The 144179-nt window shown below is 38.4% G+C and overlaps 1 non-coding gene across 1 annotated transcript; it reads left to right on the forward strand.

Annotated features, from left to right (window-relative positions):
* Window positions 1–62056: 62056 nt before the first annotated feature.
* On the forward strand, window positions 62057–62163 carry LOC118479982. The gene has a single exon (XR_004861623.1). It is a non-coding gene; the product is annotated as a small nucleolar RNA R71 (small nucleolar RNA).
* The last annotated feature ends 82016 nt before the right edge of the window (window positions 62164–144179 follow it).

Below are 144179 nucleotides of genomic sequence, written 5' to 3' on the forward strand. Positions count from 1 at the left end.
ATTGATAAAACATTGTTTCTTAAATGGAGAGGGAAGGATTTAATGATTGTCCAGATCTATGTGGATGACATTATTTTTGGAAGCACATGTAACAAAATGTGTGAAGAGTTTAGAGAACTCATGACAGCTGAGTTTGAAATGAGTGCAATGGGTGAGCTGCAATGCTTTCTTGGTCTCCAAGTACAGCAAATGCAAAATGGAACTTTCATTCATCAAAGCAAATATGCTAAAGAACTTTTGACCAAATTTGATATGAATGATTGTAAACCATGCAGCACACCCATGGCAACAAATAAGCTGTTCATGTCTGATGACAAAGATGAGCTGATTGACCAAACACTTTATAGAAGCATGATTGGGTCTTTATTGTACCTAACTGCATCTAGACCAGACATCATGTTTGCAACATGTGTCTGTGCAAGAAGTCAACCAGCTCCCAGAAAATCAAATCTCAATGCTGTAAAAAGGATCTTCAGATACATAAAAGGTGCTCCCACACTTGGTATCTGGTATCCAGCTAATGGGAATATCAAGCTTTCAGGTTTTTCAGACAGTGACTTTGCTGGATGTCACACCACAAGGAAGTCCACCTCAGGAGGGTGCCAGTTTCTAGGTGATTGCTTAGTTTCTTGGCAAAGCAAAAAGCAAGCAGCAGTTTCAACATCCACTGCTGAGGCTGAATACATTGCTGCTGCAAGCTGTACAACCCAACTCTTGTGGCTTCAGAATCAGTTACTGGATTTTGGTATCACTGCCTTAAAAACACCACTTATGTTGGACAGCCAGGCAGCAGAAAATATCATCAAAAATCCAGTTTCCCACTCTACCACCAAACACATCGACATCAGACATCACTTTGTGAGGGATTACTATGAAAAAGGTTTGATTTCTCTGCATCATGTCCTAACTAAAGACCAGCTGGCAGATGTGCTCACAAAAGCACTTGATACAACCACTTTTGAAAGCTTGGTCTCTAGGATTGGGATGCTGAACATGGAATAACAAGCAACATCTTGTTTTTCCTTGAATAAAAGCAACAAAATGTTTTCAGAAAATCAAAAATCCATCCTTAAAAATAGCTAAAAATGAAATTTTCTATAAAATCCTTAAAAGTCTGCCATAACCACTGATTGCTCAAAAGTCTACTCTACTTCAAAAGTCTGTCCACTGCTGAAAGTCAACCCCTGTTCTCTCCTTCCTTTGATAAACTCTGTTGTTCAAAAGCAGTGTCTTATCCACTGATATGCTATCCACTGATAGTGAAAATCATCCACTGCTTCCTTACCACTGCCTTCATCTCTCACTTTCATCAAAGTACTGTCCTTCACTTTCACCAGGGGTTGTCACGTGGGCCGTACATAGCGGTCAGACCTTTTGTAACGGCTGCCACGTCAGCATTCACTTTCTTCCCTATAAAAATCCCCCACTCACCACCAAAACAGGGTTTTACTGTCGAATTGAATTCTTCAAAAATTCTCTTCTCAAAGCAGTTTTTCATCTCACCTTTCACAAATTTCTTCGGTCATTCTCTTCAAAAATGACAAAATCGAAGCCATCTGCAAAACTCACATCCAAATCATTATCAAAAACTGCCTCTCAAAAGGCAATCTCCACTGAAATACCATATAAATCATCTCACAATCTCATGGGTCTTCTAACAAAACCAGGAACCACCGATGTCTTCGATTCCATCATCAACATCATGGCAAAATCAAAGTACAAAACTTTGTTCACCGCCAATGCATCCATCTATTTGGAGACCCAAAGGGAGTTCTGGAAGAATGCAACCCTTGAAAAACAAGGAGACACTGCAACTACCATACACTCTTCTATAAAGGGTAAAGCTATCCAAATCACGCCACAATCCATTTCAGAGGTCTTTCAACTCGATGATCAGAAAGGTAAAACTTCTTTCACTAAAAACGAGTTACAAACTGACTTCATTGAAAGAGGGTATGGAGCCACAATGATGAAGAGACTTACCTTACAAAAAGGTTATTTTCCTTCTGCAACCAGATTTTTATTTCATACCCTCCTACTATGCGTTTCAAACAAGACCACTTCTTTCAATGAAATCCCTTTAAAGATTCAAAATCTGGGATATGCAATTCTTCAAGAAGAAAATTTTAACTACTCTCGGGAAATCTTTAAAGATTTGGTTAATAATGTTGAAACAAATTCATTCTTACTGTTTCCAAGGTTTTTAAGTTACTATTTTGAAAAGAAATTCAGTAAGAATGATTTAGCGGCAATAAATCAAGGTGAGTCTACTCAAATAAACAGTTTAACAACTGAAACTTTTTCAAGAATGTTAGCACCTTGCAAAACACAAGCAGAGGTGCCTGAGTAGAATTTAGCAGCTACCACTGCTCCTCAGGTATCTGCTGCTGAGCCCACTGCTCTAGGTGATCAAAGCAGCAGACCAACTGTTTTGAAACCCACACCTACAAATCCCAAAACGCCAAACAAAAAGAAAAATCAAAAACCCCCCAAACCAATCAAAACGGCAATTCTGGAGGATGAGATACCAGACTACTGCCGGTGACAACACAAATGTCACAAGAAACCACTGCTGCTACTTCCTCACGGCAGTTGGTACAAATATCTCAACCCATAACCAAACCTCCTCCTGCTTCTTCACAAAAAGAACAGGTTGTACACAAAGGGCCACCACATTATGATGCTCTGGAAACACTTGTTTCCATCATCCACAACCCAATGCCCGGGGCAACTCCTCTTTCTACACCCCACCTCACATCCTCAATTCCACCAAAAACACAACTTTTGTTGGATGCAATCGATTTGAACCAGGCATTACTCAGTCCTTCTCAATCACCTGTTAATGAGAATATACCTCAACAACTGACTGAGCCTGATGTATCATTCCTTGCTAACCCACCAACACAACCTGAGGAGGTTACACCCCTCGAGTTACAAGTAACTCTTGGTGGTAATCCAAGTGAAGCAGCCACTACAACTGTTGAACCCACTGGTTTACAATTGGACAGTGGTTACATCAATAAGACTTCCTTGGAGGCAATTCCTTTTATAGCACCTCTGCCAACCACCAGTGGATTTATTTATCCTACTGGCAACATCAAAAGGTTGTCAAGTGTTGAAGGAAGAAGACCCCAGTACCAAGAAAAAGGGGCATCAGTTGTTAATGTTTGGAGTAAACTCCCTACCTCTACCACTGATACAACCACTGCTAGATGATCCCATTAAATTGGGTGACGATTTAAAATATCAGGATTTGACGGAACGAATTGAAAAGTTGGATACATCTGTTGCAGATCTTAAACACATGCTACAGCAGGTGTTGAAAACTCAAAAAATGCAATCCACTGCTGTTCCACCTCAAGCACCTGCTCCACAACAGGCATCTGCTACAAATGAGCTCTGGAATCTATTTCAACCTTTTCTCCATCATCAAGCACAACTAGCAGATTAGCAACATGAAAAACATGTTCAACAGCTGAGAAATGCAATGGAGTCAAGGTTCAAGAACACTCAGGCTGATCTAAAGGCTCTCAAAACTCAGATCCTACACACCACTGGCACTACTCCTCCATCAGTTCTCTTCATTGATCAACTTCCCCCAGATAATGCCAAAAAGGGGGAGAAAATTCAGGAGTGGAAAAAGAAGGGAATAGAGGATGGTCTCTACATTGCACCAGAAAATGCAAACATGACCAAACAGATCCCTCTGCCAGATGGAAGCAAGAAAATTGATGTGACCATAAATGCACTGGCAGAAGCAGTTGCAAGTGTAAAAAGGGATAGAGAGGCCAAAAAGAAAGCCATGGTGGATTATCCGGATCAGGGTACTTCAGGGTCAAAAGATGATGAAAATCTTGTTGATGAAAAGAAGAAGCCTATAAAAATAGTAAGGCTACCCAAATCCATTCCAACCAGACATTCAAAGTCTGTTTCAAAACCACCACCTAAAACAGCTGTTGTAACTCCTGTTATACCCACTACTGTTGGTACCTCAGTGGTTTCAACATCTGCTTCCACTTCAACACACACCACTTCAACACACACCACATCCACTGCCTTACCACCATCACCACCAAAAATAAAATCACCTCCTGCCAAAAGGCAGAAGACAGCAGTTGTTACAACATCTGCTGTAAAGACAACAGTGGTTGGAACACCAGTTGTTTCAACAACTGCTAGTCAATCACAAATCACTGCCACTACATCCACCACCACTGTTCCATCCAAAACATCATCAGCCCCTCCTCAAACAAAGAGGAGAAGGCTAATTCTCAAAGATGATGACACTTCACCATCCCAAACATCTTCAAAATCTTTAGCTCTTGTCACAATACCAAAACCAGTTGCTCTCTCTTCAGTTCAAATGCACAAGCCCTTACCTCCTGCAGGTGTTCAATTTCCTCTTGAACTAGAAGCTGTTAGAGAAGAAATAAAATATTTTTACTATGAGGATGACCCTGCCAAAAGGAGGTTGCCATCAATAAAAGGATATCCCTGGCCTAAAAACGTTGATGAATATTTGAAGATCAAGGCCAAGCAAGCAGAGGATATCTCAAAAAGAAGCACACAAGGGAAATCTGACAAAGAAATTTCTAGATACTATCAATATCTGCTCACACAAGTCAGTTCCCTAGAACGTTTTGCCAAAAATGTCAGCCAACAAATTTCAGAAAGAGCAACTGAAACTTTGAAGAAAGACTACATTGAAAGCATTATGGCTCACAAGAAGTATACAGGAGAGAGATACATGTACAAAGAGTGGACTATTCCTGAGCTTGAAAATGAAGCAGCAAGAATTCAAGACATGATAAAAAGGAAAGTCACTCACACTCCTCCTGACTGGGCAAAGTTTAGAAAGAATGTACCTGACAAACAGGTAGAACTGAAAAGAATGAGAAGAGAACTGGTTGCTGCTGAATATGGAAACAAAAGACAAGTTGCTAGATGGAGAGAAGATGTGGTCAGGACCACCTACAAAAAGTTGGAGGAATTAAGAAAGAAAGATCCAAAAGTTCCTCAAAAGCCTGACTATCCTGAAGCAGAGGTTTCAAAAAGACCATCAAAGCTGCAAATCAGGAGAGCCACTGCTCCAACTGGTACTGCCATCTATAAAAGAAGGATACACAAACAGTTGAGAGCTGAAACCATCCAAGAGTTGATAAAAGAAGATAACCTTGTAAAAGAAGGCATAAAGAAAATGATCATAGAAACTCTTGGTTTGGGTCAATCTGCAAATGCTGGTCAGCCAGTTATGAATAGGCCAGCCTCACCAAATACCTCTGCAAATAAACATCTCCCAAGAAACCCACCAGGCTCAAAAATACGTGGGAAACTGATAAACAGACCTGCGTATTGACTTTGCTCAGGTCTGGTGGAGAAGTGGAGAAAATATCAAGGGAACAAGCTCTTGGCCTGAGTCTTGAAGATTTGCAGGATCTCCTTGATCTTCCACTTAGCAGGGTGATGAAGACACAGATGCCCTTAACTTTGAACTGCAATTTAAAGGACAGATAAGGGAACTGTTGATGAGGCAATAAAGTCCACAATAATGAAGAGTTTTGGCATTATCTGTTCCAGGGGGAGATTGTTGGGATTGAACCCTATCAGAGGAACAGATAATTAAAGCCAAAACTGGATCAGAGCAGTGGATCCAGAATAAGCAGATGTTTACATTCAAATCTCTCCCCTTGAAAGTGATTTCAACAACTGCTGACCTCCTATCTGCTGATCTTGCAAAATACTGACCTACAACTGCTGCTCAAGTAAAGACCTGATGAAAGACTAAAGCCCTGCTGATTCAATCTACTGCCTTGAGTCAAGCTCTGCTGATCCGGACAAGTACTGCTAGGTTCACAGCAGTAGAAGGTTGCAGCAGCTGATCAATAGTCTGTTTTGTAACGTAATGTAATTAGCAGTAGTTAACATAGCAGTGTTTGTATAGATCAGAGGTTAGAGTTTGTTAGGAGGTTAGATATCACTTTCATGGTGACGTCAGCTAAGATGCTCAGTAGTTTGCAAGTGCTTATAAATAGATCAGTACTTTGTACTGTTCTATTAGCTCTTTTGCATCATCGTCTTCTTTGCACGAACAAACAACTGAGCTCTGGCTGAGGGGGAGTTTGCATTCATTCATCAATCATTGTAATCGTTATTGAAATAAATTCAATCTTCCGATTCATTGTGTAAAGATGTTTGATCAAAGTATTACTCTCGTTTGATTGTATGCAAAGTTTGTTTTCATCTTAATTCCGCTGCACACTCATCCATTTTCACTTTAATTACAAACACAAAATACAATCAGAATCAAACTCAGATCCAACATGTTCTTTCAGTTTTATAGGAACCCGAAAATATAATTTATAGAAGAATTCAACATACAGATTATGCCAGCTGCATTTCAGGATTATTCAAATACTCCCTGTTGATTATGATTTTAAACTTGACATATTTACTTATAAGCGGGTCAGCTTACAACACATCAAAGGGGTAATTTGTTTATAAAAAAGGCTAAATAGGTTTGGGCCAAATGAGTTAAAAGTCACCCATTTTCATATTATAAAACATAGAACCTTTTAATCGGTTAAAGGAAGACGGTTTGAATGCGTCAAAGTGTCAAACGGTTGAAAGTTGACGAAGTCTGTTTTAATGCACACAATTTCTAAAATTATTTAATTCAAATGTTAAGATTATTATTGTATTAATATGGTTTTTGTAATACTATTTAGCACAATAAATACTTATTAAGAACAAAATTGGACAAAAACATATAATGTGTTAAGCTTTCTACTTTGATTCATGATTTATTTTGTAAATGAATTCACTTAAAGTTTCAACCAGTTTTTTAGTTTTTGGCATGAAATTTGTGGACTTGGGATTAAACTCACATTGAATGTTTATTGACTGTTTATTTGCTGATAGGTATTGTTGGGTTTGGTGGTAAATGAAGGTTATTGGACTTGGGTTTGACTTGAATGATGGCTAGAAGCTTGAAGTTTGTTGCTGATGCATATGAAAGCCGATAGAGTTTTGAAGATTGATGTTTTTTGTTTGAACTGTATTTAGTCTTGATTTTGGTTGTTTTCGTTTATTTTTTGTTTAGATTTTGAATAGGTTTTATGTTTGTAATACTTGGGTTGTGTGTGGTCGTGAGTAGAGTTAGAAGTGGTAATTGTTATTTGTTAGAGTGGTTGGGGTAGGGGTTTGTTAAAACCCGTTCTGTAAGGCCTTAGGCGTTTTTAAGGTTGGTGTTCTTGGGGTATGTCTTGGAAGACCCAATGCTCTTTAGGTGTAACTATTATTTTTTAATTTTATTAATAAAGTTTTGACGGGGTGCCGTCCCCGTTTAGAAAAACAAAAGATTGAATTAATTACTTTAGTTGCATGCCTAATTTGAGGTTTTCTTTGTAAATAGGCTTCCTTGATTTTTTTATGGTATGGGATGAGTCGGGTTGGGTTGACACGCAAACACAACTCCGATCATCGGATATTTCAACTAGATACAATGTTGGGGCATTTTTGTTTCTACTCTTAGGAGAATCATTGCTTATGTAATGTGGAAGGCCTTCAACACTAATTCGAGGTTGGATCATTATTTATTTTATATCTATGGAAAAATTATGTTTACGATCAATATACATAACTTTAGGATGTCAAAGAGAAGCACTCAGTTATTTACGATCAATATACATACTTTAATACGTATTAAAGTATAATTTTTTTTGTTGTTTAGCCACCCGGGTATTACACGGGAACTTAGACTAGTAAAACTCATATATAAATATAGTTCTTTATGTTCTAAGTTGGTGAAATATTATATGTTTCTTAATTTTTCCGACAATCCTCCACATGAAAGTTAGTGAAATATTATATGTTTCTTAATTTTTCCAACAATTCTCCACATTGAGATTGGTTGAAAACAGATTAAAGACAAAGAACACCATACATTAAATCAAACTACTTTGCATCTACATACACTTATTTAAATATTCTAGAAAGAGTCTACGGACTCTTCTAGCCTCCCCGGTCAAGGAGGGTGGCAACCCGCTTTTCTTTTTTCTATTCACCAATAATTCTAAATTTTTCATCCTTGTCCATGGTTGAATCTCAGTCCTCTCCCTTAAAAGGCATATGCCTTTATTAAGTGGATCAGGACAAAAGTAGTTAAACTCTTAGTTAAGTTAGAACTTAGTCGGTTTCAGGCCCCACCTCTCTTATCATTATTTTTTTATACTAAAATTGATGGTTTATTAAAACTAAGTTTATATTATAATTGTATACAATCTTAAAACACAAAGTTGGTGGATTTTCCATCGGCTTTGCCTTTCAGCCCCTGTACTTTAATAATATTGTAATTTTAGCCCTTTGATTTTGGTACCTTTAAAACTTTATAAAATGACAAATTTAGTCCCTAAACCTTCTACTTTGAATTTCCAAAACTACAACCTCATCTTTCAAACTTTGCTAGCACCAACCCTCTACTTTGCTTTTCCACCATCACCCCGTTAACTATTACACAGTTACGCCACCAACCCTCTTCTTTTATATTTCCAACAACACCTCCTCATCTTTTACACATTTTCGTCACCACCCCTATACTTTTACATTGTCTTTTTTAGACTTTACTTTTTTACCCCTTGCACTATTACTCCATTTTTACACCCTTCCAACTTTAAAAAAATTGCAATTGTAACCCCTAGACCACAACTCCTACTTTTCTAATTGCCAATGCATTGTGTTTTACAAAATGTCTTAGGCATTGTGTTTTACACTTTGTGTCTATCTTTGTGTTTTACACTTTTTTTTGTAATTGTCTTTTACGCACTGCGTTTTACAAATCGTGTTTTGTCTTACTATATGTTTTCACCCGTCGCGCGCCGCCACAACGCACGGCGGGCAATATTCTAGTTTTGTTTTAAGATTCAAGTGGATGCTATGTCGGAAAATGGTAGCTGTGGTCCATATGTATAAGGTGTATCAACAAAAATGAAATCCTAAAAATGAGAAAAAAAAGTTAAGCATATAGATATATATAAACTTTAAGGTGTTCTTTGTTTTTTAAGAGTTAAAATGTCTACGGTATGCGGATTACATCTATAGATATCAGCAAGAAGAAGGTTGTTTGTTTTTTTAACGTATGTAGACTTCTAAAATAAACTGGTGGTGTTGTACGGACGATGGTGGTGGGTGGCGGGTGGCAGTGGTGGACGGTGACGATGGACGGTGGTGGTGGGCGGGGGACGTGGACGGTGGGTGGCGGTGGTGGTGGATGGTGGACGTGGACGGTGGGTGTCGGTAGTGGAAGGTGGACGGTGGACAGTGGTGGTGGTGATGGACGGTGGTGGGTGGTGGACGGAGGTGGTGGTGGTGGACGGTGGTCTCCAACCCTCTGCAGACTTCAGAAGATTTTCGAAGTGGTTGGGCCAAGTCTACATCAAGAAGAGCTTGCGTATACGTATTCAAAAAAAAAATACAGTCTACATATGACAATGTCTGCACAGCACAGACAAAAGAGTCTTCGCCAGGGGCGGACCCACATAGTCCGGGTCGGGGTTCACGGACCCCAATGTTTTTTTAAAAATAGTAGAACCGGTATGTTAATTTTATCAAGGACCCCATAAAATAAATCAGTAGTGGTTTCATGTCCACTAAATGCTTCTACATTATTTCCTAGACCCGACTAACGTTTAATTGTGAAAAAAATCTTACACGAAAAATGAACCCCAGTGAAAAAAAATCATGAGTCCGACCACTACTGGTGTTCGCAAATTCTTTTTAGTAAAACAAACATCACCTAAATCCATCAAACACATTTTTTAAAGCATCATTGGACCTTTAAGGAAAAAAAGAGATAAGATAACCCCTAATTCTGACCCCATTCGGTATTCAGATAGATGCAAAGTCACATTTCTCTTGTCGTATGATGACTGTAATGTGTGTCAACTTGACAATACATTTGTAAAAGCATTAATATGAAGACAAAGTTACATAATAAGTAAAAGAAAAAACAATACACATCTTTAATTAATCATTTCGTAACAACTTCACACCTCTAACTGATATGTAACTTTTAGTGGCATATCTATTTTTCCTCTCATAGAAAAACTTAAATATCATAGTACTAGGTTAAACCCCGCGTGTACACGCGGTTTAGCCAACGAAAATACTTTAAAGTTTTAATTGTCTAACATGAAACCAAACTTTAAAACGTGCAATATAAAGTTTTATTTGAAGTTTACTGTTAAGAGTATTAGTACAGTAATAGTATTTATTATTTGTCTAAAATCATCCTTCCAAGTTCCAAATAATAATGCAAATAAACTGAAATAATACAATGAAACATAAGTCCATTCAATTTAAGTGCTAATAAACACCACAAAACTATAAACCTATAATGAATATAGATTCTTCAAGAAAAAGTGAAATCAAACTAAGGATTACATAAGTATATGCCTAGAAAAGTTACAAATCAAGAAATGAAATTCGAAATTAGGTTTAGAAAAAGTAAGTTCTACCAAGCATTTCTTTTCCTCTGTCTCTTGCTTCTGCTATGCTTTTCCTCATATATGATCTAAATTCAGTTGTTTCCACCCTTCAAACCCCATAACATTTTCCCTTAACACTTGAGCTCACCCTTGTATATATAAGATTCATGATTAGATGCATGACAATTGTGGATACACGACATTAAAAGAATGAAACATCGTCATATTTGCTATTTATAAAAACTAGAGGGATAACCCATGCTACGCAGTGGGTTTTTTATCGGTATCAATTCAGTTAGTATGATATCGACATTTTATGTAACAACCGAAAGAGGAATTCGATTGGTATTGTTATGTCTTATTATGGTACCGATACTCACTATAGCAACCGAAAAAAGAAACCAAAAAATAAAGTCCTAATATGTCCAAAAGAATACTGCGGCGCAGGTACATTGCAAATATCGAATGTATTAGTCCAATCGTTACGTAATGCGCTAAGAATATGAAAAAATATGACCCACGCGCGTTGCGGTGCGAGTACATCGCAAATATCGAATGTATTAGTCCAATCGTTACATAATGCGTAAAAAACATAAAAAACGCGTTTAAACGTATTTGATGATCTCAATGTAACATGTAGGTGTTAGCTCGAAACTTTAGAGACTTGAGGGAGTAAAAAAGGTTTTACAGAGTTTTTAAAGACAACGGCAAATTAGCGAACGAAAGTTACTGAACGAAAATTAGGTTAGTAAAAGACTTAGGATAAATTACACTTTTCGTCCTTTATGTTTGTAGCGGGTTGCAATGGATGACCTTTAGCTTTAATAATTACAGTTACAGTCCTTTATTTGCAAAACCTGTTACACCTTAGGTCCTTTAACCCTAACCTGGTTAAAACTTTCAGTTAAGTAGGGTCATGTACAACCCATGTAAGGGCAAAACAGTCATTTAATAAAAAAAATGTCAAATGTAAACCTAAACCATCATTATCATCATCTCCCCTACTCTCTCTCTCCCCTGTATTCTCTATCTCTCTCTACATGTCCACAAATCTTCATCAACCTCAGCTTCATTGTAATCTGATCGCTTCCCATACCACATTCTTCATTCATTTTTACTAATAATCTAATATCCCAATTTTCTTCAATTTATTCCTCCAATTTTATTACTTTTCAACAACCAAACCCTAGACCACCAATCCGTACCTGCCACCACCAAGTGACTAAATCAACAAATACCCGCAAGATGTTCCCACATCAATAACCCGAAGCAAAGAAAGGAGCAATAGGATTACCGAGAGCAGGCCCCCTCAATGATGCTCGTTTTTCAGATTTAGGATGTTCTTAACCACTTTTTCTGGCAACTGATGCGAAACCCAAATGATTGAAGTTCATTTCCGCACGTGATACGAAACTCATATGTTATCCACCATATGATGTGAAACCCAGATGTGCAGATGGCCGGAGATGCTTTGCTGCGATGGAGGGGCGGTGGTATTGTCGGAGTCGAGAAGAAGGCATCGCTTGTATTCTGTGTGCGTATGAGAGATGAGATTGTTGGAATGATGAAGGATGAAGGTGATTGATTACTCTGTAGATCTGATGGTTCTTGGCCGGAAAAAAACGATGGCGGTTGTGGGCCATGGTGGTTTGACTGCGATTGGTGGTGTGTTGGTGGTTTTGTGGTGGCTGGATCTGGTAGTGGTGGGGTTCGTTGGATACGGCGGGTGGTGGTTGTTGGGCTGGATTCGGTGGTTATGGTGGTGGTGGGGTTGGATATGTTGATTGTTGTGATGGTGGTTGAAGAGGGAAAGAGGGGGGAGGGGGAGATAACTGAGAGAATGATGACAAGTCACATGGTGGTTTTATATGCTATATATAATTTATTATTTTTATAAAAAGTAAAATTACGAAACTACCCTCTTGTGCAAGTCACATGAAAAGACTTAACTCAAAATTCTAACTTGGTTAGTGTTAAAGGACGAAAGGTGTAATGAGTTTTGCAAATAAAGGATTGTAACTGTAATTATTAAAGTTAAAGGTCATCCATTGCAACCCACTACAAACATAAAGGACGAAAAGTGTAATTTATCCAAAGACTTAATAGGTTGAAAACGTATATTATATGTGATACATGGGTAAAGCTAGAATGTTGAAAATTAGAAGGGTCAGTTTGTATAACATGTAAAATGGAGTAGGGGCTAAAATTACTAATTACGAAAATAAAGGGGTAGCAAAAATGAAAAGAAGTTATTGCACTTCCCTTTTCTTTTTCGCCTGTCTTTCTCTGTGTGTGGGGGGGGGGGGGGGGGGGTAGAATGTTACACCCTTAATTCTATACTAGTATTAACTATCTATTTCATATTAAAAGCCATCAAAACGTACATAAGTTTCGAAACCTTTACTAATTAGCCTACTAAGAACAAAAGTAGAACGTAATATTGTTGTTAAAACTTTGATTACAACAAAAGAAACACTGTTTAACAAGTTTAACATAGCGGAAGCTTTGAAGTGGAGTGTTCGGTTCATCTATCTTGTCGCTTGATCGCCATCCGTGACTTCTAGTTACCTAAGAATCAACAATTAGATCGTTAGTTCTTGATGTTTAAGAATGATAAGGTTTTAAAACTTAGCACCCCATTAAAAAGAATAAGAATATAATAGTGTTCCAGGCTCCACCGTAAATTACGGTACCACCGTAATTTACGGTGAGTGCTGGAAATTCCTGGTTACACCGTAACACAGGAGAGAACCACCATAAATCAAAACCCTCTACCGTAAATTACGGTGACACCGTAATTTACGGTAGCACCTGGGAATTTATGCTTTTGTTTGGTTTGAGCATTTCAACCAAAATTCCAACTTTCGGTTTTCAACATCCTGCATTATCAAGTAGTAAAGGTCTAATATTTCTAGTACACCATACTATAGCCGCTACATACATCAATTTATCATGCACGGAATATGGATCATGTTTACTTGATTGTTTGACCCGTTTGGCTTGCCTACGGAAATTCCTTCCTTCTTGGCAACTACCAACGAGCTAAATTCGTCATTCATGCTAGTATTCAAATATGACAACGCCTTCGCTCCAATCAAATTTAACTAGAAACTTGATGAACAACTACAACGATCTAAATTTACATAATGTAACGAGACATGTTACATACCTTTCAAAGCGAGCCCTTCAAACGAGCGTCCACACCGGTTTGTCCACTAGATGCCCCGGCTTCTTTTCCTAAAGAGTTCAAGCACTTTATGTTTAGAACTCCATGTTTTACTCACATAACGCACGTTCGTGATACTTCGTATTTATGCGTTTAAACTTTACAATTCAGTTTTCCTTTAAAACCTTCTTTGAGGCATTTCAACGAACATTATGAAGGCAGAATTTCTATTTCATTAGTTTTTATGTTTATAAGTTGCTAACTAATCAACTTATCTTCAATTAAGCTATCACATGCCATGTAAACATCACCTCTTTCCTGAAACTATCGTCTAAGGTCAATTTTTACTAGAATAACCTCTAAGAACCCTAGAAATCATCATCACCTTATAAAACCCACAACCCACCTTCAAGGTGTTCATGGAGTTTTCTGAATTTAGTCATGAATTCACATGTAATTGGTTGAATTTAACTTCTAAACACCAAATTGATTCTAAATTAACCAAATAACGCTCATGCAACATCAAATTTCCAGATTTCACAATATCATAAGAATTTCAAGCAAAGAATTAACACAAGTTTTTACATACCTTGGAATCCTCTCGTGATGAGGATCACCAATCTATGTTTAGATTTTGTTTTTGATCAGATTTGAGCCTTCAATTTGATGTTTTAGTGAGTTTAGGGTTTTGAATTGGGGGTGTCGCCCCCTTCTGCTCTCTTGATCGACCAACACTCCAAAATTTGGAGTGTTTGGTTACTAATTGTTAATTAGTTTCAATTTTTGACAATTCCAGCCCCTCAACTTTGTTCCACACTTTATTTAATGGGTTTTAACCTTTTATGAGTTATTTCTAGTCTATCAACTAACTAGGTTAAAGATTCCTAGTTAGTAAATTCCCGTTTATTAATATTTTATAATTTTAACATAAAGTTTTATATTTTTTTCGGGGTGTTACAAGTCCACCCCCCTTAAAAGGGGTTTCGTCCCCGAAACCGAATTTACATACCAAATAATGTAGGGTGGAGTCGCCGCATTTCTTCCTCGGACTCCCATGTGGTGTCTGACCCTTTTCTGTGCTCCCATTTGACTTTGACTTGACTTAATATCTTGTTCCTCAAACTTTTCTCCTTACGATCTAAAATCGCAATTGGTTTTACCGCATAGTTGAGGCTGTTATCCACCTCGATGTCATCGTAGTGGACATGAGCAGTTTCTTCGGCCAAACATTTTCGAAGATGTGATACGTGGAATGTACTATGAATTCCACTCAACTCTTCAGGTAATTCAAGTCGATAAGCCACTTTACCGACCCGTTCAGTGATTCTAAAAGGCCCAATAAATCTCGGGCTTAACTTTCCCCTTTTTCTGAATCTGATGATACCCTTCCATGGGGAAACCTTTAGCATGACCATATCGCCAACCTGAAACTCAATTGGCCTTTTTCTTTTATCTGCGTATGCCTTTTGCCGGTCTTGAGCCGCTTTCAAGTGTGCCCGAACTATATCAATTTTAGCGTTTGTAGCTCGGATTATATCGGTTGGCGCTAGCCCCCGCGGACCCACTTCTCCCCAACAAACCGGGGTCCGACACTTTCTGCCATATAATAGCTCATACGGGGCCATTTTAATGCTCGCGTGATAGCTATTGTTATATGCGAATTCGACCAAAGGTAAATGAACATCCCAACTACCCCCAAAGTCGATAATGCAAGCCCGTAGCATATCACCCAATGTCTGTATCGTTCTTTCGCTCTGCCCATCCGTTTGTGGATGGTAAGCAGTGCTAAGGAACAATTTAGTTCCCATCTGTTCTTGGAATTCACGCCAGAATTTTGAAGTAAACCGAGTATCTCTGTCTGACACAATGGATATCGGTACTCCATGTCTTGCTATGATCTCGTTGGTGTAAACCTCCGACATTTTCTCCGAAGTATAAGTCTCACGAATGGGAATAAAGTGAGCGCTTTTGGTTAATCTATCCACTACTACCCAAATAGCGTCAAAACCACGACTTGTTTTAGGCAGTTTGGTCAATAGGTCCATCGTAATTTGCTCCCATTTCCAAACCGGAATTTCTAACGGTTGAAGTTTACCATATGGTTTTTGGTGTTCAGCCTTGACTTGTAGGCACGTCAAACACTTCTCCACGTACTTCACCGTATCCCGCTTCATTCCGGGCCACCAATAGTTTTGCTTCAAGTCGTGATACATCTTGGTCGCTCCCGGGTGAATGGAATAACGGGATTTATGAGCTTCATCGAGTAGAAGCTTTTTAACCCCACATGTGTTAGGGACCCATATTCTATTAAAGCGAGTCTTCAGGCCGTGACTGCCCACCTCTAGGTCCTTAACTTGGCAGATAATTCTTTCCTTTTTCCAGTTTTCTGTCTTTACAGCTTCATCTTGTGCTTCTCGAATTTGTTCAAGCAAGCTCGAAGTCACAACCAGTTGCATTGATCGTACCCGTATTGGGGTATAATCCGATTTACGGCTTAGCGCATCGGCCACTACATTAGCCTTTCCCGGGTGATATCGTATTTCACAATCGTAATCCTTCACCGTTTCTAGCCACCTCCTTTGTCGCATATTCAACTCCTTCTGATCGAAGAAGTATTTCAAACTCTTGTGGTCTGTGAATATGGTGCACTTTACTCCGTACAAGTAGTGCCTCCATATTTTTAATGCAAACACTACCGCCGCCAACTCGAGGTCGTGCGTAGGATATTTCTGTTCGTGTACCTTTAATTGCCTCGAGGCATAGGCTATAACCTTGCCCCGTTGCATCAATACACATCCGAGTCCCGATAGTGAAGCATCCGAAAAAACCTCCATGTCTTCAACCCCGTCCGGTAGTGTTAGTACCGGAGCTTGAGTTAACTTTTCTTTTAACGTTTGAAACGCTTTCTCTTGTTCAACACCCCAGATGAATCTTTCTGTCTTTCGGGTCAGCTTGGTTAGTGGCGACGCGATCTTGGAGAAGTCTTGAATAAATCTCCTATAGTATCCCGCAAGTCCCAAAAAGCTTCTAATTTCAGAAGGGTTCTTTGGGGAATTCCATTTTGACACCGCCTCAATCTTAGACGGATCCACCAGTACTCCGTCAGCACTTATAATGTGGCCAAGAAATTGTACCTCTCGTAACCAAAAGGCACATTTAGAGAATTTTGCGTATAGCTTCTCTCGTCTAAGGGCCTCTAACACTTCTTGTAGGTGATGTGCGTGTTCAACTTCACTTTTCGAATATACCAATATGTCATCGATAAACACGATGACCGACTTATCCAGCATTGGTTTGCAAACCCGGTTCATGAGGTCCATGAAAGCCGCGGGCGCGTTGGTTAGTCCGAATGACATTACAAGGAATTCGTAATGTCCGTATCTCGTGCGGAAAGCCGTCTTCGGCACATCTTCTTCTTTGACCCTTAATTGGTGATACCCCGATCTAAGGTCAATTTTGGAAAACCAATTCGCACCTTTTAGTTGGTCGAATAAATCGTCTATTCTCGGGAGCGGGTATCGATTCTTTACCGTGAGTTTGTTTAACTCCCGGTAATCGATACACATGCGCATACTCCCGTCTTTCTTTCTCACGAACAATACCGGTGCGCCCCAAGGAGACACACTTGGCCTTATGAATCCCTTGTCAAGCAGGTCTTGGATTTGGGACATCAATTCTTGCAATTCTGACGGCGCAAGTCGATACGGGGCTTTTGCTACGGGTTTCGCGCCCGGAATCAATTCGATCCCGAACTCTACTTCCCGTTCGGGCGGTATTCCCGGCAAATCTTCCGGAAAAACATATTCATAATCTCGTACTACCGGTACATCTCCAATCTTTCGTGATTCTTTTTCGGGTTCATTTGCGTATATCATAAATGCTTTGCATCCTTGCTTCATTAGCTTGTGAGCTTTCAACATTGAGCATACAATGGGACTGCCTCCTTTTTCACCATAGATGGTGACGTGTTTCCCGCTCGGAGATGTCAGTTTTATCTCTTTACGGAAACACACGACTTTTGCGTGGTGTCGAGATAGCCAATCCATCCCAACGACGACTTGAAATTCTCCCATTGACATCGGGATTAGATTTATCAAATATTCTTCATCGTCAATGCTCAGTTTGCAATTTTCACATACATCGCAAACAATAAAACTTTTATTATTACCTATCTCTACTTCTAAGGGCACAGGTAATTTAGTTAGAATAAATGAAGGATGTCGAATAAATCCATATGAAACAAAGGATTTATTCGCACCCGTATCAAATAACACACGTGCAGGAATCGAGTTTACAGTAAATATACCTGAGACCACGTCAGGTTCAATCTTTGCTTCAGCGGCTGTTAGTTGAAAAGACCTCGCCTTTGCTTTGGGGGCTTCACCTTTCTGTTCCTGCCCACCCTTATTTTCAACCAACTCCGGGCACTCTGCTTTCTTATGACCCGTTCGGTAACAATTGTAACAAACCGTTACTTTCTCCGGGCATGATAAGGCTATATGTCCCGTTTTCTTGCATATAGGACAAGGCTTATCCTTGTAATGACATTCGCCTTTATGGCCCTTCCCGCAAATTTTGCAACCCGGTGACCCGCCTTTCGTATCAGACTTCTTTGAGCTCTCACTCGTTCGTGCCTTTTTGGTAGGGCTGGGATTTACATCAGGTGCCCTCCGTTCACCCCTTTCGATACTCTTTTTCAGCTCTATTTCCCTTTCCCGAGCAGCATTTATAATTTCGGTAAGGGTCTCGTATTTAGAAGGGGTGATAAACTCTCTATACTCGGCACTCAACATGTTATGATAATAATATATCCTTTGTTCTTCGTTTGTTACAAGATCATCACAAAACTTCATTTTATCCATAAACGTTGCCGTGATCTTGTCTATGGTCTCGTTTTTGTGCCTGAGCTGCATGAATTCTTGCTTGATTTTATTCATAACCGCCTTGGGGCTATGATGCTTCAGAAATGGCGTCTTGAATTCATCCCAAGTCATGATCTTAACAGCCTCAGCACCGATCTCTCTCTTCTTGTTATCCCACCAATCTTTTGCTTGATTTCTTAGTTGACCCGTACCATAGGCCACATAGTCATTTACATCACAATGGGTTCTCTCGAATACCCCTTCGATGTCACTTAGCCATCTTTGGCACACTATTGGGTCAACCTCCCCATTGTATACCGGTGGTTTGCAAGCCATGAATTCCTTGTATGAGCATGGTTTTCTCCCTCCATGTTTTTCCTTTTCAAGTTTTGAGTCGTCTTCTAATTTCTTGATTCTATCTTCTACCATTGATAGAACTGTATTTTGAATTCTATCAATGAAGCCTGCCAGACTGTTTTCGATTGCCTTTCCAACCTCTTCGGCAATCGCCTCCCTGACTTGTTCGGTGACTCTTGGCACCGCATCATCGTTACCTTTATCAGCCATCTTCGTTTCTGAAATGTTTACACAAGTTGTTAAAACATTCCATTTATAACACATGCTGTTCTTGTTTGATTCTATCAAGTTCATAACTTGATTTAGTCATTCTTGTTGTTGATTCAATCAAGTTCACAACTTGATTTAATCGTTCTTGCTGTTGATTCAATCAAGTTCACAACTTGATTTGATTGTTCTTGCTGTTGATTCAATCAAGTTCACAACTTGATTTGATTGTTCTTGCTGTTGATTCAATCAAGTTCACAACTTGATTTGATCGTTCTTGCTGTTAATTGAGCTTACTTGCTCATTTCATGCATGTGAATTCATTTCTCATTCTTTACATAATATGAGGTTTATTAACTGAAATTAGTTCTTACCGGATGGTCGATCAAGCTTGAACCGAACACTTATTGACAACCGAGGCTCTGATTACCAACTTGTTACACCCTTAATTCTATACTAGTATTAACTATCTATTTCATATTAAAAGCCATCAAAACGTACATAAGTTTCGAAACCTTTACTAATTAGCCTACTAAGAACAAAAGTAGAACGTAATATTGTTGTTAAAACTTTGATTACAACAAAAGAAACACTGTTTAACAAGTTTAACATAGCGGAAGCTTTGAAGTGGAGTGTTCGGTTCATCTATCTTGTCGCTTGATCGCCATCCGTGACTTCTAGTTACCTAAGAATCAACAATTAGATCGTTAGTTCTTGATGTTTAAGAATGATAAGGTTTTAAAACTTAGCACCCCATTAAAAAGAATAAGAATATAATAGTGTTCCAGGCTCCACCGTAAATTACGGTACCACCGTAATTTACGGTGAGTGCTGGAAATTCCTGGTTACACCGTAACACAGGAGAGAACCACCATAAATCAAAACCCTCTACCGTAAATTACGGTGACACCGTAATTTACGGTAGCACCTGGGAATTTATGCTTTTGTTTGGTTTGAGCATTTCAACCAAAATTCCAACTTTCGGTTTTCAACATCCTGCATTATCAAGTAGTAAAGGTCTAATATTTCTAGTACACCATACTATAGCCGCTACATACATCAATTTATCATGCACGGAATATGGATCATGTTTACTTGATTGTTTGACCCGTTTGGCTTGCCTACGGAAATTCCTTCCTTCTTGGCAACTACCAACGAGCTAAATTCGTCATTCATGCTAGTATTCAAATATGACAACGCCTTCGCTCCAATCAAATTTAACTAGAAACTTGATGAACAACTACAACGATCTAAATTTACATAATGTAACGAGACATGTTACATACCTTTCAAAGCGAGCCCTTCAAACGAGCGTCCACACCGGTTTGTCCACTAGATGCCCCGGCTTCTTTTCCTAAAGAGTTCAAGCACTTTATGTTTAGAACTCCATGTTTTACTCACATAACGCACGTTCGTGATACTTCGTATTTATGCGTTTAAACTTTACAATTCAGTTTTCCTTTAAAACCTTCTTTGAGGCATTTCAACGAACATTATGAAGGCAGAATTTCTATTTCATTAGTTTTTATGTTTATAAGTTGCTAACTAATCAACTTATCTTCAATTAAGCTATCACATGCCATGTAAACATCACCTCTTTCCTGAAACTATCGTCTAAGGTCAATTTTTACTAGAATAACCTCTAAGAACCCTAGAAATCATCATCACCTTATAAAACCCACAACCCACCTTCAAGGTGTTCATGGAGTTTTCTGAATTTAGTCATGAATTCACATGTAATTGGTTGAATTTAACTTCTAAACACCAAATTGATTCTAAATTAACCAAATAACGCTCATGCAACATCAAATTTCCAGATTTCACAATATCATAAGAATTTCAAGCAAAGAATTAACACAAGTTTTTACATACCTTGGAATCCTCTCGTGATGAGGATCACCAATCTATGTTTAGATTTTGTTTTTGATCAGATTTGAGCCTTCAATTTGATGTTTTAGTGAGTTTAGGGTTTTGAATTGGGGGTGTCGCCCCCTTCTGCTCTCTTGATCGACCAACACTCCAAAATTTGGAGTGTTTGGTTACTAATTGTTAATTAGTTTCAATTTTTGACAATTCCAGCCCCTCAACTTTGTTCCACACTTTATTTAATGGGTTTTAACCTTTTATGAGTTATTTCTAGTCTATCAACTAACTAGGTTAAAGATTCCTAGTTAGTAAATTCCCGTTTATTAATATTTTATAATTTTAACATAAAGTTTTATATTTTTTTCGGGGTGTTACATAGAAAAATAATAAGTATATTAAAAAAGAAGAAGGACTGGAGTAATAAAAGTTGAAACCTAAAGAGACCAAAGAGGAAAAGTATAAAGAGCCGATAGACAAAAATAAAAAAAAAAACTTTAAAATAATATTATAAATTATGTTTATACGTGTTGGCAAATGTTATAGAGATAATATATAGAAGCATAAGAGAAACTGTTTTGACTTTCGATGATTGTTATTATATACTCTCTTAGTTTCCACCGCCTCGCAAATGCGATGGCAGGGGCAACAAACAATTGAGCAGCCCCATCCAACATCCCTCCAGCCAAGGCTCTAGTTGCGCTAGTTTCTACCGGTAAATATGATATGTTTGATAAAGCCTGACTTAAAAAATTATTGTAATGTGCTTGTAATATTATAGAGCTAAGTAATGAGTAGAGTGGCAATTTAGACCCAATCACTTTAGCTGATTGGGTTAATTCAAGTGATTTACCTCCAACGCTTGTACATGGGACATTTTAAAAAACAAAACAGGTCAAATAGATCAAAAGCTGGCCAAAGTATGTTTTAACGCACAAAACGTTCTATAACATTCTAATTTTAAAAAAATGGATAAATAGCTAAAATAGTAATTTCATCATATTTGACACACTAATTAATTATTTGTAAAAAACATGACCATTATTCAAGCTAATAACAACAGAGCCAAGGATTATGTTTTAGACGGGAAAATAGAATTCTAAATAGTCTTGATGATTGTCATGTGTCTTAAATTGGTTTACTTTATTATATGTATGTATATATATTGATAGATCGATTTAGTTATATAATTTATATTGCAGTTTAAATTATTTAATAGATTATATCATCAAGCCATCCCACTTATCATAAGTGAAAAAATACCGGACAAAAAAAAATGATGAACATAAGATAGTAATTTATTTTAATTAGTTTAGGTCTTATATATGGCAATTAATTTTTATCAATATGCTCTAGTTTCTTTAATTTACTTGGTAGATGTAGGTAATTTTTTGAGTAAATTGCCATTTTAGTCGCTTAGGTTTGTCCAAATTTACCATTTTAGTCCAAATAGTTTTTTTCTTCTTTGGGTCCCTGACTTTTCCCTTTTGTTGTCATTTTGATCATGTTGGCTAACTCCATCCGAAAACCCCAATTTAAAAGAATGGATCAAATCTGCAAGTAAAAACATTTTAAAAATTAATCCCCAAAATACCCATGGTTAAAAGTGGAGTTTTTGGATGGAGTTAGACAAAATGATCAAAATGACAACCAAAGGGAAAAGCCGGGGACCCAGAGAGGAAAAAACAATTTGGACTAAAATGGCAAATTTAGAAAAACCTCAGGGACTAAAATGACAATTTACTCTAATTTTTTAAATTGGAAAAAAAATGGAAGCCAACTTCAATTATATTCTTTTTCATCAAACAAAGTTTAAAATTTATCGTTAGATAGTTTAATAAAAAATATGTTTGGTTAATAAACTAATTATGATTTTTTTTCTAAAAGAGATTAAATTAAAATTAATCTATATTTAATTAGAAGAGATTAAACTAAATTATAATTATCTATAAGATACATTGTCTAATATGATGACAAGTGTCCCAAATTGGTTTCTTTTATTATATAGTAAGTATAGACTAGGTTATAACCCTGTGTATTACACGGGTTGAGTAAATAAATTGATATACTAAATAATAAAACATTATATCTTTAAAAACTTCATTTATTGCACAGGTTGAATAAATATAATTTTATATGTTAAATAATAAAAAATTATATATGTAAGAACCATATTGTACGGGTTGAATTAATGTAATTTTATATACCAAATAAAAAATATATATCTTTAAAACCACATGTATTACACGGGTTGAATAAATGTAATATTGTTTACCAAATAATAAAATAATACATCTTTAAAAAACCTCATTTATTACACGAGTTAAAGAAATGTAATTTTATATACCAAATAATAAAAAAGTTAGTAAATGTAATTTTGTATAGTGAAAATAAAAATATTTAATATATTAATACAAAGTTTGGTTTTCGTGATAAATAATTTGTTTTATTTAAAATGTTATAAATTAACAATTTACAATTTCGGATAATATTTTATTAGAAAAATAGAAGAATGGTATTCTAAATTTAAAGTAAGATAAAATTTAATATTAGTTCATTATTCATTTAATTAATATAAGATAAATTTGGAGGTGAGGCGAGAAAATCATAAAATAAATACCTACAATGAACGACATATGTCACACATTAATTTTTTATTATATAGTATAGTATAGATAAAAATTTAGATTGATATAAATAGATTATTTTGTTGTAGCAAAAATTTTTAACAAAGTCTCAATAAATTTAACCCATTATTTAAAACTCCGTAAATGTATAAATGATAAATAAAATTAGTTAGAGTAAATTACGATTTTGGCCCATGTGGTTATATCACTTTTACCCTTTTAGCCCAAAATTTTTTTTTTAACATCTGAGCCCCCAACGTCTTTTTTTCTAACCCTTTTAGCCCCTAACACTAACATCATTCATTAAATGTTAGGGGCTAAAATTGTTAGGAAAAAGACGTTAGGGCCAAAAAGATTAGAAAAAAAGACGTTGAGGGCTCAGATGTTAAAAATTCTTTTTGAGCTAAAAGAGTAAAAGTGATATAACCACAAGGGTCAAAATAGTAATTTAGTCTATTAGTTAAATAAATAATATTATAAATGAGGAGATTAAACTAAATAATAATTATCCATAAGAAATTAAACTAAATAATATTTAGTAGAAGGATTATCTATAATTAATTAGAAAAGATTAAACTAAAATAATACTTATCTATAAAACATGACTTAATATGATGACAAGTTTCTTTAAAATGGTTTCTTTTATTATACAGTATAGATATAGATAGATAGATGCATATGTATGTATGTCTTGCATAATTACTTTTATTATAACCTTTATTATTTCATAACATCTTTCCTTCCTGTGCGATTCATATCTTACTAAAATACATATCTTATGTGCGATTCATAGTTGTTAGGGTCTGGTACACTTTTTTATTCTATTTGTTAATAACAGTTTCATTAACTTTTAAATAGAAAGTAATATAACTAATCAAGCAAAACTTAAAAAATATGTAATTTATAAAACATGATATATAAATTCAAGATAGTTGATTTTATACACTCGAAGCAAAACTATATATGAAATGAATTCTTTGAAATGGTATAGTTAATGAATAGATAATTGTCGTAAAATTATTACTGTAACTGAAGTTTTTTTTTTTAACGGCTAACTGCTTTCCATGTGTAACCCCATTTTTTCGGAGTTATGTCCAAAGGCCGACTACTCGACCACCGTTAGAAAGCGTAGCACACCCCTGATGCGCGGGAACCCCGTGGAATGGGTAAACCCTCGCCCCCCGTTGGACTCGAACCCGCGTTGAATCCCGAGCCGAGCCTTCACCCGGATGTCACAACCACTGCGTTGTAGATGGAAGTAGGGATGACAATTGAACCCGAACCCGATGGGTAAACCCGAAATCCGACACATCTGGGAAGGGTTTGGGGTCGGTTATTCAGGGTTGGGACGGGTTTGGGACTACTTTTTATTTTTTCGCGGGTTTGGGATGGGTTTGGGATTTGGTGATATACCTGTTTACCCGACCCAATTACCCGATAAAGTAAATCCGTTTACCCGATTGTATACCCGATATAATTTTTTTATATTTTTAAATATAGGAATACTAGGTTATAACCCCATGTATTACACGGGGTTGAATAAATAAAATTTATATACTAAATAATAAAACAATATATCTTTAAAGACCTCATCTATTATACGGGTTGAATAAATATAATTTTATATATTAAATAATAAAAAGTTATATCTATAAGAACTATATTGTACGGGTTGAATAAATGTAATTGTATATACCAATAAAAAGTTATATCTTTAAACCACGTGTATTGCATGGGTTGAATAAATGTACAATTGTTTACCAAATAATAAGATAATACATCTTTAAAAAACCTCATTTATAACACGGGTTGAATAAATGTAATTTTATTTACCAAATAATAAAAAATTACATCTTTAAAAATATGCGCATTACACGGTTTGAATAAATGCAATTTTCTGTACTAAATAATAAAAAATATATATCCTTAAAAAACCCCGTGTGTTGTACGAATTGAGTAAATCTAATTTTATATCTGTACTAAATAATAAAAAGTTTCGTAAAATCAATTTGATACCAAACTAAACAAAACGTTCAAATATATATAATTCAAATAAATAATATTATAAATTTGAAGGAGATTAAACTAAATAATTGTAGAATTATATATAGGCCTATTATGGTATCTTTAACTTCCGTTTTGACGAATTATAGTTATATGCTCTAGAGTATTACAGGCATATGCCTATTTTTAACATATTTATCCTTTTTGCTTATTGATAAGAAACATGTGAACATCACCTTCCAAGTGTTCTTAGTTTCATGTTTACTTCCTCTGTTTCCTCTTATCCCTCTCCATTATATTTTGTAAACAGAATATCATCATGTGCTAATTTTACAAATTTATAAAACCGAATATAATCATGTCCTAGGTAGTCTTAGTATTATTGGAACTTCCATTTGATTCATGGTTTCTGTTAGTTACTTCGAATTTCCTTGTTTATTTTCTGTCTGAGGTATGCGTGTATCCCAAAAACGTGAAAGGCTGAAACCGGTAACGACTTCATTTAGCTGTAGTGTGATGACAGTTTAAACCTATTTAGCTTTTTTTTTTGTTTATGATCTACCCAACTGTAATATGAGTTCAGCTAATATGTTCAGTTTAATTTATTTCATTACGTATAGGTCGATACATAAAAGGTTTCGTTGAATGGCATATAGTGATGGGTACTGGCCGATAGATCTTAGTTTTATATCTATTTATGAGCATTACACGGTGGAGGTGAGTAACGGTGTGAGTGGTAGTTGATGGTTTGTTTTGAAGGTTGTAGAGCATTACACGGTGGAGGTGAGTAACGGTGTGAGTGGTAGTTGATGGTTTGTTTTGAAGGTTGTAGACAGAGAAAGCAGAGGGTGATGGTTTTAGGTTTAAAAAGAAATTACATTTCAGCCAATGTACTTGTGAAAATGACAAAAAGTTACAAACATGAAGGGCTATTTGGTACAAAAAAGTAATTTTGGACGAAAATGGCAAACATGCCCAAACCTCATGGACGATTTTGGCAATTAACTCTAATAATTATCCATAAGATATTAAACTAATAATATTTAATAGGAGGATTATCTATAATATAAGATATTAAACTAAATATTATTTAGTAGAAGGGTTATCTATAATTAATTAGAAGAAATTAAATTAAAATTATAATTATCTATAAGAGATGGTCTAATATGATGACAAGTGTCCCAAAAGTGGTTTCTTTTATTATATAGTATTGATATAATACATCCTTTTTTCTATACACACAGGTATTTTATCTCGTATACATTATAGTTATTTAATATATTTCTTTAATGATAATACTAGATGTAATTGATTAGTAGTTACCCGATGCGTTTTGGATCGAGTATACCTAACGGGTAAACTTTATAAAATTAATGGGTTACCCAAAACCTGCGGGTATACCCGATACTCGATGGGTATTTACCCGCTAGAAACCCGACGGGTTTTGAGATGGGTTTGGGACAAACATATCTAATCGGGTTTAAGGTTGGGATTACCTAAACCCGTTCCAAACCTGACCTATTGCCATCCCCTGGATGGAAGAACTACTATATAATGCTGTATTTAATTGAAGGACTACTCTATGGCATGCCTACAAAGCTATAACTTCTGTTGTTATATTTACTGTTGTAAGAATCGTTAGGCGTTAGTTGGATGGTGGGATACCGACTAACGATTAATCGCGATTAGTATGAATTAATCGGATTGAGATTTTTATATGTGACTTTTAGTTACATATATACACACATTTTTATATGAGGTATTTAAAGTACACATGTTTTAACCCCTCATTAACCCATTTTTTTAAGTAATTGAAAGGAATTTATATGGTTTGGTCAAAATTTGGCTGGCATCTAGCCAAAATTTGGCCAGAATAGGACCGCCATTGACTGCCTAGCTATTAATCAACCATTAATCGGTGAGCCTCCGATTAGTGATTAATCGACGACTAATCGGAGACTAGCCGGGATTTTTACAACCATGGTTATATTAATAAGAGTAAATTGCCAAAATTGTTCATCAGGTTTAGGCATGTTTGTTATTTTCATCCAAAACAATTTTTTTGTACCATATAGTCCTTTACTTTTGTATTTTTTTTTTTGCCATTTTCATCCAAACGTCTAATTTTCTTTATTTTTTCTATTAAACATTTGGATGGAAATGACAAAAAAATCCCAAATATCAAGGACGATTTTGGCAAAAAAAAGTCGCCATTTGGATGAAAATGACAAAAATCACAAAAGTGAAGGATTTTATGGTACAAAAAAGTTGTTATGGACAAAATGACAAACATGTCCAAACCTCCAAACCTCAGAGACACGAAGTTGGCAAATTACTCTATTAATCAAGGTATTCTTGTTGAAATTACTTTTTATTCTATGGTTAATTTTTTTTTTATTTTACTAAACGATTAGTTTAAATCTTGAATAAACACCCACTTTTATTATAAATATATAAGATAGCTGTAGCATATCTTATATATATAAAAAAACACTAGAAAATGCATGAATTTTTTTTTTTCTTTTCTTTTCTTTTCTTTTCTTTTTTTGGAAAGGGAGATACAAACTTTTTCATTAAAATGTCAAAGTAACAAATTACAAACAAGTGGCAGGTAAAGAGGCAACAAGCCGCGTGAATAAAAAAAAAACGTTTGTTTAATATATTTGTTTAGCAACATGATTTATTCACTCAAGTTTCATAATATATGGAAAGACACAAATAAGAAACTAAACATGTAATAAACATAACACATATAGATTCGACTCTCTCAAGACTCAAGGGAGAGTTTAGAAGCATTGTTCGTATTATCATTTCGTGTATGTGGCATGGACTGGGATCTACTGAACTCGTTTTTAGTCCCTTGTCGATGAAACTTGCACCTAAAAGATCCTTGATGTGTCGTAGGTGAACATAAACACAACTGCCCTCTTGGGGAGTTCACCAAACTGCCACTATCGTCGCCGCCACCACTTGCATCCTCTTTGCCACCTTTAGCTCTAGGTGACGAAATTGTTGTGACACTAATATTGATGTGAGCTTTGGAATCCATATGAAATTTTGGGTAGAGAAGATATATATTTGGATAGAGTTATAGGATGATATGCTTATTGATTGGGGAAGAAATGTCAGGAGGGGCCATTTTTAAGGTGAGTGAAGCTTCAACTGGCATAGCTTTCTATTTATAGGCCCCACTTGGAGTTTATTATATGTTACGAGTTGAGTTCTATAATTTTATGAGGGTAAATTGGTAAAATTTTATACCACGTATACGCTTATTATATCACAAAAATAGTTCTTGTAATTATGTGTCTTAAACGATTTGAACGTCTTTCAATGTTATCTAGTTATATGCAATAGTTGTAGGCCGAGAAATGTGTGTATAAGTTACATTTTTCTAACTAAAAATATATGAATTATTACCTATAACAACATGGTAGGGAATAGTGTTTCCTTGTTAGACCATGTGTAATGGGGTGTTTTTTTTTTTAAAAAAAAAAATTCACAAAAAACGCCCAAAAACGCCCAACACCCATTACATAGGGCGTTTTTTTTTAAATTTCAAAAAAAAGCCCTCTTGGCGTGGTTTAAAGCACGCCCAATACCATTCTCCTTGTCGAATCATCTTTGATCTCCTTTATTGTTAACCAATAAGTTTTTTTCTTTAATGCCCCAATAATGCCTCATCGCCACTACACCAATTTTAGAAAACGCTCAATAATGCCCCTTTGCTGACTGGACCGTCACATGGCGTAAAATGCCCTAGGGTGGTGGCATTATCTTCCCCTACCACTACACATGGTCTTATTAGAGAAAATGGGCGGCCAACTATTTGGTTGGCGTTTCCCCATCAGTCATGCCAAATTACGATTTTCTCTCTTTTAAATTTACAGTTTTGTCATTGATTTTAGTTTTATTTTTTCCCTTCCCAGCCAAATTACTATTTTGCTCTGAGTTCAAATTTACATATTCGCCATTGTTTTTGTTTTTTTCCCTGTTAAATTCTGATTTTGCCCCGAGTATAAAATTACAGTCATGCCATCGTTTTTTTTTTTGACGAAATTAAGGTAGTGTTTTGTTTTAATTGGTTGACTCGGTGTAATTTTTATTTGTTCTAGGCGGCTGTCTGGCACATGCTCATTTGTCCTCAAAAATTACAATTTTGCCCCCAGTTAAAAAATATAGTGTTTCCATCGTTTTTTTTGTTGCCAAACTATAGTAGTGTTTTGTTTTAATTGGTTGACTTGATGTAATTTTTTTTTTAAATCATGTTATGAGTAGTATGTAAAACTAATCGAAACACAATGTACATGTTATAAGAAAAAAATATTCGGTTTAGTGTCTCACAACACAAGCAGGGCAAAAACTAGTTAAGTTGCATTTAGCTACATGTTGTTGTGAAATATTAACATCTCAAAGTTAAAAATTTAATGAAATTAGACATAATAATATTAAAAAATAATTAATTGTGGATCTAAGACTATGCCCACATGAATGGATCACATGTTGACATGAGTGGCTACTCCATGTGCCTCACTCTCCACGTATCCGATTCTTTGTGTTTATCGATTTTTTATAACTACAAAAAATCATAAAATTGTTAACAATCAAAACACATGCATCTGTGCCTTGTCTAGATTTGTCACTACATTAAAAGTTAAAGTTTTCTCACATGTTCTATACCATGATCAACTGCTCATTTGTACATTTATCATGATTTGATCAAATATTCATGTTACACACTTAGACTACGAGGTGTGGGGGTTTCATGGGACTTCATCCCCGTCACGACACCATCCATCACCACATCCTTCAAGTGAAGAGGGGGGCGCCATTGATGGGGCTCCATCATGGTAACACCCGATAGCGCCCATATGCACATATTCAGGGGGAGCCCACCAATCAAATGTTTTTTTTTTTTTTTTTTTTTTTTTTTTTTTTTTTTATAATTTTGTTCAACATGCGCTCCATCCCCACCATGTAAATTAAAGGGGGGCTTCATAGATGAGGTGGATCCTAGGTGGACTTGATAAAGCCCCATGGGGCTCCAACCACACCTCATAGCCTTACACCCGAAGATATATAATTAATGGCGGACCCAATAATTATTTGTTGGGGGTGCGAACGAGAAGTTCAACCATATTTTCAAGGGGTGTGATCAGGATTTTAGTCTATAAAATACACTAAAACTTTTTTTAGAGAGGTGTGTCCGCCCACCCACCAATACTTTTAGGTCGCCCTTGTATGTAATATGAATTGTTGTCTAGTATAGTCATTTAACAAATCCTGTTGTGGTGTTCATTTAATTAAAGTAAATGAAAAACTTGTTAAACACCGTAGCGAATTGGAAAGGAGGGGGGGGGGGGGGGGGCTCGTGTTTTTTCTCACTGCTCAAATCCGTAATGATAAATAGAGAGGTGAAGACGAAAGGTAACATTTCCTCGATTTCTAAAACAAAATGTTATTGTACAAATTTTATTACTTTATCTAGTTTTTATGTTTGGTCATTAAATAAATTGATTATCAAAGATGATGGTTTATATATGCCTGTTAATAATGGAACTAGGTTTAAAGAAGTTCGTCGCGTTGCGGTGAATTCTTTTTTTATTTAGTCTGTGTTTACATGTGTTTTGAAACCAAGAATAACAAGAAAATGTAGAAAAAAACACTAAAAGATAACCGAAAGAAAATCAATCAAAAAAGTTGTATCGTAACGATGTTGTTCGTATGAAACCCGTGGTCAGAGATGAGCAAATGGTTCTAGGTACCGGTACCAAATTTGCCGAACCGAAAGATCTTAAGTACCAATTCGGTACCGACTTTTGGCGTTCCTGGTACCGGTTCACTACCGTTTTTTACCTTCATATACCGGTACCATAACCGGTATTTTCGGTATCAGTACCGATTCTGTATCGGTTGGCACCGAGCTCATCCCTACCCCTGAAACTAAAAAAAGAAAAAAATAAAAGTTGAAAAAAATCAACAAAAAAAAGTTGTACAATACTGTTGTTGTTCGTACGGTACCCGTAATCAGGGATGAGAAAATGGTACCGGGTACCAGCACTGAATTTCTCGAACCAAAAGATTTCCAATATCAATTCGGCACCAACTTTTGGTGTTTTCTGTATTAGTGTCGGTTTTTACTTTCATGTACCGATATCGAACAGGACCGTACCAATATTTTCGATACCAGTATTGGCTCGATACCGGTTGACACCAACCTTATCCCAACCCGTGATATTAAAAATGATTAAAGTTAAAAAAGTATGATATTAAAAAATGATTAAAGTTAAAAAAGTAAAGAAAATAACTATTATTATAATATTAAAATAATAAAAGTATTAGGAAAACTATTGAAGAAATGCAGAACTAATTTAGCGATTAGTTGGGTTTATGTTTCGACCATAAAGGTTAATCTTCTTAATGCTTCCTGAGCTGATGCCTCGAACTTCCTGCAAAACACTAAACACCCCGTTAAGCTCATTAAGATGAGGGAAATTGGGGGGGGGGGGTTCTCCTCTAACCACTCTCCGACGTGAGAATAAGTATGTGTTTTGAGGAAATAAGTGTGTGATTAGTAGTGAGAGAGCAGAGAACAGAATAATATTAACCTGTACACGAAGGTCCCTATTTATAGCCGAAGTAGTGTAGAAGGAGATGGGCTGATGGGCCTTGGGCCTGTAGTCGACAACAAGGAGTATCCTTTTTGTCCCTTCTGTCATGGCCGTTAGCGTTTCTAGAAGGAAATGGAGTTGGCGCACCCTGAGTGGAGCCACGTGTCCTGATTATCGTCCTTGTTGTCTCCCTAACATCAGCAGGTGAGTTGAGATCATGGGGCAGATGTCGCCGCACGGTGATTGGTGCCACGTAGGCGTCCTTGTGTACCTTCTTGTCTCCTGCACGATTGCTAATCGTGGAGCACGATAGAATACAGCCTATTGGACGCTGATTGGCCCATTTCTCTGCCAGTCGTACCTTTCATATTGTCTAGGAAGGACCCGCGCTTCTGTCCTCGCGCAACCTCTGGGGCAAATCCATATAGCCGACGCAAGGTCCAGGGAGTGAGGGTTTTCATCCAGGATGCTAAGTGTAGAATCTGAGATTTAAGAGTATGGTCTGCGTGGGGTCTAGTAAGTTTGTCAGATTGATGTAGTAAGAGTATGGTCTGCGTGCGACCTGATTGGTCAGCGCGGCTTTTTGGGACCATACCACTTCAAGTCCCCCCAGTCCAGTGCTGCTTCCATGCGCGAAGTAAGTGGTTGGAGCTCTAGACTAGAAAAAAGAATCAAGTGAAGGTTGGCCTTGCATGTATCTTCTAAGCCTTGATAGCTGGTGTGCGTGTAAGTGTGAGACAATTACTACGACGTGGCTATTTGGCTTGTTTGTTGAAGAGTCTTGTTTCTATGCGCTTGGTTGTCTACCCGTTGTTTGGCTTCTTGTTGATGAAAGTTGCGCACGTGATCATTGATGAATGATTCCATGCGGCGCAGCTCTGCTAGCTTGGTGCTGAAGTCTTTGCAATTTTGCGCGGGAAAGTTCTCGAAATTTGAATCCTGACAGGTTGGTGCAAATGTCATTGATAGCGACATTTGAGTTGATCGCTGCCGTAGTGATCATGATGATGTCACTGCGCCTTTTTGTCTGCTGTCAGACAAGTGAGGCCCACGCGCGCGTGGTAACTGTCACCCCGGAAATCCCGCCTTATGTGTCAATCCCTGATTGGCTACGCGCGCGACGCATCTGGCACTGTTACCCATCGCATTAAATGTGATGGGTATATATATTCGAAGATAGAGAAAGAAATCACTACTGTTTCTTCGAATTCTCTTCTTCTCTCTCCGACTTCCTTTGAATCTTCAAATCTTCAAAGATTTCTTGTGATCTTCAAGTTTTTCCCGGCACTTTCAGAAGATCTTCATCAAGTTCCTTAGTTCTTCAAGTACCTTATATAATGGCTGAAGAAGAAGTAGTTGTTGTTGAAGAAGTTGCTGGTCTGGTACCAGTTCTTAAATGGGACCAGGGCTTGTTTGAGAAGGTCGTCCGAGGGCAACAATTTCCCAATGGGTGGGATGCCTAGTACCCGGCCGAGGGTCAGACGGCGACCGATGCTCCCCCTGGTTACATTACTATATGTGCCGAGTTCTTCGGAGAGGGGAACTTCCGTTTACCGGCGACCAACTTCATGTCGGTGATATTACACTTCTATGCTTTCCACATATCTCAGTTGAGCCCTATGGGCATGGTAAGGATTAGGCATTTCGAGTTCATTTGTAGATCACATGGTATGGGGCCTTCGGTTGCAAGGTTTAGGGTTTTTTACCAGTTGATTCGCAACATGGGTTTCTACTCATTCGCCTTGCGTAATGTGAAGAAGATCCTGATCAATCCCCCTAAAAGCTTCCATGACTGGAAGATGAAATTCTTCTTTATGAGCGAAGAAATGATGCCGATAGCCATGATATTCCGTCCCTCCGGCGAAATTGAGAAAGAGGATACTCCCATACCCAAGAACAAGGCCTAGTATGACAACCTGATGCCGACTCCAAATAGGGTATTTGGCGAGCAAGTACTTATCGCAGCTGGTATGAGCGATAAGTGGCCTGAGAGGAGCAAGGAAGTACCAGTATTACTTCTGGATGGGTGTCACACCCCAACCAATGGCGGCATCATCAGAGTGGGACTAGTTCGAGATTGCAAGAGACTTTATAACACTATTTGTGAACATTCAAGGAGGGTCATGAACTTACAAGTAATACAAGAATATGAACCACTAATCTATGAGAAATCATCAAGCAATGTGTGGATTTTATGTAGGATAACCCAAGTTAATCCTAAATCACACATTCGTCAAGCTTTGAGCTTGAACATCACTTGTGGGTTAAAACCTTGAACAAAACAGAAAGTTTGTGAGGTTATACCTCTGATTTTGAATGTCTCAACCTTGTTTTTAAGCCTAACTAACCATAGAAGTGGTTATAAGTATAAGGACATAGGTTTGAGATGAGTTAGACTCAAGTTTAAACAAGTTTAGTAAAGATTTAATCAAAACAGAAACAAACAGTGAACTTTGGAGCCTTTTTGGCGACGTTCCAGGCTCTGACAGGGAAAACCCATGGAAACGTAGCTAAGATCAATCCAAAGTAGTAGGAAAAAGAATCGAGCGAATCGAATAAGAAATGAGTGAGTTATGCTCACTTTAGTGAAGAGGTATGCTTCTGCTCGAACACTGATTTGCAGCTGCGATTTAGAGAGTTTTAGAGTGATTTGGAAGTGTTTGCAAAGTGAAAATGGCTTGGAGTATGCTTGGTATTTATAGGGGAAGGTTGTGGTTGAGTTAGGTGAAGAATTAAATGCATTAGAGGCAAGTTTAAACTCAAAAATTGTGACAACCGTCACATTTCTGAACATTCCGTACACTAATTGAACAGTATTTGTGCTTAAATAATTGTGCATGACCTAGTTTACAAGACAAATAAATTTTTGATTACTGTTATATACCTACAATGGCATTTCATGATACAAGACTTTAATCGTTGCTACATGCAACACGAGATAGTTCAGATGATACACAGAACAGAATTGGAACCATTACCAGACAAACAAAAAAAAATGCTGACAAAGTTCAGTACATAGACAGACAATATTTTGAGGCCCTGTATGAGCTAGAGATGACGTATTACACTATTATAGTGTGTAGGGAAGTAAGGACCACGAAACTGCATGCTTAAGTGATAGACAAAGCGCCGGAAAGCGCCTAAAACACACTAAAAGTGCAGAATTCTGCAGAAAATAACCAAAATTCAGCTATTTTCAGCATTTAAACTCCAAAATATAATGCAGAAAAGTGGTTTATTGGTCCTGTATGCTTTCCTAAGTGACAGGAATTAAAAGTGACACAAAAAGTTACATAAAGGACACGATACGGTATAATTAAGTACTTTAACGAATCAGCATCTAACCGAACAACCGGACATTACCCGGAACACTAAAATATTACTAGAAGCATTGTTTTAGCGTTACGAAGCTAGTTATGAACCCTAAACATCATGTTACTACATAAAACGCTATAACACATTAAACACTAAATATTACACTTAAAATCTAACTAGCTTACATAACTAGAAGTTGAAATGTAACTAGAGAACCCCCCCCCCTCAAAGACGGTTACAAGGTGGGTCCTACCCCCTTGATTTCTTTGATTAAAATATGTGATTTGCTTAGTAAAGGTGAGACATAAGAACCATTGTACAAATTGTTGTTGGAAGATGTTTACATAAGGACCCATAGTTCATACCACTTCTCATTTTCACCATTGTTCAACTTCACAAACCTCTCTCTCTCTCTCTCAAAAGCTACGGCCCAAGCACCACCACTCTCACCTCCATTTTCCAAACCTTCTTCATACATTCTAAGAGCTCTCTAAGGTGTAACAATCATACATAAGAAGATTGCAAGCAAGGAGAAGTGAAGGACCTTCTTGGAGAGCTATTAACCACCTATTTTCTTCATCACTTTGCAACTTGTTCTTCCCTAGCCATAGTGCTAGTAGTAAGTTCCATTGATCTTGTTTTTACTCACAATTTTAGTGGTTAAAGTATGAAGTAACTTGGTAAACTAAAGATCATAAAGAAACATAAGCATAAACATGAACATAAAGCTCTAAAACATGAAGATCAAGTTGTTCTAGTGCATGTATTGAGTTTGTTTGATGATTTCTTGTGTTTGTGGTGTAGATCACCATATGAAGCTTGCTAGATGATGATTAAACAAATGATCTAGCAAGTGTAAGGATAGATCTTGAGAAATTTGTAATGATAATCCTTTATGTTAAACATGAACTTGAAATAAACATGTTTTAAGTGTTAAATAAAATCCAGAAACATATTGTTAACAAGAAAAATACAAGAAGAAATATTTTTAGAAAATCACTTTACAAGTTTTGAAGATCTAAATTCTGCAAGAATGATATTTTTAAATAAACAACCACACTTTAAAGGGTAACTAAGCTTACTAAATACACTAGTAAGTTACTACAAATTTTTACAAAGTTTCAAGTTCATGACATAGTGTAAATTTCATATTTTTGACATGTGGTAAGTGTTGAATGATTTGTTGATGATTGGTGATGATTTTACAAAAGAAAATGATATGCTTGAAAGCATGGAAACCTCCATTTTTAGGGGAAACTATGGCAGAATTTTCTAAAAATATAAACACTTAGAAAAATATTTTCAAACAAATATTTACAAGTGTATTTTAATCATGAGTTTTCCCTATAAACTTTGCCATAGATTTTTGTAACAAAAATACAAGTATCGGGGGTTGGTTTTTACAAATAAAAATGGGTAAATATGTATTTAGAATATATGTTTACATTAAAGACATTGTGTGTGATTATGTGAAGTAGATATATTATTTTAGGGAAAATAATATAACTCACAAATACCAAGAATTTACAACACCAAAATAATACCAAAATTACATGGAATGAAATATATACGTTGCACACTTGATATTGTGAAACCGAACGAAATAACGTAACTTACGAACTATTCCGAGAAGTACCGTCACAATATATTTTTTTTGGTAAATATTATTTTGGAACCGAAAGAAGTGAAAATATGAATTTCGTTATTATTACAAAGTATATCATATTTTCGACAAAGAGGAAATATATTACTTTTTGGAGTAAAAATACAATTCCTTAGAATATTTTAGAAGATATATGATTTTTGAAGAAAAATATATATTTTATTGATGATACATTATTTTTGGACAAAACAAGTCTACATATATTTTCTAAGTGAAAATACGTTATTTTGGAAACTACAGATACAAGAATACGAGAATACATGTATGAAATACTCCCATCCTTGGGAAGGAAACACGAAAACAAATACTTGAAAAGTATTATAACTCTGGATGATGTAAAGACATAAAGAACACGTAACTCAAAACATGAATACTAAGGCAAGGCACGGCCCGCTCGTCTAATAGACCCTAGCACATTGTAGGTAGCCGTGTTGCTGACGAGATTTGAGTTACGAGTACTGAAGATGCAAAACAGTGAGTTCATGCTCCCCCTTTTCTTTAACTTTTTTTGGTTTTATAACTCTCGGGGGTGAAATACATGTTACAAATGCTTAAACGGTATGAAACGCCTATGAAATACTAGATCATGTGAGCATACACTTAATACTAAAAATGCCATAAATTCTTGGTGAAAACTAGTACCAAGAAATGCTAAATATGCCATAAAGTCTTGGTGAAAACTAGTACCAAGCCACTAAACACATTCATTAATTAGGGACGAGGGTTAGATCTAACGGGTATGGCCGAACCCCACTTATGGTCGCAACTAGTACCTAGTAGTGCTTCGGAGTCCCAGTCGAGGTTAATCGACACATTCGAGGGAAATCGACACAGTCGAGGGTAATCGACACAGTCAAGGAGTCATAACAAGAACTCCCCATGTCCTCAAGGAGTCATAACAAGTACTCCCCATGTCCTCAAGGAGTCATAACAAGTACTCCCTATGTCCTCACATGCCTTAAAGGAGCCATAACGAGTGCTCCCTGTGCCTTAAAATCCTTGTAAAACATTCATGTTCATACACGCTTTTCATACTTGTTTACAAAGGAGTCTCTCAAAGATTTACAAGAATTACATTACACAAACAAGACGCATGAACTCGCTCAACTTTTGTTGATGTTTTCCAAAATTACATGTATTTCAGGGAAACAGGATGGATCTTGGACGCAGGTGTCGTAACTAGAAGTTTAGATGTCATCCACTTTTGTTGGTTTGTAACCTAGTCGAAGGTTGTGTTTAAAAAACTTGAATAAACAACGTTTGTAATACATAAATTTTAGGAATGGATGAACATCGTTTTGATCATGTAGTTGTTTATTACGATTGAATGCAATGATATTAAACTAGTCACACATCATACGCTTTCGCAAAAGACAAGGTGTGACAGTTTGGTATCAGAGCTTCGATTGTAGTGAACTAGGATTCCTTCTCGAGTCTAGACTACAATCACTAGAGTTCGCTCACGAAAACATTTTACAAAAAGGTTTTCATTGCATTCAAGTAAGCGTCAAGATCCACGAGTCAAACACTTTTCAAAAAGAGACAAGGCGAGGACATTAGTAGGGAATACCCTCAAGATAAGGTGCCAATTTAGGCATTGTCTACACGAGTTAGACTTGCCAAAGATAAAATACACTCTTGGTGATAACTAGTGCCGAGTAGTGTTTTTGTCATGAATCGACAACTAGAAAAATGACCCCCCCCCCCCCCAAAAAAAACGAGAGTTATATGTAATATGATGCATCGAAATGCCTGCTCATGCTAAGTAACATATTTGTTTATCGACACATACATACGAATAAGTATACGGAATAAATATTGACGTGAATACATACAAATAAGTGCATGGAATGATTATTGACGTGAACAAGATACATTCGACTCCGACTCCTATTACTATACTTGACTCGCACGATGAAGTTGTCGACCTCGCGTTCATTGCAAAGCTCATAGCTGGAGTGATTACCAAACAAGATTCTGAGCTTGCTTCCGTAGGAGATGGCTGCTCTTCCCTCTCGATCGTGAAGGTGCCTGACTACGGTGACGATGGTGAGGCAGAGGCGGCAACTTTGAACGAATTCTTAATCAACAGGACGAGATCCCTGCGGCTTATGTGAAGCAAGATTGACGACATACTTGACCAGAAAAGGGAGATGAAGTATTTATCTCGAAGGTGCCCCTCCAACTATCAAGAATTCTCTTTATTCCTACTTCATTTAATCATCGTGCACATTCGCGCGTAACGATAATGAGTGTTAGCGCGTGGACCACCGCAATGGTCCTTTCCATGATAGAGGTGTAAGGACAGTAGTGTCCCCTCCATGATAGATCATCTGCTTGGACGAGAGAAAACTGGGGTAACTGTGCAAGACAATTTATTATTATGGGGGCCCACGTAATAACGACTTGTAGTGCATGGAAATCCTGGTGGACTCTGCGGGTCGAGCTAATGATCACTACACACAAATAAACTGTAGGTGTTCACACCTTCAAATGGTAGGACAATACCTAGATCAGTGCTTTAGCACTTTATAAAGTAGGAAACCTGTCTTGCCTACTTCGTGTCTACCCGTGTACGAGACGATTGGGAAACAATATTTAAGCAAGAGAAGAGGAATAACATTCAGAAAGATTCAGTGACGTTACACCCTACCACTTCATGAAACTTGTATGACCAAGGCAATGCAGCCTGGAATCCATTATTGCAAACAATAATAAGCCAAGTTGCCCAACCTATGTGAAGGCTCAGTAATTGTTTCCTCGCTCATACAATAATGATTATATATATACATGTGAAATTGGGTGATCACATGATGCTTGTGGTAATATGTACCCCGTAGACAATTATGGAATATTGTCTAACCTACCGCATATCTTTTGACAGAAAAGAATGCCCAGACGAGACACAGACACCAGTACGTTACCAAGAATAGAAGCTGAGCTTCAAGAACGAATCTTACAGGCAATTGCACGACATGAAGCCTTCCGCTCCGAACACAGCGGTGGCACTACCAGAAATAACCCTGCAACTGGCTGCACCTATAAACAATTTCTGGACTGCAAGCCACTGAATTTTGATGGCACAGAAGGTGCCGTTACATTTGTACGTTGGGCAGAAAAGACTGACTCCGTACCAAGAATGAGTAATTGTTCACCATAGCAGAGGGTTACCTTTATCTCAGGGTTATTTTTAGATGGCGCACTCTCCTGGTGGAACCTTCAGGTTCAGACCCTTGGTGCAGATGCTGCTTACGCACTGAGCTGGGACGAGCTCAAGGAAATGATGGAAAAGAAATATTGTTCTAGGGCTGAAATCAAGAAGCTTGAGGTGAAGTTCTGGAATTTGAAAATGGACGGACAGAAGATTCCTGAATATGTCCAGCGATTTCACGACTTGTCTAGAGTCATCCCCTACTTAGTCAAACCGGAATTCAAAACGGTTAAACGATTCATTTGGGGACTTGCACCTCAGATCAGGAGCATGGTTACTTCCTCGAAGCCCTCGACCATCGAAGAAGCTATCGATTTGAGTGTCACTCTTACTGAAGAAGCTCTGCGCATGGGGAAATTTTCGGAATCTGAGGATAACAAGAAAGAGACTCATGTGGAGTCATCAGGCAACAAGAAAAGGAAGTCTTCAAACCTAAAGATGGGCACCCAAGTCAGCTATGGAAGCTTTAAAACAAACAAACAAAAGAAAGAAAGTGAATCCGCCGCATGGCAGGAAAACTGTTGGAGCCACTAATAAGGCCGGTGGTAAAGGTTACTCGGGGACTAAGCCGAGGTGCGGGGAATGCAATTTCCACCATGAAGGTCGGTGTCTGAGGCCTAAGTGCGGAAAGTGTGGAAAAGAAGGGCATAGCAAGGACGCATGTTGGGCGAAGGACCCAGATGGAAGGGATAAGAGAGTACCAGGTTGCTACAAATGTGGTGAAGCAGGGCACTTTAGGAAAGATTGCCCTAGGAAGAAACAAGCAAGGAAGGGTTTTCACGATCAAAATTCGTGAAACACGCCAGGATCCAGATGCGGTTGCGGGTATGTTCCCTATTAACTAACCTTATGCATCTATTTTTGATTAATACTGACATCAACTTTAAACTTGCATGCTTAGAACTTAAGAAACTGCATGGCCTAGTTTCGAGTAAAATAGACGTTCCGTATTCTTTAGAAATGGGCATATAGAAGGCTAGTTCAAGCAGACAAAGCAATTAAGGCTTGTATTTAGGGACTTAGGAGGCCGGAACCTTCTGTTAACATTGACTTGAGAAGTCATAATATGGTAGACAACATGGATTGGATATCTAAGTATAGAGCCTGAGAACATCCCCGTGATGGAAGAAGTTCCAGAAGCCTTTTCCAAAGACTTGCCAGGAATGCCCCTCCGCAGCGACAAGAGAGGTTTAAGATGAGCCTCGTGCCAGAAGCGGCACCAGTGACAAGATGACGCCTTACCGACTAGCTTCGTCCGCGAAGCATGAGCTCCGATATAACTGCAAGAGCTTCTAGACAGAGGAAATTAAGGACATGACACCCTTAGTTAAGGACACAAAGGGAAAGTTGACAGTTTCCATTTTTGCATAAATTCTAGAGAATTGGATATCAAGGATTGGTATCCTTTACAAAGGATGATGACATGAACAAACCAATCATAAGGTTCTAGTTACCACTCAAAGATCAAAGTGAGGACAGGATGTCCATAACTGTGAATACAAGAGGAAAATACCCCTAAAACGACCTTTAGGACTCGCTTCGAGCATTACGAGTTCCTTGTTGTACCATTTGTCTTAACACATGCGCCGACAATATTCATGGACCTCATGAATCAAACATGTAAGCCATACCTATATAAATCATGATTATACTACATTCTTATATGGCCAACGACCAAGGAAGGTCGTGAGCAACAGCTGCAATTTACCTTGCAACTCTTATAGAAAGAAAAGTATGTGCTATGATAACGAAAAGCGGATTTCGAATTCGCAAAGTAAGAACTTTAAGTACATGATGGATAAAGAACGAGATTCATGCCAACCCTGCAACCAAGAGCTAAGGAGCTAGAGTCGCAATTATTTGACGCTTCTCGACAAAGTCTCGGTTGTACGTCGATGCAGCGAAACCACAACATTGCATACGCGACACATTGATTAAGGAATCATAAAAAGAAACCTTGAGCTAGATACAGTAATCGCGCGCCGCAAATTTGACGTCATTACCTGGAAGAAAACACTGCACGATCTTTACTGATCACGAAGATTGCAACACACCGTTGATCATAAGAACTTGAATATTAACATGAATAAATTGGGCTACTGAACGATGCAGACTGGATGAACACGATACATGCTTGTGTGATAAACTTCGATAAAAAGTTGGAACACTCACTTGCCCTTAGTAGAGTTTTCCTACAACAGTATTTATCACACCGCCGTTTAAACCGCTACGTGTGAAGCGTTAGATGGCACGTAATAAGTCAATCCTCGTCGTGTTGAACGGAGACCGAAGATAAACAATCTATTGGTCCGAGATGGTCCGAGAAAAACTAGAGGCAAGGTCATTCAGATACGTGATTATATCGAGACAGCCGCGGAATACAGAAAGATTGCGCTGATAAGCGGTGGAAATCGTAAGAATTTGAGATAAGAAGTATGACTTTAATGGGAGCCTCGCCTAGAGAAGGCGTAGTGTGAGTTGGAAAACTAAAAGGGTCGAATCCCCAATGTAGGGATCGGAACCATTGCTCACAAGATGAAACTTCTAGAAAAGATCCGTAGTGATTGCGACACATTCTATGTGTATAGTCTTTAAAGGAGTCTGACTCAAGGAATAGTCGTAGTTCCCACAAATAAGATTCACGTCAATGACAAACGACAAGAATTACTATAGAAACCTGATAAGGTTTTCGACCAAGAGTCCACAATACTATAGAAACGTGTTAAGGTTACGGACCAAGAGTCCACAAGATACAGAAAAGACATGATTGATTTACTTGAGTATGATAGAATTCATAACATGACCCAGGGATACATGGGAACATGAAGACAAATTTTAAAACATAAGTGACCACATTTGATTCACAACTCCCTTGCGACCGATGGCATCGCTTGAATTTCGAGATGAAATTCTTTTAACGGCGGGAGAATGTGACAACCGTCACTTTTCCGTACATTCCGTACACTAACTGAACAGTAATTTGTGCTTAAATAATTGTGCATGACCTAGTTTACAAGACAAATAAATTTTTGATTACTGTTATATACCTACAATGGCATTTCATGATACAAGACTTTAATCATTGCTACATGCAACACAAGATAGTTCAGATGATACACAGAACAGAATTGGCATGCTGACAAAGTTCAGTACATAGACAGACAATATTTTGAGGCCCTGTATGAGCTAGAGATGACGTATTACACTAGTATAGTGTGTAGGGAAGTAAGGACCACGAAACTATATGCTTAAGTGATAGACAAAGCGCCGGAAAGTGCCTAAAACACACTAAAAGTGCAGAATTCTGCAGCAAATAACCAAAATTCAGCTATTTTCAGCATTTAAACTCCAAAATATAATGCAGAAAAGTGGTTTATTGGTCCTGTATGCTTCCCTAAGTGACAGGAATTAAAAGTGACACAAAAAGTTACATAAAGGACACGATACGGTATAATTAAGTACTTTAACGAATCAGCATCTAACCGAACAACCGGACATTACCCGGAACACTAAAATATTACTAGAAGCATTGTTTTAGTGTTACGAAGCTAGTTATGAACCCTAAACATCATGTTACTACATAAAACACTATAACACATTAAACACTAAATATTACACTTAAAATCTAACTAGCTTACATAACTAGAAGTTGAAATGTAACTAGAGAACCCCCCCCCCCCAAAGGCGGTTACAAGGTGGGTCCTACCCCCTTGATTTCTTTGATTAAAATATGTGATTTGCTTAGTAAAGGTGAGATATAAGAACCATTGTACAAATTGTTGTTGGAAGATGTTTACATAAGGACCCATAGTTCATACCACTTCTCATTTTCACCATTGTTCAACTTCACAAACCTCTCCCTCTCTCTCAAAAGCTACGGCCCAAGCACCACCACTCTCACCTCCATTTTCCAAACATTCTTCATACATTCTAAGAGCTCTCTAAGGTGTAACAATCATACATAAGAAGATTGCAAGCAAGGAGAAGTGAAGGACCTTCTTGGAGAGCTATTAACCACCTATTTTCTTCATCACTTTGCAACTTGTTCTTCCCTAGCCATAGTGCTAGTAGTAAGTTCCATTGATCTTGTTTTTACTCACAATTTTAGTGGTTAAAGTATGAAGTAACTTGGTAAACTAAAGATCATAAAGAAACATAAGCATAAACATGAACATAAAGCTCTAAAACATGAAGATCAAGTTGTTCTAGTGCATGTATTGAGTTTGTTTGATGATTTCTTGTGTTTGTGGTGTAGATCACCATATGAAGCTTGCTAGATGATGATTAAACACATGATCTAGCAAGTGTAAGGATAGATCTTGAGAAATTTGTAATGATAATCCTTTATGTTAAACATGAACTTGAAATAAACATGTTTTAAGTGTTAAATAAAATCCAGAAACATATTGTTAACAAGAAAAATACAAGAAGAAATATTTTTAGAAAATCACTTTACAAGTTGTGAAGATCTAAATTCTGCAAGAATGATATTTTTAAATAAACAACCACACTTAGGGTAACTAAGCTTACTAAATACACTAGTAAGTTACTACAAATTTTTACAAAGTTTCAAGTTCATGACATAGTGTAAATTTCATATTTTTGATATGTGGTAAGTGTTGAATGATTTGTTGATGATTGGTGATGATTTTACAAAAGAAAATGATATGCTTGAAAGCATGGAAACCTCCATTTTTAGGGGAAACTATGGCAGAATTTTCTAAAAATATAAACACTTAGAAAAATATTTTTTCAAACAAATATTTACAAGTGTATTTTAATCATGAGTTTTCCCTATAAACTTTGCCATAGATTTTTGTAACAAAAATACAAGTATCGGGGGTTGGTTTTTACAAATAAAAATGGGTAAATATGTATTTAGAATATATGTTTACATTAAAGACATTGTGTGTGATTATGTGAAGTAGATATATTATTTTAGGGAAAATAATATACTCACAAATACCAAGAATTTACAACACCAAAATAATACTAAAAATTACATGGAATGAAATATATGCGTTGCACACTTGATATTGTGAAACCGAACGCAATAACGTAACTTACGAACTATTCCGAGAAGTACCGTTACAATATATTTTTTTGGTAAATATTATTTTGGAACCGAAAGAAGTGAAAATATGAATTTAGTTATTATTACAAAGTATATCATATTTTCGACAAAGAGGAAATATATTACTTTTTGGAGTAAAAATACAATTCCTTAGAATATTTTAGAAGATATATGATTTTTGAAGAAAAATATATATTTTATTGACGATACATTATTTTTGGACAAAACAAGTCTACATATATTTTCTAAGTGAAAATATGTTATTTTGGAAACTACAGATACAAGAATACGAGAATACATGTATGAAATACTCCCATCCTTGGGAAGGAAACACGAAAACAAATACTTGAAAAGTATTATAACTCTGGATGATGTAAAGACATAAAGAACACGTAACTCAAAACATGAATACTAAGGCAAGGCACGGCCCGCTCGTCTAATAGACCCTAGCACATTGTAGGTAGCCGTGTTGCTGACGAGATTTGAGTTACGAGTATTGAAGACGCAAAACAGTGAGTTCATGCTCCCCCTTTTCTTTAACTTTTTTTGGTTTTATAACTCTCAGGGGTAAAATACATGTTACAAATGCTTAAACGGTATGAGACGCCTATGAAATACTAGATCATGTGAGCATAGACTTAATACTAAAAATGCCATAAATTCTTGGTGAAAACTAGTACCAAGAAATGCTAAATATGCCATAAAGTCTTGGTGAAAACTAGTACCAAGCCACTAAACACATTCATTAATTAGGGACGAGGGTTAGATCTAACGGGTACGGCCGAACCCCACTCATGGTCGCAACTAGTACCTAGTAGTGCTTCGGAGTCCCAGTCGAGGTTAATCGACACAGTCGAGGGAAATCGACACAGTCGAGGGTAATCGACACAGTCAAGGAGTCATAAAAAGAACTTCCCATGTCCTCAAGGAGTCATAACAAGTACTCCCCATGTCCTCAAGGAGTCATAACAAGTACTCCCTATGTCCTCACATGCCTTAAAGGAGCCATAAAGAGTGCTCCCTGTGCCTTAAAATCCTTGTAAAACATTCATGTTCATACACGCTTTTCATACCTGTTTACAAAGGAGTCTCTCAAAGATTTACAAGAATTACATTACACAAACAAGACGCATGAACTCGCTCAACTTTTGTTGATGTTTTCCAAAATTACATGTATTTCAGGGAAACAAGATGGATCTTGGACGCAGGTGTCGTAACTAGAAGTTTAGATGTCATCCACTTTTGTTGGTTTGTAACCTAGTCGAAGGTTGTGTTTTAAAAACTTGAATAAACAATGTTTGTAATACATAAATTTTAGGAATGGATGAACATCATTTTGATCATGTAGTTGTTTATTACGATTGAATGCAATGATATTAAACTAGTCACACATCATACGCTTCCGCAAAAGACAGGGTGTGATAAAAATCACCAAATCCCGCTCAAAATAGTGAGTTGAACACCTTTTCTGTGGATTAGTGGCCGTGGCGGCCCATGGAGGAATTCTCCTCCACCCGTCGCGGGTGGCGATGCCATGCAACCGAGAAAATGTTGGATTTTTACCAATTTTGACCCCTAGACTTTGGTATATTGATGTTTTAAGTTGTTTTCAATGTGTTTTAAGTATGAGAAACATATTTAAAGGTTTGTAATGTAACTATATCATGAAGCTAATATAAAACGAGTATAAACAAGTATGAATGTCGAGAATAAGTATCAAATTTGCGCAAATTTAGCATATAAGGCACATGTTTACAAGTTTGACGTATTTTGCACATATTGTGATTAAAGTGTCACATGTTTGATAAATTTCAATGTACGAACAAGCATGAAATGTGTGTAACATGAATGAAAAGAAAGGTACGAATTTCATTATGATCCGAGTCTCAGATTTTACAATGATTACAATGAAAGAACGATTACAAGAACACAAGACTTCCACAAATAGAAATACAAACAAGACTTTCTAATTATGGAAAGTACGAAAGAGCTGGGTGTTATAGTCTCCCCTCCTTTAGGAATTTTCGTCCCGAAATTTAGGAAGAAGTAACGAAAAGATGCAGATGCTTCGTCTTCATATCACTTTTGAGTTCCCAAGTGAATTCAGCGCCACATTTTCCTTCCCATCGAACATTGACGATAGGAATTTGACTGCGCCTCAATTTCTTGACTCCTCGGTCCATGATTTCGACGGGGTTTTCCACGAAATGTAAGGTCTAGTTGCTTTGAAGATCCTCGAATGGAACTTGAAGTTCTTCATCAGCTAAACACTTCTTCAAATTTGAAACGTGGAAGACAGGATGAACATTGTTGAGTTCTTCAGGCAGGTCTAGTCTATACGCAACCTTGCCAATCCTTTCGAGAATCTTGAAAGGGCCAACGTAGCGAGGTGCGAATTTACCTTTCTTACCAAATCGAACCACTCCCTTCCAAGTGGATACCTTGAGGAGTACGAAGTCACCTATCTCGAATTCCAAAGGCTTGCGACGCTTGTCGGCGTAACTCTTTTGTCGGCTCCTGGCTTTCAGTAAATTTTCTCGAACCTATAAAATCTTGTCCATTGTCTCTTGTATGAGCTCAGGACCAGGGATTTGAGCTTCACCAATCTCGTGCCAACAAATAGGCGAACGACACTTGCGATCATATAATGCTTCGAAGGGTGCCATTTGAATACTCACGTGATAAATGTTGTTGTATGAGAATTCGATCAAAGGCAAGTGTGAATCCCAGTTGTCACCAAAATCGATTACGCATGAATGAAGCATATCCTCTAAAGTTTGGATAGTACGTTCGGTTTGACCGTCTGACTGAGGATGGAATGTAACACCCCGTGTTTCGGAAGTCAAAGTGAAAGTCAAGATTGAAGTCAAAGGAAGAAAAGATTGCTAATTGCGATCTGTCACTCCTTGCTCAATTCCTTTTTTGACTTATTTAACTCGTAGATAGTCTATTTACTTTGTTACGTTAGTTGTATTATGTGGAGCACTTATTAATAATTGAGGTTTATTCGCTATTTATCGCATGTTTTATCGCTTTATCGCTTATCGCAATCGCACTCGCAACCCAAATTATGCGTGCTGGATATTGTTTTACGTGTGTGTGCTATTTATGTGTTACTTGTGCATGCTTATTTATGTTATAATGTGATGATTAATCGAAACGCTATCGCAATCAAATTGCAAACGCTAAACGCAAGTTAAGTTAGGATGATTGTATGTTGATATAGTAGTTGGGATTAAAAGTAATTTGAAGGGAAACTCTATCGCATCGCAATGCTCAACACACAAATCAAAACCGCAAAACTCATCGCGCCAAACGTTCCACCCGAGTGGTCAGCCGATCGAGCTGCCACCCGATCGAGGTGCCACTCGATCGAGGTGCCGCTCGATCGTGCTGCCACCCGATCGACCAGTCACACTCTCTCCACTTTCCTTTTTGGGAAACCCTATAAATACCTCCTGTCACATCACAAACTTACCTTTTCTGCACCTCTCGTCCGACCAGCGCTTCTTGCCCTCATTTCTTCAGATTTCTTGTGATTCTTGTAAGTTTGCCACCTAAATCTTATACTTTCTTGATCTACACGCACTCCTACACCTTTCTATCTTTTGAATCTTAACTTTTAACCGTGAAATCACTAGATTTGAGGTGTTCTAGGATGATGTCATCATGATGTTCTTATGAACTTCATGTTTTGGCTTCAATCCACCAAGAAAAAGTTAGATCTGAATGATTTCCACACAAATAAACAAAGATCTTGCATAGATCTAAACATATTCATGGTGAAAAAGGTTTGAAAGATGGTTTCTAACTTTCTTTCAACTCTTTTACACTCAATGCACTCAAAACCGATGGAATCGGATCTCGTTCTGACCTCTACTCGTTCTTAGTGTTGTGTTAGTTCAAGATCTAAATTCTATCAACGAGACCACCGATTTCGGGATAAGCATGAACAACCGTCTTGAACAGGTTAACCGGTTGAACTAGGGTGATTCCTGTTTGATCGGATCACCTGGGTCAAAATGGGGTTCTGTTGATTAGCACGTTGTCACACCGTCTCGATAAAACTACAAAATTATCAAAACAACCAAGTGTAAGACGATCAGGTTGACCAAGACGGATTGCCGTCCGATCGGATTGCCACCCGCTCAGGTTGTATCACACCCCAACCGATGGCGGAAACATCGGGATGAGACGTACAAACTGTTCAAAGACATCATAACACTAAATGTGACAATATAATTAAATTTCATTTATTAAAATTTCAAAGTTCATACATAATGTCATAAAAAGGAGATAACAACACAAACATGATTTATTTCTAGGTGGGTTTCTAAGCCATCCTAATCAATTCTTCAATCTTGACTTCCTCATCCTGCAGTATGCATTTAAAATAAAGTCAACAAATAATGCTGGCGAGTATACAAGTTTGTACATAGCATAATAGAGTTAAAATAGTTTAACAGGATCTAGTCCACGTGAATACTTGAATTCATATTAACAGTTATACTCGTAACGATGAAACTATGTGTTCAAACCATAGTTTAACGCAATTAACATAGCCTAACCCTCGAAAGGGTGGTAACATAGAATAAAAATCTAACAATACCCATAATATTATGGGAGGGGCGTTTCTCAACCTACAGCGCTTAAAATAGAAAGGTCCAAAATACGAAATGTTACAGTCTCCCCTACTTTAGGAGATTTCGTCCTCGAAATCTTAAGAAGAAGACTGAATAACGCTCAAATATAAAGTTTCGTTGAAAACAAAAAAAAAAAAAGTTGGCAACTACCTCTAAGGTAAGGAAATCACCCCTAGCTCATTGGTGGAGTTGAAAATTGAGCGAAGCTAATTGTCAAGGTAAGGAAATCACTCCTATCTTGATGATATTAGCATAAAATTCAGAACAAACCACATGACACACTTAGTTAACAAGATTAACGTATCACTGGCATGTGAATAAGCAGGTCAACCCATCGTGTACCGCAATTTAAAGACTTAACATGACCACTAGAATACGGGCGGGCGCTACTCCTATAGCACTACGCATAGTGCTATACATGTTAAGGTGTGGGTTAAAAGACAAGTTCATCACATAAAAATCACCCAGTAATCACGAATCCAGTATAACATATTAGTATGCATGTATCAAATTAAAATGAAAAACATACAAATGTAAACACAAGAAAATTAAGATAGCATAAAAAAAGAGATTTAACGTAAAACATAGTGTTTTGATATAGGAAATGCATACTACACCCAAAAGTGTAAAAACAGAAAATGGGTCAAGTATACTCACAGTCATAAATGTACAACATTAGCATAACATGAATAACATGAGTCAAATAGATTCACAAAATTGTGGATAGATAGTGCAAAAATGATTAACATAGTGTGTTTTGATATAGGAAATGCATACTACACCCAAAAGTGTAAAATAGAAAATGGGTCATGTATACTCACCTTAGAGTGCGTTGCGTATTTCTTGGAATAAAATAAGAATCAGGGATTTTCCAAAAAGAACGTGCACAAGAGAATTACCCTATTAATTTTGAGGTTTGTTAATTATTGGGAATTTGGAGATTATTAAATAACACGGCATTTATATAAAAATAAAATAAAGTTAACATTTCTAACTATTAATCGTATGCCTTATATTTTAATAAAATATGACAAGTAAATAGGTAAAATAAATATTGATTTTACCAAAGTATTATAAATATAATTACCAAAATGTTGGATTAAATAAATAACACTTCTGGTATGTATATAATTATTTTAGATTAATAATCTTGAATAAATAATCTAATTGTAAAAATAACAGTTCTATTCTAAATAAATAATAAGTCTATCTATAAAATTCCGATTACATAAAATAAAATGATAAATCTGAAAATAATTCTGAATAAATAAAAATTCTGAAATTTATAAATAAAATATAAATTCTGTTTTATTAACATAAAAATTCTGATTTTAATAAATATGCATAAAACAATACTTCTGAATATATATATATATATATATATATATATATATATATATATATATATATATATATATATATATAATGATAATTCTGATTTAAATAATAAAAAATTCTGAAATGAAATTCTGAAATAATTAATATAAATTCTGATATATTACAATAAAAATTCTGATTTTATAAAATAAAGTTCTGACTTTAAAATAAAGTATTAAATCTGATTTTAAATAAAAATGCTGATTTTATAAATAAAGTAAAATAATAATTCTGTTTTAATAAAATTAAATCTCTGATTTTAAAATATAAATTCTGTTATAATATTAACAAATCTGAAATAAAATAATATTTCTGAAAAAATAGTAAACTCTGATTTAATAAATAATTCTGGAATTTATTAATAAATTCTGATTTATTAAAAATACAATTTCTGATTTAATAATATAATTTCTGATTTAATAATATAATTTCTGATTTAATGAATAAAACAGAATATTAATTCTGTTATATAATTAAATTCCAGATTTAATAATATAACAATAAATCTGCTTATTTAAATCTATTTATTAAACCTGTTTAAATATTACTAATAAATATAATTATATCTGATTTATAATTCTAATAATAATAATAATAATAATAATAATAATAATAATAATAATAATAATAATAATAATAATAATAATAGTAGTAATATTAAAGATATAACTGTAAGTAATGAATAAAATAAAATAAAAGAAAAGAAAAAAAAAAGAAAACGAGAACGTTACCGGACGGCGGCGAAGTGGTAACGGTCGGTTGTCGGAGTTCCGGCTAGTGGTGCGAGTTCCGGCGGTTCTCCGGCAAGGTGAAGTCTAATGGTGCGAGTTTCGGTTCCGGGTTTGATTCGGTTTGATCGGAAGTGGAAGGAAAAGAATGATGTCGAAATGAACGTGTTTAAATAGGAGTTGTAGGTCGTCGGTTATGGAGACGGAAGGCCACCGGTTTTCCGGTAAAAGCTGAAAGGTCGGATTCCGATCATTAAACAACCGGAGAAGATGAACCGTTTTTGGCGGTTATGTTTGAATTCCGTAATTAATGAATGTTTATATACAATTAGATCTTAAAACCGTTTGGATGTGGCATACCCGGCCGGACGGTTGTGTGCGCGCTTGTGGACCGGGAGGTCGCGGGTTCGATCACGGCTCGATGCATAAGAATCTCATTTTTTTTATTAACTGATACATTAACTGGGTTAGCCACTAACTGAGTTTTCTGACTCAGTTAGTGCTGCCCTTTAGTAAAATTAACCTGGTTAGCTGATTTAACCAAGATTTAGCTAACCAGGTTAGTTTAACTAACCAAAAACATCAAAAATTAATAAAAATTCATTTTTAAATACTTATTTATAAATTTTAATTATTAAATTACTTATTTAAAATATTAATAAAATAATATAAAAATCATTTTAACCCAAATTTCGATATTTTACCGAATTAACGTATAAATTCCCAATTTTTGTACAGTTTAGGGTAATCTCTTGGCAACGATGAATTTAAGAGTCGAAATTAAGATGTGATTCCACTGTTTTTACGTGTTTAACATAGTTTCAACGTGTTTCAATTGTTTCAACAATACACAGCATTCAAACACAAATATGGATAAAATCATGCATTTTCATTATGATTTCAAGTCTCGAGTACAATTTGGAATTTGAAACAAATACCACGAAGGTACAACTTACAAAAATAGAAAGTACAAGTAGACTTGCCAAAAATGGAAAGATTGAAAATACGAGATGTCACAGTCTCCCCTACTTTAGGAGATTTCGTCCTCGAAATCTAAGAGGAAAACTTTTGAAAAGATGACATCTAATGATTCAAAAAGAGGGAAATAAATGAGACTTTGATCATAATGTTTTTGTTTAGGAAAATTGATTTCATGTATGCATCACATAGCACATTGTTTTTCACATGAATTGCCAAATAGTTTCACATAGAATAACATAGTATTGCACATAGAATAACATGGTGTTACACATAGAATATCATGTATAATGAAAGCAAGATAAATTTAGTTTGTTCACGAAGGAGTAATTATTAATTATTTTAGATTGCGATAATAACGTGCTTCGTGTTCCCAAACTTGAAATGAAGATAACGCTCAAAATGTAAATCACATGATAATTGAGATAACATAAAAAGAGATTCATCATAAAAATAATAATAATATTAAAAACGAAACTGCATATATAAAAATGAAAAAGAATTCGGAAACGGTAATTGTTATATATAAAAGTTGGAATGCTTTTACCTAGTCTATAGTAGGAGTACTCTGATACCAGATTGGTATCAGAGCCATAACTATAGGGAATTAGGTGGAATTCCTATACTTTTCCCTAGTCTATAGTAGGAGTACTCTGATACCAGATTGGTATCAGAGCCATAACTATAGGGAATTAGGAATGCCTTGCTTTGCCTAGTCTATAGTTTAGGAGCTTTCTCATTTATTTGCTGTTAAAGACATTATTCCTTTCTCTCTTCCTTGTTTCCCTCTATTCTTTTGGACTTCTAATATACAAGCCTTTCCTAAGGCTAACACAATACACACTTGGAAGCTTTGAAGACACTCTTACAACACAATCGAAATGATTCATCAAGATAGGGGTGATTCCCACACTTGGTGATGATTTTCACTCAGCTATACTTTGATTTTTGCACGAAATCTACCCTCAAGTTAGGAGTGATATCCAAACCTTGTTGGGAGTTTTCCTTTTCATATTCTAGTGGACCCTCATCCTTGGATGAGTACCAACCACATTAGGGTACGATGTTACCAAGTTAGAGGTGAAACTCGCATCTTGTTAACTAGTCCCATTCCTTGATTTTCGATCTCGCCAAAGTTTCGATTTTCCCAATCGATTAAGGACGTGTAGTAACTGGAAGGACAAACATCGTTAGTCGCTCCTCGATGAGAGTGTTTGTCTATTAGGTCAAAGCACGTCTCCTTAATTCGAAAAGGATTTCGATTCACTTTGGAATAGTCTATGTTACGTTCCGTGACACTCCATATTTTTATGATGTCTTTGAACAGTTTGTACGTCTCATCCCGATGTTTCCGCCATCGGTTGGGGTGTGACAGGTTGCCACCCTATCGGATTGCACCTTGACCCCACACTTGAACTATATTTCAATTTTCAAGAGTTTTGAATTTCGAACGGATTTCCGCCTGATCGGGTTGCCACCCGACCGACCGACCATCTGACTCTGTGATGTTTTGAACTCAACACTTAACCAATTTTCAACGTGTTCAATACATAAACAAGGATCAACGGATTGCCACCCGATCGGACTACAATCCGATCGAGTGACAAACTGCTGTGAACTTGTTCTCACTAAGTGTCCACCAATCGGATCGTCGCCCGATCGAACGGTCGTTCGATCGATCGACCTGAAAGGTAGAGATACTTCTCTGTTTTCAAAATGATACAACGAAAACTTCAAAAGGCAAGCCATCATACACAAACACATCCTTCCTAAACGAGGTAACAATCCAATCGAATGGTCACCCGATCGGCTGACCATCCGAACGGTTCGTCACCCGATCGACCGACCACCCGATCGGATTGCCACCCGATTGGATTGCCGTCCGATCCATTGACACTCTACACCGTTTTACGTATCGCTTATCGTTATGCTATCATTCTGATGAGGCTAATTTCACTCTAGCGCTCCCTCCAATCCATCATCGCTGTGAGTATACTCGAACTGATGTAGCGCGTGATACGAAAACGAAGATCAAACACGTTGATTCAAAGAATACCCGTGTGTTCTTCCCCAACCCCCAAGATTCCACCCAAAAGGCACGGAATTTGAAGTGAAAAATCAATTATGTCAAAATTCAAGTCTGAGCTTTTCAATTACTAGAGAAAGATATAAATAGGAACAGAAATTCGAAACGGGCCAAACACCAGCCCAAAAAGAAGATGCCCAAAATACTTCAAAAAACATAAAAATGTAAATAACTAATAGAAATAAGCGTTTTTTGGCCCGGACGATGACCCAAACCACCGTAGCCCAAGTTAGAGCCAATTTAGTGAAGCCCCTTTTGTTACACGATCTTGGGCCTCCAAATACAAAATAGCTCGCTCCTCCACACTTGGGCCCGCATCATCGAACCCTTTTTGCTTTTAGCACTTTTGGGTGTTACATACGTTACCTATATTCAAATCACATCAATTACACAACGCAAACACTATTTACCCGCTAACTGTTACTGCATGTTATACGAGACTCAATGAATGCTTGTTGGTTATGTTTACACATGGATTGCTGTCTACCTACCTTAGCAATAATAGTACTATAGTTTGGACTCAGCACATGTTCACTCAGGGGTCGTTAAGGACAATTAATCACATGGTTCACAGTGGTGATCATGCATTACGAACTGCCTTGGGCAGTCAACCCGCAGTCATTGGTATTGATAAGATCATGTCGATAACTTACGTGCTTCATTTCACACTGTGTACGTGCTGGTTATGCGTAAACGATTTCGAACTCTATTATGCTATATCAAACTTGTATGCTCACCTTTACACTATGTGTATTGACTTTTACTTTAACGTATGTGTCAGGTGCTTAAGATGTTTATTTGCTTGGATTGCTGTGAAATCGAGGCTAGGAAAGAGTCTAGAAACAAAGACAATTTATTTTTATTTATTTAAATCTGAGTTGTCAGAACATGCTTTTGTTTGAAGAATATCGCTGTCTGTAATAACTTGATTATCTTATGGGTCATGGTATCGGACATGATATTTTAAACTATTCGGTAATTTAGTCGTTATGGAATTTCTTTGAACAATCTGTTTCGCTCAGTGCCGCGCCTCGATGATTTCGCCATCGGTTGGGGTGTGGCAGATTGGTATCAGAGCCATAACTATAGGAAATTAGGCCAGACTCGACCTAGTCCGGGTCGATGTCTTAGAAACGACCTAGTCTATAGTTTAAGTACCAATGGACCGACTTTTGCGAATCCTGTAGGGGTTCTGCGCAAGCTTACTTGCTATTTCTCGATCGTATTCACGCTATACTGTCACAAACTGCCTTTCCTAAGGTAGTCGCACTGCACTATTTTGAACAAGTAACTGGATTGAGATTAGGTGTGAAAACCGCAAATTCTCGATTAAATCGCTTGTTCGACCCGCATCTATCTATAAAACACAAGAATTTGCATTGAATCAGGAGTGAAATCCGCACTTTAACGCAAATTTTCCTTTCTATTTTATCAAAATTGGAACGAAGTTGTTAAGTCAGGGGTGAAACCCGAACCTTGACAACTTGTTCCACCTCTAACATTGGTTTTACAAAAGTCTCACCAAAGTCTCGACGGACTCCAACGACTTGAAGTCACGCTTTGACTGGAAGGATGAGTGCCTGATGTGCGTGAAGTGTGTTATATTTTTGATGTATATTTTAAGCCCTTTAACACTTTTTAGCCAAGTTTTAAATTTATAAAACACGATATTTACTAACACTAAACACACATATGGGCAAGTGCACCCATCGTGAGCATAGTATAGTGTTGGTAAGATACCGAGGTCGTCCAAGGACACAAGGGCTTTTAGTACCGATTTATCCTCAACGTCTAATCAAATCAAAAGTTAGAAAAAAGTTTTTAAACTAGAAAAATAAAACTAACTAAAATGCTGAAAAATAAAATAAAAGTAAAAACAGATAGACAAGATGAATCACTTGGATCCGACTCGTGTGTAGTGTAACCTTTGATTATTTTCGCACTTTTGCACTTTTTAGAGATTATCTTAGTTATCGTAGTAGGCCCTTCTTTTGAAGGTGACGTTACCCTCAACCCAGTAGTTTGAGTCAGCAAGGATACAATCCTAAAGGGTCTGATTATTGAAAGATAATTAATTAAGTTATTAATGCATAATGTGGTAGGCCCCTCTTTTGAAGGTGACGTTACCCTCGGCTAAGTAGTCTGAGTCAGCAGGGATACAATCCTAAGTAGCCGGGTTAAAGTTTTAATAGTAGCTTATATATGAGGGGATCAAAGAGTTTGGACCCCCGCCATCCAATACCGGCGGGTATTGAAGGAGGTCCTACTAAATTTGACCCAGGTCCTTGCAGGATCTATACACTGAACAAGGCAAGACTCTTAGCAAACCGTTCCCTTGACCCCCGACCAGGTAGCCAACATATCTTTATATAGACCGTGGAGATATGAATGGTGAAAATCTTTTATTTTATATAGACAGTAAAATAATGCAAAGACACCACGGACAAACGATAAGGAAGAATCACCTTCAACATAAGAAACTAATTATTAAAGTCATTAATACATAACCAAATAAAAAGTGCGAAAATATTAAAAATAAAAAGTATTACACTAGACACTTGTCTTCACCAAGTGATGTAAGAGACTTAGGCAAACATGGCCTTTGATTGTCAAGAACTCTTACGATCAATCTTGGATCCCGAGATGACTCACACACTCTATGATGGATGATGGATGATGGTGGTGGATGATGGTGTTGTGATGGTGGTGGTGGGTAGGTGAGGTGTGAGAGAGGTGGTGTGCCATGGGATGGTTTGCAAATGAGCCAAGCACCCCTATTTATAGCCTGAACAGCAGCTCGGGCACGACCCCGTGTCCGTTGGGCACGACCCCGTGTCCATTCTCCTTCTCTTTCTTCATTAATTGCAGTTTGTCTGCATTAGTTGACCACGCCCCCGTGTCCGCTGAGCATGACCCCGTGTGCAGAAGCGTAACTGTACTATCAAGATTTCCCTAGATTCTGCGAATCTTAGAGTTGACCACAGCCCCGTGTCTGGTGGGCACGCCCCCGTGGTGGGTGATAGAAGCTTCTACAACTTTGTCTTTTCAGCTGACACTTGGGCACGCCCCCGTGCTCACTAAGCACGGGGCGTGTTCAGCCTTCTGTTCTCTTGTTTTGCTTGGGAAGATGCTGTCGGGAGGTCAAGCATGCCATGTTTGTTCCTTTTCTTGTATTTATGTTAGATTTAGCTATCTTTTTGCTTCTTTTGTTCATTTGAGCTCATTTAATACTGAAAATACAAAAGGAAGACAAAAACACACTTTTTCCAACATTAGTACTAAAAAAAAGGTTAGTTTTATGCCACAATTGATGTAATTTATATGTTGCATTTTGTGAAAATCAAATACCCCCACACTTGAATCTTTGCTTGTCCTCAAGCAAAACTCTTTATAATGTGGCTTTACACTTGCAAATGGAATGGGTAGAAGAGAAGGTTTTTTGAGCTTGACATAGAGTGTCGGGATTTCCAAGATTCTTTGTTAAGTTTTATTTTTATTTATTTACAATCCTATTCGTCATGATTTATTTAAAACATTACATAAGATAAATTACTTATTAGGGCATGACATGCCTTTTTAAATTCCATTTATATACAAGTTCACATACCTCACGGGGGATCACTCAACACTCGGCCGAAGATGTATTTTAGTGAATCACTCGAGAGCGGCATGGAACTTCCTCCTACCATAGGCTTGCCAAACAATCAATCCTTCTCCTTTTTTAACTATATACCTTTGTAAATATCAAGAGGACTTTTGGGGTGAAAGGTTAGGCTTGGGTTAGAGGTAGGTGGTTGAGTTTGTGGTTAGTAGAAAAAAGGCGAAAGGCGTAAAAAGCATCGGTTTTTGGAAGAATTTTTATTTTCCATAACTTTTTATTTTGATGAAGCATTTCTTTCAAACAAAGTTCTTTTTGATAAACTTGTTTGTTTATTTCTTTTGGCTTCATCATCATTTTTTTAGGAAGTCATAGGAAAAACCGAGCTTTGTTATTAAAATAAAGGGTTAAAATGAAAAAAAGGTTTTGGTGGGTAAAAGGGTGTTTGTTTTGGGTTAAGAAATGAAAGGGTTTAGGCTCAAAGGGGTTAACTAGGGGGATTTTGGGTAGGTGGTAAAAAAAAAAAGAAAAATAATGGTGTAGAAATAAAAATGGTTAGTCCTAATGCCTCCATCATTTACTTACTTGGGTTTAAGTTGGTAAGGACCGGGAATGTATCGTCGTGGCAAGTTCTAGAGTCGTAAGAACCAAGCGGCTATTCACACAAGAAACGAAAAATGCGCATTTAGTTTAAAGATATGTATTTGTATGCTCAATAAAGGCTTAAAACTCACTTTTTGTGGGAATGGGTTTTTATGTGACCAAGTATACATAATCAAATTTTAACTAAATTTGTCATGCCGTTTCATAATTTTCTTATGTTGGTTCTTTTTATCACGACACTATCGGTTGTAAATTTGTAAAAATATAACCTTTTTAGAACTTGAAATTCCCAAATTAAACCTAGACAAGTAAAAAAATGAAAATTTTTGAAAAAAATTGGGGTGATTAGCGGTTCCAATAGAGTTTTGTGTAAAGCTTGTAATTAGGACTTGCAAGATTCAAGGTTTTATCATCCCCCTACACTTAAAGTACACATTATCCTCAATGTGTCCTAAAAATAAGTTTTTAGGTTGATTGAATGTGTAAAAAGGTGTGAAAAAGCAAAATTTATGTTACTGGCCGTCTGGATACGTCCCCGTGGTGTCCGGGCACGGCCCCGTGTTCAGATCGCCAGTAACAGAAATTAGAAAAAAGATACAGAAGCCTGGGCACGGGGGCGTGTTCAGTGAGCACGCCCCGTGTCCAGTTACCTGAACTGGGCATTTTCTGCATATTGTGCAGCACGGGTCCGTGTTGGTGGGCACGACCCGTGCTGAACTTGCTGTAATGAAGAAAAATTTGTCGGGTGGCCCTATTTTTGTGCATGGGGTGCTGGTTCAAGTTTCCCTTGGTATCCTTCACCATCCCGAGTGTGTTTTATTCCTAAAAATTAAAACTAAACTAGAAAACATAAAAATTAATCTAAACTAAACTAAGGATAGTTCCGCGAAATGCCTCTATGGTGCGCCACGTTTATAAGGGTCCTTGGCTAGACCCAAAGCTTGGTCATATGTCACCCGAGTGGGATGTTTTGCATCCCATGCTACACCGTCGGAGAGCATCATCCAAACTCGAGTCAATGACCTTCATGTAGTTGACCGGGTCGTCGTCTTCTACTCTTTTTCCAACTCCAAACTTCATTTCCTCGTCCCCAATCCTCAATGTTAGTGTTCCATCATTCATATCTACCACTGCTTGGGCCGTAGCTAGGAATGGCCTCCCTAGGATGAGTGGTACTTCTGCATCTTCCTCCATATCTAGTATGACAAAGTCGGCCGGAAAGACAAATTCGCTGACGTTGACTAGTAGATTTTCAGCGACACCTTGTGGATATTTGACGGATCTATCGGCGAGTTGTATGCTTATTTTTGTAGGGCTTGTTTTCCCTAAGCCGAGTCGGTTGAACATTGATGAGGGCATGAGGTTGATGCTTGCCCCGAGATAGGCTAGTGCATTACGAACGGGGGATTCCCCAATCGAGCAAGGGATTGTGAAGCTTCCGGGGTCAAGCTTCTTTTACGGGATTTTGTTGAGTAGTAAGGCGGAACATTCTTCGCCTAAATTAACTAACTGCAATGATTCAATTTTCCTTTTATCAGTGAGGAAGTCCCTCATAAATTTTGAATATTTAGGCATTTGAGTTAGGACTTCGATAAATGGAATATTAACATGCAATTGTTTTTGTAAATTTTTGAATTTCGCGAATTGCTCACCGGTCTTTTGACGAATTAACCGACCGGGGTATGGAACCGGAGGAGTCTTAGTAGGCTCTTGAATTGGTGGAGAAGCCTTCTCTTGTTGGGGCTGAGTTATGGTTTGGCTAGATTGGCTTCTTTCAGTTGGCGGTAATGGAGCCTCTTCGGAACCCACGGTACGGTTGCTCAATGTTATGAGATGTACTTGCGCCTTTGGGTTGGTTTCGGTATTACTTGGTAACGCGCCTTGTGGTCTCTCGGAGAAATTCTGAGCTATTTGATTTAGTTGCTTTTCAATGTTTTGTATACTAGCTTGTTGATTTCTAAAATTCGATTCCAATTGTTGAAATCGATCTGAGTTTTTCTTTTCGGTGTCGGAGGTGAGGCGAGATACAGTATCTTCAAGACTTTCTCGTCCACCTTGTTGTTGAGAGAAATTTTGTGACTCGATTCTTGGTTGTTGAAAGTTTGTTCGTTGGTTTAGATTTTGTTGGTTACTACCATTGCCGGGTTCTCTCCAACCAAGGTTAGGGTGGTTACGCCATCCTTGGTTGTAGGTACCCGTTGGAGGACCCGACGGCCTAGGTCTATTATCAATGTTGTTTACCGAGTCTGTTTGATCATCTACTTCTTTCGTACAACTCCAACTTTCATGTGGCCCACCACACCCTTCACAAGCCATGACCAAGGCTGTTTTTGCCATTTCTAGCTTTTTGATTTTGGAAGAAAGGGCCTCGATTTGGGCTTGTAAAGAAGTGCTTTCATCAACCTTATGGGCGCCCGGGGCAATAGATTTAATGCCTTGGGGAGTGTGCCACTGAAAATTGGTTTGAGCTATTTCCTCAATTTTATTATATATTTCATTTGGGCGACGATTACCTAAAAGTCCCCCGGAGCTAGAGTCAAGTGTTTGTCTTGTGTGTAGCAACAACGCATTGTAGAAAGTGGATACTTATTACCACACCGCAAGACCGTGATGAGGACACTTTCTTAGTAGCTCCTTGAACCTTTCCCAAGTTTCATATAAGGACTTCCCATCCTCTTGTGAATATGTATTAATTTCAGTCATTAATTTAGCCGTTTTAGCAGGAGGGAAATACTTATATAGAAACTTTTGGGCTAGTTCATCCCAGGTGTTTACCGAGCCAACTGGGAGGGCATAAAGCCAAGCCTTAGCTCGGTCTTTTAGTGAAAATGGAAACATTCGAAGGCGGATGGCGTCGTTTGATGCTCCATTGATCCGAAAGGTATCACATATTTCTAAGAAATTAGTAATATGTAGATGAGGATCCTCGTCCGCAAGCCCATGGAAGGTTGCGGAGTTTTGAAGCATTTGTATCAAATGTGGCTGAAGCTCGAAGTTATTGGCTTCGACATTCGGTGCATTGATAGTGGCGCCGATATTACCCACGGTGGGTCGTAGATAATCCATGAGGGTACGTTGTTCCACCATTGGAAGTGGGTCCCCCGAAACTTTCTCTTGGTTTTTAGCTTTAAGTCTTCTTCTTAGAAAGCGTTCGGGTTCGTCTAGGGGTTCTTTTATTTCTCTACTAGAACTGGAGCTCATACACTACGTGGAGAGTTCAGATGTGGTGCCTGAGTTCGAAGTCCTGCAATAAAAACAAAAAGAACGTTGGTCAGAAGCGTCACCACAGCCCCGTTTTCAGATGAACACGGCCCGTGGTTGGAGATACAGTTAGTGTTTCCCGGATCCCTGTTACTGGGGAGTTCAACACGGCCCCGTGTTGCACCGACACGGCCCCGTGCTCAACTCTCTGTAACTCGGAAAATAAAAACTGCGAGTAACAATGCTGGGCACGTGCTAAGCTCTGCAGAAGCTGAAAAATTAAGAAATAAAAAAACAAAAAAAAATTAGAAAAAAAAAAATGATTAGGCCGTTGATTCCTAACTTTCTTAAAATCCTTGCGTCCCCAACAGCGGCGCCAAAAACTTGATGTGCGTGAAGTGTGTTATATTTTAAGTCCTTTAACACTTTTTAGGCAAGTTTTAAATTTATAAAACACGATATTTACTAATACTAAACACACATATGGGCAAGTGCACCCATCGTGAGCGTAGTATAGTGTTGGTAAGATACCGAGGTCGTCCAAGGACACAAGAGCTTTTAGTATCGGTTTATCCTCAACGTCTAATCAAATCAAAAGTTAGAAAAAGGTTTTTGAACTAGAAAAATAAAACTAACTAAAATGTTGAAAAATAAAATAAAAGTAAAAACAGATAGACAAGATGAATCACTTGGATCCGACTCGTGTGTAGTGTAACCTTTGATTATTTCCGCACTTTTGCACTTTTTAAGAGATTATCTTAGTTATTGTAGTAGGCCCCTCTTTTGAAGGTGACGTTACCCTCAACCCAGTAGTTTGAGTCAGCAAGGATGCAATCCTAAAGGGTCGGATTATTGAAAGATAATTAATTAAGTTATTAATGCATAATGTGGTAGGTCCCTCTTTTGAAGGTGACGTTACCCTCGGCTAAGTAGTCTGAGTCAGCAGGGATACAGTCCTAAGTAGCCGGGTAAAAGTTTTAATAGTATCTTACATATGAGGGGATCAAAGAGTTTGGACCCCCGCCATCCAATACCGATGGGTATTGAAGGAGGTCCTACTAAATTTGACCCAGGTCCTTGCAGAATCTATACACTGAACAAGGCAAGACTCTTACCAAACCGTTCCCTTAACCCCCGACCAGGTAGCCAACATATCTCCATATAGACCATGGAGATATGAATGGTGAAAATCTTTTATTTTATATAGACAGTAAAATAATGCCAAGACACCACGGACAAACGATAAGGAAGAATCACCTTTCAACATAAGAAACTAATTATTAAAGTCACTAATACATAACCAAATAAAAAGTGCGAAAAGATTAAAAATAAAAAGTATTACACTAGACACTTGTCTTCACCAAGTGATGTAAGGGACTTAGGAAAACATGGCCTTTGATTGTCAAGAACTCTTACGATCAATCTTGGATCCCGAGACGACTCACACACTCTATGATGGATGATGGATGATGGTGGTGGATGATGGTGTTGTGATGGTGGTGGTGGGTGGGTGAAGTGTGAGAGAGGTGGTGTGCCTAGGGATGGTTTGCAAATGAGCCAATCACCCCTATTTATAGCCTGAACAGTAGCTCGGGCACGGCACCGTGTCCATCCTCCTTCTCTTTCTTCATTAATTGTAGTTTGTCTACATTAGTTGACCACACCCACGTGTCCGCTGAGAACGACCCCGTGTGCAGAAGCGTATCTGTACTATCAAGATTTCTCTAGATTCTGCAAATCTTAGAGTTGACCACGACCCCGTGTCCAGTGGGCACGCCCCCGTGGTGGGTGATAGAAGCTTCTACAACTTTGTCTTTTCTGTTGACACTTGGGCACGCCCCCGTGCTCACTGAGCACGGGGCGTGTTCAGCCTTCTATTCTCTTGTTTTGCTTGGGAAGATGCTGTCGGGAGGTCAGGTGTTGGTGAATATGTCTGTCGACTTCGTCTTGTATCGAGTCTTGTATTAGATTTGAAAGATCAGGGCACGATATTCGAGAAACTTGTGAGTTTGACCATTTCGCACGAAATGGGAAATGTTCATTTTGCACGAAATGGTAGTGGCCATTTCGTACGAAATGGCAAGTCCATTTCGTTTGAACTATTTCGTGCGAAATGGGCAGGCCTATAATATGTGTCTTGACCTTTTCATTTGTAACGTTCTGATTCCGGTAGCGAAGCTCTGCCGACAGCTTTGTAAAACGATCTGATATCAATATAGAGACAGTTTAAAGTGAATCTCTATGCAAATCAGCTGAAGTAACTCCGATACGTTTGTTTCCGCCACTCGTATTGGACGAGATCTCTTTTGAACGACTCGTTTGGTCGTGCAAACGATCCTACAAGTGGTATCAGAGCTCAGGAGGAAGATTTCTTACCATTTCAGCTGCAAATTCTGATTTCTACATCTTCTTTTCAAAATTAACCAAGTTTTCACATATAAAATGGCTTGATTTCAAATATAACTTGCAAAACAGTGTTTTAACAAACCCTAGAAAGTATCAGATCAAAAAACGGCTTAAAACTTGATCAATTTATTGAAAAACTGTCCGGAAAAGGTGACGTCATCACCATTTCGTACGAATTGGTATCATTTCGTTTGAACATTGCTGTCACACCCCAACCGATGGCAGAATCATCGGTGCATGGCACTAAGCGAAACAAATTCTCCAGAAGTTTCCATAACAACTATTATCACTATTTAATTTATATAATACGTCCCATACCGTACCTCAAATAGCAAACAAATTATTACAGATAACATCTAAGCAAATATTCTGTTCCGACAACTCAGGTTTAATACAACAATTGTTTATCTGCTTCTAGAGACCCTTAAATTGACCACTACCGACAACTATTTGTTGGGCTCTAGAGCTTTATTCTAGCCTCGCTTTCCTAGCAGATATGCATCTTAAACACCTGTCACATACGTTAAAATAAAGTCAATACATATAATGTAAAGGTGAGCATACAAGTTTGATAATAGCATATAGAGTTCGAAATAGTTTACACATAACCAGCACGTACACAGATGAAAACGAAGCATGTTAATTATCGACATGGATCTATCGATACCAATGACTGCGGGTTGACTGCGCGAGGCAGTTCGCAATACATGATTGCCACTATAATCCATGCAAGTAATTGTCCTTAACAACCCACGTGTGAATGGGGGCTGAGTCCAAACTATAGTATTATCGTCGTTAAGGCAGGTAGACAACATTCCACGTGTAAACATAACAACAAGCATTCATTTAGTCACGCAATACATGCGGTAACGGTTAGCGATTAAAGTAATTGAGTAGTGTGTTCAATTGTGATTTAGAATAAGTAACGTATGTAACACCCAAAAGTGCTAAAGCAAAAAGGGATCGAGTATACTCACAACAATTCATGGATTGAAGGGAGCGCTTGGGAGTAAGGTTAGCCTGAATAGTTCGATAGCATAACGATGAGCAACGCGTAAAATGGAAACAGGTGTTGGAGAGTCGGACGGCCTGGTCGATCGGACGGTAGGTCCGATCGGACGGCTTGACCGGTCGGTTAATCAATCCGTTCGGACAGCCTGTCCGGTCGGTCGGTAGGCCGATCGGATGGGCTGTTCGAGTGGATTGTTTCTTCCTTTGAGTAAGATATGTTTGTGTATGATGGTTTGACTTTTGAAGTTTTCGTTGTAGCATTTGAAAACATTGAAGTATCCTTACCTTTCAGGTCGATCGATCGAATGGTCCGTTCGATCGGTCGGCTTAACCGATCGGTTAGGTACTTCAGTAAACAAGTTCTTATCAGGGTATCACCTGGTCGAACAGCTTGGTCGTTCAGGTGGCACTCCCAACGTGTTGAACATGTCGAAAATCGATTAAGTGTGGAAGCATAGTATCTCATGATCCGAAGAGTAATTCAATCAGACTGTAGTCCGATCGAACAGTATTTCGTTCAATACTAGACTTCATGAAATTTTTAAAGTGTGGGGCCATGTGCTAGCCGATCGGCTGGCCTGGTCGATCGGCTGGCTTGTCCGATTGGCTAGGCTGTCCGTTTGGACAGTCAGCTTCCTGACCTGGTCGGCCTGTTCGTCTAACACTTGGCTGTTCTGATTGTTTGTCGTTATATCGAGGCATTTTGACAACGGGTTAAACCATAGGACCTTTGTTCTTATTTGTTTCTCCTGATCGGACAGGAATCACCCAAGTCCGGCCAGTAAAACTGTTCGGAACAGAGCTTAATGTTTAACCCGAAATCGTGAACCTCGTGGATAGAATCCGAATCTTGAACCGCACAACTACTAAGATGATTAGTAAGTCGGTACAAGCTCCGTTTTACCGTTTTGAAGGCATTGTGTGTAAAAGAGTTGAAAGAAGGTTGGAAAACATTCTTTCAATCCTTTTTACCGTGTAAATGTTTAGATCTATCACAAATCTTTGTTTGTTTATGTGGAAATCGGCTAGATCCAAGTTATTCTTGGTGGATTGAGGCCAAATCATGAAGTTCCTCAAGAACACCATGATGATATCATCCTAGAACACTTGAATCTTGATGATTTCACGGTTAAAAGTTATGATTTGAGAGATAGAAAGGTGTAGGAGTGTGCATAGATCAAGGAAGTACAAGATTTAGGATGAGATCTTACCGGAATTGAGAGAAATCTGAGAAAAAGGATGAGAGCACGAGCTGGTCGGTCAGAGCTTTCCAAAAGTGGTAAAGATGACAATGACAGGGGTATTTATAGGCTGCCAAAAGAGGAAAGGGCTGGCCGATCGGCCAGGCATCCCGATCGGACAGCCTGTCCGATCGGACAGCAGTCCGATCGGCTGGGCTGTTCGATCGGCTGAGAGCCTGATCGTTCAGCTGCCTGATTCGAGTGTTCGGTGCGACGATTTTTGATATTTCGATTTCGGTTGAGGATGATGCGAATACGATAGAGTTTCCTATTCAAATTACTTTTAATCCCAACTACTATATCTACATACAAGCATCTATATTTCATATCTGATTTCGATTTCGATTCGATTGCGATTGAGTTCGATTGAGTTTCGAGTTTCGATTCGATTGATAACCGCATATAATATAAAGTAAACACGCACAAGTAACACATAAGGCACACACACACGTATAATAACACCAAGGTTGCATAATTCGAGTTTCGGGTTCGATGTTGATTTGATTAGCTTGATTAATGATTAATTGACTTTATCGCATTGTTACATTCTATTATTCACAGTCGTAAAGCGTTTCGCGTCGATAAATGTTCGATTACTTCGATTTTGATTAATTACTCCACATAATACAACTAAAACAAAACATAAAATAGACTAACTACAGTCAAAGAAGTAAATCAGTAGTTGATCGAAGAGTAACAGATCGCAATTAGCGATCTTTTCTTCCTTTGACTTCAATCTTGACTTTGACTTTGACTTTTGAAAACACGGGGTGTTACAGCCTCCCTTTTTTAGTGAATTTCGTCCCGAAATTAGGCTGAAAGCTGTACAGCACCGTGAATCACCTTGCCACTTTCTCTCTCTAGACTTTCACTTGAACAATTGCGGGTACTTCTCCTTCACGTCGCTTTCGAGTTCCCAAGTGAACTCCGCGCCACGTTTGCCTTCCCATCGGACTTTCACGATAGGAATGCGCGAACGCCTGAGTTGCTTGGTTTGGCGATCCATGATTTCAACAGGCTTCTCCATGAAGTGTAGTGTTTCGTTGATTTGAAGGTCGTCGAGATGTACAATTAGATCATGGTCAGCTAGGCACTTTCGGAGGTTTGACACATGGAAAGTCGGGTGTACGTTACTAAGTTCCTCCGGTAGTTCGAGTCTGTAGGCGACTTTTCCGATCCTTTCCATAATCTTGAAAGGTCCAACATATCGAGGCGCTAGTTTCCCTTTCTTGCCGAATCTGACCACACCCTTCCAAAGTGATACCTTTAGGAGTACGTAGTCACCAACGTCAAATTCAAGGGGCTTGCGTCTTCTATCGGCGTAACTTTTCTGTCTACGTCGAGCTTTCAACAGGTTGTCTCGGATCTGGAGAACCTTGTCAGTCGTTTCTTGCAGTAGCTCAGGACCGGTTAGTTGCGAATGACCGATCTCGTGCCATACAATCGGCGATCAACATCTTCTTCCATATAAAGCCTCGAAGGGTGCCATTTGTATGCTGGCATGATAGCTGTTGTTGTACAAGAATTCGACTAGCGACAGGTATTTATTCCAATTACCACGGAAGTCTATGACACACGCACGGAGCATGTCTTCAAGAGTACGAATCGTTCTTTCAGTCTGTCCGTCGGTTTGAGGATGGAATGCGGTACTTAAGTTAAGTGACGTACCAAGAGCCGCTTGAAACGTTTCCCACAATCGCGAGGTAAACCGAGCATCACGGTCAGAGATGATGTCGCGAGGCGTACCATGATTACAAATGATCTCGTTGGTGTAGATTCGGGCTATCGTTCTACTTTGTAGTCTTCTCGTATTGGCAAAAAGTGGGCTGATTTGGTCAGTCGATCAACTATAACCCAAATACTGTCGTGACCTGATGGCGTGGGTGGAAGTTTGGTTATGAAATCCATAGCTATACTCTCCCACTTCCAAATCAGGATTGGCGGCTGTTCGAGTAGGCCAGAGGGTCTTTGATATTCAGCCTTTACTCTTGCACAAGTCAGGAATCTTCCAACATAGAGAGCGATATCCCTTTTCATGCCCGGCCACCAGTACTTGTAGCGAAGATCCTGGTACATTTTGTCAGCACCAGGATGAATAGAATATCGGGATTTGTGGGCTTCATCCGTTAGAATCTTTCGCAAATCGGTCCGCTTAGGGATCCAAATTCGGTCCAGATAATAGAAGATCCCATTCGATTTGCTGACAAGCTGAGCTCCATCGTGATAGATTCTTTCCTTCTTCAAGGTGCGTTCATTAAAACAAGCATGTTGGGCTTCGCGGATGAGGGTTTCGAGATCGTGCTGGGCTTGAGTATTGCGAATACTGAGCAAATAACTCCGTCTACTGAGCGCGTCGGCAACAACATTTGCTTTGCCTGGGTGATAACGAATCTCACAGTCGTAATCGTTAAAAAGTTCTACCCATCGGCGTTGACGCATGTTAAGTTCCCTCTGATTAAAGATGTGTTGTAAACTCCTGTGATCGGTGAAGATCGTACACTTGGTACCATACAGGTAGTGTCGCCAAATCTTCAATGCAAAGACAACCGCGCCTAGCTCAAGATCATGGGTTGTGTAGTTCTTCTCGTGGATTTTGAGCTGACGAGATGCGTAAGCTATAACCTTGTCTCGCTGCATAAGAAAACAACCAAGACCAAGGTTGGAGGCATCACAATAGACAATGAAGTCGTTGTTTCCATCGGGCAAGGTGAGAACAGGAGCATTGCAAAGCATATGCTTGAGGGTTTGAAAGGCAGTCTCTTGTTCGGTTCCCTAAATAAAAGGCTTGTCTTTATGCGTAAGAATGGTAAGCGGCACATCGATCTTAGAGAATCCTTCGATAAATCGTCGATAATAGCCCGCTAATCCGAGAAATGAACGGACTTCAGACGGGTTCTTAGGCATAATCCAACTCTTAACTGCTTCAATCTTCGCGGGATCGACGTGTATACCTTGACTATTAACGATGTGACCCAGAAACTGAACCTCCTCTAACCAGAATTCGCACTTGGAGAACTTGGCATAGAGTTGATTCCCCTGGAGTAGCTCGAGAACCAAGCGTAGATGTTGCGCATGTTCGGCTTTCGACTTGGAATAGATCAAGACATCGTCGATGAACACGATGACGAAACGGTCTAGAAATGGCTTACACACGTGATTCATCAGATCCATGAAAACCGCGGGAGCGTTGGTTAAACTAAAAGGCATAACAACGAACTCGTAGTGGCCGTATCGAGTGCGAAAAGCGGTTTTGGGTATATCTTCTTCCTGAATGTGCAGTTGATGATAGCCTGAACGTAGATCGATCTTCGAGAAACACGTAGCACCTTGTAGCTGATCAAACAAGTCATCTATACGAGGTAGGGGATAGCGGTTCTTGATGGTTAACTTATTCAATTCCTGATAGTCGATGCACATCCTGAACGACCCATCCTTCTTTTTAACGAAAAGGTCTGGTGCGCCCCAAGGAGAGGTGCTCGGGCGAATAAAGCCTTTTTCAAGTAATTCCCGGAGTTGGTTCGAGAGTTCCCGCATTTCGGATGGCGCGAGTCGATAAGGGGCTTTGGCGACAGGGTTAGCTCCAGGAATGAGGTCGATACGAAAGTCGATATCACGACTTGGCGGTAGCCCAGGAAGATCATCAGGGAACACCTGAGGAAATTCACGGAACACTGGAACGTCTTTAACTTCGGCCTTCTTTTTCTTTTCCTTCTCTGCTACTACAATGTTGGCCAAGACAGCTCGGTATTCCTTGCGGAGATACTTGCTAGCTTGGACACATGACATGAGCTTGAGACCTTTCGAAGCAGTTTCACCGTATACACATAATAGATCATCGTTTGCGAGTGAGAATCGAATCATTTTATCAAAGCACACAACTTCGGAATGGTTTTCGCGTAGAAAGTCCATGCCTACTATGATGTCAAAACTTCCGAGTTGCATTGGGATGAGGTCGATTGGGAAGATGTGATTGTTGAGCTCGAGAGTACAATCACGAAGAATAGAATTAACGACGACAGTTCTTCCAGTAGCGACTTCAACATCGAATGACGTGGGGAGATAAGAGCGCTTACGACTAAGGAGCTTCTCGAATTCAAATGACACAAAGCAGTTATCGGCTCCAGTATCAAATAAACACGATGCATAAATACCATTCACAAGGAACGTACCATTAACCACGTTGTTGTCAGCATGGGCTTGACGAGCATTGATGTTGAAGGTTCTGGCGCGTGCTGCTTGTTGCTGCTGCTGAGGCTGTTGCTGCTGTTGTTGGGGCTCTTGCTTCACAACCCTGTTTGGGCACATGTTTGCAAAGTGGTTAGGATCACCACATGCAAAGCAGACTCAAGCATTGACTGCGGGTACTTGAGCTGCGTGTTGGCCTTGCGGGGCTGGGAGTAGAGCTTGATGAGCATTGGTAGGAGCTGCGGTGATACGGGGACCATAACGACAGCTGGCAGTGAAATGCCTGTAAAAGTTGCAATGAGCGCAGAAACGACAGGCGAGACCCACCGAATGATGATATGACCATGTCGGGCAAAGCGGGTGGGGACCTGTGTATTCACGCTTTGCTGGCGGTGCATATGTCACTTGTGCTGGTCGGTGGTGAGACTGCTGCTGAGCCGGTACGGCTTGCAGAGGAGCAGCAGTGGTAGTGACAGCACAGTTCTTGTTGCTGGAGCTGCTGTTGTTGTGCTTCTTCTTTCGGCGTGATGACTTGGATGGTTGAGCAGTGGTGGTGTCGGTGGTTGGTGCAGTTGTAGCTTGATGCAGAGACTTGGAGGGCTTATCCCAGAAACCAGATTTTACCCGCTTGTCATTGATCTCGGCGGCAAGCAAGTAAGTCTCCTCAATCGATGATGTCTTGGCAGCGTGAACGAAATCGGAAACACAATCGGGTAGAGCTCGAATGTACTTCTTGATCGCTATCTCGGACGTCTTGACTTGATCGGGACAGATAATGCTAAGCTGCTTAAAGCGAGCAGTTAAGGCAGCGTTGTCTCCATCCTTCTGCTTGATGTTCCAAAACTCGTCCTCCAACTTTTGGCGTTCATGGGGAGGGCATAATTCGTCCATCATAATGGCTTTCAGCTCTTCCCAAGTCAGCTCATAAGCTGCATCATTCCCGCCTTTGTTTCGTTCGGCAGTCCACCAGTCTTGAGCTCGGGACTGGAAGACGCCAGTTGCGTTTGGGGTACGAAGATTTTCTAGGACAACCGTTTTGGCGCAGAGTGACTTCGACAGAATCAAACCATTGAAACATAGCGGTAGGGCCATCTTCTCTGGTAAACTCTTTCGGTCTGCATGCCTTGAACTGTTTGAAGCTGAAAACAGTCCTAGTAGCATCCTTAGGAGCTTCGATTTTCGACTCCTCGGACGATTTGCTGACGTTCTCGTAGACGTCGCTCACAGCTTTTGCTACTTGTTTGGCGATGATAGCAGCAAGACGCTTGTCCCTCTTTTCTTGGCGAGTAAGGTGGTGTCGGGATCCAGACGACATTGTCTGCAGCAGACATCGTCACAGGACTCAACACAATATGATCGAATCTCACCTCACACGTCTAGTTCTAACTAAAGCTCAGGAACACAATAGGGCATGCAATCAAAATAACACGTACGCACATAACCACACATTCACGTAAACACAGTAGCACATAAGCACGTAGATCACAGAATCACAGAAGCACACCAACACATAAGCATTTAATCACAGAGGCAGTCAGAATACAGAAACCTATCTTTCAAAGCTCGCGTGTCATTCATTTATATCGGTCGCATATAGCACATAGAGTAGTATAGTACAGTCGTATAGTATAGCATAATGATGTCTAGATTCGTAGCGACTTGTTACCGGTTTGAGATAGAAGGGCAATGCGAGTCGTGTGTGTCGATCGAAGTGATAGCAAAAATCGAACAATTTTCCAAAAATTTAAACACATAAACAGATAAATACACATAAAGCACATAAAATCGACGAATTATCAGAGTTAGCAGTTGCGGGCTCAGAATCGAAACACATAAAATCGAGAAATAGATTGTCTGCGGCTATTAGACATCGACTACCCAAAGCGATTCAACTATTCTCAATAGGCTTGTCGTCACATTTCGACTTTCGGGATCGTGTTTCTGCCTCGATTCTTGGGCATTCAGCATGCACTCCCTAGGTCATACTCGTGAGTTCAGGTCGTTGGAGTCCGTCGAGGTTTTGGGGAGATATATAAAAGTCGGAATGAGTTGTCAAGGTTAGGGTTTCACCCCTGGCTTAGCAACTTCTTCCTTGTTTTTAGTAAAATTGAGGAGATTATTCATCAAAATATGGATTTCACTCCTGATTTGGTATAATTCTCCTCGTTGAACAAGCGTTCGTTATTGAAAAATAATGAAGAAATCATGGATAAGCTGATAAGAAAACAGTATTGAGCAAGCAACTTTGTCGAGAGTTTGCGGTTTTCACACCTAATCTCGACTTAATCGCATGTCTCTATTTGGAAATTCAAGTGCAGTGATAGTGTAGAGTATGCGAGTGGTAGCACATAAACTTGGTCTGTTGGTTCCTAACGACAGTCTAGGTCTCTAAGACATCGACCGGACTAGGTCGAGTCTAGCCTAATTCCCTATAGTTATGGCTCTGATACCAATCTGTTACACCCCAACCGATGGCGGAATCATCGGGGCATGGCACTAAGTGAAACAGATTGTCCAGAAGTTTCCATAACAACTATTATCACTATTCAATTTATATAATACATCCCATACCGTACCTCAAATAGCAAACAAATTATTACAGATAACATCTAAGCAAATATTCTGTTCCGACAACTCAGATTTAATACAACAATTGTTTATCCGCTTCTAGAGACCCTTAAATTGACCACTACCGACAACTATATGTTGGGCTCTAGAGCTTTATTCTAGCCTCGCTTTCCTAGCAGATATGCATCTTAAACACCTGTCACATACGTTAAAATAAAGTCAATACATATAATGTAAAGGTGAGCATACAAGTTTGATAATAGCATATAGAGTTCGAAAAAGTTTACGCATAACCAGCACGTACACAGATGAAAACGAAGCATGTTAATTATCGACATGGATCTATCGATACCAATGACTGCGGGTTGACTGCCCAAGGCAGTTCGCAATACATGATTACCACCGTAATCCATGCAAGTAATTGACCTTAACAACCCCCGTGTGAACGGGTGCTGAGTCCAAACTATAGTACTATCGTCGTTAAGGCAGGTAGACAACATTCCACGTGTAAACATAACAACAAGCATTCATTTAGTCACGTAATACATGCGGTAACGGTTAGCGCTTAAAGTAATTGAGTAGTGTGTTCGATTGTGATTTAGAATAAGTAACGTATGTAACACCCAAAAATGCTAAAGCAAAAAGGGATCAAGTATACTCACATCGATTGATGGATTGAAGGGAGCGCTTGGGAGTAGGGTTAGCCTGAATAGTTCAATAGCATAACGATGAGCAACGCGTAAAATGGAAACAAGTTTTGGAGAGTCAGACGGCCTGGTCGATCGGACGGTAGGTCCGATCGGACGGCTTGACCGTTCGGTCAATCAGTCAGTTCGGACAGCCTGTCCGGTCGGTCGGTAGGCCGATCGGATGGGCTGCTCGAGTGGATTGTTTCTTCCTTTGAGTAAGATATGTTTCTGTATGATGGTTTGACTTTTGAAGTTTTCGTTGTAGCATTTGAAAACATTAAAGTATCCTTACCTTTCAGGTCGATCGATCGAACGGTCCGTTCGATTGGTCAGCTTACCCGATCGGTTAGGTACTTCAGTAAACAAGTTCTTATCAGGGTGTCACCTGGTCGGATGGCTTGGTCGTTCGGGTGGCACTCCCAACGTGTTGAACATGCCGAAAATCGATTAAGTGTAGAAGCATAGTATCTCATGATCCGAAGAGTAATTCAAACAGATTGTAGTCTGATCGAACAATATTTCGTTCAATACTAGACTTCACGAAAATTTTAAAGTGTGGTGATCGGCTGGCCTGGTCGATCGGCTGGCTTGTCCGATCAGCTAGGCTGTCCGTTTGGCCGGTCAGCCCAATCGGTCAGCTTCCTGACCTGGTCGGCCTGTTCGTCTAACACTTGGCTGTTCTGATTGTTTGTCGTTATATCGAGGCATTTTGACAACAAGTTGAACCATAGGACCTTTGTTCTTATTTGTTTCTCCTGATCGGACAGGAATCACCCAAGTCCGGCCAGTAAAACTGTTGGGAACAGAGCTTAATGTTTCACCCGAAATCGTGAACCTCGTGGATAGAATCCGAATCTTGAACCGCACAACTACTAAGATGATTAGTAAGTCGGTACAAGCTCTGTTTCTACTGTTTGAAGGCATTGAGTGTAAAAGAGTTGAAGAAGGTTGGAAAACATTCTTTCAATCCTTTTTACCGTGTAAATGTTTAGATCTATCACAGATCTTTGTTTGTTTATGTGGAAATCGGCTAGATCCAAGTTATTCTTGGTGGATTGAGGCCAAATCATGAAGTTCCTCAAGAACACCATGATGACATCATCCTAGAATACTAGAATCTTGATGATTTCACGGTTAAAAGTTATGATTTGAGAGATAGAAAGGTGTAGGAGTGTGCATAGATCAAGCAAGTACAAGATTTAGGATGAGATCTTACCGGAATTGAGAGAAATCTGAGAAAAAGGATGAGAGCACGAGCTGGTCGGTCAGAGCTTTCCAAAAGTGGTAAAGATGACAATGACAGGGGTATTTATAGGCTGCCAAAAGAGGAAAGGGCTGGCCGATCGGCCAGGCATCCCGATTGGACAGCCTGTCCGATCGGACAGCAGTCCGATCGGCTGGGCTGTTCGATCGGCTGAGAGCCTGATCGTTCAGCTGGCTGATTCGAGTGTTCGGTGCGACGATTTTTGATATTTCGATTTCGATTGAGGATGATGCGAATACGAAAGAGTTTCCTATTCAAATTACTTTTAATCCCAACTACTATATCTACATAGAAGCATCTATATTTCATATCTGATTTCGATTTCGATTCGATTGCGATTGAGTTCGATTGAGTTTCAAGTTTCGATTCGATTGATAACCACATATAATATAAAGTAAACACGCACAAGTAACACATAAGGCACACATACACGTATAATAACACCAAAGTTGCATAATTCGAGTTTCGGGTTCGATGTTGATTTGATTAGCTTGATTAATGATTAATTGACTTTATCGCATTGTTACTTCCTATTATTCACAGTCGTAAAGCGTTTCGCGTCGATAAATTTTCGATTACTTCGATTTTGATTAATTACTCCACATAATACAACTAAAACAAAACATAAAATAGACTAACTACAGTCAAAGAAGTAAATCAATAGTTGATCGAAGAGTGACAGATCGCAATTAGCGATCTTTTCTTCCTTTGACTTCAATCTTGAGTTTGACTTTGACTTTTGAAAACACGGGGTGTTACAATTGCATTCATTTCACACGAAACGGACTTCCATTTCATTTCGCACCAAAAGATCATATCGTGTGAAGCATACATTTCATTTCGTACGAAACAGAGATTCATTTCGTATCAAGGGCTATTTCGTTTGAAACAATATTTCTTTTCGCACGAAGTGAGTAATCAGGATCGATTCCGTTTGAAAGTCACTCCATTTCGCACGAATTGGGAATAGTTTGCCATTCCATACGAAATCGTTCATTTCGTGTGAAAGTTCATTCCGTTTGAATTGTCCATTTCGCGTGAAAAGACCATTCCGTTTGAGAAATTCATTTCGTTTGAAAAACTGATTTTGTGATTTTTCAAATACCGAATCATGGAGAACGAGTTTTACAATGCCTTTGCTAGTCCGATGACTATTACTCAGAATACGATGCTTGAAAATGAAACGGGAACAACGCAAAAACCGCCTAAGCTTATGAGTATTGAGTAGTATAGTGGATGGGCCGAACGTTTTGAAAACTGGGTTCAAGCATATTACCTATATGCATGGGAATATACTGAATTTCGATATATTAGACCGGTAAAGGACAACAGACAGAAAGTTGACATTAGAGAGCTAGATGTTGATGAGAAAAAGAAATACAAAAATGAAAAGTTGATGGTTAGTCTCTTGCAGCATGCTATTAAAGAGGAAATCTTGATTTTACTTCAACACAATGGCCGTGCTCATTCGATATGGAAAGAATTAAAATCAAAGTTTGTTGGAAGTAAAGAAATGATCAAGAACAAAATGTCGCTTTTGAAGAAAGAGTTTGATTTATTCTGTGGACTAAAAACTGAAAACACCAAGCAGATTATAGAAAGATATTGCAATTTGGTGAAGAATATGAAAAGACTGAACATTGATAAGGATAAAGAAGAGTTGATTGAAAAGTTGGCTGATGCGTTGCCACATGATGTTTGGGGCACGTATCTTATGATGTTGAAAAATAAACCTGAATTTGACAATCTATCGCTGAGTGATTTTATTGAACAACTTAAAGCTCAAGAGATGGAACAACGAAAGATAGCAAGAAAGAAAAACTATGATGGTGAACAAGACATAGGACTGTATTACAAAGGTGGTGTTAGTGATAAGACCAACATTTCACCAAAGATTGAAACTGCTTTCAATACTAAAAGCTCGTCTGGAAGTTCATCTCAAGGATCAAGTAGCAAAACTGGATTATCTTTTTATCCATCATTTGATCCAAATTTTTCAGCAACCAAGAGTGGAAAAGTGTTACAATGCAACATTGCACTAAATCTTGAGAATGATCAAAATTACTCTAAAGAAGTTGCAAAAAGTCATATGTCGTTGTTGGTGACTGTGTTAGAATCTTATGGGAGTTTAGTTGCAGGAAGGATCGGAAATCCAACGTTGACAAAAGAGGATTACGATCAGATTGATGTCGAGGAGATGGAATTGATGGATATAATGTCACACCCTGGCTTTGCGGAAGCGTGGGTTTATTTGGTGTGACTTCTTAATACCATAGCTTAATCACAACAAAGCTATATGAAAATAAAACCATGATGATCATCCATTAATTCAAGTTTTAAAAATAAAATACGACAACATTGTTTTCAAGAGTCGACACATGCAACGACAATCCAACAAGACATATTAAAAATATTGTTCAAACGACACAACCATACGACATGAAATAAACACAGCTTAAGACTTGTGACTCGTCCAGGCAAAAGTCACAACCCATAAACTTGGATGGCATCATCTCTCTTACGCAGCTTGACAACATAGCACATCTTGCCAGATCCCTAATTCCCTGAAATACATGCAGTTTGAAAAATCAACAAAAGTTGAGTGAGTTCATGGAAAAGTGAGTATGTATAAACCTTTGTAATATGTTTGTATGTATGAAAATCCCTGGTATATAGCAAATAAGGAAAAAGAGATCACCATTGGGTTGCAAAGCCAATGATATGTGTGAAGTGCTGTAGGAAAACTCAAACCTAGCAGATTTTTGCGTCGGGCTCAAAGTCACCCCAAGGTCCGTACAGTGGGCCTAGAGTTGGGCTCGCTACACCCAGATAGATCTACCACTAATGACCCTCGGTCCTACTATGAGGATTAATGGCCTCTAGTTCTAGCCTACCCACTCACATGATCTAAGTAGTAACCCTCCTTAAGCTAACCATACCATGTATAAAAGTATCCGTAATTATTGTAACATGTATTCCACCCCCGAAGTATAAAAACTGAAAACAGTTAAGAGAAAAGGGGGACATGAACTCACAGAAGTGCGTCTCGATATAGTCGGTCCCAAATCAACCTGCTGCGTGATGACCTACACGTACTAACTTCTATTAGACGGACGGCCGTGCCTTGCCTTAAGGTTTAACGTTTTTGGGAAATAGTTAGACAACTATTTCGTATTTACACTTCTTAATTATTTTATAAATATATTCCTTCCCAAGGATGGGGGTATTAATACATGTGCGTTTTTATCATTCCGAAAATATATTTTTAAGTCTCACTAGAAAAATATATTTTATCACTTTGTCTAAAATGTTTTAACTTCCAAAAATATATATTTTTCCCAAAAATATTATATTTGATTCCATCAGTTTTTCCAAAATAATATTTTACCAAAAATATTTTAATAAGAGTATTTTTCCGAAAAATACATAAGTTATATTTTTAAAGTTCGCGTTTTATTACGATACTTATATAACTTACATATTTATTTTTGTGAGCGCATTGATATTACTTTGGAAGTTGTATTTTCATGATATTTCAAGTTATATTATTTTTACCCTAAAAATAATATATCTCTAGTTCACAAAGTAATCACATAGTCACACAAGCGTTTTACTATAAAATATATATTCTAAATATATATTTAACAAGTTTTATTTACGAAAATCCACCTCCTGTACTTGGTTATTTTTCATAATAAAAATCATGGCGAAGTTTATTTTTGAGAAACAAGCTAAAAATATTTACGTAAACACTTACTAGAAAAATATTTTCTAAGTGTTATATTTCTGGAAAAATTTCGCCAGAGTTTCCTCTGTAACTGGAGGCGTCCACGCTTACAAGCGTATCCTTTTCTTTTTGTAAAAATCACCAATCAATTTACCAATCAACGATATACAATATTTATTCATCAACTAGACAAAATATGAATAAATCATAAGCACATGAACTTGAAGGGTTTTGTAAAAATATGTAGTAAGTTACCATCATTTTTAGTAGGTCTTGTTAACTTTAAAAACATGTTTAGTTTCTTGTAAACTTTATTTTTAAAGAACTTGAAGTTTCACAACTTCTAGTCAAGTTTTACAAAAATGCTTCTTTGTCAAATCTCTTGTTACACTAGTGTTCACACACTTGTTTTGTTTCTATAAATGCTTCTTGTTCATAAAATATTCGGGTTTTAACAAAGCTAGTATTTTTCGCTTGGTTCTTCCGAAAAAACCACTTGTAGATCTTTAGATCTACATGTTTAGAGTGTTATTTTACAAGAAAAATTTTATTTACTCAAGTTCATCTTTCATGGATGGAAGGTTTCATCATCTTTCAAAACTTTAACATTTATAACTTACTAGTTCATGTTCTTGAACATGATCTAGTATGTCTTGATGATGATCCATCCCACTTTTAGTAACAAACAACATCAAATAATCACAACTAGACAAGATTTACATGATTTACACAACTAGCTTCTCTTTATCCAACTTATTCGTCTTATGTTCAAGACTTTATCTTATGTTCTTTAGTGTTTCAAGATTTTAACCATTAAATCACCTATTTACTACCATAACAAGATCAAGATGATGTTTAGAGACACTTACTACTAGCTCAAGGCTAGGGAAGAAACAAGATGTAAATGTGGTGGATAAAAGAAAATGAGAGTGGTTCTTGAACTTTCGAAAGCACCGGGCTTGTTTGTATGTCACCTCGCACCTTTGAGTATGTAAGAAATGGCAAGGATCAAACTTGATGGTGGAGCTATGGTGGTGATGGTGTTCGGCCGAAGGCATTCAAGAGGGAAAGAGAGAGCAAGTTGTTGATGTTGTGTGATGAAAGAGAATGCTTACCCCTTGTGCCTACTTATAATCTAATTCCACCATTAACCTTTGGATAACATGTTTCTTGTACCATTAACATGATCTATTATTATAATCAACAAAATCAAAAGGGTGGGTCACCCTTGTGACTGTCCCAAGAAGGGGGGGGGGGGTATGGGGTTGGGTTGTAATGGAACTTGTTACATTTTGTTAGGATTTAATGGGTTTAGTTAGTATACTAGTGTGTTATGTAATATAAAGGGTGTTAGGGTGTTCGGGGACCCTAACTAGCTCAGAAAAGTAAAAACAGTGTATTTGGCAATATTTTTATGTTCCGGGTAAAGTCCGGTTGTTCGGTCGGATGTTAATCCGTTAAAGTGCTAAATAAGTAATTAAAGTGTCTTTTATATTGTTTTTAGTGACACATTGAATTACCAACACTTTGGAAAGTGTCTAGAATTATTTTACCATGTTTTTGCACTTTACTAGTTATGTTAAATGCTGAATTTTTGTATAAAGTGCAGAATTTTGTAATTAAAGTATGTTTTAGGCACTTCCGGTCACTATAACTATCACCTAGTGACACTGTTCTATGGTACTCACTTCCCTACACTCCTTACTTGCGTAGTAATCTATTCCCGGCTCATACTGGCCTCAGAGACAATGTCTGTCTAGTGCTGGCAATGTCAGCATGTTTACTGGGTTATCTGCTCACTGTGCTATCTGTGCTTTTGTGCATCAAGTTTGTCACTATTGTTTGCGTGATATAAATGAAGTGACAGTCATAAAGTATGATGCATGAATATGTATGTATCAAAAAACAGAAAGCAGTTTATTCGTAATTGTAATTAAGCACAGTAATTAAGCACTAATTAAATATTAATTAATTTGTACGGATACCTAGTTTGGTGAGGGTTGTCACATATAAGGTGGTGTTTGGCAAGCGTGTTGAGAAGAGCTGAAAAGTTTAAACAAATTACGGGAAGAGATGATTTCCGTGATGCAAATGTTTCTACTTTAGGATTTGATAAATCTAAAGTTACTTGTTTTCGTTGCAGGGAAAAAGGACATTTCAAGCGAGAATGCACAAATCGTGAAACAAGTGGAGCTCAAAATCCGTTTAGCAACAATGATTACTATCGGAAAGCAATTTATCATCAAGTTGCTCAACAACCGTATCAACAACAAGAACCACAAAATGCACATGCTAAGAAGGCGATCGAAGAGTCATCAAAAAGAGCTTGTTATGGTATAATAGATCAAGATGACGAAAAATTACCAGAAGGTTTTAGCTGGGACAATTACTGTCCAGATAAAGAATTCTTGGCTAAAGCTTTTGTTGCTCAAGTTGTTAAAGATGATGATGATGATTATTGGGCAAATAGTATGAAAGAGCATTTAAAATATCTAGCCGAGAGAGATGCTGAAAATGCTCGAGTGGCAAAACAGAAGGCTAAAAAACAAGATGATAGTGATGATGATTATGATGTAGAGAGAATGAAAGATCTTTTAAAATTTCAAGCTGAGAGAGATGCAGAAAGAAGGAAAGTTAAGAATGATGAAGAAGAAGTTCGAGTGATAAAGGTAAAAGAAGTTCCAGTTTTCGAGATTAAAAAGGAAGCTATTGCAGAAAAAGTGTATGGGAATTGTGAAAATTGTGAGACTATGAAGAAGCAAAACAATGAGTTGATTCATAACATGAACAGGTTGAAAGAATCATATGATGTCTTAAACAAAGCCACAAATCAATACAATGAGTCAAGCAGTGAACAAGAGTGAACAAGCTACAGCCATGAAGACACTCAATGGAGCATACATGATAAAGCAGGAAATGATCAATTATGACATTGGAATGTGTGCTGAAGTTGAACATAAATTGCAAACTCAGAGAATCGAAACTGAGAGAGTAAACAAGTTGTTAAAAAGTTACTCATGTTCTTCTTATGTGATTGACAAGATTTACCCCATAGCTGAAGGCATGAAGGCATTTGAAGAAGTCACATCTGAAGTGAAGACTTCTGAAACAAAAGAGGAAACTGAAGTGAAAAATTCTGGTAAGAAACAAAGTGTCAGTTATAACAAGTGTCCACCCCGCTTGAAAATGGATATTCTCCATGAAATCCAAATTCAGAAAGAGTCAAAAAGGCAACCAACTTACAGTGGGAATCTGAGCCTTCAGATAACTTGCCAAAAAACATTGATGTCACGTTCACATCATTCGACACTGATCATGAGTCCGTGTTAATAAAGAAAGTGGTCGATCAGGTGTTGGAAAAAGATGAAACGGAGGAGTCAAAGCTCGTGTCAAAGTCTGAGTCCGACATGTCAAGTCCAAAAGTCAAACAGGGCAAAAGGGTTTACAATAAAGAATTTCTGTTATCACAAAATAATTTGAATGATGAAACATTCAAAGTAGCTTATACTTTGAACGATTCTGACAAATTATATTCTGATGAAGAATTTCCAATAAGAGGTGTTAAAACTGAAATGATTAAAAAGATTTTCAAAATAACATAAATTAATATTTCTGAAATAAAAGACGTAAATCTTACTGAAAAAACCTGAAAAGTACACCTCAAGAGATCCACAAAGGTTAAACAAGAAAAAGGGTTACAGTTCTGTTTCTAGTTTTCAAAAGAAACCAAACCATAACGGTAATTTCAAAAGGAAAGGTCTTGGTTTTATTCCACCGAAAAATCATAAAAATGAGAAAACTTATAAATCAAAAACTGTTTTTGTTTCAGGAACATCATCTGAAACAAATGTATTTATGTTAACATGCCACGTTTGTTCCTTTTCTTGTATTTATGTTAGATTTAGCTGCCTTTTTGCTTCTTATGTTCATTTGAGCTCATTTAATCCTGAAAATACAAAAGGAAGACAAAACACACTTTTTCCAACATTAGTACTAAAAAAAGGTTAGTTTAATGCCACAATTGATGTGATTTATATGTTGTAATTTGTGCACACCAATGCCATTCGCCCAAATTCGAGGCGAGAGCATAGTCCCAAAGGTCAAAGTGAATACCAAAAGTCCTTGTGAATAGTCGAACCACTCTAGGTAGTCGATGTCTATCAGCCTAAGACAATCTATGATCGATTTCAATCTCGCATTTTCGCCGAATTTTTATGTGTTTCGATTCTGAGCCCGCAACTGCCGACTCTGATACTCGCCAATTTTATGTGTGTTTTATGTGATTTTACTGTTTATGTGCTTCGATTTTGGTGTTTTATTCGCTTTTCGCTTTTCGCTTCGATCGACACACACAAACCACACTACACATCTATCTCGATACGCTGCTCGCTATGCCATATGACTCGCTGTGTACTCACAATCGCTATCCTCGAACGTGCGACTATGAATGATAGGTTTATGTATTCTGATTGCCTCTATGTGCTTATATGTGTTCTACGTGCCCTATGTGCCTTTCGTGTTATGTGCTTATGTGCTTCTATGCTTATGTGATTATGCGTTATGTGATCGTGTTCCTGAGCTTTAGTGATACTAGGCGTGTGAGGTGAGATTCAATTTTATTGTGTCTGAGTCCTGTGACGATGTCTGTTGCAGACAATGTCGTCTACTGGATCCCTTCACTCTCGCGCCATGAAACGAAAGCTAGCTGACAAGCGACTCGCCTCTCTCGTCACTTCCCAAGTTGTTAAAGTGATCCCGCAGATCGCCAGTGAGCTAAACGAGAATGCTAGCAAATCGTCTGAAGAGTCTCGAATAGAAACACCGAAGACTGCTTTTAGCTTCAAGGAGTTCAAAGCTTGTGTCCAAAGGAATTTACTGGCGAAGATGGCCCTACGACTATGTTTCAATGGTTTGATTCCATCGAAGTCACTCTGCGCCAGAGTGGATGTCCTGAGAATCTCTGTACCCTGAACGCTACCGGCGTCTTCCAGTCCCGTGAATTAGACTAGTGGACGGGCGAGAGGAACAAACGCGGAAATGACGCAGCCTATGAGCTGACGTGGGAAGAGTTGAAAGCCATTATGATGGACGAATTCTGCCCTCCCCATCAATGCCAAAAGCTGGAGGACGAATTCTGGCATATCATGCAGAAGGATGGAGAAAACACAGCTCTGATTGCTCGCTTCAAGCAGCTTAGTATCATCTGTCCTGATCAAGTCAAGACCCCAGACATGACAATCAAGAAGTATATCCGCGCTCTACCGGATTGTGTTGCAGACTTTGTCCAGGCTGCAAAACCAGCAACAATCAAGAAAACCTATCTGCTTGCCGCTGAAATTAATGACAAGCGTGTCAAGGTTGGTGTCTGGGACAAAGTTTCAAAATCTTTGCACCAAGCTACCACTGCCGCCACCGCTGAAACCGCCACTGCTGCTCCTCAATCGTCATCATCCAAGTCCTCTCGTCGTAAGAGGAAGAATGCAAAAAAGAACTGTGCCGTTACCACCGCCGCTCCCCTTCAAGCAGTTCAAGCTCTGCAACCACAACACCAGCAACACCGCCAAGCTGCACCAGTCACTTATGCGCCGCCTGCGAAGCGCGCATATACTGGTCCTCATCCTGCCTGCCCGACATGCACTTACGATCACCCGGTGAGTATCGCCTGCAGATATTGCGTGCATTGCAATATGTATGGCCACTTCACCGCCAATTGTCGAATCGGTCCCCGCAATACCGCATCTCCTGCCCCTGCTCAACAAGCACCACGCGGGCGCACCTTCAACATCAACGTCCGCCAAGCTCAAGCCGACAACAATGTGTTCAATGGTACGTTCCTTGTGAATGGTATATATGCATCGTGTTTATTTGATACTGGAGCCGATAACTGTTTCGTATCGTTGGAATTCGAGAAGCTCCTTAATCGTAAGCGCTCCCACCTACCCTCATCATTCGATGTCGAAGTCGCCACCGGAAAAACTGTCACCGTTAATTCCGTTCTTCATGATTGTACTCTCGAGCTCAACAATCACATCTTCCCATTCGATTCTTGCTCGCTAATGGTGATTTATTGTGTGTTTATGGTGAAACTGCGTCGAAAGGTCTCAAGCTCATGTCATGTACCCAAGCTAGCAAGTATCTCCGCAAGGAATACAGAGCTTTCTTGGCCAACATCGTAGTAGCGGAGAAGGAAAAGAAAGGTAATCCGTGAGTTAAGGATGTTCCCGTTGTGCGTGAGTTTCCGAATGTATTCCCTGATGATCTTCCTGGTCTTCCTCCGAGTCGTGATATCAACTTTCGTATCGACTTCATTCCTGGAGCAAACCTTGTTGCTAAAGCGCCTTATCGTCTCGCTCCCTCTGAAATGTGTGAACTCTCAAGCCAACTCCAGGAATTACTTGATAAAGGCTTCATTCGCCCTAGCACCTCTCCGTGGGGCGCGCCAGTCCTTTTCGTCAAAAAGAAGGATGGGTCGTTCAGGATGTGCATCGACTAAAGGGAATTGAATAAGCTTACCATCAAGAACCGCTATCCCCTGCCTCGAATCGATGACTTATTTGATCAGTTACAAGGCGCCTCATGTTTCTCCAAGATCGATCTATGTTCAGGCTATCACCAACTTCGCATCCAAGAGGAGGATATACCCCAAACCGCTTTTCGCACCCGCTACGGCCACTATGAGTTCGTTGTTATGCCTTTTGGTTTAACTAACGCACCTACGGTTTTCATGGATCTGATGAATCGCGTGTGTAAACCATTTCTTGATCGCTTCATCATCGTGTTTATCGATGATATCCTGATCTATTCCAAGTCGAAAGCCGAACACGCGCAACATCTACGTTTGGTTCTCGAGCTACTACAAGGGAATCGACTCTATGCCAAGTTCTCCAAGTGTGAATTCTGGCTGGAGGAGGTTCAATTCCTCGGTCACATTATCAATAGTCAAGGTATCTATGTCGATCCCGCAAAGATTGAAGCAGTTAAGAGTTGGGTTACGCCTAAGAACCCGTCTGAAGTCCGTTCTTTTCTCGGATTAGCGGGCTATTATCGTTAATTTATCGAAGGGTTCTCTAAAATCGTCGTGCCGCTTACCTCTCTCACGCATAAAGACAGATCCTTTGTTTGGGGAACTGAACAGGAGTCTGCCTTCCAAACCCTAAAACACATGCTTTGCAATGCTCCCGTTCTTGCTTTACCCGATGGAAATGATGACTTCATTGTCTATTGCGATGCCTCGAACCTTGGTCTTGGTTGCGTTCTTATGCAACGGGACAAGGTTATCACTTACGCGTCTCGTCTCATCAGCTCAAGATCCACGAGAAGAACTATACAACCCATGACCTCGAGCTAGGCGTAGTTGTTTTTGCGTTGAAAATTTGGCGACACTACCTTTATGGTACAAAGTGTACGGTCTTCACCGACCATAGGAGCCTACAACACATCTTTAACCAGAAAGATCTGAACACGCGTCAACGCCAATGGGTAGAACTTCTCAACAATTACGACTGTGAGATTCGTTATCACCCTGGCAAAGCAAATGTCGTTGCCGACGCCCTCAACAGACGAAGCTACTTGCATAGCGCTCACAATATTCCCGCGCAACATCATCTCGAGTCTCTCATTCGCGAAGCCCAACATGCATGTTTTACCGAGCGTACTCTGAAGAAGGAAAGGATTCATCACGATGGAGCCCAGCTAGTGAATAAATCGAATGGGATATTCCATTATCTGGACCGAATTTGGATCCCTAAACGGAACGAATTGTGACAGATTCTGTTGGACGAAGCCCATAAGTCCCGATATTCTATTCATCCCGGTGCCGATAAAATGTACCAGGACCTTCGCTACAAGTACTGGTGGTCGGGCATGAAGAGAGATATCACTCTCTACGTTGGAAGGTGCCTGACTTGTTCGAAAGTCAAGGCCGAGCATCAAAGACCCTCTGGCCTGCTGGAGCAACCCGTTATCCCGATGTGGAAATGGGAAAGCATAGCCATGGACTTCATAAAGAAACTCCCACGTACAACCGCATGTCACGATAGCATCTGGGTTATCATCGACCGTTTGACCAAATCTGCTCATTTTCTGCCAATACGAGAAGACTACAAGGTAGAAAGATTAGCACGAATCAACACAAACGAAGTTATCCGTCGACACGGTACGCCTCGCGACCTCATCTCTGACTGCAATGGACGGTTTACCTCGCGTCTATGGGAAACGTTTCAAGCTGCACTCGGAACTGAGCTTAATCTGAGTACCGCATTCCATCCACAAACCGAGGGTCAGACTGAAAGAACGATCCGTACTTTGGAAGACATGCTTCGCTCATGTGTCATAGACTTCGGTGGTAATTGGGACGCATACCTGCCTCTAGTCGAATTCTCCTATAATAACAGTTATCATACCAGCATTCAAATGGCACCATTTGTGGGTTTATACGGAAGAAGATTCCGATCGCCAATTGTGTAGCACGAGATCGGTCACTCGCAATTAACCGGTCCTGAGCTACTGTAAGAAACGACAGACAAAATCCTCCAAATTTGAGACAACCTGCTGAAAGCTCAGAGTCGTCAGAAAAGTTACGCCGATAGACGACACAAGCCCCTTGAATTTAATGTTGGCGACCAGGTACTCCTAAAGGTATCACCTTGGAAGGGTATGGTCAGATTCGGAAAGAAAGGAAAGCTCTCGCCTCGATTTGTTGGACCCTTTAAGATTCTGGAAAGGATCGGAAAAGTGGCCTACAAACTCGAACTACCAGAGGAACTAAGTAACGTTCAACTGACTTTCCGTGTGTCTAACCTCAGAAAGTGTCTTGATGAGCATGATTTACAAGTTCCTTTAGAGGATCTCCAAATAAACGAAACACTAGAAGCCTGTCGAGATCATGGACCGACAAACGAAGCAGCTCAGGCGCTCACGCATTCTCATTGTGAAGGTTCACTGGGAAGGCAAGCGAGGCGCAGAGTTCACTTGGGAACTCGAAAGCGACATGAAGGCGAAGTACCCGCAGTTGTTTGTTGCAGCTGAAGCCTAATTTCGGGACAAAATTCCCTTAACTGGGGGAGGCTGTAACACTCCATATTTCAGAAGTCAAAGTCAAAGTCAAGATTGAAGTCAAAGGAAGAAAAGATTGCTAATTGCGATCTGTCATTCCTTGCTTAATTCCTATTTTGACTTCTTTGACTCGTAGATAGTCTATTTACTTTGTTACGTTAGTTGTATTATGTGGAGTACTTATTAATAATCGAGGTTTATTCGCTACTTATCGCATGTTTTATCGCTTTATCGCTTATCGCAATCGCACTCGCAACTCGAATTATGCGTGCTGGATATTGTTTTACGTGTGTGTGCTATTTATGTGTTACTTGTGCATGCTTATTTATGTTATAATGTGGTGATTAATCGAAACGCTATCGCAATCGAATCGCAAACGCTAAACGCAAGTTAAGTTAGGATGATTGTATGTTGATATAGTAGTTGGGATTAAAAGTAATTTGAATGGGAAACTCTATCACATCGCAACGCTCAACACGCGAATCAAAACCGCAAAACTCGTCGCGCCAAATGTTCCACCCGAGTGGTCAGCCGATCGAGCTCCCACCCGATCGAGCTGCCACTCGATCGAGGTGCCGCCCAATCGGGCTGCCACCCGATCGACCAGCCACATTCTCCTCCACTCTCCCCACTTTCCTTTTTGGGAAACCCTATAAATACCTCCTATCACATCACAAACTTACCTTTTCTGCACCTCTCGTCCGACCAACGCTTCTTGCCCTTATTTCTTTAGATTTCTCGCGATTCTTTTAAGTTTTCCACTTAAATGTTATACTTTCTTGATCTACACGCACTCCTACACCTTTCTATCTTTTGAATCTTAACTTTTAACCGTGAAATCACTAGATTTGAGGTGTTCTAGGATGATGTCATCATGGTGTTCTTATGAACTTCATGGTTTGGCTTCAATCCACCAAGAACAACTTAGATCTGAATGATTTCCACACAAATAAACAAAGATCTTGCATAGATCTGAACATATTCATGGTGAAAAAGGTTTGAAAGATGGTTTCTAATTTTCTTTCAACTCTTTTACACTCAATGCACTCAAAATGATGGAATCGGATCTCGTTCTGACTTCTACTCGTTTTTAGTGTTGTGTTAGCTCAAGATCTAAATTCTATCCATGAGACCACCGATTTCGGGCTAAGCATGAACAACCGTCTTGAACAGGTTAACCGGTTGAACTAGGGTGATTCCTGTTCGATCGGATCACTTGGGTCAAAAAGGGGTTCTGTTGATTAGCACGTTGTCACACCATCTCGATAAAACTACAAAATTATCAAAACAACTAAGTGTAAGACGATCAGGTTGACCAGGACGGATTGCCGTCTGATCAGATTGCCACCCGCTCGGGTTGCCACCCGATCGGATTGCACATTGAGCCCCACACTTAAACTATATTTCAATTTTCAAGAGTTTTGAACATCGAACGGATTGCCGCCCAATCGGGTTGCCACCCGACCGACCGACCATCCGACTCTGTGATGTTTTGAACTCAACACTTAACCAATTTTCAACGTGTTCAATACATAAACAAGGATCAATGGATTGTGTAGGATCATTTTCAGACCCAAACGAGACGATTAGAAGAGTAATTCACCAATTCAAGAGGCGGAAACTAATGAATTAGTGTTATTTCAGCCGTATTCACTTTAAACTGTCGTTTTTATTGATAAAAATACTGATTACAATCACGACGACACTTCGGCAGCACTTCGTTGCAAACTGGAAGACCTTGATACTGATTTCGCTCCAAACAACCCTATTTATACGAAGCCTTATTCCGCTTGTACATGACATGTTCGGTTCAAGCGGAATCAGAACTAAACAACTCAAGCGAAATCAGGAATAATGACCATTCGAGCGGAATCAAGATAAATGAGATTTCGCTTGAAATGACAAGAGGTCATTTCAAGCGGAATCACCTACAATGTCGTTTTCTTGGATTCCGAGCCCTAAACTATCTAGATCTATTCAAGACTCGATACAAGACGAAGTCGACATACGGATGCACCAACAAACTCCCCCTCGGATGTTGACGGAGTCTTCAGTGTCGAGTCTTCGGTTGTCAAATCTTCAGTCTTTATCAGTCTTCGTGCTTCTCTTCGAAGTATTCTCCATTGTAAGCATCCTTACTCAATTTCTATCTTGATGTCTTCAGACTCCCCCTCTCAATGTGCTAGGATCGTAGTCTGGAAATCACCATCTGCTCAGATATCGGAATCTGGCTTTGATCACTTCTTCATTTCTGCAAACTCTCTATCACAAACATAAGTTTCTCAAAATTTAAATCTTTAAAATTTAGAAACCAATTGCAAGAAACAATCAAAATGATTAATTTTCTGAAAACCATTTAAAAAAATATTCAATCATTTTTCACACACTCTTTATCCAAACCTTGTTCATCAAGTTTAGCACTTGGAATTTTGAACGTCAGCTTTTCAACCATCAGATGTCGAAAATCTTTTTGGATTTTTCAAAAATTTATGCTAAAACACACTAAGAATCTTTTTGAATTTTTGAATTTTAAAATGCAGTAAAGAAATATTTACAGACAATATTTTTGTGAGTTTGTGCAAGAGGATCATATCAGTTTTGAGACAAATCACTAACACCGTTAAGCTTTAAACATTTTAAGTTCTAAACAATTCACCTAGATTGTCAGTATACTGATCCACTTTTAAATTTTCACACAAATTTCAACTGTTCCGAGATACGAAATTAATGTCTTAAGGACTTAAACTTATTCGCGTGTCCCACCACTTGAATATACTCCCGTATCCAGATCCCAATATTCAGTCTTACGGGTGAGTATACCTAGATGATATCTGTAAAGGGGTTAAATCGCGAGGGCCGTGAGAGCTTAGGTCGATACTTCCGTATACGCAGAGAGATGACGGCTTCGACTTTTGGTGTATCCCTTTTAGAGGATATTTTCTTCAACAGTAATGATTATCAATTTTATTGTTTAATCATTTTTGCTGAGGGTTGCGCTATTTTTCAAGCAATTGCAGAAAGTATTATACGGGGACTAGTTCAGAATTTCCATTCAGCAGAAGTCCCGGGATAATACCCCAGATATCACTGGGTATAAAAACCTAGTATCTCAGAAAGAGGGACCTTTCAAACAAGATTTCGGGGGTTACCCATATATCCAAGAAATGGTTCCCCACAGATAAGCAAGTTTGAATTTAGGTTTATATCTCGTCACAATCTACTAAATGTGTAAAAACCTACTGACACATCCGCAGTGAGATTGTTTATCACATTTAAACATTTCATATCTTTAGCATGTTGTGATAGTCCACTTATGTGCTATCATTTTCTCTTTTATGCAACAAAAACTCATTTTTCATTTTATCATGTTTTTGGCTTTTTAAATTTTCTAATGTTTTTGGATTTTTCTGAAATTCTTACTCCCCCTCAAAAACATTTAATAAAATTGAAAACAAACTATACAAGCAAGTAACAACTGATGTATCAAGCTTCAATTCTCCATCCACTTGGCATAAACAATCAGAACTCCCCCTCACATCAAACTATTTTCCCATTATGATTTCAAAACACTTAAGTTTGTTTTAATCAAAATGGTTTTTTCTGGAAAATAAGTTTTGTTGATTTTACCATTTGTAGGAAATGGGGTAATTTCATCACATTGTTTTACCAATCTTTTGAATAATAGTTAAATCAAGTTCAACTTAATCACCTTGATTAACCACTTGATAGAAACAAAAACCAATCACATATAAACATGCTTTTCAACCAATTACCACTTGTTGGTTGAATTCTCAAGACACCGATTCCTACTCCACACTTACCAACCTGGGAGTTCCGGTAATTCACACTTCTCAATTTAAATTTTCAAAAACATTTTCAAGAATGATGCCGATTCATGCTCCGCGATTACCAACTTGGGAGCTCCGGCACGTCAGGTTTTTACTCTTTAAAAAATATATCCACCCAAGCCTGACCTTCCTTGGGTGTAACAACATCTTCTTCATCATTACTTTCAACAGACTTGTGAACATTCATTTTGGAAGCATAAAATTCTTTCACTCCTTTGGCCTTACCATTGACCATTTTTCCAAAAATATGTTTCACATTTCTGTTGAAAGCTTTTTCAATATCAAACTTATTCTTTACAGAATAAAATTGATTTGAAATTTCAACCTTTCCAACTTTCTTTCTAAAATTTTCAGCCCGCAGAGGTGGAAAATTCACATCATCCACAGTCGGAACTGATTTCTTAACCTTTTCTTCAACACGTGGCTCCTCTGATTTTGTGGAATCAGATTCATCACCAGAACTTTTTCCTGAACCCTTAACCACCCATTTTTGATTTTTCAAATTTTCTTTTCTTTTTAAAACATTCTTTAATCATTCTCCCACCTCAAAGGTTGAATTTTCAAAGCCTGTAAATTTTTTGGTTGTAAGTTCAGTTTTCTCAACAATTTTCTCTTTCAGTTTACCAGAGACTCCCTGTTTTGTCTGTATTACCTTTGGACAATTCCTGGCAATATGACCGACTGTTTTACATTGAAAACAGGTTCTTGTCTCTGTAGACTTCTGAGCACCATTTTTCTTCATGTCCTCATGCTTCTTTGCAAGGAATTCTTTGTTTGTCTGCTTTCTGAATGCTTGCTCTTTCTCAGCCTCTGTCGTTTTTCCTGAAACAAACACAGTTTTTGGTTTATAAACTTTTTCATTTTTATAATTTTTCGGTTGATTAAATCCAAGACCTTTCTTTTTGAAATTACCATTACGGTTTGGTTTCTTTTGAAAACTATAACCACAATTGTAACCCATTTTCTTGTTAATTCTTTGTTGATCTCTTGAAGTGTATTGTTTAGGTTTTCCAGAAAGATTTAAATCTTTTATTTCAGAAATATTAATTTTTTTAATTTTGAAAACCTTTTTAATCATTTCGATTCTAACACTTCTTATTGGAAATATCTCATCAGAATATAATTTGTCAGAATCTTTCAAAGTATATGCTACTTTGACCGGTTCGTCATTCAAATTAGATTTTGATAGCAAAAATTCCTTATCATAAACCCGTTTGTCTTTTTTGATTGTTGAATTTGATGTATCGGACCCAGACTTCGACTCGGATTTGGACTCCGGTTTTGACTCCTCAATGTCATCTTTATCCAACACCTGATCGACCACACTTTTTATCAACTTTGACTCATGATCAGTGTCAGACGATGTAAAAGTGACATCAATATTTTATGGCAAGTTATCCGACGACACAGTCTCCCACTGTAAATTTGTTGCCTTTTTGACTCTTTCGGAGTTTGGATTTCGAGGAGAATATCCATTTCGACCGGGGGCGGACATCTATTGTAAACAACACTTGATTTCTTACCAGAAATTTCCACTTCATCCTCTTCTTTTGTCTCGGATTTCTTTTCTTCTGAAGTCTTCTCTTCCTCAAACATCTTCAATTTTTCCACAATCGGATAAATCCTGTCAACAAAAAAAGTAGAACATGAGTAACTTTTCAATAAATTGTTGACTCTTTCAGTTTCAATTCTTTGTGTTGCCAACTTCAATTCAAGCTCAGCACACTTCTCTGTGTAGTAGTTGACGTTGTCAAGCTGTCTCATATATGCTCCTTTGAGTGTATTCATTGCAACAGCTTGTTCACTATTCGACTCGGTGTATTTATTAATCTCTCTGTTCAAAGTATCATATGATTCTTTCAGCCTTTTTATGTTGTGTAGCAGCTCACTGTTTTGCTTGATCAAAGAATCACAATTCATACACTTCTCCGGAACTTTGACTGCCTCAGCATCTGTTTTGATTTCAAACTCCGAAACTTCTTTGACTATTCTTACTGGAACTTTTTCTGCTCTTTTCTTCTTCTTAGCTTCAGCTTGTTTCCTTTCTTCTTCTTCTTCTTCAATTTTTCTCCATTTCTCCTCTTCAGCTTCCCTAAGTTTTCTGTATTTTTCTGCCCAATACGTATCAGAAGCATTAGCAACAAAAGCTTTAGCATTTATCATCTCTTTCTCCATAAATTCTTTGTCTGGGCAAAAATTGTCCCAACTGAAACCTTCTGGCAAGTTTTGTTGGTGCACTGAATGTCTGCTGACTACGTCTTATCAAGTGTTATGTCTAGATAGGTTAAACGAGTGAACAAATGTTGATGTATGGAATGTATGTTGACTGCGTCTACAAAAAGTCTGAAGTCAATATTGGTCAATAGGGGGTCAAAATGTAAATGTTGTGTGAAATAGGTTTAGGATCGCTTATGTGTCATTGTAATGATGTGGATCGCTCATATGACATCTTGGACCGCTTATTTGTCAGTGTGTGGATCGCTTATAGGGTAAGGGATCTGGATCGCTTATTTGGCATGTCTCATAAGCGACCCAGGATCACTATATATAGGCTGAGCGGTTCATCATTTGGAGTGTGTGTATGTGTGTGCTTGGGAGCCAAAACTCTGTCAAAATTTCATCAGAAAGCAATAAAAAGATAGGAATTGAAAGGATATGCTGTTGTAACTTCATATATGTTGATTCCGCCTTCATACATGAAGATGAGCTACTCTGACTGACTTTTCGGGTCAAAGAACGGTCCAACAAGTGGTATCAGAGCTTAGGACGAGGAGTTCATACTACTACAGCATAGATCTGCAGAAATCTCTCTTTTCTACTCACTTTCTCTCATACTTTTTCAGTTTCTAGTGGTTCCAACGGTCAAAATTGTCTGAAATTTGAGTATATTGTATAAAACACACTAATAACAAACCCTAGAAAGTTTCAGAGTGAAATTCGGACTAAAAATAAGTAAAACAGGCTAAAAACTATGGATCGCGTTTTCGAACATTCAGGATCGCTTATCTGGACATAATCTGTTTGGATCGCTCAAAATTAGTGCTAGGATCGCTCGAAAAATCTGTTTGGATCGCTTTTTCAGACAATATTCCTGTTTGGATCGCTCGAACGGACATTACTTGGCCCGCTCGAACGATCATACTTTGAATCGCTCATTCGGACATTCTTGACTCGCTCGAACAGTCATAATTTGTCTGAACCGCTCGAACGGACACATTTGGATCGCTTTTCTGACATTTAGTGGACCGCTCGAAAGGACATAGTTGGTTATTGTCTGGTCCGCATATTTGGACATTTCTGGTTCGCTTATTTGAACCAAATCAGTTCGCTTTACTGTCAAGCTGTACAGACAGGATCGCTTTTGTGGTTCTGTTATTTTTCAAAATCAAAATTTTCTAAGTGTTGTCTGATTTTGCAGGTACGTTCACGATGGATGACATTTTCATGAATCCGTTCAGCGATATGTATGCATTCACGGGTAGTTCGGGAAACAACGATACGACATCGAACAATACGAACGAGAATCAATCAAAGGAGAAAAAGAAGGAAGCTTGGGAGTCTGAGAGTGCATTCGGTACATTCAACAAACCTCCGAAGCTTATGGCAATCGAGGAATATAGCCGTTGGTCGAGAAAATTTGAGGATTGGTTGAAGGCTTTCGCATATGCAAGTTGGAAGAGTTTGAAAACTGGATATGTTCATGAAGACAAAAGTGGAGAAACTTTATCATCAGCTGACGAAATTGAATCCTTTATGGCAGAGCAAAAGTGTGTGGCATTATTGTTTCAATTAGTGCGAGAAGATATCATTTCGCTGATAGATTACACCAATGCTAAATATTTGTGGAAAAAGCTCGAAACGAAGTGTCTTGGAAGTAAAGAGATTGTAAAAAATAAAATGAAACTTCTTAGAAAAGAATTTGATATGTTTGGCTGTCTTAAAATGAATCGGTTTGTAAAATGATTGAAAGGTTCGGTCATCTGAAGCTGGAACTGGCACGACATGAGATTAAGTATTCTCCGGAAGAACTTGTTGACATATTGTTCGATTCCTTACCAGATGAAGTGGATTGGAGATATTACGCATTAATGTTGAAGAACACTATTTCTCCTGAAAAGTTGACTCTAGATTTGGTGATTGAGAAACTTGAAAGTCATGAGCTTGAATTGAAGAAAACTTACAAAGTCAATCACTCATCCTATCAGCAAAACTTGGATCTTTATTATCCGAAAAGCTTGATGCCGAAAGCTACTTCTCCGAAAACTGCATTTTCTGCTGAGAATGTTTCTTCAGCAAACAAAGAAAGTCAAAGCAGTTCAAACAGTGGAAGCCACAGTGGTTATCACGGTGGATCTTCATCTTCTGAAAAACGTTCTGATGCAAAGTTTTCGTGCAACATCGCGATAGATCTGAAGAACGCACAGAATTTTGATGAAGAGTCGGCCAAGCAACAAATGGTTTTTCTAGCGTCCGTGTTGGAGTCCTATGAAGGTTTGGTAGCCGGAAAGATCGGAAATACAAATCTGACGAAAGAAGACTACGATCAGATAGACCCTGAAGAAATGGAGCTGATCGACATCCGTTGGGCAATGGCAAGTGCAGTTCGACGTGCACAACGTTTCATGGAAATTACCGGGAGGAAGACAATCGGAGGTCCGTCTACAAAACTGGGGTTCGATAAGTCAAAGGTGACATGTTTTAAGTGTAAGCAGAAGGGTCATTTCAAGAGGGAATGCAGGAATGCATATGCTGATGAATCAGAGAATCCGTTTCGAGATGACTACTACAAGAAGGCAATCTACCATCAGAATAAATCCGAGCCGCCCAGATTGAAGCAGCAGGAAGAGAACAGAGACAAATCAAGGGCTTTAGCTGTGATTTATGATGATGAGGGTTACGATTGGAGCAAAGAGGTTTTACCAGAAGAAGATGTTGTTGGTTATGCTTTTATGGCAAAGAATGAGCCTATTCCATGGAAAGATAATCGAACAGACGAACAGAAGTATAGATACCGGAAGATGGTTGCTGAAAACAAGATTATCAGACTTTCTGGTGTATATCTAGAGGCAAAAAGAGCGAATAGATGGGATCCAGACAGAGAGTGCTACCTTGATAAGTATGGCAACATTGCAATTGATGACAAAACGCTTGATATCGAGGCCATCATCAAGGAGTATAAAGAAGAAGATGAATATTGGCAGCACAAATGGTGGGGAACACCAACGTCAAAGATGATTGAAGAAGAGAAAGAGAAAGAGAAAGAGGAGAAAGAAAAGAAAGAAAAAGAAGAGATTGATGAAGTGAAAAAGATTGATACGGGTTTGATTGATGTTACGCAGGAGTTGACAGCTGAAAATCTGGGAAAGATGGCTGACAAAGTGCTAGCTGCAAAAGCACTTGAGGTAGATCCTAATTCTGTTTCTGAGTCTAAGGATCAGGTCAGTCAAAATGTGTCAGCTAATGCGTCAGGTAAGAAGATTGATGGAAACATTGACTGCAAAAATTGCACAAAAGAATGCAATTTCTGTAGTACTGTCACGTACCTCAACAATGAGAAAATTAAAAACCTGACAGCCAAGGTCAGCAGTGTTGAGGATCAAATACTCGGTCGTGACAAAACTGTGAGAGCTTCAACTGAACGAATCAAAGAGTTAACTTCTCAAATGGAAAAAAGATAAAATTGATCATGAAAAGGTTAAAACTGAAAATGAAAAGTTAATTCTTGAAAATCGTAAAATTTCTGAAAAATTTGAAAAGCTCAAAACCACAGTTAAAGAAAGTGATGAACGAAATGGTAAAACGTTTAAAGAAAATGAACATTTGCGAGTTGTGGTGAGAATAAAAGAAGAATCAATTAATAAACAACTGGATGAGATCGCTAAATTGAAACTTAAAGTTCAAGAAGCTGAAATAGAGAATGAGCGAATTCAGTTGAAACTTAACAGTTATAACACAGCAAGCTTTGTGTTGCAGCATATTGTTCCTAAACCTATAGGAAAAAACAAAGCTGGCGAGGATGTGTTTTCAGATGGTACCGGTGTAGGGTTTCACAAAGTTCCACCGCCAATTTTGCACAATTACACTAAAAAGGAATCTGGGTTGGTTGAACTTGAGGAAGAAAGTGATGTTACACTTCCTGAAAACATTGATGTCACGTTCACGTCTTCCAATGACGAGGGTGTCCAAAGTGATGTGGTGAAAAGTGTGGTAGACAAAGTGCTTAAACCAGATGGTGACACTTCTGAGGAGGATGGGTGTTTTCTAGACAAATACATTCCGAAACAAAAGTCCAAGAACAACTTAGATGAAGAATCAAACCTTGTCATGTACAAGATGATGGGTTCGGATAAGTTGTTTTCGGATTCAGAGTTTCCGATTGAGAATGTTAACATGAATAAATTGACAAATGTTTTCAAACTTGTTGAAGTCGAGTTGTCAGCAGTGAACGATCTGAGTCGAAAGAAAGAGAGGGTTTACAACAAGAAAACTGTTTATCCACCACGTTTTTACAATAACAATAGAAACAACTGGTCAGGTGGTTATCAGGGGGGTAAACCATTTCAGAAAAGAAATGTTCCAAACAAGAGGTTTGTCGAAAAGAAAAAGTTTGTGAACAGTTCAAGTTCACTTGCTGATGAAGAAAAAGTAATTTTTTCAAAATCAAACAAAGAATTTTTTGAGAAGAGAGCTTCACAGGCTCAGTCTGAAGGCACAAGTCGGGTATCTGATACTCGTACTTGTTTTAGATGTGAACAAGTTGGTCATATTGCACGAAAGTGTACATATGTGAAGCCTAGGACTGAAGCTGTGAAGGTTTAACAAAAGAAGGTTGATGTGAAGGGTAAAGCACCGATGTATGTTGAGAAGAAAGTGATTGAGAAGAAAAATGTTAAAAACAACAACGTAAAAGCAAAAACTGAACCCGTAAAGAAATTGTTAACTCAAAATGATAAATTTTATAAAAGAGTTGCAGAAACTCAACAGGTGTGGAAACCAAAAATTGAATCAAAGGTTGAGAAGAAAGTTTCAAATTCTGAAGAGAAAAAGGCTGAAGAGCCAATTATTGTTGATTATGATGCAAATTTTCTGCCACTTAAGGCTGAAAATTTCAAAATTCAAATTGCGAGAGTCAAGGTTGCACCTAAGGCTGATGAGGCCTGGGTGGACTCAATGTTTGACTAAACAGTTTGAATTGCCGGAGCTTCCTGGTTCGCGAAGCATGAATCGGCATCTTTCTTGAAGTTGTTTTAAATGATGATTTGTTATGTGCAGGATCTTCCAAAACTTGTATCCAGGTGGATAATGGATAGTGGAACATCAAGGCATATGACAGGGAAGACCGCATTGCTGTATGATGTGAATAGCATTAATGGTGGTTATGTGGGTTTTGCGGGTAATCAAGGAGGAAGGATCATAGGTGAAGGAACATTGTCAAATGGAATTATAACGTTTGAGAGAGTTAACTACATCGCTGAGCTGGAGAACAACCTGCTAAGTATCTCTCAGATCTGTGACAGGATGTATACTACTCATTTCACTGACAAAGAATGTTTGATCTTGAAACCGGGATTTGTGATACCTGAAGAGTGGATCATCATGAGGGCACTAAGAGTCAACGATCTGTACGTGTTGGACATGAACGTTGCTACTACAACCACGGGTCAGGCTCATTGTTTTGTGTCCAGAGCAAAGGAGAAAGAGTCAAGGTTATGGCACCGAAAGATGGGGCATATTCACTTAAGGAAAATGAATCATTTGGTGCATAACGATCTGGTGACAGGAGTAAATATTAAAGGTTTTCATCTGGAAGGGGAGTGCATAAGTTGTGTCAGAGGCAAACAGAAGAAAAAGTCACACCCTACAAAGCAAGTCAATTTAGTTTCAAGACCTTTGGAACGACTTCATATGGATTTATTTGGTCCAGTGAACGTCAAAAGTATAACAGGAGATTCCTATTGTCTGGTCGTGACTGATGACTACTCCAGATTTTCGTGGGTTATGTTTTTGAAATCGAAAGACGAAACCTTTGATAGTTTGATGGTATTGTTTAAGAAAATTGAGAATCTGTACCAGAGACCAATTTGTAGAATTCGGAGTGACAATGGTACTGAGTTCAAAAACAGTAAGATGGAGGAATACTGTGATGAAAGAGGTATACTGCATGAGTTTAGTGCTCCGTACACTCCTCAGCAAAATGGAGTTGCAGAACGCAAGAACCGGACGCTAATAGAGACAGCCAGAACGATGCTTGCAGATTCTAAGTTACCAATAAATTTCTGGGCTGAAGCTGTTTCTGCTGCATGTTATACTGTGACAACTCGTACTTTAGACCTATCTTGTGTAACGTTATATAATTATGTGAACTTGGTTTTATTGAATGTTATGCTGGATATTATGTGCATGTTTGTATGTTATTGAATGTTGTGTTAATCGAGCCCAAACCGCACAACCCACACACGACCGCACAAGCTCATTCGGGCTTTATTCCTTGCACACGGATCAACGGGCAGCCCAAGAGAGGGTTCGGCCCACTCTCCTCATACGCATAACACATGAGATGGTTGTAACCATCTCACATTTTTACCAAACATCATTACACACACAAGTTTACAAACCCTAGCTTCTCATTCTCTCTCTCAAACCGACGACAACAACCCTTTGGCGATCGAAGATCATTCCTTGTTCGGATCACCCTTGTTCACTCGAGACCTGACTTATTTCCATCCTCTAACCCGGTTAGTATATGTTTACCGATTTCATGCTTGGTGATGTTGATGATATAATCGGTTAGTTTATATTAGATGATGTTGTGATTGTTTTGATTGTATATGATTACATTAGGGTTATGCATGCTAGTAAACGACGGAAAATTATGCACATGAAATTCGGTTATGCGTATATAGGTTGATGTTCATGTAAATGGATAGATTATTGTTCATGTGAATATTGTTCATGTAGATTGGGTTAGGGTTCATATGAGTTCATGATGTGATGGCCTGTTTGATCGATATTAGGTTAACCTTATGTTTGGATATTGTGTTGATTGATCTGTTTTTCAAAATTGCCAAGATGTTTGCTGATATTTAGGAATTGATTGAGCTGCAAAAGATGGAAATCTGTTACACATTGTCTCGACCAGGGTTGCGAGTCGAGAACCCTCAGTCTCGACTCGAGACTACCTTATCAACACAAACAACACAAACCGAGACCACGGTTGCGGGTCCGGTTGCGACTCGAGACCGTGTGATCTCGACCTGATCATGACAACCCGAGACCTGCATTTGCGAGTCCCGTTGCGACTCGAGACCTGACTCGTGACCACCTAGTCTCGAGTGATTTAGGCACAAGTCGAGACCTCCTTTTGTTGCGACTCGAGATCCCTAGTCTCGACTCGAGACCAGCTACACATGCACACTGTTTGGACTTGCACTGTCACGAGCCCAATTGATTGGGCCGGATACTTGAACTTGTTACGTGTCTGCTATTGGACTGCTATGAATACTTGTGCATGCCATGATTATAATTGCCACAATACGTGTAGAACCTATGTGCTATATTCGAATACGAACCTGACTTGTATGATAACCATGCTAGGACGTGGTTGATCACTATATAGCTTAACCGAACTTTGTGTATCTGCCGAGCAAACCCAAGGTGAGTTCACACTCTTACCAAGGCATGGGATTCCCGGGGTGTTGGGAATGGGATTGAAAGGATAAGGTTGAATAGATTCATACGGATACCATTACTAGACTACCATACCATCGTCCTCGGTTGTGCAGGATACATACGTAAAACCTACGTATACCTAAGCTACTCACTGTCCTCAGGTTGCGAAGGACACTCACGTAAAACCTACGTGAACGGATACTCACTACTGCCTCGGTTGCGTCAGGCACTTACGTAAAACCTACGTAAACCCCCACGTACCCCTATCCTCGGTTGTGAAGGATACTTACGTAAATCCTACGTAAATCGTACGTAGTACTGTTCTCGGAATATGTAGAACACTTATGGTAACGCATAGTCTAGTGGATTAATAACATGGGAAGCCCCCACCAATAGAAACCAATATCGGCCCAGTAGAGCCACATGTTACATACGGACTTACTGTTATGCTTTTACTTACTGTGAACTCGCTCAACTAGTTGTTGACTTTCTACTGCATGCCTTGCAGGACCTTAGGTACTAATGGAGCTTGCACAAGGAGGCGCAGGTCGTTGTGGGCAAATGGATCGTGATTACTTATTAAACACTTAAGACGTTTCAAACATTAATACTTATGTTGGGTTTTACATTAATGCTTCCGCTACACTTACTTACATTGGTTTTGATAAACACCTTTCGTATTGATGGATAACATTTACTATTTATTTATATGTTCAATATGATTGGTGGCTTGATCCTGGTCATGTCGCGCCTCCAAGCGGTGGTACTCCGCAGGTGGATTTTGGGGGTGTGACAGATTGGTATCAGAGCCATTGGTTATAGAGAACTTGGTTTTAAAATGGGAAAACGTTTTATTAAAACCAGACTATAACCAGAACAGTGCTCTCAACGATCCACAACGACGCTTCACTCCACGTGCAAGACTCGACATCCTAGGTAATAAGGTTTATGTTTATTACCTGCTTGCTAGAAACGCATAGAACTTTGCTCGTAGTACGCTAGATACACATGACACTATTGCCTGAGAACACTTACGTGCTTACACTTTTCTGTCATCGCACTACTCGCGAACCATTCTCACTTACGCTACTTTTACAATGAAGATCATGTCTGGACGAATTAACATGACTCAAGCCCAGCTAGAGGCTCTCGTTCAAGCTCAAGTTGCTGCGGCACTTGCAGCCGCCCAAGCAGGAGGTATATCCTGTAGTCATAACACACTAGAATCTTTAGATCCTACACTCTTAAGCTAGCTCTTGTGTTTAAACTTTGTCCTATTCGTACACAATAGGTCAACCAGCACAGCAACCAGTCTGCACTTTCAAGAATTTCATGGACTGTCGTCCAAGTACGTTTAGTGGCACTGAAGGAGCGGTTGGACTCCTCCACTGGTTCGAAAAGCTCGAATCTGTGTTCGAGATGTGTGAATGCCCTGAGGCTCGCAGGGTGAAATACGCCACTGGCACGCTAGAAGGAATAACACTAACTTGGTGGAATGCCCAAGTTCAGATTTTAGGGTTGGCAGCTGCTAACGCCACACCCTGGAATGATTTCAAGGAACTGATCAAGAGAGAGTACTACACTCGGGAAGACATTCACAAGTTAGAAGATGAGTTGTACCATCTGAAGATGACTGGATCAAAAATTGAAGCGTATACCAAAAGGTCAAACGAACTGGCCGTGCTGTGTCCAACTATGGTGGACCCTCCAGTTAAGCGCATTGAGTTGTATCTTAAAGGGTTGGCGCCAGAGATCCAGAGCCATGTTACTTCGGCTAATCTTGATAACATCCAGGCTATACAACGCCTCGCTCACCGCATCACAGACCAGGCAGTGGATCAGAACAGACTGCCTAAACGTATCAGCGCTACTGTTACCGCTACTACTTCAGCTACTCCTACTACTCCCAGTGACAGCAAGAGAAAATGGGATGGGGATTCCAGCAAGGGATCAGCTTCAGTTCAGTCTCAGGCCCAGCAGCGAAAGACTGACAGTTATCAGAGTCCCAGCCAGCACTCTTCAGGTAACCACAGGCAGGGCGGATATCGAGGGAACCTCCCAAAGTGTAACAATTGCAACAGACACCACAGTGGCCAGTGTATCAAGGGTCGCTGCCAAAGATGCCTCAAGATGGGTCATGAGGCCAAGGATTGTAGAAGCCCTCGACCCGCGAACCAGAATCAGCAGCAGCCTCAAGCACAGCAGAATCAGCAACAGGGCAACAAAGGATGTTTTCATTGCGGCGCAGAAGGGCACTTCAAAAGGCACTGCCCTCAGCTAAACAAGAACCAGAACAACAACAATCACAACCATCAGGGCAATGGCAACAACAACAACGGGGGAAACAACAACAGCAACGAGGCAAGGGGTCGCGCGTTTGTGTTGGGACAGGGTGATGCCAGAAATGATCCCAACGTCGTTATGGGTAAGTTTCTTCTCGACAACATTTATGTTACTGCTTTGTTTGATTCGGGTGCGGGTACAAGTTATATGTCTTTGAAAATGAGTAAATTGTTAAAACGTACATCAACACCCCTAAACACCAAACACGTCGTAGAACTAGCTAATGGTAAGAGTTTAGAAGCCACGCAGATAGTCAGGGGTTGTAGTATCGTCTTAGCCGGTCAAGTTTTCTCCATCGACCTTATTCCCATAGTCTTGGGAAGTTTCGATATCGTCATAGGGATGGATTGGTTATCCCAACATCAGGCAGAAATCTTATGCAGCGAGAAGATCATCCGCATTCCCCGTACTGGTCAAGAACCTCTCGAAGTCCAAGGCGACAAGAGTGGTGTTGTGGTTGACATCATCTCTTTCTTGAAGGCTCAGAAATGTTTGCGGAAGGGTCACACCGCAATCTTGGCACTCGTTTCAGATGCATCAGCGAAGGAGAAGAAATTGGAAGATATTCCAGTTGTACGCGACTTCCCTCAGGTGTTTCCTGAGGATTTGCCTGGTTTACCTCCTCATCGTCAGGTCGAATTTCAAATCGAGCTCGCTCCAGGAGCAGCACCCATAGCTCGCGCACCGTATCGTCTAGCTCCATCAGAATTGGAGGAACTGTCAAAGCAGCTACAAGAGCTCTTGGAAAAGGGCTTTATTCGTCCAAGATCATCGCCTTGGGGAGCTCCAGTACTTTTCGTGAAAAAGAAGGATGGCACATTCAGGATGTGCATCGACTACCGTGAACTCAACAAGGTGACGGTGAAAAATCGTTATCCTCTTCCGCGCATAGACGACTTATTCGACCAGTTGCAAGGGTCGTGTTACTACTCCAAGATAGACTTGAGGTCTGGTTATCATCAGCTGAGAGTCCGGGATGAGGACGTCTCCAAGACAACATTTAGAACTCGCTACGGCCACTACGAGTTTCTTGTCATGCCGTTCGGGTTAACGAACGCACCTGCCGTATTTATGGACCTTATGAACAGGGTGTGTAAACCTTATCTTGACAAGTTCGTCATTGTCTTCATCGACGACATTCTGATCTACTCCAAGAGTCAGGAGGAACACGAGCAGCATCTACGCCTTATTCTGGAACTCCTTCGAAAGGAACAGCTGTACGCTAAGTTTTCGAAATGCGACTTCTGGCTTCGTGAAGTCCACTTTCTAGGCCATGTAGTGAACAAGGATGGGATTCATGTCGATCCATCCAAGGTAGACTCGATCAAGAACTGGCCTGCACCACGTACGCCAACGGAAATACGCCAATTCTTGGGTTTCGCGGGATACTACAGACAATTTATCAAGGATTTCTCGAAAATCGCGCAGCCACTTACACTACTGACACAGAAGGGTGTCACCTACCGTTGGGGCAATAATCAGGAAACTGCTTTTCAGCACTTAAAGGATAGACTTTGCAGTGCACCTATCCTCTCATTGCCAGAGGGCACGGACGATTTCGTGGTTTATTGTGATGCATCCATCCAGGGTCTTGGATGTGTATTGATGCAACGGGATAAGGTTATTGCTTACGCTTCTCGTCAACTCAAGGTTCACGAACGAAACTACACGACGCACGATCTGGAGCTGGGAGCTGTTGTTTTTGCACTCAAGATATGGCGACACTACCTGTACGGTACCAAGTGCACGATATACACCGATCACAGGAGTCTCGAGCATATCTTCAGACAGAAGGAATTGAACATGCGTCAACGACGATGGGTTGAACTACTTAACGATTACGAATGCGCCATCAAGTACCATCCAGGCAAAGCCAATGTTGTGGCTGACGCCCTCAGTCGAAAAGACACATTACCTAAGCGCGTGCGAGCGCTACAGCTTACGATTCAGTCTAGCCTTCCTGCACAGATACGAGATGCTCAGGTAGAGGCATTGAAACCAGAAAACGCCAGGGCTGAAGCCCTACGCGGCTCACGACAGCGGTTAGAACAGAAGGCAGACGGCGCCTACTATGTAACGGGGCGTATTTGGGTCCCACTTTATGGCGGACTACGCGAACTTGTAATGGACGAAGCTCACAAGTCTCGCTATTCGGTACATCCAGGATCGGATAAAATGTACCACGACATCAGGACTACTTATTGGTGGCCTAGCATGAAGGCCCACATCGCTACTTACGTTGGCAAGTGCTTGACCTGTGAGAGAGTCAAGGTTGAATACCAGAAACCAGCGGGCCTACTTCAGCAACCAAAGATACCACAGTGGAAATGGGAAGAAATTTCCATGGATTTCGTTACAGGCCTACCTAGATCCCAGCGTGGGAACGATACTATATGGGTGATCGTGGATCGACTCACCAAGTCTGCACACTTCCTAGCGACAAAGGAAACGGATAAGTTCTCCACTCTCGCAGACATTTATCTTAAAGAAGTTGTTTCGAGGCACGGAGTGCCCACCTCCATCATTTCGGATCGGGATGCACGATTCACGTCAGAGCTATCGCAAGTTATGCACAAATCTTTTGGCTCACGATTAGACATGAGCACAGCGTATCACCCTCAGACGGATGGGCAGTCTGAGCGAACGATCCAAACTCTTGAAGACATGCTTCGGGCATGTGTTATTGATTTCGGCAACGGCTGGGAAAAGCATCTACCTTTGGTGGAATTCTCATACAATAACAGCTATCACACCAGCATACAAGCCGCTCCATTCGAGGCATTGTACGGACGTAAATGTCGGTCACCTCTCTGTTGGGCAGAGGTGGGGGATAGTCAGATCACGGGTCCAGAGATTGTAGTGGACGCCATGGAAAAGATTGCACAGATACGACAACGCATGGCGGCAGCACGCGACCGTCAGAAAGCCTACGCGGACAAGCGTAGGAAGCCTTTGGAATTTCAGGTCGGGGACCGGGTTTTACTTAAAGTCTCACCCTGGAAGGGTGTGGTTCGTTTTGGCAAACGGGGCAAACTAAATCCGCGGTACGTCGGACCATTCGAAATCATAGAGAAGATTGGCAAAGTGGCATACAAGCTAAACCTACCAGCTGAACTCGGTGCAGTTCACAATGTCTTTCACGTGTCAAATCTGAAGAAGTGCCTGTCAGATGAGACCCTCATAGTTCCTTTTAAGGAACTCACTATCGATGAGCGGTTGCAGTTCGTCGAGGAGCCAGTTGAAATCACGGACCGGGATGTTAAGGTCCTCAAAAACAAGAGAATCCCTCTTGTTCGGGTTCGTTGGAACTCCCGTCGTGGCCCAGAGTACACCTGGGAACGCGAAGACCAGATGACAGAAAAGTACCCCCAGTTATTCGGAACCAATGCAACCACTACTGAGGCTGAAGCTACTACTGCGGAATTTCGGGACGAAATTCCAGATCAACGGGGGGAGGATGTGACACCCCAGGAAAGTCAGTGAACGATACAACTTACCTAGCTTCCTCAGTGAGTGCGTACTAAATTTCGGGACGAAATTTCTTTTTAGTTGGGGATAATGTGACAACTCGTACTTTAGACCTATCTTGTGTAACGTTATATAATTATGTGAACTTGGTTTTATTGAATGTTATGCTGGATATTATGTGCATGTTTGTATGTTATTGAATGTTGTGTTAATCGAGCCCAAACCGCACAACCCACACACGACCGCACAAGCTCATTCGGGCTTTATTCCTTGCACACGGATCAACGGGTAGCCCAAGAGAGGGTTCGGCCCACTCTCCTCATACGCATAACACATGAGATGGTTGTAACCATCTCACATTTTTACCAAACATCATTACACACACAAGTTCACAAACCCTAGCTTCTCATTCTCTCTCTCAAACCGACGGCAACAACCCTTTGGCGATCGAAGATCATTCCTTGTTCGGATCACCCTTGTTCACTCGAGACCTCACTTGTTTCGATCCTCTAACCCGGTTAGTATATGTTTACCGATTTCATGCTTGGTGATGTTGATGATATAATCGGTTAGTTTATATTAGATGATGTTGTGATTGTTTTGATTGTATATGATTACATTAGGGTTATGCATGCTAGTAAACGACGGAAAATTATGCACACGAAATTCGGTTATGCGTATATAGGTTGATGTTCATCTAAATGGATAGATTATTGTTCATGTGAATATTGTTCATGTTGATTGGGTTAGGGTTCATACGAGTTCATGATGTGATGGCCTGTTTGATCGATATTAGGTTAACCGTATGTTTGGATATTGTGTTGATTGATCTGTTTTTCGAAATTGCCAAGATGTTTGCTGATATTTAGCAATTGATTGAGCTGCAAAAGATGGAAATCTGTTACACGTTGTCTCGACCAGGGTTGCGAGTCGAGAACCCTCAGTCTCGACTCGAGACTACCTTATCAACACAAACAACACAAACCGAGACCACGGTTGCGGGTCCGGTTGCGACTCGAGACCGTGTGATCTCGACCTGATCATGACAACCCGAGACCTGCATTTGCGAGTCCCGTTGCGACTCGAGACCTGACTCGTGACCACCTAGTCTCGAGTGATTTAGGCACAAGTCGAGACCTCCTTTTGTTGCGACTCGAGATCCCTAGTCTCGACTCGAGACCAGCTACACATGCACACTGTTTGGACTTGCACTGTCACGAGCCCAATTGATTGGGCCGGATACTTGAACTTGTTACGTGTCTGCTATTGGACTGCTATGAATACTTGTGCATGCCATGATTATAATTGCCACAATACGTGTAGAACCTATGTGCTATATTCGAATACGAACCTGACTTGTATGATAACCATGCTAGGACGTGGTTGATCACTATATAACTTAACCGAACTTTGTGTATCTGCCGAGCAAACCCAAGGTGAGTTCACACTCTTACCAAGGCATGGGATTCCCGGGGTGTTGGGAATGGGATTGAAAGGATAAGGTTGAATAGATAAATACGGATACCATTACTAGACTACCATACCATCGTCCTCGGTTGTGCAGGATACATACGTAAAACCTACGTATACCTAAGCTACTCACTGTCCTCAGGTTGCGAAGGACACTCACGTAAAACCTACGTGAACGGATACTCACTACTGCCTCGGTTGCGTCAGGCACTTACGTAAAACCTACGTAAACCCCCACGTACCCCTATCCTCGGTTGTGAAGGATACTTACGTAAATCCTACGTAAATCGTACGTATTACTGTTCTCGGAATATGTAGAACACTTATGGTAACGCATAGTCTAGTAGATTAATAACATGGGAAGCCCCCACCAATAGAAACCAATATCGGCCCAGTAGAGCCACATGTTACATACGGACTTACTGTTATGCTTTTACTTACTGTGAACTCGCTCAACTAGTTGTTGACTCTCTACTGCATGCCTTGCAGGACCTTAGGTACTAATGGAGCTTGCACAAGGAGGAGCAGGTCGTTGTGGGCAAATGGATCGTGATTACTTATTAAACACTTAAGACGTTTCAAACATTAATACTTATGTTGGGTTTTACATTAATGCTTCCGCTACACTTACTTACATTGGTTTTGATAAACACCTTTCGTATTGATGGATAACATTTACTATTTATTTATATGTTCAATATGATTGGTGGCTTGATCCTGGTCATGTCGCGCCTCCAAGCGGTGGTACTCCGCAGGTGGATTTTGGGGGTGTGACATATACTCTCAATAGAGTTCTTACTGTGAAGAAGTTCAACAAGACGTGTTTTGAACTAATCAATAAATGCAAGCCGAATTTGAAGTATCTAGAACCGTTTGGGTCACCCTGTACGATGATAGAGCCTAATGGCAAGTTTGGTTCAAAGAGCTTTGAAGGAATATTTGTTGGATATTCAGGTCCTACACGGCGTGTCTTTGTTCCAAGTGAAAAGCGTATTATTGAAGCAGCGAATGTTGAATGTCAGGGTTACACTATGCCGCCACAGAATCCTGGTGATTCATGGCGTTATCATTATGATAAACTTTGGGAATCGTTTGACATGAGAGAAGAATCAGAGGAAGAGGAAGATTTCTTTGATGAGCTGGATATTTTACGAGAGTATGAATCGACGCTCAGGTTCCCAGCGGAGTATTCTAGAAGAGCTCGGGAGACTTCAAATGATGATGAAGCAGGTCCTAGCAATGCTGGTGAAAATAATGATGAAGTTGCTCCTGGTAATCAGTCGGAGGTGAATGATGATCAAGAAGCTGAAAATATGCTAGTTTTTGACCATGGTGATTCAGACCTTGAGGGGGAGCAGATCCAGTTGTCAAGTCAAACAAACCAAGTTGGTGAACAAGATGCAGAGCAGAATGTTACTAATCTGGAGGGAAATGTAGAAGTTCCAAGCGAAGTGATGCCGCGAACTCTTTCTTATCATCCAGAGGAGTTGATAATAGGAGAATTGCAATCGGGCGTTCGGACGAGACGTCAAATTGACCAGGGCTTAACATGTTTTTATTCTACAGTAGCACCTTTACAAACTGAATTTTCATTAAGTTGTTTTATCTCGCAGGTCGAACCGAGGACTTACAAAGAGGCGCTTACTGAAGACTCTTGGGTCATAGCAATGCAAGAAGAGTTAGGTCAGTTTGAGAAGTTAGGTGTTTGGAAGTTAGTGGATTTGCCGGAAGGTCAACGAAAAATCAATACAAAATGGGTTTTTAAATGTAAGCGGGACGATAGAGGAGTGGTTGTAAGGAACAAAGCTCGACTCGTTGTTCAGGGCTTTAGTCAACAGGAGGGGATTGATTTAATCGAAGTCTATGCTCCTGTCGCACGACTAGAGGCTATCAGAATTTTCCTAGCATTTGCGTCTTGGAAGAATTTCAAAGTATTTCAGTTAGATGTTAAATCAGCGTTTCTTTATGGGAAGGTCAAAGAGGAGGTTTATGTTGGTCAGCCGCTGGGCTTTACTGACCCAATCCACAAGAACAAAGTTTATTTGCTGGACAAAGCGTTGTATGGTCTACATCAGGCGCCGAGAGCCTGGTACGAGACTTTGTCTCAACACCTACTCGCTAACCAGTTCATACGTGGAAAAGTGGATGCCACTCTCTTCACTAAAGTCGTTGATGGTCATCTTCTGATAGTACAAATTTATGTGGACGATATAATTTTTGGGTCAACAAATGAGAAATTATGCAAAGATTTCGAACAGGTGATGAAGCAGAAATTTGAAATGTCTTCAATGGGGGAGATGAAATTCTTTCTGGGTTTACAAGTTGAACAACTTCCTGAAGGAATTTTCATTCATCAAACGAAGTATGTGCATGATATTCTGGAGAAATTTGGAAAGTCAAGTTCTACTCCAGCTGCTACCCCACTTGCGACTAATCATGGGATTCACCCAGATCTCACCGGAGACAGGGTTGATGAGACGCTTTATCGATCCATGATAGGTTCTTTGATGTACCTAACTGCTTCACGTCCTGACATCATGTACCCAACGTGCCTCGCAGCAAGATATCAATCTAACCCGAGAGCATCGCACATGATTATTGTCAAGAGGATTTTACGATACTTGAAAGGCACACCCACATTGGGGTTGTGGTATCCTCGAAAAGGCGATTTTACGCTCGAAGGGTATTCCGATTCAGATTTCTGATGCTGCAAAGTCAACGCGAAATCAACAACTGCAGGATGCCAGTTCTTTGGTCCGAGATTGGTTACTTGGCAGTGTAAGAAACAAACATCTGTGGCGCTATCTACATGTGAAGCGGAGTATGTTTCTGCTAGCAGTTGCTGCTCTCAGCTCCTGTGGATACAGCAACAGATGCGCGACTACGGTTTGCAGTTTCTTAACACACCTCTGTTTGTTGATAATGAGGCCGCAATTAATATAACTAAAAATCCAGTACATCACGCTAAAACTAAACATATCGAGATTCGTCATCACTTTATTCGCGATTGCTTCGAGAAAAAGTTGATACGAATTGAGAAAATCCACACTGACGAACAAAAAGCTGATTTGCATACCAAAGCTTTTGATAAAAATCGGTTTCAATATTTGTTAAAACTTAATGGTATGAAATTGCTTTCGGTGTCGGATGGGGTTGTGAGCGTTGATGAGAGTACTGTTGCGGATGAAGATGAGAAACAATCTGCGATGGTTTGTCGGTTTTTTACGTGTTTTGGTATTTAGGGGGAGATAGTTAGTTGTACGTAGTTTATTTTCAGAAAAATAGAAAAACAGTAAAAAAATTTCAAAAACACAAAAACATGATAAAACTGAAAAAGAGCTTGTATATATAGGGAAAATGATAGTACATCAGCTAGACAATTACAGTATGCTAAAGATTTGGAAAGACAAAATGGGTTAAACAGTCTCACTAACGATGTGTCGATAGGTTTTCGTACATTTAGTAGATTTATTCGGGATATAAACCTAAAATTTCAAACTGGTGAAATTCGTGGGGAACACTACTTGGATATATAGGTAACCCCTGAAATCTCGTTTGAAAGGTCTCGTATTCTGATATACTAGGTGGTTATACTCTATGATGTCTGGGGTATTATTCTGGGACTTCTGCTGGACGGTAGTTCTGACCTAGTCCTTGGCTAATACTTTATCCAAAATGCTTAAAATATAGCATGAAGCCCTCAGCTGATTAGACAATAAAATTGATAATCAGTTGTTGTAGCTGAAAAGATCCTCTAAAGGGGACACACTGCTAAGTCGAAGCTGATATCTCTCTGCTGAACGGAAGTTCTGACCTGAGATCCCCCAGTTCTCGCATTTAACCCCTAATTTATGTACAGACATCATTGTAGTATTCTTGCCTGTAAGACTGAATATTGAGATTCTGGATACGGGAGTATATTCAAGAGGTGGGACACATGAATTGATCTAAGTTCTTAAAACACTTAAACGATATCCTGAATAGATTGAAGTTTGTATGAGAATTTAAGATGGATCAGTATATCGACAATCGAGGTGAATTGTTTAAGTCTGAGTATGTAATGTAGCTTAACTGTACTTGTAATTTGTCTGAAAAGCTGATATGATTCCCTGACATGCTCACCAAAAATTAAGTTGTAAATAGTTTATTTTCTGCAATTTAGGTTTTCTGTTATTTCATTTCTTAGTTTAGATCATTTTAAAATCCAAAAAGATTTTATTTCTGCTTTATTTTAGACAAACCAGAGTAGAAAGTTGATTGTCGGATTCTAGCAAGATGAAGCAGATGCAGGAGATTCTGAGCTGAAGAATGAGGAGAGCTTACATTGTTGGAAATATGTTTGTTTTCAAAGTCAAAACAAGTTCATTAAGTTGATACTTGTTATTTTCAGAAAGAAAATTGGAAAATTGTTTTACTAAATCAGTTTGATTCGTCAATAGATCAACCAGGGTCATTAAATTAAACTTGGTAGATTAATCAAGTATTCAGGGTCATTAAATTGAACTTGAAAACTTGGGTGGATTTCTAAAGCTGATTGAGTTAGTGTTTATTGATTGAAAAGATAGATTGTAATGTTATTGGTTGAGTAACAGGTTTGGAGGCTTGTTTATTCCCAACGGAGGTAAATTGTTAAAGTTTGAGTCAGATACCTTAGATCCCAGCAAACTGAGAGGGGAAGTCTGTGAAAGGGGGAGTCTGGATCAACAGTTATTGGGAAGTTGAAGTTAGAACAAGGTAATGCTAAAACCTGTGAAGAATGCGTGTGAAGATAGACAGAGTTGGTGAAAAGACAAAGACTAAAGACTACGGATCTGAAGATGCTAAAAGACTACGTCAACATCCAAGGGGGAGTCTGTTGATGCATGGAATGTCTGTTGACTGCGTCTACAAAAAGTCTGAAGTCAATATTGGTCAATAGGGGGTCAAAATGTAAATGTTGTGTGAAATAGGTTTAGGATCGCTTATGTGTCATTGTAATGATGTGGATCGCTCATATGACATCTTGGACCGCTTATTTGTCAGTGTGTGGATCGCTTATAGGGTAAGGGATCTGGATCGCTTATTTGCCATGTCTCATAAGCGACCCAGGATCACTATATATAGGCTGAGCGGTTCATCATTTGGAGTGTGTGTATGTGTGTGCTTGGGAGCCAAAACTCTGTCAAAATTTCATCAGAAAGCAATAAAAAGATAGGAATTGAAAGGATATGCTGTTGTAACTTCATATATGTTGATTCCGCCTTCATACATGAAGATGAGTTACTCTGACTGACTTTTCGGGTCAAAGAACGGTCCAACAACAAAAGTGTTTAAATTAGGGTTTGTATAGGTTTTAGGAAGGCTGACCATTTGAAATGGTCCTGTCCGTTTGAAGACACCCTGACCGTTTGAAGTTGTGTGACCGTTTGAGGCGTGACCGTCTGAACTGGTGGTGTCATCTTCAAATGGAAGGGCTTGGGTCTATATATAGTAGTTCATCTCAAACGGACAGGTATGCATGTGTGTGTAATTGAGTCGAGGTGCTGCCGGATTTTTGTTAGAATTCTTGTAAACGACTCACAATCAGTAATAGAAAGAAAGATTGAAAGGAACAAGCTGTTTTGACTTGGTTTACTTTGATTCCGCCTCTGTAAACTAAGATGAACTACCTTAACTGACATTTAAGGTCACCGGATCGGTCCTACAAGTGGTATCAGAGCTCAGGACGAGGAGTTCATGCCAAATTCAGCTTGAAATCACCGGATTATCTCACTTCTGCCTTTCTTTTCTGATTTAAACCAGTGTTTACGGTTAAAATGGTCTAAAACTCTCACATATCAAGCGAAACACATTGATAACGAATCCTTGAAAGTTTTGAATCAAAATTCGACGTAAAAGTGGTAAAAAATGGACTAAAAACAGGGTTCCGTTTGAACGAAACATAGGTGGTCCGTTTGAAAACTGACCCATTTCGTTTGAAATTGACACTTTCGTTTGAACAATCGTTTGAAACTGACATTCCGTTTGAAAAATGATATCCGCTTGAAAACTGATGTCCGTTTGAAAGTGGTTTTCGTTTGAAAAGGGATATCGTTTGAAAGTGTATCGTTTGAAGGGGTTTCGTTTCAAACAAGTGTTATTTCAAACGGTATCGTTTGAAGAAGGCCATTTCGTTTGAAAGATTACCGTTTGAACCATTTCGTTTAAAACCATACCGTTTTAATCATTCCGCTTGAACAGATTCCGTTTGAATCTGTTTTCGCTCGAAAGTGAATTTTTCGCGTCAAGATTATTTCACGACAATCGAGTGTCGGTTTATTTCAGAATATTTGATATTGTTTAAACTGATTGAGTTTGTTTGTTTGTTCTAAGGTGATTGAAGATGTCTAGCAGCGGTGAAGAATTTTACAACACATTCTACAACGCGTTCACTTCCGAATCGACAGATAGAAGATCTGAGATGAGAGAATATTCGAGAGAGATTTCAGAGAATTTGAAGTTTGAAAACATGTATGCAAGTCAACAGAAACCACCGAAGCTAATGAAGACTGAAGATTATAACTGGTGGAAAAACTGATTTGAGGGTTGGGTAAAAGCTTTCGCTCCTGAAAGCTGGTTAAAACTGAAAAATGGATATATTTAACCAGTAAAAGAGGGAGGAGAGTTAATAGATGCGAAAGATTTCACAGACATAGACATAAAAAATGTTGTGGCTGAATATAAAATGATCACATTAATCAAACAGTCAGTAAGAGAAGATATTATTTCGCTTCTTGAACAAGAGAAAACTTCGAAAAGTTTGTGGGAAGCGTTAGAGAAAAAATGTGTAGGAAGTAATGAGATTGTAAAAAACAAAAAAAAAATTGTTGCGTAAAGAGTTTGATCTATTTAGTTGCATGAAAAATGAGTCTGTTTGTAAAATGATCGAGAGATTTGGACATCTGAAAATGGAGCTGGCCAGACACAAAATCACATATACTGAAGAGGAGCTGGTGGATAAATTGTTTGATTCATTGCCAAATGATCAAGATTGGCAATACTTCGCTCTAATGTTGAAAAACACAATCAAGCCTGAAGAGTTAACAGTGGATTTGCTGATTGAAAGGCTTGAAAACCATGAGTTGGAAATAAAGAGATCTAAAGTCAACAATACAGCTCATCAGCAGAATGTGGAACTTTACTACAGAGGAAATATACCACAGGTTGGATCTCCAAGAACAGCGTTTTCTGTAGAAAGTTCAAATTCAGTGAACAATGAAAGTCTTCACAGTGGTTTTCACAGTGGATCTTTTTCAACAACTTCAAGCCAAACTGCTTCAAAGAATTTATTCCAGTGTAATATCGCAGTGGATCTGAAGAATGGGCAGAATTTCAGTGAAGAGTCAGCAAAACAACAGATGGTTTTCTTGGCATCTGTATTTGAATCGTATGAAAGCCTCGTTGCAGGGAAGATTGGCAACACCAACTTGACGAAAGAAGATTACGATCAAATAGACCCCGAGGAGATGGAACTGGTTGATATAAGATGGTGCATGGCCAGTGCGGTTCGTCGGGCACAGCGGTTCATGGAGATCACGGGGAGGAAGTCAATTGGTGGACCATCTACCAAACTGGGATTTGACAAGTCTAAGGTGACATGTTTTAAATGCAAACAAAAGGTCACTTTAAGCGCGAGTGCAGAAATGCGTATACAGATGATTCTGAAAACTCGTTCAAAGAAGATTATTACAAGAAAGCGATCTATCATCAGAACAAGGTAGAACCACCAAGATTGAAGCAACCTGAAGAAAAATCGAGAGCTCTTGCAGTTATTCATGACGATGAAAGTTACGACTGGAGTCATGTTTGCCCTGAAGAAGATGTAGTTGGATATGCATTTGTGGCTGATTCTGATTCTGATAGATGGTGGAAAAATGATTACGCAAGATGGGAAATCGGAAAATTAAGAGAACCATTCAACGAAGCCCAGAGAGCCAAACGATTGAATGAAGAATTGGAATGTTACATGGATCCACGGGGTAATCCAGTTGTTGACCCATCAAAAGTGGATTTTGAAGCTGTAACAAATTTGCTTCCAAGACAGGCTACTTTCAACACAAGAAGGCTATCTGATAAAACATATCTGCTGGATTTGGATAGCAAGATAAGAGAAGTTTGTGAAGCAAGTCTACCAAAGGTGGTAGAAATGAAGAAGAGAAAAGAGGAAGAATTGAAGAAGATGATTGAAGAAGTGAAGACTGTCGCGAAGATTGCTGCTGAAGAAGAACAGAAGATAGGAGAAGCACAGAAAGAAGAAAAAGAGGAGAACAAAGAGCAAGATCAGAAAGCTGAGACAGAAGAACCGGTGCTGAAAGAGACTGAGGTAAGAAAATCTTCTGACTTGTCGAATGTTGAATTTGTTGATAAACATGAAAACAAGTGTAGGAATTGCATAGAAATATGCAAAGCCTGTACTGAAAAAGATGACATTATAAAAACAAAAGAAATTGAAGCAAACAAATTTGAAAATGTTTTCAAAACGAAATGTAAAGAAATGATTGAAACAGAAGAAATTTTGAAATTAAAAGTTGAAAAAGTGACACAGAAATGTCAAAGTCTTGAAAAAGATAATGAGGTTTATCGACAACTGTGTACAGCAAAATGTGTCGATTGTGGTGAAAAAGAAACTAAATTTCAAGATTTACAAAAACAGTATGATTCTTTAAAGTGGTCGAGTCAGCGAGTACAAGAAGCTTATGATACTTTGAAGAGCCAAGTCAAAAGTTTTGATCAAAGATTGTCTGAAACTTTAGTCACTAAAGAAATGTATGAAAGAAAGTTTAAAGAAAAGCAAATTGAATTAAATAAGTGTGTTGATGAAATTGCTAATCTTAAAAAAGTCTTGGCTGAAAAAGAAAAGGTTGTTACAAAACTTCAAAGTTATCATAACTCTTCGTACATTCTCGAACGCATTTTCAACATCACACCAGATGACAAAGATACTGAAAATTGTAAAAAGGGTATTGGTTCAGAATTTCATCAGGTACCACCACCATTGAGAAACAATTATACCTTTTATGATGAGGAAAAGGTGGCAAAAGGTCTGAACATAGTTGACCAATTACCTGAAAGTATCGATGTGACTTACACCAAATCTGATGAAGCTGATGATTCAGAGGTGGTAAGTAAGGTTGTTGATAGCGTTTTGAAAGATGAGTCTACAAAAGGTAAATCTGAATCACAGAATGAAGATGAAGGTAATTTTCATGATGGTTACTTGAAAAACACAAAATCTGAGAAAGTTATGAAGGATGATTCAAAGGGATTGGTTTATACCATGATTGGATCGGACAAAATGTTCTTAGATATTGTTTTCCCGATTCAGAATGTGATTTCAGAGAAAATTGATAAAGTTTTCAAGATGGTTGAGATCGAAAAGTCAGAAATTTCAAAGTTTGCTGGTAAAGGTCGTAAAAACTTTTATAATAAACCTGTTTTTAAAAAGAAAAACTTGAAGGCTGGTTTGGGTTATACAAAGAAACAGAACTAGAAACAAAATGAAAAATCAAATTTGCAACAAAAGATGAATTTTATTCAAGGGAAAAGCTTGAAAGAAGAGGAAAAACTCAAATTTGGACAACAGTCTAATGAGGAGTTTGATGCTAAGAAAAAGAAACAACAACAGGCCAAGGATGTTTCAAAGAGGATATGTTTTAAATGTGATAAAATTGGACATGTTGCACGAAAGTGTCCAAATCCAAAGCCTGTTGATGTTGAAAAACAGAAGTTTGAGGGTATGAAACCAAGGTCAACTAGATTTGATTCGAAACAAACTTGGAGGTACAATACAAACAAGTTTGCTTCAAATCAAACTTGGAAATCAAACCTGAACAGGTTCGATTCAAGACAGACCTGGAATGTTCACACACCTAGATTGAGAACAGCACAAAGTTGGAAAACATCGGTTGATATGACAAAACCTCAAGAGTTGTGGAAACCTAAAAATGTTGTTCAAAATCAAAAGATTCAAAAGGAGACAAATTTTTACAAAAGAGGTACTCCGAAAGGTCAAATGTGGAGTGCTAAGAAACAAGTGACGACGGTAAAAGATGAGAAAGTTGAAGTCAAAGTTGAAAAAGTTTTAAGTGACAAAGAGTTTCTAAAATTGAATGAAAATTATTGTGTTGAAATGCCTAAGGTCCAACAGACCTGGGCTAAATTGTTCAAGTAATTGATAAAGTTTGAATGTGCAGGTGCTCAACGAAGCTGAAGATTGTGAGAATGGTAGTTGGGGCAGCCTGGCACAGGAAGAGGTTGCTAGACCCTGGTTTGGTTGAACAGGGAGTTTAGTTTGATTGTTTTCTGTACATAAATAAACAATATTTTCAAAATCCTCAAAAAAAAAAAACTTGAAAAATAAAAAAAACCAAAAATATGTTTTTAGTTTGTTAAAATTTTAAAAACAAAAAATATGTTTGTTTTTAATTTTTTTTGCATATATGTTGCTTGAATACGCCAAAACCCTCACGGCTGAACAAACATGATTACTTTCACCAGATTGAAAAACGGTTTTCAAACTGTAAAAATCAATGTGTTGTAAATCATGGGGGTAATTAGTACTATATGTTATATTTTCTGTAATTCAGTGCACAGTTAGTAGAACATGGATAGCGAGACAAAGCTATCAGTATCGAGTTGTCAATTTTTTAATGCTTTTGCATTTTAGGGGGAGAAAAATTGTCATCAAAAAATCCAAAAACATTAGAAACTTTGAAAAAGCCAAAAACATGATAAAATTCGAAAATTTGAGTTTTGCATAAAAAGAGGAAATGATAGTACATCAGTAGACAGTTACAGTATGCTAAAGAAATGTAATGTTTAAATAGTGTTAAACAGTCTCACTGATGATATGCCGATAGGTTTTTAGACATTTAGTAAACTTTTTCGGGATATAAATCTAAATTTAAACTTGCTTATTTCGTGGGGAACACTACTTGGATATATAGGTAACCCCTGAAATCTTGTTTGAAAGGTCCCTCTTTCTGAAATACTAGGTCTTTATACTCAGTGATATCTGGGGTATTATTCTGGGACTTCTGCTGAATGGAAGTTCTGACCTAGTCCCCGAATAATACTTTCTGCAAATGCTTGAAACATAGCATCGCCCTCAGCAACTTGATTAAACAATAAAATTGATAATCAGTGTTGTTGAAACAAAAGATCCTCTAAAGGGGACACACCGAAAAGTCGAAGCCGTCATCTCTCTGCGTATACGGAAGTATCGACCTGAGCTCTCATGGCCCTCACATCTAACCCCTTACAGATATCATCTGTGGTATACTCACCTGTAAGACTAAATATTGGGATTCTGGATACGGGAGTATATTCAAGAGGTGGGACACATGAATGAGTTTAAGTTCTTAAAACATCTAATTCGTATCCTGAATCAGTTGAAATCTGTATGAAAATTTAAATGGATCAGTATATCGACAATCTAAGTGAATTGTTTAATTCTTAAAGTGAAATTAAACTCAACAGTACTTGTGACTAGTCATAAATTGATATAATCCTCTGACGCATACTCAACCAAAAATATTGTCTGTAAATATGTTTGTACATATTTCTTTACTGCTTTATATTTTCAGAAAATTCAAAAAGATTTTGATTTCTGCTTTATTTTCGACAACCGATGTCTGAAACGCTGAGTTTCAAAATCTAAGTAAGCTGATTGTGTTTCTGTAAATAAAACAAGTTCATTAATTTGAAACTTGAATTAAAAATTAAAAATCAAAAATAGTTTATGATATCTCCAAGGTCATTAAATTGGACTTGGATGATTAACTGTGAGGGATTTGGATGCTTATATTGTTATAGAGTTAGTTTCCGATACGATTCGATGAAACTGCCAAATTCATGAGAGATGATTTTTAGAAAGTTTGAATTGCAAAGATTACGATATCTGGAAGTTTTAAAATGTTGTTACTTATAGTTGTATGAGTGATTGCAGGAAAAATCCAGACTACGATCCCGAGAGTAGAGTCTAAGGGAGAGTGTGAAGACAAGCTTGAAGCTAGGAAGAGCTTGTAGCTGGAAAGCTAGGTGTCGATCCCTAAAAGCACAGAAGCTTGACGAAAGGGGGAGCCTGATGATGATAAAGCTGTTGATGATAGAGCCAGTGATGAGATTCTAGTATAAAAGTCAAAAGAGTGAAGCTGAACAAAGAGAAAGTCTGAAAGATGCTTTCAATGTTACAATCTGAATGAGAAGGCAAAATGATCAAGACCGAAGAGGTGTTAGTTTGAGAAGACAGCAAAGCAAAATCCCAGCCTACTGATAAGGGGAGTCTGAAGACTTAAAGTCAGAAGCAGTTTATGAATCTACATTCAAAGGGGAGCTTGAAGGTTGTTAAAGATTCAGAGTCTGTGCTTTATGCTAGCTGTTGATGGAAGATAAAGATTGAAGAGAGCTTTACAATGACAAGGCAGAGACTAAGACTGAAGACTCGATGCCGAAGACTTCGTCAAAATCCAAGGGGGAGTTTGTTGGTGCACTGAATGTCTGCTGACTACGTCTTATCAAGTCTTATGTCTAGATAGGTTAAACGAGTGCACAAAAGTGTTTAAATTAGGGTTTGTATAGGTTTTAGGAAGGCTGACCGTTTGAAATGGTCATGTCCGTTTGAAGACACCCTGACCGTTTAAAGTTGTGTGACCGTTTGAGGCGTGACCGTTTGAACTGGTGGTGTCATCTTCAAACGGAAGGCCTTGGGTCTATATATAGTAGTTCATCTCAAACGAACATGTATGCATGTGTGTGAAATTGAGTCGAGGTGCTGCCGGATTTTTGTTAGAATTCTTGTAAACGACTCATGTCACGACCCCCGACCCCATCCTGGCTGGAATCGGGAGCCGCGAGCAGCCAAGTGGTACCGGTGGTTATTTTTGAAAATATTGCATCGGAAATTTCATCAGGACCGTGAGTTAGGAAAAATATCAGAGTTTAGAAAACACCGGATTTTTATTTATTAAATAGATGGGATAAATCCCTGTTTTACAAAGGTAGCTTTAATAAGGGATAACCCAATTATATAAAACAATATTTCTTAATTTGATTTAATTAATAAAATAAGCCACTTCTTGAAGTCCTTCAGTGCCGGATCCAATCCTTACTCCAATCTACTGTAATAACCTGAAACGCGTTTTAAAAAGGTTTTGTCAGCGGGGAAATACTAAGTGAGTTCATTCAGTTTACTAAAAACGACACATTTGTTATAATTTACAGTATTAAGAGCGATTACAATGTTTCTGATATCAACCAACTACCCACAGTATTTGTCACTCGACCAGCAATCGGTAGCCTCATTGCCCAATGGTGTTTGTGACTATGGTCATATCACCCCTTGGCTAACCCGTTGTCCAATGGTGACGGTTATCAAGTAATGTATACAAAACCCCACATACCGGCTGTAATTTGGTGATTACAAAGACTTAATCCCTGTAATTATAACTTCGAAAATAACTTGGAGTTTTGTAAAACAGTTGATAAAAGAGAATGACTCACATTATAAGCATGCAGATTCATATGGGCAAAGTTTAGTCTACAGATAAGCCTTGACATATTGTAGATTTATACAGACAGAGCTTAGCCTATTGATTAGCCTTGTAACCTAGTGCACACGAACTAGGTAAGTAACTAATACAGCTTTTACGATAACTCACGAGATTAAAACCCTCACAACGAATGACAAAGTGTAATCACTTAAACATCCATCGGATTCACAACCAATGACAGAGTCTACCCCGAGTTTGGGCGGTACTCAAACATCCTGTCGGAATCACGGCTAATGACAAAGGATAACACTTAAACATCCTGTCGGATATTCAGTCGATCGGATATTGAATCGTAGCAGCGATCGAGTTAATACCCTGTATCGTAGCAGCATTTCGTGATTGTGTGTGTTTGGTAGTAAAACGGCTATAACTCAGTGTATATAACGAATTTTATCGTCGAACTGAAGCCAGAATTCAAGTGCCACTCTCCTCTATTTATACTTAAAATTTGTCCCTCTCGCGTGTCGCGAGGGGTCGCCTGGGCGCCGTCGCGTGGCGCGACGGGTTACATTTCTTTGTAGGGTTGCCACGTTCATTTATAGCCTAGGTGAGTCGACAGATCGATTAAATTCGAATTACACGTAAAACTGTGAAGATAATATCGAATGGGAAATGCCCCCCTTGAGTTTTAGGGGCCCTGATCCCGATTTTGATTGTTCTGAAAATTTTAGGGTTTGTGCAGAATTATTTGGGTGTCTCAACTAGGGTTTCCTATTGGGTAAATAAAATAATAGATATGACTTTTGATGAGAGTTGTTTACAAAATAGAATAATAAATAATAATTTTGGGTAAATCACAAAAAAAGAAATAAAACGGTGAGAAAAGAAAATGGACCCACTGTGTAACTTTAGGGTTTAACTAGAAAATCTCCTGGTATAAATTTTGGGTATAACTTCTAAGTTATTATTAAAAATATATAATGCACTCGTGTTAAGTATAGTACCCCTAAATCAACCTTGTCCCGATGTCCCGAGATAGAATCTCAACAACTTAGTCGGGCAGAGCCCTGACATATGTTATGAGGCTCAGATCAATCAGAAAGGGTAGCGATGATCGAGGGTTACAACACTTAAAACAGGGTAGAGCCTTATTATTATTATAAGTGAAATAATAATAAAAAAATAAGAATATGAGATTTCGAGAGGCTGGAAAGTTTGGGCAGATATTGCTTTGTGGAATTCCTTCTTATTTATAGTTGCATGGAATCATACACGTAGCATATATTATAGTTGCATGGAATTTATATATGATGTACACGTATCATATGGATTTAGTGTTTATCATGTTGATTTATCTTTTATTTTATTATATGTATAAATATGCTAGGTCATACGGTTAAGTGATTTATTATTATTTATTATTTTATTAATTTTATATATTATAATTAATTAAACTGCTTCATTTATTTGGCATGTATAACTTCTAAAACATGACGTTTCATAAAACAATAAATATGTCATTAGAATGAGAATATTTTTGTCTACATTTTGAACCAAGTTTCATTAAAAACGGAGTAGGTTCAAATGTAATGTATTTTTATAATTTAATTATTATACGGTTCCTAGGCCCGTCTAGGGACTTCATATTTTTAACGGTCAGCTTACCCGTAATCTACCTGTCTAATAATATAAGTTTTTTTATACTTTTATTTTATTTAGAAAGGTCACCTATATACAGGCCACTTTTATTATTATAATATTTCAACCAACTATATAAAATAGTGTTTAAAACTATTTGGGTTGAATATTTATATTAAAATAAACTAGTTACTAGTTACTAGTGGTTAATAAATTTAACCAAACCTATAATTCCTATATAAAAATAGAAATGTTACATCCTCCCCACCTTGTTTTAAATCTCGTCCTCGAGATTTGGGTTACGATATTTCTTTTAGACTTATGTCATATTTTGGTCAATAAAAATAATATTAAGGTAGATGACATAGAATTTAAAATATCAAAGTTTGTAAATACGAGTTGTACCATAAGTAGGATTCAATGGTTCAACTGAACTAGTGTAAGAAATCGATGACAAACGAGTGAGATGAAATGATATAATTTCGGAAGTGACTAGGTTCAAGCCAAAAGATATATGATCAATAGTTTTAAAATGAATGTGAAGGACTTTTTTTTAGAATCAATAAATTTTTTTTTTCTCAAAAGAAAGTTTACTTTGATTGGCACCTGAGGAAGACTTGGATATGGACATGTTCAACAATGAAATAAAAGTATGAAAATAATTTGTCAAATATTGAATGATGATATGAGAAAATCAATGTGCTGAGATGAGTGAATTGTAAGGATACACGGAAAGAAAATAGAGTTAGTGTATTATTTTTTTAATACATAATTGCAAAATTTTATTTTCCTTGAATAATATATATTTATATACACCTATGCCCGGTGTTTAGTCGAAATTATATAATATTTATTATTATATTAGAGGTAGTGTAAAAAGGAAATACTTATATTTGGAGCCCAGTTTACATTATTCAATTCAATTATAGTAATCTATGAAAAAGGAACTTAGATCCAAACGTGTACCCGTATATAATATATAGTATTTATATAATGTGAAATTATCACTATGTTTGAATACAATATATAACAACTGTTTTGTATAGATTACTATAGTAGATTACTTTTACTATTAACATTATAAAATAATGTTTATTTAATAAATATATATATTATAATATAATAAAATATGTCAAAAGTAATATATTCTATTTTTAATATACTAAGATTACATTTTAAATCTTAGTCAATATATTAATCAAAATGTTTGATTAAAGATAAGTGATATTTAGTTTATTAAATACCTTTTTCTTTCATGTTATCATAAAGTAAAATAATAATTTAATATAGATAGTTTTAAAATATCAAAACCTGTGGTAATTTCGATAAAATAATATTAATATGTTTATTCAAATATCCTAGAACTTACGATTATCATTTTTAAAATCAAGTATGTTTAACTATAAGATTTTACAATAAGATATTTTAAATCATAAAAGTAAAATAATAAATGTTTATTTTAATATTCAATATACTTAAATATTGGCTTGAGTGAATAACTTTTGATAGTTAAATAGATTAAAATACATATATTATAAAATAATATTTCTATAAGTATTTAATAGTTGTGGAATATTAATTAAGATGAACAATTACTTATAAAATATTTTGTCCATGACTACTTAGACAGTTATTTTGATAATTTTATTCGTCCATCTAATTCTTGTATTGTTTTATGAAAATATGTCTCCTCCTTATAGTACAAAATATATATATTTTTATTAACTAGTCATTATCATGGTTGGATATTGGTTAGTGCTGCCTTGTTTAAGCATGGTTGATCAGTCCATGCCTAACTAAGGCTAGGCTATCCAATATATGTCCCTGACAATAACCCTAGTACTTTAAAATAATACTAACACTATTACTATTAATATATTATTACTAATAATGAAACTAAACATAAACTTAAATGAGAGTATACCGAAATATGAAATGAATTTGTGTATCATTATCTTAGCACATGATTGTGTTAAGATTGCTTGTATAGAAATAAATCAACAAAGCGGAAATAAATTATTAAATCCGAGATTAGCGCAAGCTTCAGATTTTGTAAAAACGTCACCACAAAGGTGATCGTGATCAAAGAAATAATTTTAGTGAAATCGAAGGCCAAGAAAGCATGTTATAGTTCAAGAGAATCGAAGTGCTTGTTGGGATTATTTTGAATTTGAATATGATGGCTTCAATCCTTCATATGGGATTTTGAAATGAATATGTAATGCGAGAAAATTCAAACAGTTGAACTTGGTTTAAGTAAAACGAGTTTTAATAAGAAAGTTCGAACATGATCACAACAGAAACCATGTATATCCTTCAAAAGAAAATCGAGATTTTAAAGAAATTTATTGATTCGATATTAAAGACTCATCGCTTTGTAAAACGCGATTTACAATGCAAAGATCAAGCATAGTGAAATGATATTTGGAACTTTTGATAAAACAACAAATTGGAATGATGCCCTCCAGTGGTCTTCATAATTTAAATGAACCATATGCGCAATGAACAATGCATGTGTAACGTGTGGATTTACTAAGAAATGAAATGGATCAATATTTGCTATTATGAAAGAAATCCTCATGGTAGGATGACCATTTAGGGGAAGTGGAAACGCGAAAGTTGGGCAGAAGTCAGAATTGTAATGAAAGGAATATAAGAACTTTATCTGGAATTTCATATGATAACTGTTGTTAAGTGACATTACCAAGGAATGTTGAAAAAATGAAATAGGGGATTTTGTAAAGGTATGTGACTCCTTTTGCAGTGCTAACAATTATGACTCAGATTGGATTGTGCACCGATGGTTGTGAAATATTGTTCCAACGTACCTCAGCGAGATTCATGTCGTTTGTAAGATCATGTGGCAAAGTGCTGCTTTTTGATTAGTAGTACTGACGGAATTAGCATTGGTATCATCGTGCCCAATTTTATATTTTCCAAGGTCTTGCCTTGGAAGTCGTGTGTAATATACTTCAATGTTTGTGATTGTATAGTTTAAGTTTTATGTGTTTTCTTGTGCATTAGCACCACTTTACATTCTTCTTACTTGTGTTAATAGTTTGTGGTAACGTATTGGAAACTCTTATATTTTTGATGATGTTCAACTTAAAAAGGCTTCCACTGTTTATTTTGTCATACGAGTTACGAGACAAATGATCAAACGAAATAATGTTTGATATCGGAAAAGAGATTCCTGATAAAGAAATTTAGACACATATGCTTGTGCTTTATTCCTATTTGGCTTTTGGAATTTCTTAAAGATATATATATATATATATATATATAATCATATATTTCACATGCTGTAACATACCCTCTATAAGGTCAATGTATTTAACAGATTCATATTTCCAAAAACAAGTCAGATATCAGGTAATGATATTATTTAGGGAAATCTTGTCACTGATTTGCCGTATTATTTACCCCAATCTTATCCGGTTCGCGCCGGAGAGGTAGTCTCAGTATATCCGGACAAACTGGAGAGTCTGCTACTCTATACCCATTTTTGCTGGAGAAAATTTTCTATTTCCCATAAATAGTATCTTTTCAAGATTTTAAAAGTGCCTCTTTTATTAGGGCTTTTATCCAGAATCAAGGAAATTTATATTCCCGTAGCATATCTTATTCTAGACCAAGTAATATCAATAAGCAAGAATAAATAGCAATTAAGTGCTATTGCCTGCTAATCGTCATTCTTATGACATGCCAATATCCATTACATTATACTTATATAAGAAATTTTATCTTGAAGCTTTTATTAAGGCAAAATTCTTAAGTTCAAGTCTAAATATCATCCGGAGTGCTATCAGATAATATTAAGTTACTAACTCTCCGTTTAAACTTAGGTATTATTACAACATCTAATTGCTTAAACAAGTGGCTTAGTTTTTACTAAGGCATCTTTTCTTATGTTCAAGTCTAAATATTATCAGATGTGCTACTAGTTAATAGCAATCTCCTAACTCTTTTATTTAAGCTTAAGTATTATTATCACAACACTTATAGGCTTAAAGCAGTGGCTCTGATACCACCTTTACTGTCACGACCCCCGACCCCATCCTGGCCGGAATCGGGAGCCGTGAGCAGCCAAGTGGTACCGGTGGTTATTTTTGAAAATATTGCAGCGGAAATTTCATCAGGACCGTGAGTTAGGAAAAATATCAGAGTTTAGAAAACACCAGATTTTTATTTATTAAATAGATGGGATAAATCCCTGTTTTACAAAGGTAGCTTTAATAAGGGATAACCCAATTATATAAAACAATATTTCTTAATTTGATTTAATTAATAAAATAAGCCACTTCTTGAAGTCCTTCAGTGTCGGATCCAATCCTTACTCCAATTTACTGTAATTACCTGAAACGCGTTTTAAAAAGGTTTTGTCAGCGGGGAAATACTGAGTGAGTTCATTCAGTTTACTGAAAACGACACATTTGTTATAATTTACAGTATTAAGAGCGATTACAATGTTTCTGATATCAACCAACTACCCACAGTATTTGTCACTCGACCAGCCATCGGTAGCCTCATTGCCCAATGGTGTCTGTGACTATCCTTGGCTAACCCGTTGTCCAATGGTGACGTTTATCAAGTAATGTATACAAAACCCCACATACCGGCTGTAATTTGGTGATTACAAAGACTTAATCCCTGTAATTATAACTTCGAAAATAACTTGGAGTTTTGTAAAACAGTTGATAAAAGAGAATGACTCACATTATAAGCATGCAGATTCATATGGGCAAAGTTTAGTCTACAGATAAGCCTTGATATATTGCAGATTTATACAGACAGAGCTTAGCCTATTGATTAGCCTTGTAACCTAGTGCACACGAACTAGGTAAGTAACTAATACAACTTTTACGATAACTCACGAGATTAAAACCCTCACAACGAATGACAAAGTGTATACAGCTTTTACGATAACTCACGAGATTAAAACCCTCACAACGAATGACAAAGTGTAATCACTTAAACATCCATCAGATTCACAACGAATGACAGAGTCTACCCCGAGTTTGGGCGGTACTCAAACATCCTGTCGGAATCACGACTAATGACAAAGGATAACACTTAAACATCCCGTCGGATAGTTTCAGTCGATTGGATATTGAATCGTAGCAGCGATTGAGTTAATACCCTGTATCGTAGCAACATTTCGTGATTGTGTGTGTTTGGTAGTAAAACGGCTATAACTCAGTGTATATAACGAATTTTATCGTCGAACCGAAGCCACAATTCAAGTGCCACTCTCCTCTATTTATACTTAAAATTTGTCCCTCTCGCGTGTCGCGAGGGGTCGCCTGGGCGCCGTCGCGTGGCGTGATGGGTTACATTTCTTTGTAGGGTTGCCACGTTCATTTATAGCCTAGGTGAGTCGACAGATCGATTAAATTCGAATTACACGTAAAACTGTGAAGATAATATCGAATGGGAAATGCCCCCTTGAGTTTTAGGGGCCCTGATCCCGATTTTGATTGTTCTGAAAATTTTAGGGTTTGTGCAGAATTATTTGGGTGTCTCAACTAGGGTTTCCTATTGGGTAAATAAAATAATAGATATGACTTTTGATGAGAGTTGTTTACAAAATAGAATAATAAATAATAGTTTTGGGTAAATCACAAAAAAGAAATAAAACGGTGAGAAAAGAGAATGGACCCACTGTGTAACTTTAGGGTTTAACTAGAAAATCTCCTGGTATAAATTTTGGGTATAACTTCTAAGTTATTATTAAAAATATATAATGCACTCGTGTTAAGTATAGTACCCCTAAATCAACCTTGTCCCGATGTCGCGAGATAGAATCCCAACAACTTAGTCGGGCAGAGCCCTGACATATGTTATGAGGCTCAGAACAATCAGAAAGGGTAGCGGTGATCGGGGGTTACAACACTTAAAACAGGGCAGAGCCTTATTATTATTATAAGTGAAATAATAATAAAAAAAATAAGAATATGAGATTTCGAGAGGCTGGAAAGTTTAGGCAGATATTGCTTTGTGGAATTCCTTCTTATTTATAGTTGCATGGAATCATACACGTAGCATATATTATAGTTGCATGGAATTTATATATGATGTACACATATCATATGGATTTAGTGGCTTCATTAAAAACGGAGTAGGTTCAAATGTGATGTATTTTTATAATTTAATTATTATACGGTTCCTAGGCCCGTCTAGGTACTTCATATTTTTAACGGTCAGCTTACCCGTAATCTACTTGTCTAATAATATAAGTTTTTATATACTTTTATTTTATTTAGAAAGGTCACCTATATACAGGCCAGTTTTATTAATATAATATTTCAACCAACTATATAAAATAGTGTTTAAAACTATTTGGGTTGAATATTTATATTAAAAATAAACTAGTTACTAGTTACTAGTGGTTAATAAATTTAACCAAACCTATAATTCCTATATAAAAATAGGAATGTTACAACTCACAATCAGTAATAGAAAGAAAGATTGAAAGGAACAAGTTGTTTTGACTTGGTTTACTTTGATTCCGCCTCTGTAAACTAAGATGAACTACCTTAACTGATATTTAAGGTCACCGGATCGGTCCTACAACTTTTCATCATCTTAATCTGCCAAACACACTTTACTGTCCGTTGGAATGTATTTATCCCAACTGAATCCACCATCTTTGCCCTGATTAACCAGACACGCTCTCTTTGAATCTTCAATTTCGTTTCTACCATGTGTAGTTTGAGCCTGTTGTTGTTGTTGATATGGCTGTTGTGTAACTTGATGATAAATCTCCTTTTTGTAGTAGTCGTTGTTTCCGAAAGGATTTTGAGCTCCACTCGCTTCACGATTTGTGCACTCTCTTTTGAAATGCCCATTTTCCCTGCAAGGAAAACAAGTAACTTTAGACTTATCAAAACCTAAAGTTAAAACATGTGCCTCACGAAAATCATCTCTGCCTGTAATTTGTTTGAACTTTTCAGCCCGTCTCAACACTAGCCATGCACCATTTTATATCCATCAATTCCATTTCCTCGGCATCAATTTGATCGTAATCCTCTTTCGTGAGCATTGGATTCTTGATCCTCCCTGCAACTAAACCTCCATAGGATTCAAGCACCGTCACCAACAAAGACATAACTTTTAGCAACTTCCTCAGTATAATTCTGATCATTTTCAAGTTTTAAGGCAATGTTGCGTTAAAGAACTTTGCCACTCTTTGTTGTAGAAAACTGTGGATCAAAAGTTGAAAATGACGAAAATCCAGTTGTGCTGCTTGATCCCTGCGATGAACTTTCAAAAGAACCTTTCGCATTAAAAGCAGTTTCAACCTTTGGAGAAAAATTTGTCTTCTCACTAACACCACTTTTGAAATACAAGCCGATGTCTTGTTCTCCATCATAGTTCTTCATCCTGGCAATCTTTCTCTGCTCCATCTCTTGAGCTTCCAGATGTTTGATGAACTCACCCAGTGTCAGCTTTTTATATTCCTTTCTATTGTTTCTCAACATCATCAGATACGTTCCCCAAATATCATGTGGTAACGCATCCGCAAGTTTCTCAATCAGCTCATCTGTATCCTTTTTATGCCCAATTTCGTCATATTTCTCACCAAGTTACAGTATTTTTCAATAATTTGCTTGGTGTTTTCTGATTTCAAACCCCGAAACAGATCAAATTCTTTCTTCATAAGTGACATCTTGTTCTTGAGCATATCATCACTTCCCAGAAATTTTGCTTCCAATTCATTCCAGATCGAATATGCACTTCCATCATGCTGAAGCAAAATCAAGATGTCCTCTTTAATCGCTTGTTGTAACAGACTCACCATCAATTTCTCATCTATATACTTTTTTTTCTCATTAGCACTCATTTCCCTGATTGGCATTATCTGATTACCATTCTTTATTGGCCTTTCATATGGAACTTCAGTATGCTCCCATGCATCCAAATGATAAGCCTCAACCCAATTTCCAAAACGTTCGGACCAACCGTTATAATCATCAATATCCAAAATCTTAGGCGGTTTTTGAGAAGTCCATGTTTCATTTTCAAGTAATGTACTCTGAGTGATATTCATCGGACCAGCAAAGGCATTATAAAATTCGTTCTCCATGATTCAATTTTCAAAAGTTCACAAATTTCAAGCGGAACCGTCTTTCAAGCGAAATAACAACAATGCACTTTCAAGCGGGATCTCTTTTGAAGCGGAATCAACAATAGCACTCTTTCAAGCGGAATTAATATTTGGAGCGGAATCACCAAAATTGTTCAAGCGGAATCAATCTTTGAAGCGGATACACGTCGATTCAAGCGGAACCAGTCAAAATCTCAAGCGGAACCTCTGTTTCAAGCGGAATAAGATGAAATTTCCAAGCGAAATCAAGGTTTTCAAGCGGAACCAAGCAACTGGTTTCAAGCGAAATCACTGTGACGTCATCTTTTCGAAAAAGATTTCAAGCGGAATATCAAAAATCTCAAGTTTTAGATCGATTTTAATTGTGAAACTTTCCAGGATTTGTTAATACATGATTGGGAGTGACATGTGAAAAATTGAGCCAATTTTACCGTGAAAAATTTATCAATTTTGAAGAAGAAGGTGTAGAAAAACAGAAAATACAGCTGAAATGGCAAGAACTCTTCCTCCTGAGCTCTGATACCACTTGTAGGATCATTTTCAGACCCAAACGAGTCGATCAGAAGAGTAATTCACCAATTCAAGAGGCGGAAACTAATGAATTAGTGTTATTTCAGCCATATTCACTTTAAACTGTCGTTTTTATTGATAAAAATACTGATTACAATCACGACGACACTTCGGCAGCACTTCGTTGCAAACCTGAAGACCTTGATACTGATTTCGCTCCAAACAACCCTATTTATAGGAAGCCTTATTCCGCTTGAACATGACATGTTCGGTTCAAGCGGAATCAGAACTAAACAACTCAAGGTAGAGATACTACTCTCACTAACTGCTGTGAATCAGGACTACAATCCGATCGAGTGACAAACTGCTGTGAACTTGTTCTCACTAAGTGTCCACCAATCGGATCGTCGCCCAATCGAACGGTCGTTCGATCGATCGACCTGAAAGGTAGAGATACTACTCTGTTTTCAAAATGCTACAACAAAAACTTCAAAAGGCAAGCCATCATACACAAACACATCCTTCCTAAACGAGGTAACAATCCAATCGAATGGTCACCCGATCGGCTGACCATCCGAACGGATTGTCACCCGATCGACCGGCCACCCGATCGGATTGCCACCCGATCAGATTGTCATCCGATGCATTGACACTCTACACCATTTTACATATCACTTATCGTTATGCTATCATTCTGATCAGGCTAATTTCACTCTAGCGCTCCCTTCAATCCATCATCGGTGTGAGTATACTCGAACCCTTTTTGCTTTTAGCACTTTTGGGTGTTACATACGTTACCTATATTTAAATCACATCAATCACACAATGCAAACACTGTTTACCTCGCATCTGTCGGAAACGTTTCAAGCTGCACTCGGAACTGAGCTTAATCTGAGTACCGCATTCCATCCACAAACCGACGGTCAGACTGAAAGAATGATCCGTACTTTGGAAGACATGCTTCGCTCATGTGTCATAGACTTCGGTGGTAATTGGGACGCATACCTGCCTCCAGTCGAATTCTCCTATAATAACAGTTATCATACCAGCATTCAAATGGCACCATTTGAGGGTTTATACGGAAGAAGATGTCGATCGCCAACTGTGTGGCACGAGATCGGTCACTCGCAATTAACCGGTCCTGAGCTACTGCAAGAAATGACAGACAAATCCCTCCAAATTCGAGACAACCTGCTGAAGCTCAGAGTCGTCAGAAAAGTTACGCCGATAGACGACGCAAGCCCCTTAAATTTAACGTTGGCGACCAGCTATTCCTAAAGGTATCACCTTGGAAGGGTATGGTCAGATTCGGAAAGAAAGGAAAGCTCGCACCTCGATTTGTTGGACCCTTTAAGATTCTGGAAAGGATCAGAAAAGTGGCCTACAAACTCAAACTACCGGAGGAACTGAGTAACGTTCACCCAACTTTCCATGTGTCTAACCTCAGAAAGTGTCTTGCTGAGCATGATTTACAAGTTCCTTTAGAGGATCTCTAAATAAACGAAACACTACACTTCGTGGAGAAGCCTGTCGAGATCATGGACCGACAAATGAAGCAGCTCAGGCACTCACGCATTCCCATTGTGAAGGTTCGCTGGGAAGGCAAGAGAGGCGCAAAGGTCACTTGGGAACTCGAAAGTGACATGAAGGCGAAGTACCCGCAGTTGTTTGTTGCAGCTGAAGCCTAATTTCGGGATGAAATTCCCTTATCTGGGGGAGGATGTAACACCCCGTGTTTCGGAAGTCAAAGTCAAAGTCAAGATTGAAGTCAAAGGAAGAAAAGATTGCTAATTGCGATCTGTCACTCCTTGCTCAATTCCTGTTTTGACTTCTTTGACTCGTAGATAGTCTATTTACTTTGTTACATTAGTTGTATTATGTGGAGTACTTATTAATAATCGAGGTTTATTCGCTATTTATCACATGTTTTATCGCTTTATCGCTTATCGCAATCGCACTCTCAACTCGAATTATGCGTGCTGGATATTGTTTTACGTGTGTGTGCTATTTATGTGTTACTGTGCATGCTTATTTATGTTATAATGTGGTGATTAATCGAAACGCTATCGCAATCGAATCGCAAACGCTAAACGCAAGTTAAGTTAGGATGATTGTATGTTGATATAGTAGTTGGGATTAAAAGTAATTTGAATGGGAACTCTATCGCATCGCAACGCTCAACACGCGAATCAAAGCCGCAAAACTCGTCGCGCCAAATGTTCCACCCGAGTGGTCAGCCGATCGAGCTGCCACTCGATCGAGGTGCCGCCCAATCGGGCTGCCACCCAATCGACCAACCACATTCTCCTCCACTCTCCCCACTTTTCTTTTTGGGAAACCCTATAAATACCTCCTGTCACATCACAAACTTACCTTTTCTGCACCTCTCGTCCGACCAGCGCTTCTTGCCCTCATTTCTTCAGATTTCTCGCGATTCTTTTAAGTTTTCCACTTAAATCTTATACTTTCTAGATCTACACGCACTCCTACACTTTTCTATCTTTTGAATCTTAACTTTTAACCGTGAAATCACTAGATTTGAGGTGTTCTAGAATGATGTCATCATGGTGTTCTTATGAACTTCATGTTTTGGCTTCAATCCACCAAGAACAACTTAGATCTGAATGATTTCCACACAAATAAACAAAGATCTTGCATAGATCTGAACATATTCATGGTGAAAAAGGTTTGAAAGATGGTTTCTAACTTTCTTTTAACTCTTTTACACTCAATGCACTCAAAACTGATGGAATCGGATCTCGTTCTGACCTCTACTCGTTCTTAGTGTTGTGTTAGCTCAAGATTTAAATTCTATCCATGAGACCACCGATTTCGGGCTAAGCATGAACTACCGTCTTGAACAGGTTAACCGGTTGAACTAGGGTGATTCTTGTTCGATCGGATCACTTGGGTCAAAAAGGGGTTCTGTTGATTAGCACGTTGTCACACCGTCTCGATAAAACTACAAAATTATCAAAACAACCAAGTGTAAGACGATCAGGTTGACCAGGACGGATTGCCGTCCGATCAGATTGCCACCCGCACGGGTTGCCACCCGATCGGATTGCACGTTGAGCCCCACACTTAAACTATATTTCAATTTTCAAGAGTTTTGAACATCGAACGGATTGCCGCCCAATCGGGTTGCCACCCGACCGACCGACCATCCGACTCTGTGATGTTTTGAACTCAACACTTAACCAATTTTCAACGTGTTCAATACATAAACAAGGTTCAACGGATTGCCACCCGATCGGACTACAATTCGATCGAGTGACAAACTGCTGTGAACTTGTTCTCACTAAGTGTCCACCAATCGGATCGTCGCCTAGTCGAACGGTCGTTCGATCGATCGACCTGAAAGGTAGAGATACTTCTCTCTTTTCAAAATGCTACAACGAAAACTTCAAAAGGCAAGTTATCATACACAAACACATCCTTCCTAAACGAGGTAACAATCCCATCGAATGGTCACCCGATCGGATTGTCGTCCTATGCATTGACACTCTACACCGTTTTACATATCACTTATCATTATGCTATCATTCTGATCAGGCTAATTTCACTCTAGCGCTCCCTCCAATTCATCATCGTTGTGAGTATACCCGAACCCTTTTTGCTTTTAGCTCTTTTGGGTGTTACATACGTTACCTATATTTCAATCACATCAATCACACAATGCAAACACTATTTACACGCTAACCGTTACTGCATGTTATACGTGACTCAATGAATGCTTGTTGGTTATATTTACACATGGATTGCTGTCTACCTGCCTTAGCAACGATAGTACAATAGTTTGGACTCAACACCTGTTCACTCAAGGGTTGTTTAGGACAATTCATCACACGATTCACAATGGTGATCATGCATTACGAACTGCCTTGGGCAGTCAACCCGCAGTCATTGGTATTGATAGGATCACACTTGTATGCTGGTTATGCGTAAATGATTTCGAACTCTATTATTCTATATCAAACTTGTATGCTCACCTTTACACTATGTGTATTGACTTTTACTTTAACGTATGTGGCAGGTGCTTAAGATGTTTATTTGCTTGAATTGCTGTGAAATCGAGGCTAGGAAAGAGTTTAGAAACAAAGACAATTTATTTTTATTTATTTAAATCTGAATTGTCGGAACATGCTTTTGTTTGAAGAATATCGTTGTCTGTAATAACTTGATTATCTTATGGGACATGATATTTTAAACTATTCGGTAATTTAGTCGTTATGGAATTTCTTTGAACAATCTGTTTCGCTCAGTGCCGCGCCCCGATGATTCCGCCATCGGTTGGGGGTGACATGGAAAGCGGTGCTAGGGTTTAAAACAATATCCATAGCAGATTCAAATGTTTGCCAAAGACGAGACGTAAAACGGCCATCACGATCAGAGATAATGTCAATGGGGATGCCATAACGACAGATGATTTCATCAGTGTAGATTCTAGCCAATTTCTCGACTTTGAAATCTTCATGAATGTGGAGAAAATGAGCTGATTTGGTCAATCGATCAACGATCACCCAAATACTGTCATGACCAGAAGAAGTACGAGGAAGCTTTGTGATAAAATCCATAGCAATGCTCTCCCATTTCCAGACAGGAATTTTTGGTTGTTCGAGCAAACTAGAGGGACATTGATGTTCAGCTTTGACCTTCGAACAAGTGAGACATTTTGCAACGAAGATGGCGATATCCTTCTTCATTCTAGGCCACCAATAGGACATACGCATGTCTTGGTACATCTTATCAGCACCAGGGTGAATGGAATACCTTGATTTGTGTGCCTCCTTCATCAGAAAGTCTTGAAGGTTATCACGATTTGGAATCCAGATACGATTGATATAGTATAGAATACCATCAATGGAAATACTGCCTTCGTTAATAGAGGCGTATTGAGCTTCACGAATACGGTTTTGGAGATCATTGACGAGTTGGAGACAACGAATGCCCTTTACATGAGTTTTACGACTAAGTGCGGCGTCTACTACATTCGCTTTACCTGGATGGTAGCGAATTTCGCAGTCGTATTCGTTTAACAATTCCACCCAACGACGTTGACGCATGTTCAGTTCCTTTTGGTTGAAGATATGTTGAAGGCTCTTATGGTCGGTGAAGACCACACACTTGGTACCATAAAGGTAGTGTCGCCAAATCTTCAATGCAAAAACAACTGCGCCAAGTTCAAGGTCGTGAGTAGTGTAGTTTTTCTCATGTATCTTGAGTTTCCTTGGAACGTAAGCGATAACTTTATCTCGTTGCATAAGGACACAACCAAGACCAAGGTTTGAGGCATCGCAATACACGACGAAGTCGTCGTTACCATTGGGAAGTGCAAGGATAGGAGCATTGCATAGCATGTCCTTGAGCGTTTGGAAAAATTCCTCTTGTTCGGGACCCCAAACAAAAGATCTCTCATTTTGAGTCAAGGAGGATAAAGGAACGACAATTTTTGAGAAGTTGGAAATAAAACGATGATAGTAACCAGCAAGACCAAGAAACGAACGGATTTCAGACGGAGACTTAGGTGCAATTCAATTCTTCACAGCTTCGATTTTAGCGGGATCAACATGAATACCAAGTTCATTGATAGTATGACCAAGGAATTGAACCTCTTTTAACCAAAATTCGCAGTTGGAGAATTTGGCGTATAGACGTTCAGTACGAAGAAGTTGAAAGATAAGATGCAAGTGTCGCTCATGTTCTTCTTGTGTCTTGGAGTAAATAAGAATATCGTCGATGAAGACGATCACGAAACGGTCCTAGTACGCTTTGCACACGCGGTTCATCAAATCCATGAAAACAGCAGGTGCGTTGGTCAAACCAAAGGGCATGACCACGAACTCATAATGACCTTAACACATTCGAAAGGAGGTCTTAGGTATATCTTCTTCGAGGATGCGAAGTTGATGGTACCTAGAACGAAGATCGATCTTTGAAAAGCAGGTCGGAGCTTGCAATTGATCGAAGAGATCGTCAATGCAAGGAAGAGGGTATCAGTTCTTGATAGTAAGCTTGTTAAGCTCACGATAGTCAATGCACATACGAAATGACCCATATTTTTCTTGACGAACAAAACGGGAGCGCCTCAAGGAGAAGTACTAGGGCGTATCATGCCTTTATCAAGAAGCTCTTGAAGTTGACTTGAGAGCTCTTGCATCTCAGAGGGTGCTAAACAGTAAGGAGACTTAGCGACAGGCATAGCGCCAGGCACGAAATCGATGCGAAAGTCGACAGAACGAGCATGAGGCAGACCAGGAAGATCGTCAGGAAACACATCGGGAAAATCACGTACGACGGGAACGTCGCTTATGCTTGGGCCTTTGTCCTTCTTTTCAACAATGTGGGCGAGAAAGGCGAAGGTACCCTTGCGCAAGCACTTGTTCGCTTGGATACACGACATAAGCTTGAGACCTTGAGAAGGTTTCTCACCATAGACGTGCGAGGAATCACCGTTTGGAAAGGGAAGGCAGATAAACTTTTCAGAACAAACAACTTCAGCATGAACTCGCCTAATCCAGTCCATGCCTACTATGATGTCAAAGCTACCCATTTGCATAGGTATAAGATTGATTGAGAACGTATGATCGTTGAGAATCAAGGAACACTTAGAGAGAATGGAATCGACAACGACGGATTTATCATCAGCGACTTCGACAGCGAAAGATCTTGGAAACTTAGAGCGTTCACACTTAAGCAAAGGTTCGAATTCTAACGACACAAAACTTTTATCGACACCAGTATCAAATAAACAAGAAGCATAAACATGGTTCACAAGAAACGTACCAGTAATGACGTCGTTTGCATTTTGAGCCTGAGCGGCGGTGATAACAAACTCTCGGCCTCGAGCTTGCTGTTGAGGCTGCTGTTGTTGAGGCTGATAACGCTAGGGACACACATTGGCTAAGTGATTGAGATCACCACACTTGAAGCATGCTCGCATAGGAGCAGCTTGAGGTTGAACCTGGTTCGGAGCAGGGTTGGCAACACTGGCTTGATTCTGGTTGTTTTGGGGTTGAGGGACGTTGTGGCATCGGTTGGCAAAGTGCCCAAACCTATGACAGCTGGCACATTTGCGGCATGGTGCGTTGGTAGGATGATGGTACAAACAGGTAGTACACTGGGGATGAGATCCAGTGTAGGCTCGTTTTGGTAGTTCGGTGTTTGCGGGGGTAACGACGGCTACTGTTTGTAAAGGTTGAGGGTTTAGCGGAGTGACGACTGAAAAATTTTGGCTTGACGCCTTCCGCTTCTTGCCTTGGTTTTTCTTGGATGGTTGAGAAGGTGAGGGTTCAACAACGGTGGTATCGGTTGTGGCTTGGTGCGCACACTTCGTCGAAACCATGCCATAGGTTCCATGAAGAACGCAATTGTTGTTAAGTTCGATGACTATGCTAAAGGCTTCCTCTATGGTTTTAGGGCAAGCATGTGACAACTGTAAAAAATCCAGGTATCCGTATAATTAATTAATCTTGATTAATGCTTAATGACTGTGCTGAATTACAAATTAACTGCTTTTTATTACTACCATACACATACACGTGCATCATACATTATTTAATGTCATATCAATATTGCATGAGAGCTATATTGCTTTGAATGATGCACAAAGCACAGTTAGCACAGTTATCTGATAAATCAGGAATATGCTGACAGAGTTCAGTACATAGACAGACAGTGTGTTGAGACACAGAATGAGCCAGAAACCAAGTACTACACTAGTATAGAGTGTAGGGAAGTAAAGACCACAAAACTGCTTTTCTAGGTGATAGTTTAAGTGCCGGAAAGTGCCTAAAACTCACCCAAAATGCTGAATTTAGCAAAATTCAGCATAAATCAGCTTTTTAACACATAAATATTATGCAAAAACATGATAAAATGGTCCTGAATGCTTTCCTAAGTGTCGGGAATTAAAAGTGTCACTAAAGGGTACATAAAGAAAACTAAACTGCAAGTTTAGCACTTTAACGAACCAGTATCCAACCGAACAACCGGACACTACCTGAAACACCAAATTTGCACTACAAGCACTGTTTTAATGTTTCAAAGCTAATTATGATCCCCGAACATCATAACACCTCCTAAAAATATCTAATAACTGAAACACGTAACGAACACTTAGATTTGAACTAAATTGCAACTAAAGGTTTAAACCTACATCTAGACCCCCCCCCCACCTATAGACGGCCATACCCCACCACCATGCTTCAAGATTTTATTTCTATATTAAATAAGATCTTGTTGTGCTTTTTAGAACATATTACACATAAGATAAATGGAGAGCATGGTTATAAGAAGAACATGGGAGGTTCATGATCATAATTCTCACACACTAACACACACTCATCTTCCTCCCCCTCTTGCTCCCATTCTCGTCCGAACACAAGCACAACCACCACCACCACCTTCATCCCTTCATCTTCATCCATTCCAAGACTATACAAGGGTGTTAGAGTCCATACAAGGAAGCTTAGTGGCTTTGGATCTTGAAGGACCTTCTCTATTTGCTTTTATCCTCTTGATTTCTACTCTTGATCATCCCTAGCCTTGTGCTAGTGGTAAGAATCTTAATCTTGCTAGTCTACTTCCATTTTTAGTGGTTAATGATGAACCATGATCAAAAATATTAAGAACACTAAGGAATCATATGAAGTAAGCATGAATATAAGCTTGTTTAGTAAAGATATCTTCATGAATATAAGTTGTCATGCTTGTTGATCTTTGTCTGTTTGTAGAAGTAATGTTAATCATCATAAGGTCTTCCTAAATCATGATTAAAAACTTAGTTTAGCAAGATGTGAAAGTGTAAATTGTTGTAGGATGATGGATCATCCACACTTAAAGCATGAACTTGAAAGAAGTAATGTTTTCTTGAAAAACCATGATTAAAGTGAGTTGTTGATCATATGGATCTAAATATTTATGAAGGATTTCAAAGAAACCAAGTTAAAAACATGAGTTTCATAAAAAAAACTTGGTTCTTATATAAACAAACACAATTTTTTGTGGTTAAACAAGTGTAGAAACACTTGTGTAACAAGAAGATTTCATAAGGAAACATTTTTGTAAAACATGATTACAAGCTGTAAACATCTAAATTCTCCAAGAATGATGTTTTTAGATAAACAACCACACTTTAAAGGGTAACTAAACCCACTAAACACACTACGAAGTTACTACAAATTTCCATAAACTTTCAAGTTCATGAAGTGGTAGATTAAGCATGGTTTTGGCAAATTGGTAAGTGTAAGTTGTTTAGAGTTGATTGTAAATTGATTGTGATTATTTTACAAAAGAAAATGATATGCATGAAAGCATGGGAACCTCCATTTTTAGGGGAAACTATGGCAAAATTTTCTAAAAATATAAACACTTAGAAAAATATTTTAAACAAATATTTGCAAGTGTGTTTTAACCATGAGATTTCCATACAAACTTCGCCATAACTTTTGTTACCAAAATATAAGTATTGGAGGTTGGTTTTTATAAATAAAAGTGGTTAAATATATATTTAGGATGTATATATATACAATGAAGACACACATGTGTGATTATTTGCATACGTTGTGTAATAGTTATATTATTTTAGGACTTGAAATAATATAACACATCAAAACACCAAGAATTACCATCCAAAATATTACCAAAAAATTCAAGGAATAAATATACAAGTTACACACAAAATATTGGCGAAACCGATCAAGAAATGTAACTTACAAAATATTCCGGAAAATATGTTCACAAAATATATTTTGGTAAATAATATTTTGGATACAAAGGAATGAAAATATGATTTTCACAATTACTTCAAGGGTATATCATATTTTTGACAAGGGAAGAATATAGCGTTTTGACAAGTATAAAAAGATATATTTTCCTTGGAATTATTAGAAGATATATTATTTTGGTAAAAATAAATATTTTCTTGAGTAAACTTGAAATACATTATTTTGGATGAAAATAAGTTTATAAATGTTTTCTAAGTTAGACTTGAAAATATATTATTTTGGAACTACAAATGTTTTTGCCAAAATAAAAATTATGAATGATTTTTCTAAGAAATATTCCTTTAATATATATTTTGGAAACATATATGTTGGTGGACTTTTATTAGAAAAAATATTCCAGAAAGTTTAATAACTAAATTAAGTATGAGGATACTTAATAAATACATTAAGAATACGTATTCTCGTACGTATAAATATACACCAGAATAAGACCCCAAAATATGGCAAAATACACATGTATAAGATACCCCCACCATTGGGAAGGAAATACAAGTATAAATACTTGAGAAGTATTATTACAAAAATATTGTTCAACAATTATTCCAAAAATTTATAAATATAATTTAAGTTGAAATATTTATTATTTTAACAATAATTACATAACTTGGAATAATATCAAAGGCATAAAAGAAACGTAACTCAGATACGTTAACTCTAAGTCAAGGCACGACCCGTTCGTCTAATAGACATTAGTACGTTGTAGGTAGTCGTGTTCACCGGAGAAGTACGAGTTACGATTGTTGAAGACGCAAGACTGTGAGTTTCGTGTTCCCCCTTTTACTTTAACTGTTTTCAGTTTTATAACTTCGGGGTGAAATACATGTTACAACTGTTTACAAACGTTATTATTTGGTATGGTTAGCTAACGAAGGGTACACTTAGATCATGTGAGTGGTGGGCATAACGCTTAAGGCCATCAATCCTAGTTGTAGGACCGAGGGACATGAGTGATAGATCTATTTGGGTGTAGCGAGCGCCGCCCATGTTGGACCAGGGTTTGGCCCATGGGTAGACTATGTCTTACAGCTGG

Source organism: Helianthus annuus, chromosome 6, assembly GCF_002127325.2.
Source record: "Helianthus annuus cultivar XRQ/B chromosome 6, HanXRQr2.0-SUNRISE, whole genome shotgun sequence".
In the NCBI taxonomy this organism is placed as follows: domain Eukaryota; kingdom Viridiplantae; phylum Streptophyta; class Magnoliopsida; order Asterales; family Asteraceae; genus Helianthus; species Helianthus annuus.